Raw genomic sequence first — 144179 nt, 5'->3', positions numbered from 1 at the left:
GATCACCAGGAGTGTGTAATGAATAAATCTACTTGGGGGTGTGTAGAAATCACAGACAGGCTGTTAGATGCCACAGGCAGTCCCTCCATGTTGGAATCACCCCTCTCTCTCCTTAGGGCCTCATGCATAAGCCAGATGCCCTATTACTCACAGCCCAACAAGCTGTCAGTGTCTGAACCAGCCAATACTAGCAAGGTTTCAAGTAGAAATGAAACAACGTCAAGCATTCTCCATTTTGTTCTTGCTTGGGCCATGATAGCATGAACTGTTATGACCATTAGCCTAGCCCCTCCCACAGACTGCCCATCACTGTCCAACCACACAACCAACAGCCAGTCAGAGGAGGCCTGTGGATGACCGTCCAGCCCCTGCCCCAGAGCTGCATTAGCTAGACCCTCCTCTCTCTCTCTCTCTCTCTCTCTCTCTCTCTCTCTCTCTCTCTCTCTCTCTCTCTCTCCACCCACCCCATCTTTTGCCCTTCTGCCCTCACACTGTATTGTGTTCTTAACCCAGCACTTCTCTAACACATTAGGTGTTATGCTAATGAGCATGGCCTTCCGCCTGGCCTGCGGTGGCAGAAGCTCATTTGAAAACTGCAGCACACTGTCATTTGAACAATGCTTTCCTCAGTCCCCACCAGAGCTGGTACATCTAACGTCTCTGAGTGTGGCCTAGAAGTCTGCACTTGTATACAGCTTTCGACTCGTTACCAGTGGTGCGTTCAAATCAGAACTTCAGGATTACATAGCGTATTTCTGACTAACTCATATTTTAGGAAATTTCTAATAACAATTCATGATGTCATGGTTTGTTAGAATGGACCTAGAACCATATCACGGGACTAGCACTTGCTGAATGAATAGTTCCTCTGGACTTCCGGGAAGTAAATGACTTTTCGTGCTAGTTGCTTAGGAAGAAATCTACTTGGAATCACACTGAAAGGCAGAAGTAGAGTCATGACCAAGTGTCATCACTGGAAGGAGGAGGAGCAAACGATGCAACACTAGGAAGGTTTGTTATTTCGTTCTTACAAAGACCTGGACAAATTCTGTTTTTAAAGCCACAGGTATAAAGAAACCCTCCAAACTATGGATTGACGGCCTTTGTCACTGGCTTTGAATGTTGCCTTGGGTGACTATGCTTTGATTAAGTAAAGGTTGCCACCACTGTGTGGGGTGCACACTTTGAACCCTAGCATTTCAGAGACAGAAGCAAGCAGATCTCTGTGAGTTCAAGACCAGCCTGATCTACATAGTGAGTTCCAGCCTGGCTGGGGCAACACAGGGAAACTGTTTCCCTAGAAAAACAAAACGCAGCAGGGATGACTGCATTATATGGACTCACAGGAGTCCGCAGAGAAGTCCTTGTGCAGTTGTATGTTGCCTTCGGAAATGGTGCTCAGCGAGTTCATCATGTAGGCTCCGAATCAGAGGAAGGATGAAGGTTCTAAGGCAAGCGTGGGACCCAAGTGGAGTGAGCCCCGCATCATGGTGAAGAGGTGGGTGTGTGGATTGTCACAGGGCTGGGCCTGGACTTCTGCTTTCTTCTGTAGCAGACAAAGCAGAAACAGCGTAGCAATAACCAACAACCAGAGCAAAGCCCTGGGCAGGAAGAGAAGCAGAAAGCAAAATCACGGCCATCCTGCAGAGTTGACTCTGCAGCAAAGGCCGGTGGGCTGGGATTCCTCCAGGAGCCTGGCTTGTTGGGCTATCCTGGGCTTCCATGAGCTGGGCTAAGGGTTGTAAGAGGTTAGCGGCGGACAGAGAGAGCCCTTCGTGATTCAGAACCCTCCCGTTTTTGCATTGTGAATCAAGTGTATGACAATAAATCCAGAAAGGGACAGATTTGTGCACACTGTGAATTTCCTCCTCTGAGTAAAAGTGAAATGGGACCAGGCATGCCCTTACCTTAAGGTTAGAGTAATCCACAGAGGTAGACATGTGGGAGGGGCTAACATTCATTCCTCAGGACTAACGTAACAAAAGACCTCCAACTGGTGGCTTAAAATGATATTCAGAGTTGAGAGCTAGAAGTGTGAGAATGAGCTTCAACAGGGCTACGCACCCTGAAAGCTTCAAGCAGTATCCTGCTTCTCCTAGCTTCCCATCTTCACAGACAATCCTTTTGTCCCTTGGTCACAGGTGCATCACACCGCCCTCTGCTCCCCTCCCTCTCTATGTCTCTTTCCTTTTCTAATAAGGATACTTTCCGAATCGGCCATGCCCAATTCCAGTATGACATCATCCTACTTAACTACATAAGTGATTACACTACTTTTAATAAAGTTACATTCCAACCAAGAGTTAGGGCTTCAATACAGTTTTGGGGGACATCATTTGTGCTAACTAGGTGGTTGCTGTTGTTGTTAGCTTGACACTGTCTAGGGTCACCTGCTAAGAGGAAAGAAGCCTTAGAGAGGGGCTGCGTCTGTCATATTGCCTGTAGGCAAGTGTGTGGAGCTTTTTATTGACTGATGTGGAGGGCCCAGCCTGCTGTGGGCAGTGCCATCCCTGGGCAGGGAAGCCTGAGTATATAAAAAATCAGGCTGAGGAAGCCATGAGGCACGCCAGTAAGCAGCTGTCCAGTGTGATCCCTGCCTCTGCTCCTGCTTGAGCTCCTGTTCTGACTTCCCTCAGTATTGACTGTGATCAAGACAAAAGACAGAAGTGGTGGTTTGATGGGAATGACCCTCACAGGATCATGTATCTGAATGTTTGGTTCCTAGTTGGAAGACTGATTAGGGGAGATGTGTGTCACTGAGGGGGTGTGAGCTTTGAGGTTTCAAAACCCTACACCAGGCTCAGTCTCTCTCTGTTTTTCTGCCCGCCTACAACTTGTCTGTCAGAGGTGACCTCTCAGGTACCACTCCAGCACCATGCCTGCTTGCCTGCCGTCTTGTTCACCACCCTGATGGGCATGGGTTAACCCTCTGAAACTGTAAACAAACCCCTAATTAAATGCTTCATTTTATAGTTTGCCTTGATCATGGTGTCTTTGTCACAGCAATAGAACAGTAACTAAGACACCGAATAAGCCCTTTCCTTACAAGTTGCTTGGGTATAGTCTTTGTCAGAGCAATAGAAAGCGAACTAGGACACAGTTCAGCCCCACACAAGACCTGTTGGAGAAGTAACTGAGGCTCCTTCAGAACTTATCTATGTATCTCCAAGACAATGAATGTCAAGTCCTATAGAACCAATACAGTACAGATGTAAAGGGGCGTGGCTACTTCACATGACTGTCAGTGGGGCCAAGGCTGACTGAAGATAGCATTCTGACATCTTGCTCTGCCATTGGATTCTGCTTCATGCATGTCTGGACATGCTGGTTCTAGCCTGTATTAGGTGAGACTCCCCTTAGGGTAAGGGGGCTGGCCCTTTGTAACATCAGATCAGTCAGTCCTTAGATGTGGCTGTGGGGTGGGAGACATGAAGGCAAATGTACCTGAGCAAGGACGCTACACAGGAGAGGTCTGCGGTGGATTGGTTGTTAAAGCCAGTGCCCACATCAGTTGAGCAATGTTTGCACTGACTGATAAATTAGGTCCTTATGAGGACCATTTAAACAAAACTTCTCTCAGTTGCCTTTCAAGTGGAGCACTGACAGCACCCCCTGCAGCTGGTAACAAGTGTGTGGAAGAGATGGATTTGTGTCAGGTTATAATGATCCATGCCAACCAGTTGTCCGAAAGTTAAGATGAACCACAAGGTGGTTCAGTGGGTTGAAACATTTCCCACCAAACCTGAAGACCTCTGTACAGTTCCTAAGATACACATGGCAAAAGGAGAGAACTGACTCCTACAAGCTGTCCTTGTACTACACACACAAACACACACATACACACATATGCACACACAAACACACATATACAGACATATACATACACACACATACACACATATACATAGACACACATACACAGACACACATACACACATATACATATACACACATATACACACATATACACATACTCACACACAAACACACACACTTATACACATATACATATACACACATATACACACATATACACATATGCACACACAAACACACACACATATACACACATACAAACACACAGATTTACACATACACACATACACACACATGCACACACAAACACACACACTTACACATAGACACATATACACACATACACATAGACACACAAACACACGCACTTACACACACACATATACACACACACACACCCATATGCATGCCCATACAAACAGACATACACAAATTAGACTAATGTAACTTTTTAAATTAAAATGCTTTGCGGTCTGGGAGTCTTTTTGTAATCTTGCTAGGGAACTCTGCCCACTGTGCATTATTCCCAGTGCCCAGAGGCTTTCAGTGCTATTGCCTGGATGCACTTTGTTTGCTAGAATCGCTGCTAACACTCAGTGAGACATCTCATTAGTGTATTTCCCACACCCAAGAAGCAGCCTTTATTTTGCTATGAGTTATACATTTGAGAGCCCCCTCATTAAGGGTGATTTAAATAACAGTGGGAGAGAAAACTATTAAACTAGGCTTGCTTGCTGTCTTCTGTTTCTAGAACACGTTCACTCTAATGGTGTTGGGAGATGTGAGAGCATCTTGCTGGACAACTGCTTCAGAATAGCAGTTTTCCCTGAAACTGGTTGATGGCCGGAGTATGGCGGGGACTCCGCACATCACTACTGATTTCTGCTGTATTGTGTAGGGAAAAGATGGATTGCTTTGATTTTGTCAGTTTTATAGTTGGCAATGACTTGCTTTTTGCTAAAGAAGTGTGAGCGGGTACTAATGGGACAGTTAGATGGCCTGTTGCTGTGTGAGTACTTGTGGGACCATTATATGGAGAATGAGGCAATGCTGTGGTTAACTAGGATGAGCCTGAGCTAAAAATAATTCCCTGCGTTGTGTGACAAGGATCAAGATCACCCCAGGGAAGCAGGGTGGGGAAGGCCGGACTTAAGGGGCACATTGCACCTTCTCAGAGGGATAGAGGATCAGGCAGGGGCCGAACCTTCAGGCCTACTGACCCAGTACTGATGCCTTGGACCACCACTGCAGCTGAAGTGAGGAGCATTGGTGTGCATCATGGAGCCACTGAGCCTCTTGTGAGGTGGACAAAAAGCCAGCAGGGAGAGGGAGGAGCTTTGCTTCAGGTCCTTTGGATCAGAAGAAAGACCTCATTGATTTTCTTGATCTATCTCTCTAGTCATAAAGGACGTCGTTGGTGGGACACGGTGATGCATACCCTCATTCTAGCATTTGGTAATGAGGTCAAGGAGGATTGTGTGTGTTCAAAACTGCCCTGGGAATGGATAGCTGATTCTAGATAGCCTTTGAGACCTTGTCTCTAAACAAAACATAGCAAAAAACCATCATGACTGAAGTAAATCGTGTGACCGCACAAATAGCATCTCCCCCAAACCCCACATCATCCCAACCATATTATGAATATAGTCATGTCTACTCTCCCATAGGTATACATTATGTGATTTTTATATCAATTACATATATGTGTAATATGGGCATATGTTTGAAAGCTACCTATTATTGCATTTATGATTTGCATCTGTCTGTATAATTTATCGGCAGGCTGTATGCGTAGGTCAGTGACTGAACACTCATTCAGCAGGTGCGAGGCTCTGGGTTCCTTCTTCAGCGACCCCTCGACAAAGAGATGGGACAGCCAACATTCTGCTTGACAGTTTCTTGTTTAAATGAGAATGGCCCTGCCTTAGTTACTGTTCCATTGCTGTGAAGAGACACCATGGCCAAGCCAACTTAGAGAAGGAAACGTTTAACTAAGGACTGGCTTGCAGCTTCAGGGGCTTAGTCCACTATCATCATTGTGGTAAAAGTGTTGACAAGCATGCACAGCAGTAAAGTAGCTGAGACCTTCACCCTGACCTGAAGGCAGCAGGCAGAGAGAGGGAGATGGGATTGGTGCATACTTGAAACCTCAAACCCTGTCCTAGTGACACACCTCCTCCAACAAGACCACCGCTCCTAATTGACCCAAACATTTCTACTTCCTGGTGATTAACCATTTAAATATATGAGCCTATGAGGCTCTTTCTCATTCAAACTACCACAGGCCCCCATAAGTCCATGTAGGGGCCAGCGGAAGAAAGCTTTAAACTTACTGTGAACTATGGATAGGACAGAGTGCAGAATTTCTTCTCATAAGGTGGCCTTCTAGAAAGAATCGTGTAGACTATGATAAATGGATGAACTTGAAAACAAGGGCATGAAGGGGATGCCCTGGCGTCTGCTTCATATCTGTGGGAAAGGCAAGCAAGGCCAGGAAAAGAATATTCTTGGCTCTTTTTCACACAACTGAAAATAATAAGATACAATACCAGGTGTATTCCCTCACTGCACTTGTATTGGCTTACGCTAACTGTAAACATCCTCACGTTTCACTTACTTTGATAAGAAAAATGAGAAGTGCTTATTTGCACTACTCTTGAGCTCAAACATTCGGAGTCCCCTGGTTATCTCATATAGATCTTTGGCATATCCATCGATCCATGGAGACTTAGCTCACTGGTTCAGACAGGTTAACAGTATCATGTTTGAATGCCTGGTTCCCAGTGATTGGAACTGTTTGGGAAGGAGTGGGAGGTGTGGCATATGTTCACTGAAGGAGGTTTATCACCGGGGCTAGGTTTTTAGGATTTAAAAGCCCACACCAGACCCAAATCTCATTCTCTCTACCTACTGCCTATAGATCACCATAGCACTTTTAGCTACTGTTCCAAACCTATGTCTTCCTGCCTGCTGCCTCTGAAATTGTAAGCAAGCCCCCAACTAAATGCCTTCCTTTATAAGTTGCCTTGGCCATGGTGTTTCTTCATAGCAATAGTAACAGTAAGTAAGAGAACAATATTCTATGGAATATGATGGTAAAGGCTCCTATGTCATTCCTTGACTCTATTTCTGTATCCCGGGGGTAGGCTTTTAAGTGACTAGAGTCCAGTCAGTTGAGTTTGTTTTGCCTCAGACTACTGAGGTAATGAGATGAGAACTGGTGTCCTCGACTACTTTCTGTTGCTGTGATAATAAACACATTAACTAAAGCAATGCGGGGAGGAGAGGGTATATTTGCCCTTCTCTTCTACCTCACAGTCCATCACTGAGGGAAGTCAAGACAAAAACTCAAGGCAGGAGCCCTGAGGCAGGGAACCCAGAGGCAGGACCTGAGGCAGGGAGGAGCTCTGTTGACTAGTTTCCTTCTATGGCTTGTTCAGTTTGAATTTATAAACAACCCTGGCCCACATGCACCAGGGTGGCACTGTCTGAAGTGGGCGTGATCCTCTCACATCAATCACCAATTAAGAATATATCCCATAGACTTGCCTACAGGCATCAATCTGATGATGGAGGCAACTGCTTGACTGATTTTCCTCCTTCTAGATGACTCTAGCTTGTATCAAGTTGACAAAAAACAAAATCACTCTCACAACTGAGGAGAGAGGCAAGCCTGTCTAATTTGTGCTCAGCTCCACACAGGGGCTAACAGTCCCTGATTAATTAGAGACGCTCGGTACAGTGAGAGGGGAGTACATTACCACCCTCCAGGCTCCAAAGAACATGACGCTTCATGGGACTGCAGAACGCACATGCGTTTGCAAACTCAACTAGCCCCCGGCAGGCAATTCAACATTTGCAGACAATAAACACTGCTTGCCTAGTCAAGGACATAGAAGCTCTCACTATTGTATGCAGAAGAGTCAAGAAAATTTATAAGTTCAGTGTATACCTGAGTTGGTTGGCAACTTGAAGCTATATGTTATTTTTTTAAAAATAAAATCATATCAAATACCTTCTTTTACATGTTTACCATTACGTTTATTTATTTGGTGTGTGTTCACCTGGGCATATTCACAGCATAATGCATGTGTGGAGGTCAGGCATAAGTTCTCTCCCGCCGTTGAACTCAGACCACCAGGCTTGAGTAATCTCACTAGCCCAGTTTGCCAGTTTTCAGAATAGACTCCAACGTCCTTATATTACCTTTAAGAAGTGCCCAAGAAGAAAGGCTATTAAGGAATATCACTTTCTTGTATGATTTGCCTGTACCTCTGCCAGATCATCAATTCACGTGGCAACAGAGTGTGCTGACCCTGGGTGAAGAGCCAGTGATGGATCCTGTGCCCATGGAGTGCGCCATGACGAGGAAAATATGTTTTGTTTATCTGCTTGCAGTCTGAGAAACATTCACACTCCTGTAAGAAATGCACAGATGATATCTACTATCTTATTTTGCGCATTAAATGTCTTAACAAGAGACAGGAGAAGGTGACACTCCCCATGGGAATAGCTTGGGGACGGAGGTGATGATCTAGAACAATTAAACAGTTCTGCATGATAGTTTTGGTCCAGGATAGAGAAGTGAGAGAAAGGGGTCCCAGCAATGGGATGAAAGAAAGCATCTATAAATGGACATGCCTAGCAGAAGACGGGAGAATGGGGCTATGATGTCCTCTGACTACATCAGCCATTTATATCTTCAGAACACCTGTGACTATCCTATTCAATACTCCAGATAAGCCTCTTGATATTTCTTCCCAGGAGGAAGGGATAAGAGGAGCCATTAAATCCTCACTAAGGTTTCAAGTACTCCCTCCTGTGCCTTCCTGTCAGTTGAATATAACTCTGCTGTGTGATCTTGACAGAATACATATAGTATTAGCCCTGGTAGATTAGCCAAGGAAATAGGGTTTCATTTATGCAGCTATGGGGAAGTCATCATCCAAGCTGGTGTGAGACTTTTCAGCAATGTGACTACTCAAGGCTCACCCATACTCTTTTAAGTAACCCCTCACCCCAAATCCTGCTCACCAAGCTAGATTTGGGTGAAGTTATTTGGTTACCACCAGTACTTTCTCTGGGATAGAAGAAAAGTGTCCATTTCTCCCCAGGAAAAGTTGCATTGTAATCTATCCCAGACACACATGACTCCAGCCAGAAAATTCATGAGGAACTTAGTGGGTTACTGTTTAGGAGAAGGCAGAGGGCTGAAGATTAACCTGAAATGGGGATTTGCATATAAACAAACTATTAGGGAAATGATCTCAGGAAGTTACCAAGGAGGACAGGAAGCATGACACCACACAGGGCAATTGGGCGCATCTTGCTGGAAAACTCTGGGAGATAGTATATGTTGAAGTTTGAATGTAAAATGTTCTGTATAAGCTCATGTGTTTGAACTTTTGGTCCCAGCCTGTGGTGTTGTTAGAAAGGCTGTGGAATAGAACCTTTTGGAGCTGAAGCCTTGCTGCAGGAAGTATGTCATTGGGGATGGACCTTGATATTCAAAACCCAGCCCCATTTTCTCTTCTCTATGTTTAACTGCCAATTCAATGTGAACAGCCAGCCTCATGCTCCTACTGCCTTCCCCCTAAACCTGCACGATGGCCTGTATCCCCAGAACTGTGAGTGAAGTAAGCTTATTTCCCCTTTGGTTGCTTTGATTGGGTATTTTGTCACAGCAATGTGTAAAGTAACTAAGACAATATAGAACACACAGGAAGGCAGACCACTGTGAGGCAAAGAATCTGAGGTCTTTATCTACCAACTTTTTCAACATGTAGGACAATGATGTTTTTTTTAAATCAGTACACAATGTTTTATTGTGGTATTTTTATACATAACTATTTTGGTTTTATTTACCTCATTCTCCCACTGCCCTTCCCTGTATTTACCAAGTTAATATATCAATGGCTGAAAGCCAGTCCCCGCACACTCACTACAACATCCAGTCTATCCATCACTGGTTAAAATACAACCTTAGTTTTAGGGAGCTCCCTGGGGTCCAGGTTAGCGGAGACCGCTGGTCTTCCTATGGGGTCGCCCTCCCCTTCAGCTTCTTCAATCCTTCCCCTAATTCAACCATAGGGATCCCTGACTTCAAGAACTTGCACCTAATCCTCCAGAGACTTGAGGCCCCAGGGAAGGGGAAGACCTGTTGTGGGAGGGGGAGCATCTTCTAGGAGGCAACGGGGAAGAGGAGTGGGATGAGGGCCTGTGAGAGGGAGGATGGGGAGGGGGGCACAACAGCTAGAATTTAAGTAAATAAAATAATTTTTTAAAAAGAACAACCTTAAGGGAGAAAAATGCAGACACTATAGGATGTAAATGCCACATCCCGGAACCCTGAGTTAGAATTAAGGGGCTGGTCACTGATGGAGACTAGTCTAAGCAGCTGAAACTGGGATTCCTCAGGAGGCAGCACTGGCCTGGCTGGGTAAACATTTTGGGAAGAAAGAGAGAGAGAGAGAGAGAGAGAGAGAGAGAGAGGGGTGGGAGGGAGGGAGGGAGAAAGGAAGGAAGGAAAGAAGGAAGGAAGGAAGGAAGGAAGGAAGGAAGGAAGGAAGGAAATATTTAGAGAATTTAGAATGTAGAAAACTTGAGTCATTTGGTTCAAATACATTATTTTATTGGAAACTTTGGACCAGAATGTTTGAAGGAGTCTGTGTGCACACAAAAGACAGAAAAGGGAGGCCAAGATGCAAACCAGAGCAGCTCAGCCTCCATATACCAGGATATCTATGAAGGAGGTAATCACCGTGGCCTGGTGGCCTGGTTGCTGACCAAGTCATAAAGAAGTACTTCTAGGTCCCCACTCATCACAGGTACCCCCTAGCACATTTACATGATACATACTTGGCCCAACCACCTAGAAAACAGATTTTCCTTCTTAACCTCTAGAGATGCAGACAACAAACCAAAAGGGAAGTCAAATATGTGGTGTATGAGGAAAAATGCTAAGGAAAAAATCTGGGAAGAAAAAAGGGGCTGCAGTGCAGACAGCGCTAAATGGGCAGCCTGCTGAGAAGAGCAGGACTCAATGGAGAAGAGGCAGCCAGGTAGACACATGCTAAAGGCACACATGCAAGAGAACAGAGCATGCAAGGGAACAGAGCATGCAAGGGAACAGAGCATGCAAGAGAACTGAGCATGCAAGGGAACAGAGCATGCAAGGGAACACAGCATGCAAGGGAACATGCAAGCATGCAAGGGAACAGCATGCAAGAGAACAGGACATGCAAGGGAACAGAGCATGCAAGAGAACTGAGCATGCAAGGGAACAGAGCATGCAAGAGAACAGAACATGCAAGGGAACAGAGCATGCAAGAGAACTGAGCATGCAAGGGGACAGAGCATGCAAGGGCACACAGCATGCAAGGGAACACAACATGCAAGGGAACACAGCATACAAGGGAACACAGCATGCAAGGGAACACAGCATGCAAGGGAACACAGCATGCAAGGGAACACAGCATGCAAGGGAACAGAGCATGCAAGAGAACTGAGCATGCAAGGGAACAGAGCATGCAAGAGAACTGAGCATGCAAGGGAACAGAGCATGCAAGAGAACTGAGCATGCAAGGGGACAGAGCATGCAAGAGAACACAGCATGCAAGTGAACAGGACATGTGTGCAAGAGAACAGAGAGTGCAAGTGAACAGAGAGTGCAAGTGAACAGAGCATGCAAGTGATCAGAGTGTGCAGGTGAACAGCTTGTACAAGTGAACAACACATGAAGGAGGGCTCCTCTGAGCAAGAAGGGAACAGGGGGAGTGAAATCAGACCTTATAAGTGGAGTGAGGATTCCAGTTTTGGTGGGAGGGTTCAAACAGGAATGTTATCAGTTTGGGAGTTTAGGCTGGGAATTTGGAGGCTTCTGGCTTTGTATTTAAAACACCGAAATAAGTGCACATAGATTTACAGTAGAGTAAGGAAACTATTTGTAACCAAGTGACAGCACATAACAGGATAAAACATGCTGCTGAGAGCAGGGGACCATATGAGTGAGGGCACGATAAAGGCTGTCATTTGGGGCTTCCTTTCAAGGGGTTCGAGAGAAGGAAAAAATCTTGTTGTTAAATGGTGTAGAACCTGTGGCTCTTTTACTAATTTTTAAGGATTTTACTATTTTTTTTTTTTTGCATATGAGTGTTGTACCAGCATGCTACGTGCGAGGCCGGAAGAGGGCCTGGAGTTGGAGTCACAAGGTAGCTCTGAGCTGCCACGTGGGTGCTGGGAACTCCAGTCCTACAGAAGAGCAGCAAGTGCTTTTAGCCATTGAGCTATCTGTCCAGTGTTGGAAGATGGTCTTGTGTACTGTATGTTCAGACACTGATCTCTATGCCCTGAGGATGGCATGGTCAATCAACTCTGGCCTCAGTGTTATGTAAAAACTTTTATATCATCTCTGACTGGTTAATAAAGAGCTAATCTGCCAATTGGCTGGGAAGAAGAGAATAAGGTAGGACTTCTGATTCCAGTCATGGGGTCCCAGAAGGAGAGGGAAAGGGAGGAGAGGAGAGGTGAAGAGACCGTGTGGAGGGCACAGGAGGCCATGATGTCACAATGAGAGAGCACCCACAAGGACACAGGAGCCAGAGCAAGCCAGGGCAAGACCAGGTGGCAGGTAACAAGGTATATTGTTAAGTAATAACAGCCCAGCCAGGTTAAAATAGCTCAGAAACTGCCCGCCTTGGTGCCAACAGCTTGTTAATAAAAATACCAGCTCTCTGTATTTATTCAGGAGCTGAAGGGCACCAGAGGAGCTGCAGAAATGCCCTGTCATTATTTGGCAGCCAAAGGGATGTAAGAGCTTCCCCTCCCCCCAATTACTTTTACACTCCAGCCCTGCATGTGCAGATCTTTATTTTAAATGACAGGTTAAATTATACAATCTTTATTCTACTGTGTATGTTCCTTCCCATAATGCACAGTATTTTAACCGTATGCTTGCCCAGTTATGCATAGGCATAAAAGTAAATAGGGGAGTATCTCTAAAAGTTCACTTAGAGGACAGTTCAGTTTATTGTGCATTAACCCAAAGCCAGTCTAGCATCGTGGGTCCGATTTCCCTTATACTCAGAAATACCAGAAATCTTTCAATAGAAAATGTTCAATTAAAAAAGTAGATTTGGCCAGGTAGTGGTGGTACACACCTTTAATCCCAGTGCTCAGAAGGCCTACAGAGTAAGTCCCAGAGTATCCAGGGCTACAGGGAAAAAGCCTGTCTCAAAAAACAACGACAAAAGAAATAGATTTATTTATTATTTTACATCTCTGTGTGTTGTGCCTGCATGTATGTATATGCACTACATGTGGGCCTAGTGCCCTCAGAGGTCAGAAGAGGATAGCTGATCCTCTGAGGCTTGAGTTACGGACGGTGGTAAACCTCCACATAGATGCTGGCAATCAAACCTATGTCTTCTGCAAGAGCAACAAGTTCTCTTAACCACTAAGTCAACTCCCCAGCTTAAAGATGTCCAACTTTCATTAAGGGAGAAGAAACTTAGTTCGTCATTCAGAGTGGGGAGTACCTAGTATTGTAGGTCTCTAACAAGGTGCTAAATTTACTGTTCAAAGAGGGATGTGTGGACATAGTACATTCAAGTAAGGCTCTCAGGCAGCCAAGTGTATTATTCAAAGAGGGATGTGCACATAGCCCAAACCAAGTAGAGTCCCAGCTTACTAAACCATTCCCCATACTAGTCTGCCCTAGAGGCAGGACAGAGTTTGAGTGACTGCTTTACTCTGGCAGATGAAGACAAGGTTAGAAGAGGTGAGCTAGCTAGGCTGGTACTTGATCCAGGGATGTGACAAAAGGGGTACATAAGATGGCAAGAGACGGGACGAGAAGAGATCAGATGAGAAGTTGATACTATAAAGTAGAAGTGAAGTGTGTGTGTGTGTGTGTGTGTGTGTGTGTGTGTGTGTGTGCGCGCGCGCGCACGCGCGCGCGCGTGTGCATGCCACAAACAACTTTGTTGGTTTTAAAGACAGAATCTCATTATATAGCTTTGACTGCCCTGCAACTCACTTTGCAGACCAAGCTGGCCTTAAACTCAGAGATTCACCTGCCTCTGCCTCCTGAGTACTGGGACTAAAGATGTGCACCTCCATGCCTAGCATATATAAAATGTTATTTTATACATTCATACCACAACATGAATGGTAAGAGAAGAGCCTGGCACCAGTACAGCCTAGGAGAGTGTGAGCTGACATGGGGGAGGCGGGGGGAATGGTGTCCAATCATCCAAACATTTTCTCGTGGTTCCATTTCTCGAGCATGACAAAGACCTGCACTGACCATTGTCAGTATTGTCACCTGTAACCAATCATCCCAGTACAGTGCCCAAGGCTAGAATTCAGTTGGCAACTTTCCTGTCAGACCATCTGAAGATGACTAACTCAGACTGCGATGGTTGGCCATTGAGTCACGAGGGCTCCGAAGTCATTGGTTGCTTCTCCTCATCCTCAGAAGCTGATTAATAGTGCAGTTCCCTAAGGGCCAACTGCTCTGCTTCTTGGTGCCCTTCTGCCATTTTTGTGGCATAGAAGTGATGCTTTCTAGCACTACTGTAAATTTGTTTAAGCAAAAAATAACCACTGTGGTTTCTTCATAGCCGTTTTTGGGGGTCAATAGTTCAATGTCCTCCAAAAGGCCAATGTGTATCTAGGAAGCTATGTAGTTGCTTCTAAAAACTAATTGTGACTCCAAACACTATGCAGTGCCTTTAATATGCCCAACAGTTGCCCTAATGACCTATTGTGGTTATAAATTATTCTTTTCTAAATCCAGCATGTCCATTTAACACATGGCAACTTGCGTGAGTCCATCGGCACACTCTTCAGACGTGGCTTCCTGTAGGAAGAAAGGCTTAGAAAATGAATGGTTTCAATTCCCACCCCCATGTCACCAGCCCCAAGCACCTGGTGTAACACAAGAGCTGCACCACAGTACACCAGTCTGCATCCACACGAGCCAGGGACCCTTCTGTGAAAGCCAGTCAATTATCCAGATATTTTCTGCATGCATTCCTACAACAGCCCTGCCGGTCCTTGTCAGTAACAGAAATCCTTCTACTGTTTATAAGTTATGAGGATCTCAAGCCATGAAAATGCCATCGGCAACAGCACCATCCATTGTGCCCAGTCTTATACTACAGTCTTCATGCTCTGATGGCATTGCACCCAGCTAGTCTGGAACTTGCAATATGGACCAGGCTGATCTCAGGTTCGAGGTAGTCCTCCTGCCTCTGCCTTGTGCATGCTAGAATCAGAGGCATGCACCATCACAGCCCACTAACATCGTTCTTGATTCCTTTTCACTATCCTCATCCCATTTCTTGACAAGTTCCAAGGCCTTACATCTACATCCCCAGAGATTCTTTGCCTCTATGCAGCTGGACCAGCTTGCTCCAAGTCACCATTGCACTCACTCTAGAGGGCTACAATGTCTCCTACCTGGCCATGGCTGCTTCCACCCTTCTCTCCACAAGGAATTAAGACTGCTTTTCCTAGACTATGCTGCAGGGGACCTTGGTTCATGATAAATCCTACTTCTGAGACATCTGTTTCTACTGGTCAACACACCGATGGGAAGATTTGGTTTTCTGCATCAGTCACATCCCTGTGCTGAGCTCTAAACTGGTTTAGATTAAGGTGCAGGACTAGCCCTCCAGGTGGCTTACACCATTGCAGCAAAGACCTCATCTCAGCAAGCATATTTGTCCCACAGCTAGATATTTAGATCAAAAGGAAAAAGAAAAAACCCTGCTTAAGGGAGACACAGAAGCTCTCCCAGACACAGAAGATGGTCATTTTGCAGTGTCTCTGAAAAGTGAACAGAGACCTCAGCTGACATGCTGTCCCTATGGTTTGTGTGTTGGTTTTGTAAGCACTTGGTTTTCTATAAAATTTCCTTTCTGTTTGCTCCAGACATGCGAGTTTATTCTTAAAGCTGACTTCTGGGGCTGGAGAGATGGCTCAGTGGTTAAGAGCACCGACTGCTCTTCCAGGGGTCCTGAGTTCAAATCCCAGCAACCACATGGTGGCTCACAACCATCTGTAAAGAGATCCGATGCCCTCTTCTGGTGGATCTAAAGACAGCGACAGTGTACTTATATATAATAAATGAATAAATAAATCTTTAAAAAAAAAAAAAAGCTGACTTCTGTTACCAGTGGAATATCTAAGAATGGACTTACAAAGGCTATGGGTACACTTTAGAACAGCGGTTCTCAACCTTCCCAATGCTGCAACCCTTCAATATAGTTAGTTCCTCATGTTGTGATGACTCTGAACCATTAAATCATTTTCATTGCTACTTCATAACTATAAATTTGATTCTGTTATGAATTGTAATGTAAATATTTTCCAATGTTCTTAGGTGACCCCTGTGAAAGTGCTGTTTGACCCACACGAAGGGTCGAGACCCACAGGTTGAGAACCAGTGCTCTATTGAGCTCAGCTTGAGGCCAGCCTACTAATCCTTACAAGACACAGAGATGAGAGAAGGGGATGTGTGCTCTTTTTCCACAGTCATTGAAGAGCATACCCAAGAATGTAAGGGCTTCCCAGAGGGTCTTCTCACATGGCCCTGATTCCCAAACGCTTTCTGAACTGAGTGAGAGCATCACATCTGCCTCCCAATCCCTGCTAGTGAACTTCCATAACCTTGCCCAGAAGTTACATAATCTCTTCCTCAGGACTGTGCTTAGAGCTACTATCTGAGCTTGGCCAAACAGTAGGGTGAGGGAGCTCACACAGAGCCTTCCAAGGTGGGTATTGTCAAGTTCTTCCCAATGTTGCCTCACCACGCAGAGCTGTAGAGATCTATCTCATGTTTTAGTTTTCTAGGGATCACATGAATCTGCAAAAAGCTTTGGATAGTGCATACACCTGAACCGGATTGTCTTCTAATCCATGAACATAGAATGTCTTTTTATGGGGTTGGGGATTTAGCTCAGTGGTAGAGCACTTGCCTAGCAAGCGCAAGGCCCTGGGTTTGGTCCCCAGCTCTGAAAAAAGAATGTCTTTTTATGTGTCTCTCACCTTGAATACGTTTATTCCTAAATATTTTTATGCTGTGGCAAATAGAACTCTTTTCTTAATTCTTTTTTGACAGCTCACTTCTGGTACATAAAAATACAACTGGGTCCAGAACAGCCAAGGCAAAACAGAGAAACCCTGTCTAGAAAAAACATGCAATGGATTTTGCTGTTGTTTTGGGCCCTGAAGCTTGAATATGCTTACAACTTTTATACATTGATATAAAACCCTAATATATTGCAGAACTTGCCATCATAGTTTGTGAGAACATGCTGCAATGTTCACACAACAAGAAAATAATCTAAGCAGCCCCACCGTTAAGCAATGCATGGCTGTACAGCCTTTTTGTGTGCTACTCAATGTAGGTTGCTAGTACTTTGTATCTATTTTCATAAGCGATATTTACCTATAGTTTTCTTTTCTCATACTATATTTTTCTGGTTTTAGCACAATAACGGGCTCACAAAATGAGTTGAGAAATGTTGTCTTCTATTTTGTGAAAAACCAGGGAATTAATTTAGGGCTTTTCCAGGATGGCAGGAAGGATTACTACTTAAATATCTTTATTTGTTACAAGTCTATTCCCATTTTCTACTTCCTCTGGGGTAAGTTCTACTGCTGTATCCCTTTGTTATTTAACTTGCTAGCATGCATTGGTCTCTTATAAACCTTTTCTTTTTTCTGTAAAAAATGGTAATGACATCCTCTCATTCCTCACTTCAGCTATTTAAGTAGTTTTAATAGCTAAGCTTGTTGGCTAACTTGACTGAACCTGGCATCAATTAAAACCCAATCTGCAACAAGCTGTGGTGGTGCACACCTTTAACCCCAGCACTTGAGAGGCAGAGGCAGAGAGGCAGAGGCAGAGAGGCAGAGGCAGAGGCAGAGGCAGAGGCAGAGGCAGAGGCAGAGGCAGAGGCAGGAGGCAGAGGCAGAGGCAGGCAGAGGCAGAGGCAGAGGCAGAGGCAGAGGCAGAGGCAGAGGCAGGAGGCAGAGGCAGAGGCAGAGGCAGAGGCAGAGGCAGAGGCAGGCAGATCTCTGAGTTTGAGGCCAGTCTGGTCTACCAAGTGACTTGTAGGACAGCCAGGACAACACAGAGAAACCCTGTCTCAAAAACAATAACGAAAAGCAAAAACCTGCTCTGTAAAGGAATTTTTTAGTCAGCTTATTAAAGTTGGAACCCACACCCTAAATGCGGGTGGCCCCTTCTGGTGGCAGCCCTAATAAAAGATGTGGAGCACGGACACTTTGCTTTTGTCTGCTTGCCTTCACTCTCACTGGCAAGCTCATCTCTCCTGTTGCCACTGTATCCTTAACCAAAATTAGAACCAATTTAGTCATTCCTAGACTGAGCACCAGCAGTGTTCCAGGAATCCTCCAGGCCTTCAGCACCAGACCGAGGCTGCTGAGACATCCCGCCTCACAAACTGAGACAGCCATTGTTGATCTACACAGACCATGTCTTAGTTAGGGTTTCCACTGCTGTGGAAAAACACAATGAGCAATGCAATTCTTATAAGGACAACATTTAACTGGGGCTGGCTTACAGGTTCAGTGCATTATCATCATGGCAGGAAGCCCAGCAGCGTCCAGGCAGACCTGGTGCTGGAGGACCTGAGAGTTCTACATCTTCATCCAAAGGAAGCCAGGAGCAGACTGTTTCCAGGTAACTGGAAGGAGGGTCCCAAAGCCCACCCCCACAGTGACACCCTTCCTCCAACAAGGCCACACCTACTCCACTAAGGTCACACCTCCCAATAGTGCCACTCCCTGGGCCAAGCATATTCCAACCACCAAAGACCACATCCTGTAACACTTGTAGCAGCTCCCTGTTCCTTTAGAGAACCCTAGCTTTTTTCTTGCTCTGGTCTAGATAAAAGCTTATCAATATAGTTGACCTCTTCAAAGAATGAAACTTAGAGTTTTACCAATTTTTCCAGTGATCTTTTATCCTCTATTCTCCTCTCTATTTGTTTTCTTCTTTCCATTTAATTTGGGTTTTCTTTGCTCCGTGTTCTCACTCCCCTTCATCTCATAGATTTTGTAATTCCCTCCTTTGATTTTTTGTTTTCATTTCACAATCCATGAAGTGGCTGTAGCACAGACAGGTTTCTATCCTGTGCCTCGAGGTGAGCCTACAGAAGACGACAGCCATTGAGTTTGCTCTCTTAGGAGACATCATCCTGACCCCCCCGTTGCAAGGATATGGCATCAAAGGGATGCTACCCTGAGACCCCAGCTATCAACAATCCTCCTTAGTCACATGGCCCTAAAAAAAAAAATCAATCATACTCCAATTCTCAAACAGTCCTCAGTCATATTAATTGTTACAATCTGACAGGATTTTAACCAACCTCGGGCCTCAGACAATTTGAGAAGCAGTGCGATAGTACAATAAGAAGCAATGGTTCCTGGTAGGGGTGACGGCTCATCAGGCAAAGACACTTGCCACCAAACCTGGCAATCTCAGTTCAATCCACGGGAAAAGAAACGAACTTTGCAAGTTGTCTCTGGGAAGGAAAGAATTATAGCTATTGCTTTTGAGTTTCATTTGTTTGTTTTTGTGACAGGGTCACCTTCTGTAACACAGGCTGGCTTCAAATTCATAGGGATCCTTCCTCAGCCCTCGGGCATGAGCCATCAACCCAGCTGACACGTGATGCTCCATCGGAGGGCTGGGCAAGAGAACCGACTGGCTTGGGATCTTGAACGACTGACTCTTCTGACTCTGTCATAATGAAACAGTCACATTTCACTTCCACAGATGCTACAGGGAGTAAACCAAATTGTGCTAATAAAACCCTAGTCACAGAACGTTTCATTGTGGCGAGCTTTCAAAACAGCACTGAAGCTACTAAAAAAACCTTCCCACGCGGTACTGTAATGGATTACGATTAATTTTTTATCAGTACTGGTCCTCGTGTATGCTGGGCAAATACTCTACTACTAAATCTTATCCCAGCCCTATGATGGTGTATTTAAACATCTATCTTTCTGATTAAGGAGAGCCAATTGTCTCTGCTTATTATTTTCATAAGTGAAAGAACAATTCCAGGCCATTGACTCTGAAGACTCCTTTACACCTAGTCCGTAGTATACAGACAGGAAAGGGAGTGTGGGAGATAGGAGCAGAGAAGCCCTCTGTGTTCTCAGAAACCTCTACCCCCCCCATAGGACTTAGCCTCATGAGCATCGCTGACTGAAATTTCTCAACCTCGGTGTGTTGATGACGGAACTCAGCTGCTGACGCATAGGCGAGGCACGCTTCGCCTCCCACCCGGATTCTCATTGCTCAATCACTTCGCTGGCTAGAGTTGCCAACCTGGCAGAACCTAGAATCAGCTGGAAGACAGCCTCCGAACAGGTCTTCCGGGGTTCTCTTGATTGTTTGGACTGGCACAGCTCCTGGATGGAGCCCAGTGTAAGTGGAGGGAGGGATCTGGGCGGAAGGCTGCAGTCATCCCCCTGTGTCTGTCCCACCAACTGTGAATGGAATTGGCCAGCTGCTTCAAGCGCCTACCCCTTTCCCTCCCTACCAGGATGGACTGTGTCCTGTACATTGAGCCAGACTAAGTCCCCTCTCTCTTCGCTTGCTTTCCTCGGGGTATTTGATCACAGGAACTGTGTTACCTGTGTTTGAGCTCAGGTCTTTCCATATTCTTGGTCTCTTACTCAAGGAATTGAAACAAAAGCTCGTGCAGATTTGCAAAAGTATCAAGGGACTTCATTGAAAGCTAGGCAATTGAGAATTAAACTACATGAGTGAAGACACTCAAGGCCCCAGTGACTACTGTTTGGGGTCTCTTTTTCTTATAGGGGTTGAGAGAGAAGAGTTTGTTTACTAAGGAGCACACTGGAGGGGTGGGTCTTGTCCCTTCCCATAAATGATCTAATTTTAGTCATACGCATGCCCAAGTATACATATTCGTTAGATGGTAAACAAGGATTATCCCCAATATTCTCTCTTTTTAATGAATTATTTATATTTTATTTTGTTTTGTTGTTTTGCCTGCATGTATGTCTATGCAAGGGTGTTGGATCCCCTAGAACTGGAATTACAGATAGTTGTGAGCTGTCGTGTGGGTGCTGGAAACTGAGCCCGGGTCCTCTGGAAGAGAAGCCAGTGCTCTTAACCACTCAGCCATCTCTCCAGTGTCACCCCTGCCCCCAAAGTTCTCTTGAGGACATAACTTTGACCATGCATCCAAAACCAGTTCAGGCTGGATCAGCTCCCTCTACCCTATGCCAGGATATATTGAGAATACATTTGAATAGAAACTATCCACATTTGGTGTTCATTGCTGGAACAAGTCCCATTGTTTCTAAAGGAGTGTAAATGTAGCCCAGTTCGGGTGGGGTCCAAGGCGTAGACCCTGTGTGCAGTGTGTGCAGGTAAAGGAGCTAGGGCCCACGTGTAGTATTAGAAGAAAAGATATGTGCACCGAGTTCAAGTAGAGTCCTAGCTTACCATGTCTGCATGCTCAACAGGGAAAGAACAACCATCAAGCCAGCTCTTCAAAGTAGGGTTCCAGCAATGTGAAAAGGAAAAATAACCAGGTCTTCTTATATACTTCAAAGACAAGAAAGAACCAAGTCTCAAGGTGGGGTATGTACGTATGTGGTATGTGCTTACATGTGTGTTTATATATGTGTGGACACTGAGCGGGGGATGGGGAAAAGGTTGATGTAGGCATCTTCCTCTTGCTGAAGCCAGAACCTGGCCAGGCTGTCTGTCTCCCAAGTGCTAAGGTTACCTGCAGGCCACCAAACCCACCTGGCTTTCACATGGATTCTAGGGAGCCACCTTCTGAACAAGGAGATCCAGGTTTTTCTTTTTCTTTTTTTAATTGAAAAAAGTTTTTTTCATTCACACAATAGATTCTGATCAGGCTTTTCTGGTCCCCTAACTCTTCCCACCTCCCCACCCACACAACTCCACCCCCATCTTTTCCCCATCTTTAAAAAACAAACAAGAAATAAAACAAGAAACACACACGCAAAAGAACAAAACAAAACTCCTCAAAATCACATAAATGGAAACCAAGGTAAACAAGCAGAAGATCAGTAAGACAAGAAAAGACCCAAGTACAGCAACGTGAGACCACGCGTCTACAGAAATGCCATCGAAAGAACCAGATCTTAACCATCGTATCCCTCACGGCACCCAACATAACCGATTTTCAATTTATCTAATGTTTCCTTTTATAGACTCCCAACATGTTTAAGAAACCTCTGCATACTTCAAAGCCACAAAGGTAGCATCCTGCGTTTTATTTCGGAAGCTTCGTTGTTGCTTGAGGATGTGGCTCAGTTCGTAGAGTGCTTGCCTAGCATCGCAAATGCCTTATAAGCCTGAAGTGAAGGCAGGAGGATCGGAAGTTCAAGGTCGTCCTTGTCTACAAAGTGAGTTCAAGTCAGCCCGAGCGACATGAGATCCTGCCCCACCCTCAAACCCTTAAGGGAGAAAATACCTACAAGTTTGAAAGTTTTACCTTGGGCCCGTGTTCAGTTAAAAAAAAATATGTCATGCGTGGAGCTCCACCCGCCTGCCTCGTTTCTGTCACCTTAGTCGCGGTTTTAAGGTTACCCTGTAGGTTGTTGATTGGCTCATGTTTACGCAGCAGATGTTTCGAGGCCAGGACATCGCCTGTCAGGAAAGGCTGGGGAGATTCTGCTGCTTCTTTCCCACTCGTTCCCTGAGTCGTTCCAACACTTCTCTTTCAGCAGTCGGCTTGAATTGCTAACGTCTTCCTACATGGATTGAGGGTGAGCTTTATGAGTGCGCATGCTTAAATACGATAGGTACACTTCAAGCCGCCACGTTTATTATCTTTATCCATGTTCAAAATGTCCCACTTTAGAAGCCTCTTCTTATTGCGTCAGAATCGTTTGACTTTTTTTTTTATAGTTTCCTTGCTTGTTTATGACAACACAAAATGGACACATAAAAAGTCTTTGCTCAGACAAAGGTCCCTCGACACAGCGTCCACTATGAAGACTGTGTGTTGCCACTACAGGAGTGCTGCTCGGGGCACCCTGGTCCAGACCGGGGCTCACTCAATGGTCATCTCAATGGTGACAGGAAGGCTAACGTCAGTGTGGGGGTCAAACAACGGCCAAGTTCTCTACATAGACCAAAGGGGCAGAAGGGAATACCCAGCGCTCCGCTGGAGGTGGTGGCTTTGGCTTTTGGGTATTTGAGACACTCTCACTCTGTAGCCCAGGCTAGCCCGGAACTTAGCATCATCCGGCTAGCCTAGCACTCAGTATGCTCCTCCTTTCTCAGTCTCTTAAGCACTATGACTACAGGTAGGAGCCATCACCCACAGCTGGCCAGGTTTATGAAGCCGACTCATAGTTTATGAAAGTGTTTGTTAAAACTTAACTGCGTGCCAGAAGTTAAAAAGGCTCTGTACAAGCAGAAGTGTATTTAATCCTTATACTTGCATGGAGTGGTGCTATGCTCTGTATGTGCTATGTCCCCAATAGGCTTGTATTTTGAGTGCCTTGTCCCCAACTGGTGGCACTATTTAGAAAGGTCAGGTAACTTTTGGGCCATGGTCCTTCCATGCAGGCCATGGGAATGGGCCTTTGAGGGTTATGGCCCATGCTTACTTCTGGTCCTACTCTTTGCCTCCTGTTTTGTCACATCAGAAAGCAAATGGCCACACTGTGGCTGCCATGTCTTCCCCACCAGGGATGGATCCCTTAAAGCTATGAACCCAAGTAACCCTCCCCTTCCTCACACTGCCTTTGTCAGGCATTTGGTCACAGCAACAGATGTAACTAACACAGTTGGGCACCAGAGTGCTCATTATCCAGTAGTTCTCAACCTGTGGGTCACGACCCCCTTGGTTCCTGATACTGATTTTATGATTTATAACACTAGCTAAGTTACAGTTATGAAGTACACAATGGAATACCTTTATGGTTGGGTCACCACAGCAGGAGTGTCTTAGGGTTTTGTTGAGAAGAGACACCATGACCAAGGCAACCCTTATAAAAGCAAACATTTAATTGGAGCTGCCTTACAGTCTCAGAGGTTTAGTTCATAATCATCGTGACAGGAAGCATGGCAGCACACAGGCAGACTTGGTGCTAGAGGACCTGAGAGTTCTACATCTTCAGCAGAAGGCAGCAGAAGACTGTCTTCCACAGGCAGCCAGGGGGAGGCTGTCTTCTGCACTGGGTGTAGCTTGAGCTTATATATGAGAACTCAAAGCCTACCTACACAGTGACACACCTCCTTCAACAAGGCCACACCTCCTTCAACAAGGCCACACCTCCTTCAACAAGGCCACACCTCCTTCAACAAGGCCACACCTCCTTCAACAAGGCCACACCTCCTTCAACAAGGCCACACCTCCTTCAACAAGGCCACACCTCCTTCAACAAGGCCACACCTCCTTCAACAAGGCCACACCTCCTTCAACAAGGCCACACCTCCTTCAACAAGGCCACACCTCCTTCAACAAGGCCACACCTCCTAATGGTGCCATTCTCTTAGCCAAACACAGAAACACACGAATCTATGGGAGCCAAACCTATTCAAACCACCATAATGAGGAACTGTATTACAGGCTCACAGCATAAGGAAGGTTGAGAACCACTGCATTATACCGTAAAGAAAATAACTAATACAGGTGGACACTGCATTACTCATTTTCCAGTAAGGAAATGATAGAACCTGCCCAGTGTCACATAGTCAGTCAGCAGTCCTTCAACTTAAACAGAAAGGACAAGCCATTCCACTTCTCCAGATGTGTTAGATCCGGGAAGGGAGGTCCAGCACTGGCTGGGAATCTGAACAATGCCTTGAAATATTCAGCTGACATCCCAATGTACCTTTAGTTCCAGCTGGCCCTAGGCTGCCTGAGCTAAGTCAGGGTATAGCCTGCCCTCCTCTTTGTCACCACGATGGCATTTTCCTTCTGGGTGCAAACAGCTGCAATGCAGCCCCGATTGCCCCTGAATCCTGATGCCAGTTCTTTGTTTTGCATAGAAAGACGTTCACTTCTCAGACCACACTCTATCATGACAAACAGAAGCTTCTGGCCAGTGACTGTTGGATGCCAGGAACTGGACAAGGGCTTTGCATACTTTCTCAGTTACCTCTACTTCACGCAGAGGGGCTGAGTGAGTGGTTGAGCAGTTTCACCGAGGCAGAAGAAAAGCCAGTGAGTGAGGTTGGGCTGGGATCCTACTCAACTGTGTCCTGAGCTGGAGCGCTTGAGTCTGGCTCCTGGTTCACTACTGCCCTCTGCTGGGCATGTGGCAGCAGTGCCTGACTGCAATGGGTACTGCAGTTCTGATTTGGTTGGCTGGTTTGAAGTTTGTTGTACGTTTTTTGAGATACTTACATCATTTCCCGTTCCCTTTCCTCACTCCAAACCCTCCTGTATACCCCTCTTGCTCTCGTTCAAATGCACCGTCTTTTCTTTTTCATTAATTGTTGTAACACTCATGCATGCATATAGGAACTGAATTTTACTCAAACTGCAGAAGCCAGGGACAGCATTTCCATCAAATGGAAGATGGGGCAGACAGAGGTAGAGGGGAGGCATTTCTCATTCTCCAATCTACTACAGGGGCCCTCAAAATTGCACATATTATAAAAGTATACCTGTGTATAAAAATACACACATTACATGTTATAGGAAATGAGATCTCCTTGGAGATCGAGGACCTGCCAAGCATCCGCAGGCCCTTCTCCTTTACAGATAGTCAGGATTAAAGTCGGCCATTTCTCAGGAATTCTTTTGTGTACTGAGGACTCCATACAAAATAAAACAATTTTTATTGCTGTAAAACACTCATCTGTGTCACTAACCACATACAAAGGTATAACCCTGCCTTCTCATCCCAGCACGTCACTCTGGTTCTCTTTACTTGGCTTTCTGGGTGTCTTATTTGTAGGAATCAGACACCTTTTTTAGGTAAGTCTGCAGATAGACAGACAGATAGGCAGGCAGGCAGATGGATGGTATATGCTAGGTAGGTGGGTACACAGATGGTAGGTAAGGAAGTAGGTACATATGTAGATAAATGATAATTAGGTAAATAGATAGGTAGAACTGTAAATAGATAAATGATAGGTAGGAGGTAGATGATAGATAAGTAGGTAGATAAATAACTGATAGGTAGCTGGGCAGATGATAGATAGATAGATAGATAGATAGATAGATAGATAGATAGGATAGATGACAGACAGTGTGGTGGTCTGAATGAGAATGCCCACCATGGGCTCAGATGTCTGAACACTTGGTCCCCAGTTGATAGGGTTAAGTGTGGCCTTGCTGTGGAGGAAGTCCGTCATTGGGGTGGGCTAAAAGGTTTCAAAGCCATGTGCCATTACCAATCCCCCTCTCTTTTTTGTGCTTATGGGTCATTAGCTTCTGCTCCAGCTACCGTGCCTGCTGCCTCCACTCCGTCCTGGACTCTTTCTTATCCCTCTGACTGCAAGCCTACATGAATTCTTCATCTATAAGTTGCTTTCCTCGTGGTGTCTTATCACAACAGATATAGAAAAGTGACTGATAGATAAATCAGGTTTGCAGGTAGCTAGACAGACACACAGACAGATAGCTTGTGCTGAATAGAGGTGAGCATTTGACAGGTAGCGTCCAGGATTTTGAAACCCATGATGAAGTCTCTCCTTTTGTCACAGTGTGAAAGTTCTGCACCTGTGGGGTGAGTGATTCCTTGACAGCCATTCTCGGTTTTTCTACTTCTACTTGAATAATTAGGAAAGATTTAAAATTTAAACAAAATCCTTAATGTCAACAACATAAAATCACTCCAACCTCAAACCATTGAAATCAGTTGTGAGCAAGCTAATAGATCTTTAAATTTAGAAATAAACACCTTCTGTGGCAGTGTCTAAGTGCTTGATATAGGCCATTTGAAGACACCCTGCCTTAAGCCTAGTAGGACCAATTTGTATAGTTTGTGACTTTAAAGAATCTCTATGATTTAAAAAAGTTTCAGGTCCATTCAAAATTATGAATGAACTAAAGGTGGTCAGAGTGTTAGAAGGGCAGGGAGATGACAACTTTAAAAGACTACACATCCAAATTATCTCTCTAGGAACTGCTGGGCAGGCCTCCGGAAGGAGAATCCCCAAACAAGGCTCTGATGCAGCCCAGTAATGAAGCAGAAAGTCCAAAAGAAACATTTCTACAGGAAAGTGGGTGTTTAAGGTTCCTTGAGTTTTAGAAACAGGGTCGCCCAGGCAGCCACAGACAATCTCAGACCTATGATCCTCTGCTTGCTCCCTCCTTCCCTCCCTCCCTGGTGTCTGGCCTTGATGCTCTTTCAGACATCATCTGCTTTCTTGTGCTTGTGTCAAGAGGGCCCCCTCTCTGTCCTACACCCCCCTCTCTGTCCTATTCCCCCCTCAATCCTATGCCCCCCTCAGTCCTATGCCCCCTCCCTGTCCTGTGCCCCCTCCCTGTCCTATGCCCCCCTCCCTGTCCTATGCCCCCCTCTCTGTCCTATGCCCCCCTCTCTGTCCTGTGCTCCCTCCCTGTCCTATGCCCCCACCCCTGTCCTGCGGTTCTGGTTTCTCTAGTGTCTCCCATCAAAAACCACACACAGCCTAGAATTTAGTATATGTTTATTTGTTTAATAGGAACATTCAGGTATATAAATAAGGTAAATACTTTCCAATATACAATATATCACATTCTTATACTGCGTTGAAAGGAATCTACGAGTGTGGTGAACACCAATCCTAAGTGCAGAGAGAAAGGTTGGACGTGGTGGAAACACTGACTGGTGAAGCCTGGGCTGGAGAGGTGGCTCAACAGAACACACACGCACATGCCTGTCTGGGGAGACCAGAGGACTGCCACATGGATTTCACACAGCCAGGGGCTGAGTGCCACTGCCCAGGTCTGAGGGCAGGAAAGCCACCAGGCGCTGTGCGTTAAGTGAAGTCAGTATTCCCTCCGCACAATGGAAGAGGCTGAGAAACGGCCTGGAGTGTGTGCCCTGTCTGCCACTGCGATCCCTGCTGCTGTTTGGAAAGTGTTTAAACGTCAGCAGAGATTTGGGTTCACAGACTCTAGAAGAGGCCAGTGAGCTCTCCACAACTCCCAGGATGGATAGATTTCCTAAGGTGTTTCTGGTCCCTATGGCTACCGGGAGCACTGAACTGGTCTGAGTCTACCTTGAGTTGTGTGACTCCCAACCCCTTTTACTGCTCTGGGCCCTGTTGCTGTTCCCGTGGCTCTCAGGAGTCCCTGAGCCAGACGAAGAATTGCTGCCTCCAGAGTCTGAGTGGCTCCCTTGTCTCCATTCTTTCCCCTATGTTCAGCCCTAGACACCTCCCATTGCGGCCTGAGACAAACCAAGGAACGAGAAGAAAGCTCATACAGAGGACTCTCATAAACATGTGTGCACATTCAACTCACTGGAAAAACATTCCTACCCTCTTTCTACCTCGGTGTTCCTTTGAGAAAAGCCAGTCGAACCAGCACACAAACCTGGTGGATGAGAAAAGGGTATTCTAGTAAGGAAAGCAGAAAGGGCTGAGGTGATACCTAAAAACAGTGTAACTTAGGGCAGGTGGCTGTGTGGTTAGGCCTTCTCAGACACTAAGGGAACTCGGACATTCGTTCAGGAGCTATGGAGCTGGGCCTGGCCAGAGCCTGGGAGAGCAGCACCCAGGACCTCTATTGGCATCAGACTTTTCCCTCTAGATAAAAGGACTGCCTGTCCATCAGATGGCACGGCAAAGGAGGGATCAGGGCTGGCAAACACAAGTGCAGAAGAACAAGAGGAGCTCCATATCTGAACCCCAGCAACAGGCCTATGGGCCTCACTAACACCCGGGACACTCCACAGCTGGAGCAGAAGTTCCCCCTTACTACTAACAGAGTGTGAAAATCTCCTGGGTCATGTTAGCCAATGCCACTCAATAAAGGTGAAGACCACAGACAGACAGACAGACAGACAGACAGACAGACTCACACTCCCCCCCCCAATTCCCAGTATCTATTCAGAAAACTGAATTAAATATCTCTCCATTCATGATTAACAACCTATGTGTCCCTCTCAATAAATCTCTTCTTGTAGGGGGAAAAAAAACCAATCTATGTGATTTGTTGCTAATCTAGAACAAACACTCACGTCACCTGTCCTCAATGGTCGCCTTTTAAGAAAGAAAACCCAGGTGGTGGTGGCACCTTTAATCCCAGCACCTGGATAGCAGAGGCTGGCAGATCTCTGAGTTTGAGGCCAGCCTGGTATTCAGAGCAAGTTCCAGAACAGCCAGGGCTACACACGAAGAAACCCTGTCTCAAAACAACAACAAACGAAACCAGACAGAGAGGGAAGAGGGGGAGTGGTTACGCTGTCAGAGCTCAGGCAGGGCTCTTAGGCTTCTGGGTGGTACACGAAGCTTCAGGTTTGTTTTCTCTATTCTGCTCTACTCCGAAATCATCCACTTGTGGGGGAACCGAGGGCTCCTGAGACGTACAACAGAAGTAGAGAACTTGGCTGTGGAGAGCAGGGCCCAGAGCAAGGTAAGCTGTGGCTGCCCAGTAGAGGCACCACCAAGTCAGAGCAAACAGCCTTTCTCCTGTGAGCAGTCTCCACCACCGGGAAAAGAACAGGAGCGCCAAACAACCTCACGTCATCCCTCAGTCAGGCTGGCCTCAATGCTATGGGAACACCAAGCTGCTGCCCAGGGCTCTTACCATTGGGCCACTGAAGAGCTTCTCTTGGGGGGACAGGAACACCAAACTAGGTCCAGGCAATGAGAGTGTGGTGGCTGAATCCCCGGCAGCCCATCAGTGTGGGCCGAACTCCTCGCTGAGCTCAGGTTGAAAGAATGAAATGAAAATAACTACCGTTTATTGAGTGCTTACTAGGTGCCAGGCACCTTGCTAAGGGCTTACATGCATTAGCTCATCCGTTCCTCACAGCAGCTGGTCGGAGGTGAGGCTGCCTGCAGCCTGTAACCAGACCAGACAGAGTGCTACCTAAGCCTCAAGTCTGTCATCTTCGCTTTGGTCTCAATGCTAGCACAGAACTTCAGTTTTCCCATCTGTGAGATGGGATAATACCACCTAGGCAGAGCTTCTTCTGGATTGAAGGAGCTCATGCATGCAAACCTCCGGCACTGTGTCTGGCGCATATTAAGCACTGTTTGATTGCAATTATTAATAATGCACTGTTGCTACTTCATCGGCTGATGAGTAAGATACAGAGCCAGGCAGTCACCTGATAAAGGGGGAGTGGGGACAGGGTCTTTAAACAGCCAACGGATCTGAGGATCACTGGCCGGTCATAAAGCTCTGGCTTGCGTGTAGTCTGCCCTTCTAGTCTCAAAATCATCCCTACATCCTAAAGCCCTAACAGGTCAGCATCCAAAGCACACCTAAAGTGCCCCCATCACCAGGGGCTTTTGACCTTTAGAAAAAAAGAGAGAATGTCTTGCCCGGAGAAGCAGCAGCCCAATGCTAATGGCCTCCACCACAGGAGCGCACAGAGCCCAGGTAAGGTCGCTCCATCAACCCAAAGAGAGGGAGGCTAGAGTGGACAGAAAGGTGGACCACATTCTAATGGCTATGTGTGCTCATGAGCATGGGCGAGCCCTGCAAGAATGTGAGGACGACCCAGGACCCACAGATGAGCCCAGCAAAGCCCTTAAATAAGAACTCTCCTTTGCTCCTTGGTCTATACCCCAGCAGGCTCCTGGAAGGTGCCCATTCAACCAGGAACTGAGTCAGGAAGCAGAAGCCAAGTCTTTAAACACAGGATGCTGGGCAGCCATGAGGAAGAGTGGTAAGGGAAAGGGTGCTTCCTTCACCCACGCTGAGTCTGAAGATCTACCCAACAAGTAGCCTCCTCTCTGGCAGCTCCCAGCTCCTTCTGGGACAGAGTGCATGATAGTTGACAATTCCTATTGTACCTGCATCAGTCACCTGTTCATGTTCTCTTAGGCCTTCCTTCTCATCCTGACCTGGAAAGAGCAAGAACCCTGGATGCACATGAAACTGCCCTCCTCCCCAAAAAGCACAGTATGCACATAAGCACAGTATGCACATAAGCACAGTATGCACATAAGCACGGTATGCACATAAGCACAGTATGCACTAAGCACAGTATGCACATAAACACAGTATGCACATAAGCACAGTATGCACATAAGCACAGTATGCACAAAAGCACAGTATGCACATAAGCACAGTATGCACAAAAGCACGTATGCAGGAGTGGTAGGCACAGCCAGGAATTACTCTAAAAGACAAAGACAACATGGCCTTAGATTACTAACACAACAAGGTTTACTTGTGACATCCCACATTGATAGTGAGGAAAAGGCTTCCCTGGAAATCCACCTCAGGCTGACTCCATGAGGAACTCAGTGACTGCACACAGAACTGCAGAACTGTGTGTGACATGCTCTGTCCTGAGTCACTCCTCCTCCCAGCTCCATCAACAGCGAGGACTGACCTCGGCTTGCCACTGATGACCTCGGCTTGCCACTCAGTGAACTGAGGGATCCCTTCAGAGCAGGTCCCAGCCAACCCAGCAATTAGCCCAACAGAAGGTCGCTGTTGATTCTCCTGAAATGCACTGCTCAAGTTCTCTTGTATAACACAGCCCAGGTTACAGGATGAAAGCAGGCAGAGCAAACACCAGAAAAACCTTCACAGTCCACCTATGTAAGATTACATGTTACACTTCTCACCTCTGAAGACTGCTTCACACACACTACAGTAGAGTAAGAATAATTCACTTTATTATTATCATTATTTATAATGTGGTTATAAAGCAGAAACTGAGAATGTGAAATAGGCTGTGTGCATGTGTGCGTGTGCCTGTGTGTGTGTGTGTGTGCATGTGTCTATGCATGTGCATGTGTGCGTGCCTGTGCATATGTGTGTGTGCATGTGTCCATGTGTGTGCACGGGTACACATGGAGCATACGCATGCGCATACTCTCCCAACTTCCTTCACATTCAGAAGACACAAATGTGAACTTTTTGACAGTGAAATGGTTGGGGGTGAGGAACATACACACAAAGGGAAGGCTCAGTTTTCCTGAGAATAGTCATGAGCAGGACTCACCAGGAAGACGCCCTGGCTTGTTCTCATGTCAGCCTGGTTTCTGGGACCCCACTCTTCACCAAATCCTTACTTCACCTGTTATATGCTAACAGCCACCTAAGCACTGCCCAGGACTGGCCTGGGTCAGGGATCCATGGCCTGCAGGAAGGAACACTGCAGTATTTCCTGTGCTGGGGCCTCAGGGACTAGCTAATAACGCTGTCCCAGAGGCACACTTCGAGATGGGGTACTTTCTGGTCCCACCCTGTGGCTCTCACCTGAGATACCTCAGAGGGCTGCTAGGAATGGCTGGCACACAAACTGGAAAACAGTAAAACTGTACAGTGTTTATGCTCACACAAAGTGGGAAACACAGCCATGTGTCAAACTGACAAACACAGAGTTAATGACAAGGAAAGGCACAAACATTTTATTTCTGACAAGACAAAACGAGTGTAAAGCAAGCTATGTGAACCACGGAGATCTGCACGGTGCTGGGAACGCAGTCTCTGGGGCCTGCCTGTTTAATGAGACAAACAACACACTGTACAATCGCATGGTGGCACTGCTCCCCTGGCTACCTGACTGGGAAATGCTCTCACAAGACTGGGGAATCAGGAAAGAAGAAAAACCTGGGGCCGGCAGCTCCAGTGGGCACTGGGCTCAGTGTTTTAGGACACCAGCTTCCTCAAGCCTCAGCTGCTGCCAAGAGTGAGCCCTGGCTGCTGGGGAGTGGTGTGCCCTGCTCTACCTCATTTGGTGATCCAAGGTTATTTTTCAATCAGAAAATTGCAGTTTCTCGATCCCAATCACCATTGAGAATCTTAAGGAACAATTGTAAAACACACCTCAGTGTACTTCCTCTCTTAGGTGCCCATGACATGACTTAATAGCAACAGGAGGCCGCTGGTGACAGAAACTTCTCCACAGAGTTTGAGAATTGGTGAACTTTGAGGGCAAGTCAGAGGAGAACCCTCAGAGCAAAGCTCCCACTCAGGGCTGCCCAGCCAGAACCAAGCTGAAGGCAGCAGTGTTGTGCTCAGTGTGATCCTGGGAGCTGAGAACAAAAAGCCACAAGGTTGACAAGGAAGTCAGGGCTGAGAGACAAGGAGCTGCTCCACCCCTGCTCCCATGGGGCACGGCGGACACTCTGAGGGCTGACTGAGCACTGGACACTGCAGCCTCCTCAGCAGTCGGTACACTGAGGCAGGCTGTGGGTTAACACTCAGGGAACACGTTCCCTCCCTGCCAGCCACTCCTTCCCACGTCAATCTCAACCTGCAATTAGGAAGGGGAAGAATCATCACAGCTTACAAACAACAGCAAAGGTCCCCAGGCTGCATGTGAACTGGTCACACTCCATAAAAAGTGTACACTGAGTTTTGAAAAGGGCGGAGCCTCTTGACAGATTAGGTTGGCCATAGTTCCAAACAGGATGTAGGGGCTCTGAGGACGTCCGGGTATGATTGAAATCATGGAGGAAACAAGGTGACAAACAGACACATGTACGCTCACCTATATACACAACACAGCAGCAACACAAGTGGGCTCCCAGGCAAAGGGAGTGTGAACAAAAGCCCTCTGCTCCCCACCTCAGGGGTCCCCCCAGAAGGACGCAGCAGCAGCAGCAGCAAACCCACAGCACAATCATGAGGGCCTCAACTCTGGAAATGCGGTCTGCAGGACCTCCCTCCATGGCCACAGATGCCTGGGTGGCGCAGAAAGGGCTGTGTCGGTGCGCTCTACTGCACACATCTGGAACATTACAGTAGCGGCTTCTTTTGTTTTGCCAGACGTCATAAATTCCTCATGCTTTCTGAGAAGAGGAAGTCTGAAACCTTCTTTCAGTCTGTACGGTGAAAGCAAACTGTAAGCAAAGCTCACGTGTCCCCCGCAGAATTCTGGCTCGGACAAGATGCTCATCTGATCGGTGAACCTCCCTCCCACAGTTCCACAGAAGGCAGCCCTCCAGTGCTCCCAGACGGAGATGCCTGCAGAAGCCCCAAGGAAAGGGGTCAAAGACAGCAAAAGCATGGCGGCCATGAAGCCCCGCGCAGGTGGGAAAGTCCCTCAACCAGTTAGACCCAGATGAATGAAAGATCTCTCACATACCCAGAAACAACTGGATGGGCGGGGGTCAGACCCACCAAGCAGACACCCTGAGCTGGGCAGCACTGTCCTTCATGCTGCTCAATACCTGTACTTAAGAAACCCAAATGGTTCTTCTCTGTGACTTCTTTGCAACTCAAAGCTACTCACAGCCCACATTATAGACAGTATATACAGATTTAAAAAAAAAAAAAACACAAATTAAAAAGGTAAAAAAAAAAAAAAAAAAAAAAAAAGACGGTGAGTTGAAGCTTCTCATTATCTAAGTCACAGCAGCTGGGCTGGCCTTGGTGACCTGCCCCTCACTCTAGTCCTATTCCGGCTCTCCTGGCCCTGGGTGGACTACTCCTCTTCCAAGGCAGACGTCAGAATCCCCTTGTCAGTCAGGTGAGACTTGAGTGTGTTGAAGATGTGAAGCTGCTGGTCCGGCCGCAACGTCAGAAACTGCTGAATCAGTTTGCTCGGGTTGGGGCCCCTAAAACAGAACATGAAGCACCCTGAGTAGGGGCCAGCTACTGCTCACCCAGGTACCCATGAGACACCCAGCTACTGCTGGCCCAGGTACCCATGAGACACCCAGCTACTGCTGGCCCACGTACCCATGAGACACCCAGCTGCTGCTGGCCCAGGTGCCCATGCGACACCCAGCTACTGCTGGCCCAGGTACCCATAAGACACCCAGCTACTGCTGGCCCAGGTACCCATGAGACACCCAGCTACTGCTGGCCCAGGTACCCATGAGACACCCAGCTACTGCTGGCCCACGTACCCATGAGACACCCAGCTGCTGCTGGCCCAGGTACCCATGAGGCTGATTCCTGAACCCACTCTTAGTGGAGGGAGAGCAACCTCAAAGGGTCCAAACAGCGGAAGAACCACACTCAGGCTTTAAAAGCCCACTCATCTGGTTTGGGTGGAGCAGATCCGCACCTGATAAAGCTGGCGATGTACACGTTGACAAAGGTGGCCATCAGGTACTGGCAGTCAAAGCGATCCATGATGCCTCCATGACCAGGAATGGTGTTGGCAAAATCCTGTGGAGGCAGAGGAAGGAAAGGCGAGACTGTGCTCAGCAACAACCGAATTCCAGACTAATGGATCCACCCGATGACCAAACCCTGCTGGGTCAAGAAGGCGATGGACAGAGGCATGCGGTCAAATGCTCAGGCGATCACAGGGCACAACTAACAAACTAAATTCAGCACGAGGGTCAAGAGGAGCACACATTGAGTGCCAGGGGGCATGACCTGGTATGAGGGGTGAATGTTGATGGAGCGGGGCAGGGAAGAGATGGGCGACCAAAAGGGAGGGGCAGTGGGGAAGTTTCCCTACTTTGATTTTAAAGGCCCGCTTGAATCCACTTGCGAAGAACCCTCCAAATGGGCCAATGAGAGAGGCGAAGGTGGAGAGCGCAATGCTGTGGATCTGGAAAGGGTACATCCTCACGGTTTTCTGAGGAGAGTGAGCGAAACCAAAGTCAACAAGTGTGCACATCTGGCTTCTCAGTTAATTAAGAACTTGATAAAACAAGGTCTCTATTTTTTTTCAGTCAACCAAAAGACTGCAGGGCTGGAAGACGGTCTGCTGGTCAGGAGCACCTGCTGTTCCAGCACAGAACCTGGGTTGTTCTAATGCACATGGTGGCTTTCTACCATCTAGCGCTCTATTTCAAGGAGATGTGATGCCCTCTTCTGGCCTTCACTGGTACTGCAGGCAAACACAAACACGCACCCAAAGCATTCATACATCTAAAGGGAATGAGTCTTTTTTCTTTTTTTTTTTTAAAGATGTATTTACTTATTCTTTAGAAGTACAGTGTAGCTGTCTTAAGACACACCAGAAGAGGGCATCAGATCTCATTACAGATGGTTGTGAGCCACCATGTGGTTGCTGGGATTTGAACTCAGGACCTCTGAAAGAGCAGTCAGTGCTCTTAACTGCTAAGTCATTTCTCCAGCCCAGGAATGAGTCTTTAAAACAAAAGAAAAAAGAAAAAAGAAACAAAAAGAGGGAGACAAACAAAGAAAGAAAGAAAATTGGCCCATGCTTTTAAATCTCTAACGCTTGGCCTAATAGTAGACCATCATGATATTCTGTCTGGAGTGGTGGCATGTGCCTATAATCCCAGCATTTGGAAGGTAGGAGCAGGAGGATCAGAAGTTCAAGGGCACCCCCAGCTACAGGGAGAATGTAAGATCAGCCTAAACTACATAAGAGCCTGTCACAAACAAACAAAGGAGAAACTCTGGAATTAGCTTCTTATGAAGAGAACCCAGCCTTAGCTTCCCAGAGAATGTGACGGCAAAAGGATGAGTGTTTAGCAGTCTTCTCTGAGGATTGTGGGTATTTCACACGAGCCTGACAGGCACAACTCTGTAACAGTGAGGTGTAAGGTGGGAAGGTTCTCATTAGTCCTACAGCAGGACTGGAGTTCAGATCCCCAGAATCCATGTAAATGGCGAATGTGCATGGCAGCCGCCTGTAATTCCAGACCCTGAAGGGGATCCCAGAGCAAGCTGACCAGCAAGATTAGCTCAAGAACCTGCCTCACCAGGATAAGGCAAAAGAGCAACTGAGAAAGATTCCTGCCATCAACCTTGGGCCTCCACACTTATGTAGGTATATATGTAAATATGCACACATTCATTCATACATGCATGCACACACACACACACATACAAACAAGCACACAGACACAGAGACACACATACATACATATATGCACACACACAGACACACACACACACACACACACAAACATGACACAGAGACACACACATGCATACATACATATATGCAGACAGACAGACAGACAGACACACACACACACACACACACACACACACACACACACACACACACACACACACACACACACACATAAAGAGAAAAGAAATAGCTACAAGCCAGGGGGTGTCCCAGCACTCAGGAGGAGGCAGAAAGATTCCAAGTTCATTGTGAGATCCTCACCATCACCGCCCCCCAAAGAAGCAGGTGCAATGTGGAAGCTGAAATCCTCCTAATGGATGCTTTGTGCTTCCTCACACAATCCATTGGTCTACAATGCACTTGGGTCCATCTTTTATCCAGACATGACTGTGGACCATACCCCGGTCATCTAAGAAATACCAGCTCACTGCTGGACACTCGGTTATGTGGTGTCAGAACAGCTTCTAAGTGCCAGAAACCCATCATGCTCGCAATGATAGGTACATGCTTTCAAACTTCTCACTTCACCTGAAATGCAGATTTTTATCACTGGTAACAACTGCTATCAGTCACTTCTGTTTAAGCAATAGACTTACGTCATTCTTAAGAAATCTATGTTACATACCCAAATCTTCAAACAGAAACCCTACCCTGAGAGCTGAGCAGCCAGCTGAGCTCACAACTTAAAACAACAGTACATGCTTTCTCTTTGGGACACTCTGGGCCTCAGTATTTGGCAGAAATACTTTCTGTGCATTTTCCATTTCAGTACAGAGAATATTAAAACGGTGTCAAGGATCAGGAATATGTTAATGAAGTTACTAATTTTAGAGTCCCATCAAGGGCACTCACCAGAGTATAACTAGCTTGTGAGCACCTGCAGAGTGAGCAGCATAAAGCAAGCAATGACCTGTAGTCCAGGGCTGCTGCAGCGCTAACCCTACCCACTGCGCTGCAGCGCTAACCCTGCCCACTGCGCTGCAGCGCTAACCCTGCCCACTGCGCTGCAGCGCTAAGCCCCCTGCCCACTGCGCTGCAGTAACCCTGTTCACTGCTGCAGCCTGCCCATCAGCCTGCTAACCCTGCCCACTGCAGCGGCCAATTCCTGCTACCGCGGGCTGCAGCGCCAACCCTACCCACTGCTAATTCTGCACTGCGCTGCTTAACCCTACCCACTGCCACTAGCTTCACAACCACTAATTCAGTGTCATTAAGAAAATGTCAGTCCAGGGAAAGAGGTGCATACTATTCAGTAAGCAGGATCCTCTAGGAGTCCACACGATAACTGACATGAGGTTAGGGAAAGGTCTCCTCCACCCTTACCCTGGCATAAGGCGCAGAGCCCTAGCGAGGAGCTACTATCTCTGGAGGAAACTCCTCTCTGCTATCACTCGTGTAAAGGGCACGTACCCAGCCAACGAGCGACTGGATCACCCCGGGAATGTTGTACTCCTGCAGGCGGAACAGGTCAGATGGCTCACAGTCCACAGTGAAGCTGTTGGTGTCGTTGTTGTATTCCACAGGACAGACGAAGCATCGGTACCCAGACATCACATAGGAGAGCTACGGACAAAGAGCAGAGGGCAGGCAAGACGTCAGTGGCAGACATTCAGCCTGGCTGGCCAACACCTGACTGACTGGACCACGAGTCTCAGAGTGCCTCCCTCCTTGGTCACTTTAAGCCATGGGCTCAAAGAGCCCGTGTTTCACCACATGTGTAGTTCACCTGAACTGTTAAGCAAGAAGACTACACACGCACTATACATGTGTCCACGTATAAAAACTTGAAAAAGCCCAGGCCAGATCTGAACAAAGAGCTGTAAGGCAGCTCTTCCACCTAGGGACCCTGCCCTACTGTGCTAAGAATCTCTAAACTCAGAGCTACATGGAAGCTATGGTGGAGGGGTGGGCTACAGTGACAGCCAGCCAACACTCGAAAGGGAGGGACTGAGGATTGGCAGCAGGGGGTGGTGTCCTCAAAAAGGCTAGAAGTCTGTACTCCTCCAGGCAAGTCATGTGCAAAAGAAAATCTGAGTTGAAGCAACACATCTCACCTCACGCCCTACTCCAAACTGCTGTTGTCACCCCAATATTGTGACACAATGGGACATGGCATAGGGGGCACATAAGATATACATGGGCCCTACAGAACTGCTTGGAAGCTGGAAGCTGCCATGACAGTTACAGAATGCCTTCTTTTCAGGAAGGGTCAGCATTGGGCAAGAAAGAGTCTCTGGTTTGGGAAGACATATTCTCTGCTCCTGCACAGGCCTTTGACGATGGTGTGAGTCCCTGTCCCCTCCCCATCCAGATGGGAGCTACCACCTACCAGGAGGCCAAACACCACAGTAGCAAAGAAGCCCCCAATGAAGCCTTCCCAGGTCTTCTTTGGAGAGAGCTGCACACAGAAAACAACACTGTCAGCAAAGGATACTTCTGTAGCTCAGGCCTGGTACTCAATTACTTATGAAAAGTATTTTTAGCCAGATATGACAACACACACCATTAATCCCAGCGTGAGGGAGACAGAAGCAGGAGGATCTCTGTTTGAAGCCAGCATGGACTAAAAGAGTGAGTTCTAGGACAACCAGGGCTACACAGTGAGACCCTGTCTCAAAACCATGCAAACAAGAATTTCTAAATAAAAACAATCTTCAATTAATCATGTCACTTTCAATTCTCCCCCAAAATGTTTTTTTCTTGATTCCTATCCTATGTTCTTCAGGTTACTTTTCTTTCTATTCCACTAGTGGTTAACACATTTACTATATTATAAAAATCCACGTTAATAAGAATAGTTAATAAGAATAGGCAAAGCCATTAAAGTATGCCTACATAAAAATATCTTCCTTGATAGATTTTTTTGAAAGTATTTGCCAGGGTCTCTTTGATCCTTTTGTTCTCTAACCCAGCCCCAGAGTAACGTGAAGCCAGGACCACAGTGGATACACAGCAGCCAGTCCTCCTCTCTACCCACTGACACGCCATAGAGAGAGAGGCCCACCCACTAAGGCAACCCACGTCAGGGAGATCCACTTACCTTAATGAGTGGGGTCCGACCAAAGAAAAAGCCAAACATATAGGCCATAATATCATTGCAGATGACGCATGAAATGGGGACAATAAACCTAGGAAAGACCCAAGAGGAATCACTCTACCCAGATGATCTCAAGTCCACCAAAGAGCGCCAGCAGTAATCCGGTGCCAAAGTAACTCGGGGTGTTTATAATGCATTAAGGTTTAAGTTGAGAAGAAAATGAACATGAGAAGAGACAGGGAATCGGGAGGTGGGAAGGAAGGAAGAGAAGGCAATAAGGGGAGAACAAGGAGAAGACCCTGCGCACACGTATGAGAGAGTAACGAAATACATTCCTACTTTAACTGGCGTCTGTAAATAAAAACCTAAAAGAAAGTATGTCAGCTATGACTGCATGAGCCTCTAACGGCAACTGGGAAGGGTAAGGAAGGACTGCTGTCAGTTCAAGACTGGCTTAGGCTGCTCACTGAGACCACACCCAGAAAAGGCAGCTGGGGAAGACACACCAAAATGCCATACCTAGTGCCCGGCACTGGTGTCCACTGACTGACGGACTGACTGACTGACTGACTGACTGACTGACTGAGTCAACACTCCACAAAAGCCACTTGTTCCCTTTTCATTAAAGTACATGAACAATAATAAGCTGTTAGGGTAGGAGAAACACTGCTTATTCCCACTCCTACTACCATTCCCCAAAACAGCCATTTAAAACCATTTTGACTTTTTTGCCTAGCAATTACCTTCGTGGTTTTAAACAGTATACAGCATCAGTGTCACAGTTAACTGCTTACTGTTTACTACTAGCACTAGTATCCCCTATGGTGTTTGAACGAGAACAGTCCCCACAGATCCGTGTATGTATAACTCGGCTCATTAGTCAGTGGAATTATTGGTGAAGGACTAGGTGTGGCCTTGATGGAGGAGGTGTATCACGGGAAACAGGCTTTAAGGTTTCAAAAACCCAAGAGCTGGAACTAAATTTACTTTGCATTATGTCATGGCTATAAGCCTGTAGGGGCCAGGGAACAGAATGTGGTGGAATAAGTATGGCCCCCACAGACTCATGTGTTTGAATGCTTGGCCCATAGGCAGTGGCACTGTTAGGAGGTGTAGCATTATTGGAGGATGTGTGTCACCATGGAGGCAGGCTCTGAAGTCAAGCTACACCTCATGTGGCACACAGTCCCCTTTCGCTATGTGGGGATGAAGATGTCGAACTCGCAGCTCCTTCTCCAGCACCACGGCTGCCTGCACACTGCCATGCTCCACACCATGATGAGGATGGACTAAAACTCTGTAAGTCAGTCCCAATACTGTCCTTCATAAGAGCTGCTGTGGTCATGGTGTCTCTTCACTGCTATGAAACCATAAGACAAGCTCACTGTGTTCACCTCCAAGCCCCACAACACTTCCTTCACCAAGGCGTCCAGTAGTCTCTGCTCTACACAGCTATAATGAAGCCTTCATTAGAAATGTTAGTTTTAGTTACTACTGATCCTAGTGGTATGCTTGACCCAGGGCTCAATTTAGCACTTTTAAATACCTAATAAAGACCAGACAGGGAAAGAGCTAGTTGGTGCCTCCCTGGGCCATTACACTTGTTTTCAATATAATATAAATATAATATAAGGCTAACATTTACATTCTAATTCTGAGATGAAGTTTGTGTGCTTGTCACCCACAACACCCAGAGCCTCTCTCATCACACCAGATGTGTCTTGACCCTCCCACCGAGGACACCTAACTTCTCCAATCAGCCATGATTAACAGGTAAGTTTCCAGATGAAACCACAACTTAAAACTCTCAGAAGCAGCATACTATTCTTCTGACCCACTGCCAAATTCAATTCTCAGGCATTTGATTTATTTTTAATAATAAAGGAAATCTACCTCTCCCTCTATATGATCTTCAGTAGGGTCAGCTAACTATTCGCTCTTGACCCACACGCTCCTGTGTCTTTTGCCAGGTATGGAATTAACAGTTTTCAAAGCCCCTCTACAATCACTGCCCTTCTCACGTGTGCATTCCCATTACTCTCCTTGGTACACGTTGCTAGACACGTAGACTATGTCATCTATGCTGTCAAGCCTGCTGCCTCAGGCCTTCACCTTTGGTCTCTTCTATGTACCTGTGAAGCCAGTCTGACCCATGGCATCTACATCACATGGGAATGGACGAGAAATTCAAATCAGCTGCCACCCCAGACCTACTGACTCACACACTCATTGCAAAGCTGCCCACAGGAACTTCTGACAGGTGGCAAGCCTGAAAACAGAGACCCAGGCCTTGGCCTACCTGAGTGAGAGAGACGACCCCAACACCAAAATTCTTCCCCGTGTCACGACTTACCATATCATTCCTTCAAACAAGTTATGGATAACAAGATGTGACTGCGTTACGACAATAAGCAAGGTCACATGGGTCCAGCCAAACTGCAAGACAAGGAAATGAACTCACCTTTATGACCATAACAGCTTCAAAGAATAAGGAATAAGTGGGAAACTACTGAGAAGCAGGGAGGACGGGCTTTAATAACGCCAGGCCTACTGGCATGACAAGTACAGAACAAACGTCTGGAAGCAATGTGGTCTTTCCCAGCCGCAGTCCTACCAAAAGTATGGCCTGTGCATGGCCGATGCATGCCTGAAATCTCAGCGATCCAGAGGCAGGAGGACTGTAAATGTGAGACCAGGCTCAGCTAAATAGTAATACCCAATCAAACAACAACAGAAACACTACAGTAGTCTGTACCCTACCAGTGAGGGAGTCCTTTTATGCTCTCTCAGGTCTGGGAACATTGTCGCACTTAGAAAGAGGCAAGGAATGACCAGCAGCAGTGAGTAAGATGGAGTCCCTACAACAATGTCTCTGTCCCTGCCTTCAGACGCCCAGAGGGAAGACCCCTCAGGGTGTAAGCTAGGTGAAGGACTGCAGGACTCTTGCTCTCCCTGCTCCAGGCTCTAGATGAACTCAGAACAAACCATGTCAAGTTTTGATTTGTCACATAAAGCATGGAAGCTCTGCTAAGTCTCTGCAGAGCATCTGGCCAACAAGCTCCACGGGTTAATTCCTGCAGATCTTCAAGTAAACCAAGACATCAATCTCAATCTCTCACAGAGCCCCCAGAACATGTATACACTCACCTCCCGCACACACGCGCTCACACACACACACACACACACACACACACTCCCCTTACCATGTAGAACTGCAGCCGATAATGCTTCTTAACCAGACTCAGAACAAACATGCAGAATCCTAGTTGGAGTCAGAAGGAGAGAGAATAAAATCACTCACACTGCATTTCTTTCTCTTTAGCGGGGTTAGGAAGTCCATTGATGAATTCATTTGTAACAATCAAGCACTACATTAACTTCAAAGCCCACAGGAAAAAAGTTTACAGTCAATGTAAGACAGAGCTGTCAGCTCACTTCCTAGCATAGTGAGAGTTAACATCACAAAACTATAACCAACTCATAAATCAGAGGAACTGGATGCCCAGAGAGCTGGAGAAACACGTGATACATACCTGTTAGATACAGGGTAAAGGAGATGAACCGGTGGTATTTACTGAGAATGCGCAAAGGCTCCTCTCTCTGGACCAGAGTGAAGAAGTAGTCTGTCACTGTCTCCCCATAGAAGAAGTAGTTCACACACAGGAGGAAGTACCTGGAAACAACGAGGACACGGTGCAGGGGAGTGCGTGTGGCTCTCCTCCATGACAGCCCGAGAAGAGAGAACAACCTGCCCCACCTTGAGAGCTGACCTAGACGTCTGCGGCACCTTTGGCTCCCTCTCCCTTCCTTACAAACCTGATGTCAGTCTCTCCCCTTTCGTGTTCCACACCTAACCTCAGGTCCCTCCAAGTGTGCATCAGCCCACCTCCCTAGGCTCACTCCTACTACCCCACGGGAACCCTCCACTGCCAGGAGGTTCCCTTTGCGTTGTTACTGTCTCTTCCTTGCATGGAACACCTCCTTCATCTACCAATCAATTCCCTTTGTTGTTTTACCACCATTTTATAAAAATGAAGTTTTAAGAAGCTGTGTGACCTGACACCCTACCTACATCACATTTATTCCTGCACCAAGTAGTAACTGATGACCTCATTAGGCAATCAGCTCCATCTCAGGACGTATCCCCCTTTGGAGGCCTGGCTGGGACCCAGATCCTTCGACCAGCATCAACTGCACATTTGTTTACATCCTCTCTTCAATGGAAGCCTGAGGGAAGCCTCAACCTACACCCTCGTGCACCCTCTACTTTGCTTCTGGGTACTGGGTCACGCTGCATCACCCCAAGCCCTCAACAGGAAGAAACTCAAGAGCCTCTCTTTCCCATCTTTTAATTATTGGGTTCATTTGGTAGGAAAAACATTTCTTTGTAAAGTGACCATCAAGAAAGGCCAGGCCTCCTGGGTACATTATCAAGACTGAAAACACAGCTGCCTACTCACAAAACGGCCACAAAGAGAACAACATCTGAGCCCAGAGGGCGAGTGGGAGCTGACTGAGTGATGGATCCACATGAACGAGTGTGCCCAGACCTGAGTGTGAGTGTGTCAGCTTCCTTGACCATAACCAAGTTGCTTACGCACAAATCATTACTGTCCAGCCCACTTAGTCACAAAGCAATCCTCACCGTCAGTGGGTCTTCCCAGCTCTGCTAGAACAGTACCTGATAAGAGCAGAGCCAACAGCAGAGCTTTGGGTCAAGGAAGGGCTCAGACACCATATTGCTACAGGTCTTCATTTAGCAAGCGCCTTAAAGAAAGTAACCTCAATAATCTGCTGTAGTGATGAGGAGATCAAGTTCCAGACAGCAACTCCGGCCCCAGAACCTGCAGCTCCCGGATGACTCCAGTGACGTGCTGGGCTGGGGCGTACGAATACGCTGAGCTCAGGTGTGGGTGACAGTACCATCCCTGGCTGCAGGAGCCCACTGCAGGAGCAGTCCTACTGCTGAGCTAAACCTTACCACAGACACATCTGTTTATTTTAGGAAGTCTTCAACTACTCAAGACTCCTCGAAGGTACCCATACAATCTAGGCTCAAGGATGCCCTGCAAGTCTGTGGCAATGTCTCCACCACCACTGTAAGTACCTGCGACAAATCACATCACCCAAATCAGGCAAAGTGGCTGCCCCATGGAGCAGAGCTTACCAGCTGAGGGTCCTGAACCAGGGCAAGTCGTAGGAGTGGTATACATTGTAGCCAATAGTGATTATTTCATGGAAACACTTAATCTGAACACACATAACCTGAAAAACACAGAGGAATCAGAAAGCTCTTCTTAGGGCCTTCAGAAAGAGAAACCAACAGGTCACGGCTTCAGAAAAGCTAGGACATTTAAGAAATATGTCAGTCTTGCACTGATTCACTTTCTCTCTCATACCACCCCACTGGGCACTGCAACCCTCTATGTCACAACTTCTCACAATAAAATGCACAGTCCTGGCATCCTGATTAACTTTTTATTCTAGAGCCTTTCAGGTCTCAGCCAATCCTCTTCCCACTCTGGCCTTGAATATAAACATGTGGGGCGCTCCCCTGCTTTCTTCACCTCCAGCTGTCAGCATCTAGACTGTCTGGAAAGGTGGTAAGTGTTGGCTGGGTTCTGAACACTTGACACAAGCTAGCAACATCTGAGTGAGTGAACCTCACTTGAGAAGACGCCTCTACTAGGCTGGCCTGTAGGCGAGCCTGTGGAGCATTCTCTCACTGATGACGGATGTGGAAGTGCCCCCGAGAGCCCTGTCCACCGCAGGTGGTGCCATCACTCAGTAGTCCTGGGATGCAGAAGAAAGCAGACTGAGCAAGCCACGGGGAGCAAGCTAACAAGCAGGGTTCCTCGTGTCCTCTGCTTCAGCTCCTGCCTCCATTTTCCTGCCCTGACTTTCCTCTGTGATGGATGTGGTCAGGACATGGAAACCAAATTAACCCTTTCCTCTCCAAGCTGCTTTTGGTCATGGGGTTTATCACAGTAACAGAAAACCAAACTAAAACAGGCAGGATGACTAAACTCCTGTGGACTGTGACTTCTTAGAATGAAATATTCTAAGTCCACGAGTAAATCCCCAGGAACACAACAAACAAAACTAGAGTCTCATACGAACCAACAGCTGGGTCACCATTGATGCCAGTGACCCTACAGCTGGCATGTGAAAAATGGCAAATTTCAGGTGCTCGAAGACAGAAGGGTCCGAGAAACCTGGGGCTCCATGGAGTCCCAGAAGCAACCCGTCTCAGGTACTGTCAGCAGCGGACTGAAGAAGACAGTCCCCAGGAAAAGCTGAATGCGGCACTAACACGGCTTGTCACAGTACTTACAATCATCATCAAAACCATTGGTCCCAGGTAAATGATAATGAAGAAAAATGCAATCATGGCCATCGTCAGGATGCCTCGCACCCACCAGTTCTTCCATCTAGGCAGAGAGAAAGACCCGTCAGACATGAGCCTAGGGAGGTAAGGGCCCTAAATGTGACCTCTCCAGAGCACCCCTTCACCTCTACGGAGGCACAGCCGGTGAAGGCAGGACCTTGGCACCACTGCCTGCTCACAACCACTCAGCAGGTGCAGAAACCACCAGCACATGCCAAAGCATGGGGGTAGCGTGGGAGAGAAGGCAGTGTCCTTCCCTCCTGTGTCTACATGAGTGGCTTCCGTGGGGAGAGCCAGGGGAGAAGACAGTGTTCTTTGCTTCTGTTTCTACATGAATGGCTTCTGTCACCATTCCTATCTGGAAAGAGGAAGCGATCATTTCCCCTGCAGCTGGCTTCTACACAGCATGTCCCTGAATCACAATGATAATGGCTGTCTTAGACCAAGAGTGCCAACTGCCACAAATACGTACCAGGCTTGTCCATGAGAATGTTATGCGTCAACCCACCCCACCCTCAACACAACAATCTGGATAGGTTTTATTTCAGATGCATTTCTGAATCAGCACATAATATCTGTATATACTGTGCTGAGAAATGGAAGGAGACCCCAGGGCCAGCTAGCATGGCTAAGGATTCATGCTGTCCTAGCCACGGGAGGGGCACAGGGACATTTTCAGAGAAGGCTTTGGAGCAGTCTCCTGATTTGTGCTTCTCGTGCTCATGTTAACACAGCTGATGCTGAGGACTGACCGGTTTTTGGGGGTCAGGAGTCTTACACTTCTTAGTCTTTCCTGGACTGAAGGACATGTTCATAGTGGGTGTATGTGGAGGAGAGAAAACAGCCTTGGCCGGAAACCCTAAAAGCCGCAGCCTTACCCGCAATGGACACCGTGCACCACTAAGCCAGGTTACCTTGAGGACAAGTTGGAAAGGGCCCTGTTAAGGACCTCTGGGGTGTCATCTATGGAGGTTGGTGGGGGAGCTGTTTCTGCTCGACTCTCGCTGTCTGATGCAGTCTCTCCATCTAACTTTGCTTCCGACTCTGATTCCTACAACGCAAAAACAAAGAGCAAAGGTCAAAACTGCTGGGTAATTACCAAGAAGTGAACAGCTGTCGTGGGAGATCCGAGCACCGGGCACAGTGAGGTGGCAGGACAGACGGGCCACAGTAATCCTGACATGAGTAGAGGCAGCTGTGCCATGTACAATCTGTAAACAGCCCCCCACCATGGGCCCTGGAGGAGGAATGAGAAGACAGAAATGGCTTCCAAAGAATGCAAAATGGAGGAGGCTGCAGCTGACTTCTGAGGGCCTGACCCTGAGCCTACCACTGTTTAAGTACCCCAGGCTCATCCCTATGTTGGCCTAAGCACCCAGAAATAGCGTCCATTTCTGAAAACCCTGTCACACCTGCACCTGCACCTAACCAAGGGGGAGAAGCCACAGCCTCTGTCACCACTGACCCAAATGGCTGAATACTTTGATTTTCCATTTTATCAAAGAGGCTCAGTAAGGGTCCCCCTCATCTTTGGGGTTCCTTTCTGTGTGTTGTTTTGTTTTACAATATTGGGGAATTAAGCCTAGGGCCGTGAGCAGGTAAGACCGGAACATTACCTACCACTGATCTATATCTTCCAGTCCAGTGTAGGGATTCCCTGGAGAAATAAGCAAATGCCACCAGAGCTGTGCCCTACTCCACTGTCACAGAGGCTTGAGACACTAACACCTCCATGACTGCTCTCTCAGTTAGAGGAAGTGAAGTCCTGCACCACACCAGTTTTCCATGCTTTAACATTCACACTCACACACCACTGGCAACCAGCCACCTGTAAAGAGACTAGGTAATAATGCTGTGCGGTGGGTATGCAGCTCTGATCCCTAAACCTCGGGGCTTCGAAATGTAAGCACCTGCCCTGCCCGCCCTGAATCCACCCACTCTAGGAGCATCTAGAGCCCCAGGAACTGAGCCAAGCACCAGAGAAGGCCAAGCACAGGGTTATTTTTAACTTATCTATCCCGTTGTCAAGGAAACTCACAGAGACTGCTGGGTTCCTAGGCAGGAAAGGACAAAACAAAGGCTAGTGCTGGCAAAGTTAAGGAGGGGATGCTAAGAATCTCTCTGGCCATATACAGTGCCAAGTATCTACAATCCTGTGACTTCAGCACCCAAGAGGACGAGGCAGGAGACTGAGTTAAGTCTGAGCCCTGCATGGGTCGGCAGTAAATTTTCAAGTCAGTCAAAGGTACACAGTAAAAAAATGTCTAAAAAGTAAAATAAAATAAAAAGCCAGCCAGGCATGGTGGCACACACTCGGGAGGCAGAGGCAGGCGGCGGATCTCTCAGTGAGAGGCCAGCTTGGTCTACAGAGTCTAGGACAGCCGAGGCTAAATAAACTGTGTCTTGGAAAACCAAAAACAAAAGTCTCCAATAAACAAACACAATAGTCTTATAGATCCCAAGCCTGACCTACATCTTCCTAAACCTGATTCTACCTCCTCTTAGAAGAGGAGGAAAGAGGACCCTGAGGCACAAGTCAGGAAAAGGAGACAAAGAACTCTCATGAAGCACCATGGCTGCTGCCACTACCCCAGGATGACTGGGATGACAGACTAAGAAATGGAGTAAATCTGGAAGAAGCAGGCCCGAAGGAAGGGGACTCCCCAGATTTTACTGGCCTCCAATGAGCAACCTCAGGATGTCTCTGAAATAAACACGTTGGAGCCCTTCTTAGGAGTACCACTAGGCAAGAGGCCAACACCATTCATAATACCATGCTCCTACCCAGCAGCTGGGAAAGCTGAGGCTGGCCACCGCTCCAACTACTCACCCTTACCCCCAGGCGTGGGGGTCAGGACCAAACACACCACGGGAACCTACAGCCTCAATCCACAGGCAAAGGAAGAACTTCCACTCAGGAGAGTGGCTGTCAAGGGAAAGCACCCCACAGCAGCTTCCACGCGGGGCAGCAGACAGACCTGGAACCCAGATTCTAAACCAGAATAAAAGCAGCACATTCTGGACAGAAAAATCGGAATGAAGGACTGGAGGGGTTGCTCTGCAGTCAGGAGGGCTTGCTCCCCACCGTCCGGAGGATCTGAGTTCAGTTTACAGTGCTCACATCTTGTCTGTTAATCCAGCTCCAAGAGGTCTGATGCCCTCTTCAGGAACGCCAGGGTCTAACACACATGAGGCACCCACAAACATGTTAAGTGCCTGCTTGCTTGCTTTTAAGTCAGAAGTGGAGCCAGGAAGACGGCTCAGTTGAAAAGGCAGTTGCTGTCAAGTGACCTGAGAACACTCTCTGGGACACACAGAGTAAAAAGAGAGAGCTGACTTCCAAGAAAGTTGTCTTCCACACACATGCTTCCATCCCACAAAATGGAATTAAATATACGTTTTAAAAAAATAAAAGTTCAGGCCCGTTGTGGTGGTGCACACTGGTAGGATTTGCTGAAGAAGGCAGAGGCAGGAGGATCATGAACAAGTTCAGGGCCAGCCTGGGCTACACACTGGGGGCTAGAGAGATGGCTCAGCAGTTAAGAGCACTGGCTGCTCTTCCAGAGGTCCTGAGTTCAATTCCCAGCAACCACATGGTAGCTCACAACCATCTGTAATGGGATCTGGTGCCCTCTTCTGGTGTGTCAAGACAGCTGCAGTGCACTCATACATTAAATAAATAATTCTTTAAAAATATTTCATTAGTACAGGAAAGCCTTCTGCAACAGATGGTAGCTTTGGTCTGGGAAGTGACCTGGCTTGTGTTCACCACACTTAGCATGGGCCTCCTTCTCTGGTTTTCCAGCAGGAAAAAGATTCCCTTATCTCACATGTTGCTGGGGAAACGGGGGAGTGTGTGGTAGCTATCCCATCAGCCTTTCCTGCTCCCATCTCTCAGTAACATACCCAAAGCACAGAACACACAGGTCAGAAGCAAAAGAACTGTAAACAGTCAGCCAATGTCAGCATCATGCTGGAGGGGTGGAGTAGAGGGGAAACAATGGGCTAGGCACTAACAAATTACTTGAGTGCAGCATTTGCACACAGGCAGCCCAATCAAAAATGGAGACCTCTGAACCACGGGTGATGTCTACCACATGCAGGCTACCTGTTAATGCATGTATGTGCTCACTCTCCCCTGGGATGCACACCACACGATCTGCCAGTCTGTGTGCCGGAAGTGAGGGCCTCTTCCCCCTCAGACTTACTTGTTTTTATGTTATGTGTGTGCTTTGACGTCCGTGTATATTGTGTGTATCATATTCACGTTTATGCCCTGGAAGACCAGAAGAGGGTGCTGGATCCCTGTGACATGAAGTTACAGATGAGCCATCGTGTGGGAGCTGGGAACTGAACCCAGGACCTTTTGGAAGCGCAGCAAGTGCTCTTAACCGCTGAGGCATTTTTCCAGTCCTGGGTGTCTGAAGCACTTCTGGGAATGGAGGTGGTTTCACAGCACAAGCTTGCAGCCAGGCTGATTCCCAAGCAGGAGGCAGGGAGGAGATGGGAAGCAGGCCGAGTGGTCACCAATGCTCTCTGATGTGCATTCACTTTCTGCTAAGATCCTGATACCCGGGAGTCAGTGGCGCTGTAGAGTGCCTGTGTGTGTGAAGGCCCACTGAAGGCTGCCCAGTCTCCTTCTCTTCAGGCCCGCCATGCCATGCTCTTCTCTAGTGCTGTGGCCTGAATTCTTCAAATAAAGCTCTTCCCCAGCCATCCACCTCGGTCTCCTCCTTGAACTCACATCCAAGGCCTTACACAGACTCTACTGAACACATAGCCCCAGGCCAACTCCCAGTTCACATGGACAACACATAGGCTACCTCTGTTGCTACTTAGGGTCCTGGAGGCCTCCTCACCTCCCTCCTCCATGGGCGTAGGTCAGTGCACTCAGAATCAGCTACTCCCAGGGCCTCATTTCCTTCCCAGGACCCCCATTTCTCCCTAGAAGCCCCATTTCCTTCCAGGCTCCTCCTCTTTCTCAAGAGTCTGCCTTCCTTTCCAGTCCCGGGTCCCAGAGCACAGGATAAGACCCTCGTCTCCACCCATCCTCCCACAGTTCCTGAGCCAGTCCCAGAGGGGTGGTGATGCTGATGTAAACAGGAAACAGAATCCTCTGCAAGGAAGGGAAACTCGCCCCTGGGGTCACGCAGATCCTTCAGCGAAAGGCAACAGCCCTTAGCGTGAAGCAGAGTTCTAGGAACCAAGAGCCAAGGAAAAGATACAAATGTTTTTAAACTGTTTCTCAAAAAGTGCCCCTAAGCAGCCTTAGGCTCTTCACCCACTCAGCCCAGCACCACGCAAGTCTCAGAACAGCACAGAAGTCTGTCTGCTACCGAAGAAAAAGTGGAAGGAAGCAGAGTGGGTGGCGAGAAAGCCCCCATGTCATGGTCTGGGGAAGGACCTTACTAAGCCTGCAACCCGCGCCTGCCACTCTTTCTGGGGGGAGCTGTTGTTTGACTTGCACCATCTCAGTTAGGATTTCTGTTGCTGCAATGAAAACACCATGACCAAAAGGAAACTTGGGGAGGAAAAGGATTTGTTCAGCTTACACTTCCAGATCATAATCCATCACTGAAGGAAGTCGGGACAGGAACTCAGGCAGGACAGGAACCTGGAGGGAGGAGCTGGTGAAGAAGCCATGGAGGGTGCTGCTTACTGGCTTGCTCATGCCTTGCTTAGCCTGTTTCCTTACAGAACCCAGGACCACAGTGAGGAATGGCGCCTCCCACCATAGGCTGGGCCCTTTCTCATTGATCACTAATTGAGAAAATGCCCTACCTCCGGATCTCCTGGAGGCATTTCCTCAGCTGAGGCTCCTTCCTCGCTGAAGCTCTAGCTTTCGTTAAATTGACTACTTAATCAGCAGTACACACCCTATTTTCTTCCAATTCCCTCTTAATTCTCAGTATTTCATGAAGGGCTGTCTCCAGCTCACCAAAAACAAAACAAAACAACAACAACAAAAACTTTCGAAGCTCCCGTGTGACAGTCTGACCTTGTATTAGAAATGGGGTGGGGCTAGTGCTGGACAGAAGCCCCTGTGGACTGGGGAATCCAGTCCAGGTAGGTGGGACTCAGCCAAGTCTACACCAATTTCTTTACCAGACACTGGTTCTCCTTTGATTCCTGTTAAAACTCTCATATTTTATCCCAGTTTGTCTTAAGAGTTAGAAACGGGGGGCAGGGGGGGCACGAGAAGAACAGAAGCAGCGCCACCCACTAGGCTCTCATTCACTTGTGGCAGCGTTTGGTGCACTGGTCAGTTATGCTTCCCAAGCTCTCCCCTCTCCGGGGACCCAACAGTCTGATCCACAAGTCCCAGTGACTGAAACGACTCCACAACTTACAAACTATTTTTTTGCACTGCTTTATATGCAAATTGCAAGTCTCCTCCTGGAGCAAAGACTTAACCTAAGCTTAACCTTAGTGCTGAATACTAACTCTGTCACCTTAAACAAGCCTTTTGGCCAGCTGCCAGGGTGATCAACGCCTTCCCTCCCCCCCCCCACCCCCCACCCCCCACACACACTTATGGAGACAAGGACCAAAGGGGAAAACTGCTAGACAGAGGGTGCTTAAGAAATGTCAGGGTCCCTGTGTCATTTGTTTGTTCGTTCTTGATGGGAGAGCCCAGTAGGTTTGAACTGAGTTCTTACACCAGACAAAAAGATAAATGCCTGCTGTGTGTGCTGCAAGTGTGTAGGGTGGGGCAGGTCTTGTCAGGAAGAACAAAGAAATACTTCTATCCCTTTTCAATTCTAATCCCATTTGACAAGTTCATATGTCTAAAGAAAAGGTCAAAGATGAGTTTACTGTGAGCTGGGAACTAAAGAGGCAAAGTGAATTTTCACCCAGCCCTACGTAGATTAACAAGAAAGGGGCACATAGATTTTAGCTCCAGAGGGAGGGGCTCTCACAGGTGAGTGAACGTAAAACTCAAACGGAAGCTTATCTACACACTTCATGAACGAGCTGGCAACTTCAAGGGCAAGGAATTGGCCCAGGGAGCTCGTGCTAACCCAAGTGTGTCCTGCATGGAGTCAAGCGCTCCTTCCTGTGATTCCTTAGCTAGCTGCTGAGGAGTCTGAGAGAACAGAGTCACAACAGCAGCTCTGCTGGCGAATACGCCTGGCCGATTTGGAGCATTCACGTCCCTAGGCATCAGGAGAGTTAGGCGGTCAGAGTGGCCATGGAAGGGATGCCGTTTCTGACTTAGTTAAAACATGCTCCACATGCCAAGATGCCACACGTTGGGGTATCATTTCTGAGACCTAAGAGAGCCACCCCACTATAGTGTGCCTTGCCTGCCGAAAGTCTCAAATCAATACTGAGAGCACTCAGCTTTCCAAGATGGAATTCATTACAGGTTCCCTTACCAGTAACAGCACTCAAAGAAAAAACCAGGGTGGGGAGCTGGGGCGTAGATTCAGCTTTTAAGAACCTAATGATGGGCAGGAGAGGTGGCTTAGTGGTTAAGAGCATTGACTGCTCTTCCGGAGGTCCTGAGTTCAATTCCCAGCAACCACATGGTGGTTCACCACTCTTTGTAATGGGATCCAATCTTCTGGTGTACACAGCTACAGTGTACTCATATACATAAAGTAAATAAATCTTTAAAAAAAAACAAAACCAAAAACCCTAATTGGCTATAAACTATCCCCCAAACTATTTGAAAGAGCAAGGGGCATCTGCAAAGGACAGGGCATTGATGCCCTTGTTACCCCAGCCAGGTTCCTGAAAAGCTGCACTGAGAGGTCACCATGTGCCTGCCTGGCCCTTGACTGACTCACCTCTCTGCTTCCCCTCCTTCCTCTTCTCATCACTTCCTCCAGCCATCTAAGCAGGCTCAATAATAAACAACTCCTGAACGTTCATCCAACTCACACAGTTTCTTCCTCACTCCACAGAAAAGAACCCCCCTGGCTGCGCCATTCCTCAAACCACAGCAAGCCAACTTCATCCCAGCCTGGTCCTAAGCAACTCCCTCATCAAAATAACCTCATCGCTACAGCCGACTGAATTAGCTCTCCATCCTCATCTCAGCAATTTCCGATACTATTACTTAAAACAAACAAAACACCAACCCCTCCTTGGCCTGGAAGCAGCACAGCCTGGCCTGCCACCCGCCTCCCCACCAGGCCATCTCAGCCAGCCTTCTCTTTAGCAGCCCCTCTTTCCCTTAATTTGGGGGTTCCTCTGGAGTTCATTCTACCACTTGACTGGCTCTGAGTAATCTCACTTGGTCAAATCAGGCCTCCAACTGCCCTCCTTTTTCTTTTTCTTGGGGGGGGGGGCTTCGGGGAAGGGTGCTGGTGACCAAACCCAGAGTTCTGCACACATTAGGTAAGTTTCTACACTTCGAGCTATATTGCAGTCATAAATTCTCTCTTGATTGCAGACATTTATGTCCAAATAACCTCTCAGAGGTCTCCACAGGCACCCAAAACTGTCCATGTGTCCATAACCAGATCTACCAGTTCCTCTCCAAACCTCTTCCCGTGTAACTTATCTTAGCAGTGGCATCTGTCACCTTGCATTTCCCACTGTGAAATGTGACTCCTTCCTCAATCCTTACAGCCACCATCACGTTTGCAAATGCAACCTCCCACACTGCTTCAAGTCACTCCTCTTCTGACTGCCTCTTACTCCTTAACTCAAGCCCGAGCATCAGCATCCGTCCTGATGACAGCAACAGCACAATCAGCCACCTCCCTCCAGCCTGGGATCCACTCTTCCACTCCCACACCACAGCACGGAGAGGGCACCTGCTCTCAGCTCCTCCTGAGGTGGTCTGAATGTCCCCATGGTCTCGGGCATTTGAATATTCGGAAGGGAAAAGAGCTAATATACTCCTCCATCCTGCAGAGCAGCCCAGTGTCCAAATACTATGTCTAAACCCTTTCAAACTCTGTCAGGATCAGATCTTGGCTAAGCTTGTCTCTTGCAGCCATTCTAAATGAGAGTTCACAAATAACTCTAATGATGCGCCTCAAGGCTTCAGAAAAACAAGAGCTGGATCTTAAGAGATGGCTCTTCCAGAGGACCAGGATTCAGTTCCCAGCAACCATGTCGGGTGGGTCATAACCATCTGCATCTCCAGCTCCTGGAGAGCCTATACCTCTGGCTCCAAGAGCACCTGCATTCACACGTACAATACCTACATAGACACTTAAAAAACCTTTTGTTAAGACACAAGCGTTTAAAATTCTTGTTTTCCACAATTAAATCATTATGTCTCTTTTTTAATGAAGATTTTTATTTTTAAATATGGGTGGACGAAGGAAGGCAATACATACCATGCGAGCGCAGAGGCCATAAGAAGGCCCTGGATCCCCTGGGAGTCGGAATGACTGTGCAGTGAAGACCTATCTAACTGACCTCGGGTCCTCTGCAGTACACCCCTTAACCACTGAGCCATATTTCTATCCCCTAACCATTGTTTCTATAGGAGCATAAAACTACATGTACAAAAGAAAGGACAAACGCCCATCTGTACTACACAACAGTCCAGATCTGAGTTGGAATGTTTCAAGCAGAATGCCACTTACGTTGCCTGATACAACAGTACGCACACTTGTCTTGTGGTCAGAACCAAGGCTACAGTGAAGTCATGCAATGCCAGAAACACCTCAGCTTCATTCTGCATTTTGAAGCAATTTTTGGCCCCGGTATGTTTAGAAACTGTTTTACTGTTGGCAATTTTTGAAAATGTTTCCATTCTTTTACAAGTCTGTTCACTTCTGCACTCTGACTTGGCATTTCCACCACACTCACCTCTGCTCCTCTTCCCCCACCTGTCTCCCTTCCCCACCCACCCATCTCCGTGTCCGCTGTTTACTACTTGTTTTTAAACCTATCAAGGACATCTTGTGCTGCCTCTTGGATACGTAGTCTTCATTGGATGTTGGTCTAGCCACCAGGGGTCACACCTTAAGGAAAACTGATTCTCCCTGTCCCAGGAGCTATCAGCTACTAGTAGCTTCTTAGCTTGGGGTGGAACTTCGGACCGACCTCCCTCTCTAGGTTAAGAATCTGTCTGGCCAGCTTGTGTAGCTTTTATGCATACTCTCTCAACTGCTGCAAATTCACATGTGTAACTGCCCTACTGTGTCCAGAATGTTTCCTTCTAGTCATCCTCCACCTTACAGCTCTTACAGTCTTCCCACCCCCTCTTCTCCCAGGATCCCCAAGCCTGGCTTGAGTGGAGCAGGTGAGATATAAACTATCCTGTTAGGGCTGAGCATTCCCCGTCTCATTCTCCGCACCTTGATCAGCTATCGGTCTCTGTGTTAATAGCATCTATAGCAAAAAGAAAAACAAAAACAAAGAAGGAAAAAAGGAGGAGGAAAAAGCAACCGCAGGTTCTCTGATGAGGACTAACTAATGCATTAATCTATGAGTAGAACAATAAGTCATTAGGAGGTCATTTTACATACTGAGTACAACTAATACTGGGCCGTGAAGAAAACACGCACAGCAGCCATCAGCTGTCAGTAGTGTCTAATATAGGGGTGAAGCTGAGCTTCTCTATCCATGAAATTACTGACTGACTTGATCTTGTACAGGTCTCGTGCAAGTAACCATAGCTATGGTAAATTCATGAGTGCAACAGCAATGTCATCTCCAGAAGAGATCAATTCACAGCGCTCCTCCCCAGCCTCGGGCTCCTCCCCAGCCTCGGGCTCCTCCCCAGCCTCGGGCTCTTAGACTTTCCTCCTCCTCTTCAGCAATGTCCCAATGTTCTGCTTGCGGCTGAGGACTCAGTCCCTGATTCTCAGCGTTCTGACCAGTTATGAGTCTCTGCACCGACTGATGCCTACTGCAAAAGGAACACTTTCTGATGATGCCTGGGAGCAGCACTAATCATGGGCTTGGTGATTTGAATGACAAGTCCCTAATAAGTCTCAGGCACCTAAATCCTTGGTTCCCAACTTATAGAACTCTTTGGGAAGGATTAGGAGGTTAACGTTGTTGGAGAAGGTATGTCACTGGGGGGCAGGTTTCAAAAGACTCACCATTCCCAGTGTATGAACAAACACACACACGCACGCACACTCACACACACACCTCCTACTTTCTGACCAAGACGTGAGCTCTTAACTGTTCCTGCTGACATCTATATTCTGCCACCACTGACTGACTCTAACCCTCTGAAACCAGGAGCCCACATTAAATGCTTTCTTTTACAAATTGCTTGGTCCTGGTACTTCGTCACAGCAAGAGAAAAGTAACTAAGACAACTGATATAAACATGAATGTTAGAAGACCGTTTGACTGCAGAAGTACAGTGCAGAGATGTACTTCCCAACATCAGCTAATGCACTGCCCGGAACAACAAATAAACAGACAAAACCTTTTAGACTCTCAGTGCTTCCACCCGGCACTACAATGGACAGGTCTAGGAACATTTCCACTTGTTTCTCAGACAGGTTCAGAAACATATCTGCATCTCAGCCAAACTAGACTACACACTGGAAGGCCCCTTGAAAAGCTAACACTTGAAAATGCTACCCTCATAGTAAGAAACACCTAGTTAGTCCAGGCATGAGGGCCACAACCCTGTAACTCTCAGCACTAAAGAGGCTGAGGTAGGAAGAGTATGAATGTGAGGCCGGCCTTGACTACACACTGAGACTGTCAAGAATGGAACAGGAAAGGAAGAAAAGACTACACAGGTGGAGGCAGGCCTGGCAGCATGTTATCTGTAGTCCCAGCTACTTGGAAGGAGTCAGATGTGGGAGGATCATGTGAGCTTGGGTTTCCCAATAGAATGGGCAACACAGAGAGGCCCAGCCTAAAAGAACAACCTGCTTTTCCCTGCTTGTCCTTTAACCTCATTAGCTCTGACAGCAAACATTCACCTGTGTACTTCAATGGAAAATGAGCTCTATGTTGGAAGGAACTTGTTTGACTCACTGCTATGTCCCATGTCTGACAACCTTGCCAACCAGGTAATTCTACCATGAGGAAAGAAGCTGAAAATCCGAGGTTCTTGGAACCAAGTCTCAGCTAAGCATCGACAAAGTGAACAAACATGTCCAGCCCAATTGAGTCCCTAGGCGCACACTCAAGCAGGATTTCTACATGCAGACTGTGGGGCATGACCTCAGCAGCTCTCGCTGGACCAACTCAAGAGGTGCTGGTTAGAAGCAGTGGCCTCTCAGTCAGAACACAAGGGCGACAGGAGAGTCACAGTGGCTTCCAGTAGGAAGTCTAAGCCCCTGAGACATAATCTCTCAACAAGCCACACCAGAGAGACAGGGAGGCACTGAGTTTGTCCTGCATGGTGATAGCTCATGCTGTCTATGTCCCTGCAGGTTCTTTCTATCCTGTGACCAGAAGACAAATGCCAATGAAGTTTCCAGGACACCACCAAAGCAACAAGCAGATGTATCTGACTCATGCTCAGGGCCCTAATACCGGCAATTCACTGGAGCTGTCTCTCCATAATGAGCAGCCGTTCCCTGAGCACATGAAGAGGGAAGAACTGAGCATAAAACAAAACAGCTAAACTGACCTTCGAAACAAGACACTCCTCATCTCAGGGAGAAGTCCTGGGGGAGAGAAAAACAGCACAAGCCATGTGATCCTGGGGGAAATCAAGTCATCTTGGACTTCATCTTTTGCATATGCAAGAAAAGAAAATTCCTACTTCAAGAATAGACAAAACGTGGCTGTAGCAAGTTGAGACCCACTGGGTCTTAAAATTAACTTAGTGCATTACAAATAGACACACACACACACACACACACACACACACACACACACACACACACACACTGCCAGAAAGTAGGCTGGTGGCTCCCACGGGAGAGGCCGGTGAACGGAAGACATCACACAGAAGCCTCCCCATGGGAGCATCCCCAGGGACTGGAAATGTTCTGTCTGATGTGAGGCTGCTGAGGGATGTGCTTAATTTATGAAAAGTCACTGGGAAAGTACAGTATGTGCACGTTTCTGTTATAATTCAACAAGAGTTACAGAAAGGGTAGATATGACGACGGTAGCAAAGAGTAGCAAACTTTGACTTGTTCACAGAAAGGGTACAGTTTTGTGAGGCTTTTATTCCCAAGTCACGTGTCTATACAAGCGACATACACAGATCCAAATCCTAGTGATGGGGGCCAACAAGGCTGTGGGGGCAGACAGAAGACATCCTTTTTAAGAAGAAAAGCTTGGGTTTGAGGCTATAGCTCAGGGGAGAGCACTTGGGTAGCACGTGCTGGGCTCTGCCGTGATCTTCAGTACCACCATCCCCTCCGCCATGGCGCAACACAACGCACTCTGAAAGTCTGTACCAGTCAACAGGCGTACTTGGACCAAGTGTCCTTTTAGAAGCCATACCTCCTGCATGATCCTCAGGAGGAAGAAAAACAACCAGTAAGGCAAAGCTTCTGTCTGAAGATTAAGTCTCAATCAAGCTCAAAGACTTTCTAAACAGATGAAACTCAAGCACATCAAGACAAGCAGGAAATCCTGTCTTGGGGGAAAAAAACAAGACTACTAGCGACTAAAGGCTATAGTCAGCCCATGGGCCTCAAGTCTCAAAGTTAGCATGTGTCCTTAGCAATGTCTGACTAAAAGAAGGGCAGCAACTTAGTGGTCCTCACTTCTCCGGCTAGAGCAGCGTGCACAGAGAAAACACCTTGAACAGAAATATCTACGTCACCATCACCACCGACGCAGGTCTTAAAAGGAATTTCATTTTAAAGCTGTTTTGATTTTATTTTTAATAAACTCAGTTAATGTGGGACATCGTGGTAAATTTTCATTGGAAATATTTAAATTTTGTCTACTAACCTACTCAAGAATAATAATTAATGTTCAATTATATTTTTATTAACTTGGGTTTTTAATTACTATTCTGAGGTATATCAAAAAAGTTAAATATTTGAACCACTTGATTGTCTTGAATCCTAAGCATTTTTAAATAAAACACTGGGGCTGGGTTAATGTAGCACTAACAGCTACCTGCCTGGTACTTCAGCACTAAGGAGAACACTGACAGGCCAGTTCTTTGTGTTTCACAACATATGAGTCACTAAGCGTAACAAACTAAATCAGAGGCCTGGTTCGCACTGCCCAAGTAGCTGCTAATCTTCACAGCTGATTTAGTACCAACTCAGCCCCAACCTCCTGACAAGCCACAGGTGCAGGGAACTGGGTCCAGCCATGTGAAAGGAGTTCATGGCCAAGTCTGCAGGACAGCCAAACCTGAGAGTCCAACCCCCCGGAGCAGTTGACGAAATCTAAGTCAAGAACCCAATCCCAGAGACCATGTGCTGAGAAGGCAGCAGAAGATGCCACATAATGGAGTCGTGGACAGTGATTTCCACAGAAGCGAGGGGAAGAAAGGAGGTGTGGGAATGGGCTGGAAGAGTCCAGAGCGTTTCCCAGAAGAAGCTGGGGTTGATCTGGGTCTCAGAAGACTGGGGCTCTGTGACAGTCACTGCACACTGCTCCAGGATGCTCCTGCTTCCGGGATACAAGCCTCAAAGACCCCAGGCCACTGCCATTGCCTCCCCTCTACAAAACAGATGGAGAGAAAGGCAGGAGACACTCGAGCCTTCCTTCTTTGGATGGCTCTATCACCAAACCCAAGGAGAAAACTGACTTAGGGGATGATGTGCTCTGCGAGACCAGAAGGGAGAAAGTTGATCAAGGCCACATGCTCTGCAGACTGTTCCCCATTAATGTTCTCCAGGGACAACATACATAGACAAATACACAAACTTCATGAAGATTTCCTCAACATGGTTTCAGTCAAAGTGTGTGTGCGTGTGTGTGTGTGTGTGTGCGTGTGTGTGTGTGTGTGTGTGTGTGTGTCTGTGTCTGTGTGTCTGTGTGTGTCTTTTAACACAAAACCCAGTCAACATTTTAAGTGAATGCACAGGAAAATCTCGAAACAAATTTTGCATAACAACTAAGAAACCATTCATTCTGCAAACCACATGAAATTTCAAATCTGTAGTCCCCAAAGCTACTGACATTTTGAAGCTTGCATTAGTAGCATGTTCTCTGCAGCAATATGATGGTGAGATACTTTACTTTAAAAAAAAAAAAAAAAAAGGAGGAGGAGGCCTGGGAGAGACGGCTCAATGGTTAGGAACACTTGTTGCTCTTCCAGAGGGCCTGAGTTTTAGTTCCAAGCATCTAATGTAGGTGGCTAACGACTCCATCTCCAAAGGATAACCCATCCTCCTCTGACTTCAGGCACACTCATGTGGCATTCACTTACACACACTTACACACACACACACACACACACACACAAATACACATAAATAAAAATAAGTAAATATTTTTAAAATACAGGTCCAATATTTAATTAAAATATCTCATAACACCTCCAGTTAAGTCTTATAATCACTCTGCCCAGAGCTTGACTGTCCAGAGCCTACAGGACAATTAAAGAGTGACTGGACAGAGGGAAGCCGAGGAAGCTGTAATCATTACGATCCCCCCAAACCTGAACACTGGGGAGCAGCCAGTATGTGTCACTGTGCTCAAGATCTGATGGATCATACACCGTCACTTTTATACCCAACGACAGTGGCAGCTTCAGTCCTCTACTCCATGACAAGTGAGGCACGTGCTTCATTCATTACGGTTGTCCTTAGTTACTAAGGTCGTTATTACTTGTTTATGTATATCCATCAACTTATGTTATAAATTAAAACTCTGTGTGTGTATGTGTGTGTATTCATGTGGTGTGTGTGTATTCATGTGGTGTGTGTGTGTGTGTGTGTGTGTGTGTGTGTGTGTGTAAAGGCCAAAGGTCAACTCAGGAGTCAATTCACTGTGTTTCTGAGACAGGCCCGCCATTAGCCTGGAGCTCACTAAGAAGCCCCAGAGAGTCATGTCTCTGCTACTACACCTACAGAATTACAAGCTGTGCCACCACGTCTAGCTTTTTTGGATAAGTTCTTGGTATCAAACTCAGTTCCTCATGCTCATGTAGCAAGCAATTTGATGGCTATGAAGGATGTCCCCATTCCGAAAACAATATTAAATGTTTGAACATTTTTAGCTACTTTATTTGTCTATATACCCAGAGACAGGTAAAAATTTCTCTGGGGAAACAGGGTAGCCTGCTCTAAAGTATGCTTCATACAGAGAAGGAAAGACAATGCCTCAAAATAATCAACCAGACACCATTCCCACAGGCTGTTCAGGGGGAAATACTAAGGCAAATTAGAACAGTGTGACAGTATAAGGCGGGCAGGCCAAGCCCCAAGTCTGCTCTGCCACTGCCAGGCTACCATATAGTAGCTCTTGAAAAAAAATCAAGAAACACATTGTGGAAGCTACCAATTTCCTGTAGAAGAAAATGCACTCATTGTATCAAAGGCTTAAACAATGGCCAGCAGTTTTCTGGCTCTGCGGTTCTAAACAAAAGAATCTTCCAAGGAGATCACGCATGAATGGCTGAGGTTAGTATTTTCTTGGGTTTTTTTTTTTTTTAAAAAACTAGAGCTATTGTACATAGCTTCTAGTTATAATAGCCAAGTATTTAAAACAATTTTAATTCTTAACAAATATAATGGAGTAAAGCTCAGCACAAAACACAATGGCCTATAGCTTTTAAAATTATGGGGGAGGGTCAGTTAGGAGTACTTGCTGTTCTTGCAGACGTTAGTTTGGTTCCTAGCACCTATATGGCAGCTCATAACCTCCTGTAATTCTAGTTCTAAGGGATCCAACACCTTCTGGCTTCTTCTGGCTCCTGCACATATGTAATGCACACAAACTCATGCAGCCACATACACATAAAAACAGTAACTTTTTTTAAGTTTAAAAAAACCGATGGCTGAGCTAGAGAGATAGCTCAATGATAAGAGCAGCACTGGCTGCTCTTCCAGAGGTCCTGAGTTCAATTCCCAGCAACTACATGGTGGCTCACAACCACCTGTAATGGGATTCGATGCCCTCTTCTGGTGTGTCTGAAGACAGTTACAGTGTACACACACACACAGAGAGAGAGAGAGAGAGAGAGAGAGAGAGAGAGAGAGAGAGAGAGTAAATCCTTTAAAATAAAATGGCACCAGCCACCAAGCCTGGTGGCCCAACTTAGTCTCCATAACCCATAAGGGAAAGGAAAAAACGCATGTCCCACAAGCTGTCCTCTGACTGCTACCTGCACACAAATGAATAAATGCAATAAAAATATTTTTAAAAGATGCAGGGAGCTGAAGAGATGCTCTTCCAGAAGACCCAGGTCCAATTCCCAACATCCACATGGACGCTCACAACCTCCCGGAACTCCAGACCCTGGAAACCTGACGCCCATTCTGGGCTTCTGCAGGTATCAGTCACACCTGTATATACAGACACACTCGAAGACAAAACACTCACATGCAAACAAGATAAAATTAACCAAATCTTTAAAAAAAAAAACACTGAGTTTAGAATCTCAATATTTAAATCACATGTCTAGAAAAATGGGAAGACCACAGGTAATAAAGTAGCTGATGCAGGAATGTTTAAAATGTCTAAAAACCAAACAAGATATATATTAAAATATTAACAGTGGTACTACACAGCAGAATTGAGAGCATTTCTTCCTTTCTCTTTCGGGCTTCGACAGTAAGAATTTTGTCTTTCTCTGTTTCTTCCCAATCGAGTTTGAAACACTGTCTACATTGCTGTTTACATCGGGGCATTGCTTCCATGAGCACAAAGAGGCAAAGTGTGAGATTACTCACAGCTGCCTTTTCAGTCACGCAGCTACCTGTACTGAACCACAGCTGTGTCTCGCATGAGTTCACACGCAGACTTTATTCTCACATGTATACATCCACTGGTTTCTATACCAAAGGCCTGAATCGTTTCCAGTGAGGAGGTGAGATTTCTATAGCTCGAAGTGGAAGAGGATGACAACGAAAGACACTCTAGACGCTGGAACCAAGGACCACGATCAATGGCACAGAGGCATCCAGCAGGAGGTGCCAAGGGAGACAGAAAGGAGTCTAGGACTTTGTTCCATAATTCATAGTGTAGCTTCACAAGTGCTAGAAGACAAAGCACAGATGGACTAGAGCAGCAGGAGCCCATCCTGGAGCTAGAGGAGGCTCAGTGTGAAGAGATCAGAACAGCAAAGGCATCAAGTCCGGGAAATGTGCCAGGCAGCAGATAAAAAAATCCAGCTAATACTTGGCTAGAACCTGAGTCCTGGACTGGGCAGAGGAGCAGAGGAATTACAAGACTGACAGATTTCTTTTTAATAATTTAGATTAATTTTGTGTGTGTGTGTGTGTGTGTGTGTGTGTGTGTGTGTGTGTGTGTGTGGTACATGCAGTAGTTGCTCGTCTTTTTGTAGAGCGCAGGGATCGATCTCAGGTGTCAGACTTGGCAGCAAGCTTAGTCATGGGGGCCCAAGGCTAACAGATTTCAAGCCTGAGTGATTACAGGATCCGTGGTTCTAGCCAAGGAGGAAAAGAAACCGTAGAAACAGGGTCAGCATAGAGAACATGGCAAACTCGGGCATGAGACAGGCCAAGCTTGCGCTATGAAAGGACAGAGGCTTATGTTCAGACGGCTGAACCACAGGACTAGTCAGGAACAGATGGGAGGACACAGCAGTTAAGAGTCAGTACGTGGGGGTGAGGGTGTCTGTGACAGCCATCTCTCAATATCAGAGACTCAAAAACAGAATGGAGTCAGTAAATCCTAGGTTCAAATAGTTGGATAGTCAGTCAGTCAGACGACAGTTTTCGAAGACAGGGTTTCTCTCCATAGCCCTGGCTGTCCCTAGCTCTGTAGACTGGACTCTAAGTCACAGAGATTTACCTGCTTCTGCCTCCCAAGTGCTGTGGTTAAAGGTGTGTGCCGCCAACACCTTTTCAAACTCTCAGCCAAGCCTTCAGGAAGGTCTAAGATGGCTCTATGGGGACCCTACCACAAAGAGGCTGCTGCTACATGCACCACATCAAAGGACATCTGACCTGAGCAAGACAGTGCAAGCCTTTCCAGATACCAGCACCAAGGAGCTCATCAGCTCACCATGGGAGGGGTGTCTGATGGAGATAGGAGGAAGGGGCCTCACGCGGCACACTTTCCCTCAAATCCTGACCCAGCGGGCACTGTCACTTATAATAAATGATAAAAATTTAACTTTTCGAGGTCAGGTAGCCATGTGGGCCCAAAGCCATTCCTACTGTTGGATAAACATGAGGTCAAAGATCAGTGATTGGCACAGGGAAGGTGGCTAATAGGGCGGTGGGGCGAGGTGCCTCCCTACTCCCCCAGTCAAGCAGCTACTGCACAACAGGCCTTGGAAAGCTGAGACCCTGCTTGATGCCAGGAACAAATCAGCATTCATTCAACAAGTCTCTGGCAGACTTAATAGCCAAGAGCCCGGGTCTCTTCCAAACTGGCTGTACTTTTTTAACACCACAGCCTCTTATGCCAGTCAAGGACTAAAAACTGTCACAGCACAAGTGTAAATAAACAAGCTATATAAAGGCATCTGATCAGTCTATACAACCTCAGAAGGACAGACAACTGTGAAAACTAGAAGTATTGGACAGACACTTTCAAACACGCTAAAGGAAGATTATTTGTACTGTGAAATGTATCACAAGATTCACTTTCAATGAGTTTCTCAGCCAGGTTCAGTGGCACATGCCTGTAATCTTAGCACTTAGCAAGCAGAAACAGAATGATCAAGGGTTCAGGGCTAGCTTAAATTATGTGAGAGACCTTGTACCAAATAAACAGGAAGGGCTTGGCCTGAGAGATGGTGACCTGAATTCAAACCCAAGAACACAACCTCCACACACTCACTGCAGCATGTTTACCTACACACACACACACACACACACACACACACACACACACACACACACACACTAATATTTAGGTTTCTGTTTAAGGGTTAAGGGTGTAGAATGCTTGAAGTAGAAACCATTATAGCCTGGGTTTGACCTCCTGCCCCACCAAAATACAAAAATAACTTAATAAAAAAAAAAAGCTCACTGGGAATCAAAATGACATAGAGGCTGGATATAGGTCAGTGGTAGATGACCTGCGGAGCATGGACAAGGCCCTGGGCTCCACCCCCAGCACGTGAGCATGAGCACACAAGCCTGATTAAATTATAGATATGACCCCATACATACTGACATCGGCCTCGACCAGAGAGATGGCTTGGTGGTTAAGCGCACTGACTGCTCTTCCAGAGGTCCTGAGTTCAATGGGTTGGGGATTTGGCTCAGTGGTAGAGCGCTTGCCTAGCAACCGCAAGGCCCTGGGTTCGGTCCCCAGCTCCGAAAAAGAAAAAAAAAAAAAGACATCGGCCTCAACCAGAGACACGGATGTATACTAGAGCCACAGGTAATGCACAGAGCAGACTGAAAGAGAGAATGTTCTGGGAGGTGCCAATCTGATGACGAGGATGCTGCTGGAACAGACAGTTCTGACGCTTAGTCATGCCTGGCCAGCATTTCCCCTAGTAGCCTCACACGCTCACACTGCCGGGAGTGAAGTTCTGTGGTGGCCAAGCCCAAAAAAGGAGATCGATTCTCGGATGGCCCAATGGCTACTCTCAGGGATAGACTTCAAAATATATTAATCAGAGAGCCAATGACTGAGAAATGTCTAATCTAATTTCTCTTTTAAAAAAGAAAAAAAATCTCAGTCTGGAGAGATGACTCAGTGGTTAAGAGCACTGACTGCTCTTCCAGAGGTCCTGAGTTCAAATCCCAGCAACCACATGGTGGCTCACAACCATCTGTAATGGGATCCGATGCCCTCTTCTGGTGTGTCTGAAGACAGCTACAAGTATACTCACATACAAAAACAAATAAATATTAAAAAAAAAAATCTCCCCACACTCACCACACACACTATGAGACCTCACTTGCTTTTTACATTTTACACTAGAGATTTTTTTTTTTGGGAACTTTTTATTTATAATTACATAAGAAAACTGAGCCACAAGTGGTGCCCTTAATCCCAGCCATCAGGAGACAGACGGCCCAGGATCTCTGTGAGTACATGGAGTTCCAGAATAGCCAGGAATATATAGTGAGACTGTCTTTAAAAAATAAATAGATAAATAGCAAGAAATAAGAATAATAGATAAAATTTAGATTTTTTTCTAAACCAAAACTCATCAATATAAGAACTTGTAAGACTTTAAATTAATGCATTAATTCTATATCCTTAAAGGCACCATTACGCAATATGAGAGAAAAAGCTTAAATGACTCACACTACCAAGCCTTCTCCCTAACTCTGTTACCTTAGGCAAGAAACTTAACTTGGCAGATGTGGCACCTCTCACATGAAGCAACAACCTGTAAGACCTCTTGTCCCAGAGTCAAAGACAGCAGGAGCGAGTTAACGTTTTTTTTAAAGGGTATTAAGCCATCGTAAAGAAATATACTAATGCATGCAAATACAAAATATTTTGAATAAAATTAGTTTTGTAGGGGAAGATGGATTTCAAGCAGTCATACATTGGGAAGTAACGGAGCCTTTAAAATAAACTAATATTGTATTTCTAACATACACCAGTAAGACGGCTCGATGAGCAAAGGTGTTTACCATGGAACTGAGTGCAAACTCCAGGGTTCCACAGGCAGAAAAGAACCCGCTCTGCAGGTTACGTTCTGACCTCTGCATGTGCCAATGAACAACTCAGACAACAAATAATAAAAAAATAGATATTTAAAATGTTTTAAGAAACCTAAAATGCTAGGGTATATGACAAACCTACCTTTTCCTGCATTTCATTACAGACTGTCTACAAGGTTGAGGTTTTCTGCTTTTTCAATTCCCAAGTCACTGCTTATGTAAAAACTTTAAAAAGAAGTAACACACAGGGCTGGAGGGATTCTTCAGTAGTTAACAGCACGTGTTGCTCTTGCAAGGGGCCTGGGTTCCATTCCTACCACCCACATGGCTGCTTACGACCATCAATAATCCTAGGTCCAGGGGCTCCAATGCCCTCTTCTGGCTCCATGGGCACCAGGAACACATGTACTACACATACATACATACATACATACATACATACATACATACATACATCCTTTTCTCTCTCTTGACTAGTGTTAGGGAGTTAAACAGGTGGAAAAAAGGGAAAGAAGACCCCCACAAAGTAACAAACACTGGCTATATCAACACATACAAAAAAATTAATTTAAATTCTATCAAAATCTATTTTAACCAACAGTAACAGTGGCTAACAAGTTCTTACAACAGCCATGTTCTGCCTTGGTGCACACCTTCCCCACACACTAATCCGCTCCAATGACCTATGAAGCACATGCAATTCTCCCACTTAGGATTTAGGGTTTGACAACTGATTTACACTAGAGGTAATGTGGAGGGGCCTAGTGAAAGGCTGACCTCACGGACACTCTGATTTATCTGTAATCAAATCGTGAATTCTCCTTTCTAGCCATAATGGCATATACCTTTAATATCAAGCCTGGGAAGACAGAGACAGGAGGATTTCCAATTCAAAACCATCCTGAGCTAAATAGCAAGTCTGAGACCAGTCTAGAGCACTCAACAAGACCCTGAAAATAAACAAACGACTTGCTGCCAGTCTGGACTAACTTCAGCTATCTAGAATAGAAGCCCTTGAAACAACTAACACTATATTTTCAAACTGTGGCAGCATCTAAGTAAAGCAGAAAATCCAGAACCTTCCCTTTAAGTCCGTAACAAAAAGTCTCCTGAAAGGCCAAACCAATTGTTTTTAGTATTTTGGTCCAGGTTTCATCTTTAGCTTCCTAAACTGTGCTGGGAAAACACAGCCAGGCAACAGAGAACTGTCCTAAAGCTTAGCTTCCAAAGGTCTCAGTTTGTCAACTGCTTTGGGACTCTAGCTCCCAGAGAACATTTCCTTTATTAGCAACTAGCTTTGAGAATTCCATTCTAGATGCTAAATATAACAAAATACCTCCTGACCTTTTATAAACACATTCTTCAGATTATTTTGATAGTGGTGATTGTCTATTAACAAGACTGACTTGGGGTTGGGGAGTGCTCAGTGGTAGAGCGCTTGCCTAGCAAACGCAAGGCCCTGGGTTCGGTCCCCAGCTCCGAAAGAAAAAAAAAAAAACCAAGACTGACTCGCGAACACATTTTAGCCATTATTAACCTTTTGAGGAATCTTTCAAAATTGTTCTGTAAAGAACTGCCTTGGAAACTGTTCTTTGGATCCTGGTACTACGAAGTAATAGAGTTCAAATTTCACAATTCATTTCTCTAAAAAGACATCAAGGCTTTGTTTAGATCTAAACCCTTGGATTGTGGTACGACACGAGAGTATTAGCAAAATCAGAAATCATGGCAGTAGATCTTCCTCCAGATTATGAAGAATAAACAAGGATTGGGTGGTGAGACGACTCCACAGTTAAGAGTGCTTGCTGCCCCTGCACATAACCAGAGTTCAGTTCCCAGCATGCAGATCAGGAAGCTCACAAACACCCGAAGAGTAGCTCTGGGGAATCTGATAGCCTCTTCTGGCCTCCATGGGCATGCATACACACATGCACATACACACAGAGGCACACACAAATATAAACAAAAGCAAATCTTTTTCTAAAGAATTAAGGTTTCTAAATTTTTACTACATATATTCATCAAAATAAGGCATTTTTCACTGTTTCCTAAGTGCACTTTTTACTTAATTTTTTTTATTTTTAAAATCACTTTTTAATTTTTTCTTTTATTAAGACGAGGTACCTTATTTTTTATATTCATTTTTATGCCATTAAAAATCCCATGTGGGGGGGCTGGAGAGATGGCTCAGTGGTTAAGAGCACTGACTGCTCTTCCCGAGGTCCTGAGTTCAAATCCCAGCAACCACATGGTGGCTCACAACCATCTGTAATGAAATCTGATACCCTCTTCTGGTGTGTCTGAAAACAGTTATAGTGTACTTATACATAAAAAAATAAATAAATATTTAAGATTCTTTCACTTGATGTCGTGTCTCAGCAATGAGGAAAATAAATCATGTACCAATTAAGCCAACTTGAATTTAAAAAAAAAAAAATCCCATGTGTGACAATTCAGAAATAGTAAGTAATTATTACCCTGCATGGGCTGATTGCCTACAACAATCTTTCCAGCAGAAGGGTAACTGCTATGTTTCAGGGAGCATACACCTAGCGGGCCTCACAACCAACCACAAGTTTCTTTCACTGCACAAGTGGTTTAAATGCACTTGTAATTACTAAGGCTGGACAGCTCCTCGTATCGTCTCTACCTAAAATATGGAAGTGAATGTTAAAGAGTCAGCAGACACTTTACGCTTGGAGAATGGAGCCAAGAGCTGGGTGGGGAAAATGAAAGCTGCCTCACCCCTACCAATATCACAGTTGTTTTGTCTTGTCTACGTATTATAGTTAACTTTTTAAGTAAATAACTGTATGTGTGTGTAGGTGTAGCTGTACGATAGCTATCAAGACTTTGGGTGGTTGGGTTGGTTTGTTTTGTTTTCAAGACAGGGTTTCTCTGTGTAGCCCTGGCTATCCTGGAATTTGCTCTGTAGACCAGGCTGAACTCAGAGAATTCAGGGATCCACCTGCCACTGCCTCTGCTGGGACCACAGGCATGCTCCACTACGCCTAGCTAGGCCTTCTTCCTTCTCCCACTTCTCACACCTTTAAGTCACCCTTAACTATACAGAGTGGCATTCAAACTCACTAAGGGGTATTCAGAACACGGTTTTCTTCAGGGCCAATCCCTGTGCTCAGGGAAGATTAGAGATTTGTAAGTATTTGTCTTTGCAAGGTACGCCTAAATCTAGACCTTAGCCCTAAACTTTCTCCAAAGGAATAGAGTTCTCCTCTGATGACCCACTGTCTACAATAGTAACAAAGTTGTTTAAACCCTTTATCTTTCATCTGAAACATTCTTCCTAGTAAAATTACTGTTGGCATACTGTCCCTAAGGCTTATGCATGTTTCCTTCCTGATGTTCTCTCTAACCAATTTAAACACCGTAAAAAGGTACGAGCTGGCTGACTGGGGGAGGGGTATGCCTTTAACTGTATAGCACAGGGTAGGCAGATATGGATGAGGTACAAGCCAGTTAGCAGGGCTTCATAGAGAGATTCTGTCTAAAACCAAATAAAAGTTCAGACGACAAACGTGGGTGCTTAGGCTTGATGATGTTTCTTTAAACAGCATTTGGGGGAGAAGGGGGTTCCTTAGTCCCAGCACTGACTGATCTCTGGAATGGAGGCCAGCCTGATCTACAGATCAAGTTCCAGGACAGCCAGGGCTACTGAGAGAAGCCCAGTTTCGAACAAGCAAACAAAGATACTAAACTCTGTCAACTATTAATCAGGGGAAACGCAGCATATCCTCCTTTATTGAAAACAGGCTAGAAACAGACCGTCAGCAGAACCCTTATTTCCGTATCAGCTTGTAGGCCTAGGTAAGCTTCTGCAGGTCACAAGCTCGCAATCCCTGAGTTTTAACTCCATCATTCGGGTCCAGGCTGCTTTAGTCGGTTCCACACTTCACTCACTGACCCTGACCACAAATACTGTCATTTAACGTCCACAGTACAACCACCACTCTCCACCTTTCTCAACTTCACACAAACCTCGCACTTTCAACCAAAGGAGCGCCCCCACATTGGCTGTGTCCCTGCCAAAATGGCCTCCTCCTTACCTTCCTCCTTTACCCCATCAATGCCCACACTTGGCGCAGTAAACAAACCCACCATTGGGAGCACACACCTGCTCACTAACCTGCCCGCTCACCGCGTGAATCAAGACGCCTCTCTGATAGAACCAACAAATGTAATGTTTTAATTAAGTTCAAAATAAGGTTTTAATCTCCCAGGGGACAAATGCTATGGCCTGAGTCTCTCCACTCCCCAATTAACAGTAGTATTTGTAAAGCAAGCGGTGAGCCTACATCGCACTCCAAGCAAGGTCTGTGGGGTGTCCAGTCTCCACATCAGGAAGGCCTAGGGAAGGCGAAGACCCTCCAGAGCTCACACGCTACTCCCCATGCCCGCAGGCGGCTGTCCCCAGGAGCAAAGAACGCTCGCCGACCCTCTGCGCATCCCAGGCCTGGTGCCCAGGGCCATGACAAAGGTCAGAGGGCAAGGCTGCCGGCGCGCCCCTCCGTACTCAACGATGCCTCTACCTTGTCCTCCGGAGGTGCGTCCTCGCGGACAGCCCTCTGCCGTAGCTCGGTCATGCTGGGGACCCGGGCGCGACGTCACCCAGAGTGAGCAGCGCGGTGGCTGTGGAGGTCGGCTCAGTGTGCACGGCCTCTCGGCGGGCCCGAGCACCTCGCAGCCCCACCGCGCCTCGCACAACCCCTGCAGCAGCGCCACTAACCCCGAGCCCGGCCCCGCCCAGCACCGCTGCCGCCGCCCTTGCCGGGAGAGCGGAGCCGCTGTTTCTACAGAGGCCGCTCGCTCCTCCTCCCGGGAAGCTGTGAGCCAGCGCGCACGCGCACTGCCACCATCTCCGCCCCGGAGCCCAGACGCCTGGAGGCGGGGCAGCCTGGCGGAGGTAGGGGGAGTGAGCGGAGTTCGAGATATTCATTGGACAAAACTTGGAGGGGGCGGGAGAAAGCAGAATGAACCAATGGGGTCCTTGCATCGTACCGCAAGTGCCCGCGCTCCAGTGCTGGGTCCAGAAGGTAACCTGTTACTGGGGGTATGACAGCGCCTCTCGGAGGCCTAGGCTGGCCAACACTTGCTGCTCTCAGCTTGAGAGCACAAGCGAAGAGACCGGATGGACCTCTGAACATCATAGCAGGAGGTGAAACCTAAGTTTCAACTCACGTTGCCTTGCCAAGCCATGTCGCTAGTAAATTAGTAAGCACTGGTTCTGTCTAGGCACCGAACTCAGAAATAGCCTTGGTTAGTTTGTCTCGTTCAAATTATACACCTTTTTCCTTCACAGCACTCCAGAGACAGGCAAGTGGATGTGATCTATGTAGCCCGTTCTAGTGCTACCCCCCCCCGAGAGAGAGAGAGAGAGATCACTTAGAAATGGATATGATTTCTGCAAGTAACATCATCCAAGGTATTTCTTAAGTTTTTGTCTTGTTTTGTGCTGAAGGTAGAACTCGGGGCCTCATTTTTGTTAACCACAACTTCTGTGAGTAAGCTAACACCCACAACTGACTGTTCGAAAATCTTTGGGCTGAAAAGAATGTTTCCTATACAGCCCTATATTCCTGACACAGCCTAAACAATTAATGGATTTTAAACTTGTAAAGGAAAATTATTTAGCTGGCAGCAACAAGGTAACTAGTAAGAATTAGAACCCAGATGTTCATAACCAAAATCATGCTATAACCAATGTCTGAATTCAGGAACACCGGTGTCGTAGCAGCATTGTTCTCCTGCAAAACAGGGCTCCCAGTCCTTAGCCATATTGTAATCTAACAGAAGTCTTCCACATGGAGGTTCCATTTCTTTTTAGTGATTTTGACCTGAGCTGTGAGTTTTCGGAAAATAGGAAGAGTTCTGAAAAGGACATTAGATAGCACTGGTCTCTGGGTATACTCTTAAATTCTTTTTATGATGCCTCAAAGTAACAGCAAAATATTTAGGCAAACTTCAGAACTCTGAACTTTGAATTTTATTTGCCATTTAACGGCTTTGCACAAATGCTTGAGTGCTCTTGTTCCTCTACTGGTGTTTGCTGGTTTTGCTGGTTTTGGATTTTTGCTTTGTTCTGTAAGAAACAAGTACCACTTGAAGCCAGACTTTGGCTACTTTGTGAGTTCTTTTTTTCTTTTTCTCCACTCCTCTTCTAACACCCTTTAAACACCCTATCACTAGGTAGGAGAGAAGAAAAAAAAAGATAGAGGTGAAAAGGGGTGATAATATCATGAGACTACTTCCTGCTAATTAAGGGCATCAAGTCCTTGGAACAAGTTTGAGACCAAAAAACATGGCTAGAGAAATGGCTCAATGGTTAAGGACATTTATTGCTCTTGCAGTGGATGGAGGTTTGGTTCTCAGCACCCATTAGGGACACACAATTGCCTATAATTCTGATTCCAAGGGATTCAACTCCCCGCTCTGGCCTCTGGCACACATGTACACATAACTCATACAGTCACACACATACAAAAAAATCAAATATTATCTTAAAAAATACAACAGGATTGGAGAGATGACTCAGTGACTAGGAGAGCTGGCTGTTCCTCCAGAGGACCTGAGCTAAATTCTCAGCACCCACATGGCTGCTCAGGTCCTCTGGAAATTCTAAATTCTGACTGTCTGGGACTACAGTCCTAGGGGATTCAATCTTCTTCTCTAGCCTCCGAGGGCACCAGGTGCACACACATTGCACAGATGTACATGGAGGCAAAATACCCATACACATCAAAAATAAACCAAGACCTGGAGCACAATACAAATTACAGTTATAAAATATGTACTCACTGAGAAAATGTCTCAGAATTTGGCCTGAACAAAGTTCTCACTTATCATCAGACTTAATTGAGCTCAAACCAAATGCATTCCTACAATCAGTGTTGTAGGGAGCAGGAATCCATTAATTAGACAATTCTAGAAGTCATGCTAATAGCACTTCAGTTTTAATGCCTCTCTTTCGATTGCAGAAAGAAAAGTAAAAAAATCTTCCTCAGTCATCATTCAAAACATTATCTTGTGCTTCCTCAGTCCCTGGGGGTTTGTTCTGGTTGTTTGGTTGGTTGGTTTGTTTTGTTTTTCTGCTTATTTTTTTTAAAAGGATTTATTTATTTATTATATATAAGTACACTGTAGCTGTCTTCAGACACAGCAGAAGAGGGCATCAGATCTCATTACAGATTGTCATGTAGTTGCTGGGAATTGAACTCAGGACCTCTGGAAGAACAGTCAGTGCTCTTACCTGCTGAGCCATTTCTCCAGCCCTTTTCTGCTCATTATATTTAATCTTTCCTCTGGAATCTTCTCTTCCAGGACTCATTTTTGTAATTTTCTTTCTTGTAAATTTTTCGTTGTTAAATTTCTTCTCAGATTTACTATTATTCCAAATGTATGTGACTGATCCCTGCAGACGTCAGAATCAATAGAGGGTATTAGATTGCCTGGAACTAGAGTTACAGATGGTTGTGAGCCATCATGTGGGTGCTGAGAATCAAGCCTGAGACCTCTGAATCAGCAACAAGTGCTCTTAACAACTGAGCGATCTCTCAAGCCCTCAGGTGTATTTTATTATGTTTTCTCTTCATTACACCTCTTGGTTAATTCCTTTATTTTAAAATACTGTGTTCATTAATAGAACTTGGGGATTCCAGTCTCCTAGAATCCAGGCTGATTACAAACCCAGTCTATGAGGCGGTTACTATTATTGGGTATAATGATGTCACTTCATAGTAAAACACCTCCCGTTTCCTTCCTTCCTTCCTTCCTTCCTTCCTTCTTTCCTTTCCCAACAAGGTCTCTGGACTCTATAGTGGAGGCAAGCCTCAAACTCATAGCAATCTTCCTGCCTCTGCCTCCTAAATGCTGGTATTATAGGAACACATCACCGCACCTCAACCCTGATCTTGTTTTTTTTAAAGCAGACAAACAAAAAATAAATATTAACTTCTTTAAAAAGCCAGGCAGCCAGGCAATGGTGGTGCACACCTTTAATCCCAGCACTTGGGAGGCAGAGGCAGATGGATGGATCTCTGAGTTTGAGGCCAGCTTGGTCTACAGAGTAAGTTCCAGGACAGCCAAGGCTGCAAAGAGAAACCCTGTCTTGGAAAACAAACGAATAGCCAGACATAGTGGCGCGTGTCTTTAATCTCCAGCACTCAGGAGGCAGAGGCAGGCAGATATCTGTGAGTTTGAGGCCAGCCTGGTCTACATAGCAAGTTCCAGGACAGCCAGAGCTACATATTAAGGCCCAGTGTGTATACATACATACATACATGATGCAAGTGGCATTAAAATTGCTGAATTCCCTAAATAGGTATATCGAACTTCTTACAGGAATAATTGTCCTTAACAATAAGTTTATTAAAGAACTGTCCGGGGCTGGAGAAATGGCTCAGCAGTTAAGAGCACTGACTGCTTTCTTCCAGAGGTCCTGAGTTCAATTCCCAGCAACCACATGGTGGCTCACAACCGTCTGTAATGAGATCCGATGCCCTCTTCTGGTATGTCTGAAGACAGTGACAGTGTACTCACATACATAAAATAAATCTTTAAGAAAAAAGAACTGTCAGGAAGGCTAGGTGTGGTCCACAGTAAAGGATTACTAGGTTACTGCCTACCTAATACCCCCTCACAGGCCCAGGCTCGTTGAAGGCCATTGCCCATTGGTTCGTCGTGTTCACCTTCTCCCGCCCCTCTTGCTGCTGTTCAGTGAGCACCTCCAGCCTCATCATCCTAAGTCCTTAGGTTTGTGTCATTGTTGTTGGGTCTTTTTGGTTGTTTGGGGAGAGGGGTCTAGTATTTCCAGACAGAGTTTTTCTGTGTAGCCTTGGCTGTCCTGGTACTCACTTTCACTTTGTAGAACAGGCTGGCCAGGAGCTCAGAGAGATACATTGTCTCTGCCTCCTGGGGGATGGGATTAAAGAAGGTGTGTGCTTAAATCCTAGGTTTATGTGGTGCTAGGGACAGGACCCATGACTTCCCGCATATGTGGAAAGTTTGTGCAACTTGAACCACATCCACAACCCCAAATTCTAAGACTTTTAATATTTATTTCCAATTTCCTACCAGAAAATTACACCAGGCACAGACTACGGGGATAACTTGGTGGTAGACCAGGAGCACGGCCCTGGCTTCCATCCCCAGCCCTGACAAACACCACCTTTTATACTCCCACATGCAATGCTTCATATAGGAGGTTAAAACGTATCTCTATGGAATGTATATTTGTTTGCTAAGGTGCCAAACAATATTTCACACATACACTAACATCAGGCCTTGACTCTGGCAGCCATGCCTTTCTGGATTTTTCGTAAAGCTCCCTTTCTCTTACTGAAGGAAAGTCCAGAACTGCAACCAAGCTTCCTGCAATGGTTTTGAGTGTTAATAACTTAATAACTCTGTTGGTTATTACTATGACCAGGCCAGTCCCCCAGTAATTGAGACAGACTCCTATGGATTTTTAAAATCAGCTTTAGCACATTTACTGGGCAAATCACTCCTAATCTAATTATTTATACCATAGACTTTAAAATTCCAGTTGTGCTCCCCAAGTACTTACTGTGTGAGTCTCCTCGCCTGGGTTATTTCTGTTCTGTCAGTCAGAGGGCATTTCATCTGGCCATGTTCTCCTGGTCCACCACATCTAATGGAAACCCCCTGTTCTCATTCTCCCTTCTTCCTGTTTCCCCCCCACCCCCCGTGGTCCCTGCCTGTGACTGAAACCCCACCTACTCTGTTCTCCCAAGGAATTGGCTGTAGCCTCTTTTATTTAACCATCAGCTTTAAACAGACACAACAAAAGATGGTATATGTTGAGAATCTGCTGTGGGGGGGTGAATCACAACAGATCTTGGGGTTCAGAATTTAGCATTTGTATACACAGCAGCACCAGATCAGTGGCAAAGCTGTGTGAGCTTGCTGGAGATCCTGTGTCCCATTCCAGTACTAAAAAAATAGTCAAAACTTTTTTTTTTTAACACGAATCCTTCAGTAGGATTTTTTTAAGCAAAGAATACAGAATGCCACTCGAGATTCCATCAGCTCCCAGAACCAAGGTTCTGAGATTTGGGGCCAACAATGCAATCAGAGAGCTTTTTCAGAAAACCATACCTGTGAATTCAGAAACAATTTAGGTGGCTACAATTTAGTCAAGCAACTAGCAATTGACTAGTTGAACTAGATAACTGTTCACAGCTTTACCGGTTCATTGGCTATAGGACCATTGATAACCAAGCAAAGCTGCACTGGTTTGGTTTCTTGGACTCAGAACAGATGCCTAACCCAAATCTAAGGCTCCGACAGAACCATCTTAAGCCAGGTTGCTCATGCCTATAATAATCCTGGCACTCAGGAAGCTGAGACAGGGGAATTATTGCATGCCTAAGGCCATTCTGGAATACATAGTGAGTTCCAGGCCAGTCTTGGCTCCATTAAGAACCTGCTTCTAATTAAAAAACAAAACAAAAAGCAAAAAGTTTGAGTTAATGTCAAAAAACCTGGTGTGTTCACCAAGTTTGGTTTTTTTTTTTTTTTTTTTTTTTTTTTTGGTCTGGGGGACCAACCCCAGGGCTTTTCTGTTTTTTGGCACGCGCTCTCCCCCTTTTTTAATTCCCCAACCTGGAGTTTTTTTTTTTTTTTTTTTTTTTTTTTTTTTCGAGCTGGGGACCGAACCCAGGACCTTTAGAAAACCACTGAGCTAAATCCCAACCCCAAGTTTTAAAATATTCATGTCTTATGAAGTGTTTTATGTTAGAAGCCCATGCAACAAGATGTCATAGGATTTACAAAATATTTTCTTACTGAATTTACATTCATTTGAATGTAATTTGACATCCTCAACCACAGCTCACCCCTGCTTCTCAGTTGTTTTAAGAAGGTCTCACATAGCTGCAAACTTGTCTTGTAGCCAGGGACTACCTCATACTCCTCTTCCCTCATCCTCCCTAAAGCCAGAATTGCTGTCAAGGGAATCTCTCAGGAATAAGTACTCCTGCACCAGAAGTGGAACAGAGATATATTCACTGGTCGACCAAAGCCAAGATAGCTCCTGAAAGACTTCAGTCCTGAGCGGCCGTGGGAGTGCACTGTTGGTCCCAGCACTTGGGAGGCAGAGACACATGCATCTTTGAGTTCAAAGCCAGTCTAGTCTACACAGTGAGTTCCAGGACAGGCAGGGCTACGTAGAAAAACCCTGTCTTGAAAACAAAATAAAGGGTTGGAGAGATGGCTCAGAGGTTAAGAGAACTGACTGCTCTTCCAGTGGTCCTGAGTTCAAGTCCCAGCAACCACATGGTGGCTCACAACCATCTATAATCAGATCTAACGCCCTCTTCTGGCCTGCAGGCAGAATAAATAAATATATATAAAAAAATAAATAAAGTGTTAAAATAAATAAATAAATAAAACAAAGACCAAAAATACTTCAGTTCCAAGTCCATTTTGCATTCTCATTTTATATTTTATTTTTTAAAGTTTTGGGTTTTTTTTTTAAAGATTTATTTATTATATATAAGTACACTGTAGCTGCACTGTAGCTGTCTTCAGACACACCAGAAGAGGGCATCAGATCTCATTACAGATGGCTATGAGCCACCATGTGGTTTGTGGGATTTGAACTCAAGTCCTCTGGAACAGTCAGTGCTCTTACCTGCTGAGCCATCTCTCCAGCCCTCATTTTGTATTTTAAAATGAGATGGGGTGAGTAGGCAAGTAAGCAAATGTCTTCCACGAAGCATGCATCACAATTAGCTTTTTGCTTTTCAAGTACATGTGTTACAGTTGGCAAGTGTAAGCTTTTGTGGTCAGATTGCTAGGGACAACAAGCATTTTGGGGCTGAGATTTTTCAATTGCCTTATCCCCTGTCCATGTCATTCTGATTCTGTAGCGAGGTGATGTTATGTTTGGCAACAAGCTGTACAGGCAGTGTTTTCACAAAGTAAATCAATAAACCAGTATGTAATAACCACTCTTTTCCTTTATGTACTTCATTACCAACTTACGTTATCGCACCTAACTTAAACTTGAGCCCTTCATCTGGAGTTTGAAGAATTGTTACTGGGAAGATTCCATTGATGTGTTCTAAAAGTTTCACCAGGCACCAGATAAAATATGCATAATTCATTTATTTCATTCCTAAATGTTAAAGATTCCCTGAAAATGTAAACTGGACCATGCCAGAGACATGTTGTAGAAGGGTCCTAAGTTTGAGGCTACCCTATGCTATGTAACAAGTTCCAGGGCAGCCTGACCTACAGCGAGACCCTGTATTTAAAGTGCAGGGGTCTGTTTTAACATTGCCTTGCACTTACAAAGGACCAGCACAGTCCTGTGTGATCTGTCCCTGCCTGGCTCTGCAACCTCACCTGATCGGTCTCCACCTGTTCATTATGTTTCAGCCGTGTCAACCTTTGGGGTTTACCACATGACACTGAGCGCACCTTTTCTTACCACACTCTTCGGTCTTGTCCTCTCTTTCTCTCGTGCGTTTCTGGGGATGGAACCTGGAGACTTGTGTGTGTATGAGCTACATCCCCAGCCCCAATGGCTACCATTTTAATCATTCTGCTCTCTACTACAGTGCTCTTTCTTCCACTCCCAAACAGCTAGCTTCTCTGGTAAAATGCTACCTCCGTAGACAGGCTTTCTACAGCTAATACATAGCTAGCTGTAAGTACCTGTTTCAGTAAATTCATGGGCACTGCAGGCAGCATGCCCAATGGAGTTCATCTGCCATTTAAAGTGTCTTCAGGAGGCTGGGGGGGGCTCAGAGGCGGGCTTCCGTTTAGCTTTTCTGAAGTCCTGACATCAGTTCCCAGCATTCAAAAAAAAAAGTCTCTAAAATGACTACTTTGTGTCTAGGCATTAAAGAAAATATTATGTAAGCCCCAGCACTGAGACAGAGCAACAGAAGATGTATATTGTTGTTAGGAAAGAACACATTCTATGGTTTGCAAAGGAGACGAGATTTTAAGAAACACAAGAAAATTCTCTCAATTTTTGTAGCTATATTATAGGTTTTTATTTTTGTTTGTGCTGTGGTATTGGGTATCTAACCCAAGGTCCTAACCACACAGTAACACTGAGCTGCAAGCCCAGCCCTATGTCACCTTTGATGTGTGAAGGAATTACTCAGGCTGTCAAGACAGCGTAGTAGGCAAAGGGACTTACCACTAATCTGGGCAACCTGAGTGCTATCCTGCGATCCACAGTGGAAGAACGGAGCTGACTCTTGCATGTTTTCCTCTGACCTCCACACATGTGCTGAAGCACTCATGTACCACATATAAATATTAATAAAGCAATAATCCCAAAAGCTCAGAATACCCAAGATACAGTTCACAGACCATATGAAGCTCAAGAGGAAGGAAGACCAAAGAGTGGATGCGTCAGTCCTTCTTAGAAGGGGGAACAAAAATACGCGCAGGAGGAGATATGGAGACGAAGTTTAGAGCACAGACTGAAGGAAAGGCCATCCAGAGCCTGCCCCACTTGGGGATCCATCCCATATACAGCCACCACACCCAGACAATAATGCTGATGCCAAGAAATGCATGCTTCCAGGAGCCTGATATACCCCTAGCTCCCAGGTTTTTCTTAAAAGATACCCACAAGGGCAATATATGATTAAGGGGTGGGGGTAGAGAGCCTGAAAGTATAATAGTGGGGTTTTCTGGGTTTTTTATTTAAAAAAATTTATTCAATATTTAAAAGATTTATTTATTTTGATTTATATGAGTACACTGCAGCTGTCTTCAGACACACCAGAAGATCCCTTTACAGATGGTTGTGAGCCACCATGTGGTTGCTGGGATTTGAATTCAGGTCCTCTGGAAGAGCAGTTAGTATTCTTAACCGCTGAGCCATCTCTCCAGCCCAATGATTTATTTATGTGTTTATATAGAAACAGGTACTTTTCTGCACCTACATCTGCACACCAGAAGACAGCATCACACAGTTGTGAGCTGCCATGCAAGTACTGGGAATTGAACTCAGGACCTTTGGAAGAGCAGCGAGTGCTCTTAACCACTGAGCCATCTCTCCAGCCCATAACCATTTTTATTCTTAACTATACAATATCAAAATTGCATGTAATAAAGCACTGCATGGCAATTAGAGAGTTTCCCTCTTTTGTGCTGCAGGAAATAATGATGCTTCTTATAAACTGATAAAAAAAAAATGCTGGGCTAGAGAGATGGCTCAGTGGTTAAGAGCACACGAGCTTCTCCTGCAGAGAATCTGGAGCTCAGTTTCCAGCACCTGTGTGGTAACTCACAACCCTATGTAACTCCTCTCCTGGGAGATCCAATGCTGCCTTCTGCCCCTAGGGGCAATAGGCAAGCACATAGTACACAGATATGCATGCAGACAAAACATTCATGCACATAAATTTTAAAAAGTCAAATTTGCCAGCCTGGTCCAAGCAAACTCCAGTACAGCCAGGGAACATAAGAGGCTCTTATCTCAAAACAAACAAACAAACAAACAAACACTGAATATATCTAAAGTCTGATAACACAGATACCCCTAATACCACATGCCAGATGGAGTGAACAGTGTAGGGAAAACTGACATTTGGCATCAGAATGGTCAAGAGTATTCTAGACTTGATAAAATAAATGAGTTAGGCTGGATGCCACAGCCCTAGAATCCCAGCTTCTTCAGAGGCTGTGGCATCAAATTGTGAGTTCAAGGCCAGCATGGATAACAGAGTGAGTTTGAAGCAAGCCTCAAAAAATTAAGGGGACTCCTAACAGGCTTAGGCTATGGCTCAATGATAAGAGTTGTTATACAATGTCCTGCCTAAATCCCCAAGCCAGGAAAAGAAAAACCAAACAAGACAAGCTAAAGAGAAATGCTGTGAATAAGGGAAGAATAAATACACATGATATGTGGTTAATATTTTCATATGTAAACCATTCCTTTTTCCCCCTTTGTGTCAGTCTTGGTAGATAGTCCAAGCTGAGTTTAAATCTAGGCCCTCCCACCTCAGCCTTCCCATGTGCTGGAATTAGCTGTAAAACACTCTTACCAGCTATAACAATTCTTTTAACTTTCTGAAATTTTATATGCCTTATTAGTAAAAAAAAAAAAAAATGCAAATAAATAAAACATCACACACCAAAAGTTGTTGTCTACAGTTAGAAGAGGCATTCCAAATGGAAGCTGGAAGTTTCACACTAAAGTTTTACACTTCCACTATCAAATATATTTTATCTACCACCAAAACCAAGAGAAAAAGCATTAGAAATAGAAATCATTTATATCCTTTTGTAAATGATGCCCATTACCTACATTCAGTTCTTCTCCATCCTCATAATCAATAGGAAAAAGAAGTTTTAGTAGAACAAAATGCTGCAGCCCAGGGGCATATGAAAGACGCTTCACCTGCAACAGCTAATATTTTCAAGATGGGGCTCAGGCTTGGGTTCATCTTGAAACTAAGGGTTCAGCCTAAAACTAAGATGAAAATACTAATATCTACCTTTAGAAATATAAAAGAGAACCAACCATACAGGAAACTAATTACGTGGTACACATGAACTATATATCTTTGCGGAAGCGTTCGCGTTAAGAGGCATTTTTTTTTTTAATCTTTAGGGAGGAAAGTTCAGAGCGAAGCACCCAGATAAGTGTTATGAAATTGGGGGGTGTTCAGATAAGATGGCCTCTTTATTACTCAATATTTTGCAGCATATTTTTTACACAGTAGTAAAAGAAACGCACTCCACAGTGTTTGAAGGAACTACAGTCTCCCTCTTCAAGGCAGGCCGCCGCGCACTGCAAGTGGCTTTCATTTCCGTGGCGCAGAAACTTCCTAAGGAACATGGAAACCACAGCCTAAGCGCCCTCCAACACCGGCGGTGACGACAGCCTACGCGAACCCCGTGATGCCCCTCGCCTCCCACGCTCTTACGGCACAGCTCCGCCTCTGTATACGCGGGGGGGCGGGCCTTGCTCAAACCACGGATACGATTGGTTCTAGAGGAGAGGTGGGTGGGTCAGCGCTGTGACGCCACAACCTCGCGCACTGAAAGAGCGCGCGCCTAGGAAGCCGCGGCATTAGACGGTTGCGGGCGCAGGTGGCTGATTATCGTCCCTCCTGGTCTTCACGCCACTTCTGCATCGTGAGTCGGGGTACCTTGTCAGCAAGACCTCGCTCCCCTTACGGTAGCTCTCATCTAGACGTCGCAACTCCGCCACCATGTTTGAGGCACGCCTGATCCAGGGCTCCATCCTGAAGAAGGTGCTGGAGGCCCTCAAAGACCTCATCAATGAGGCCTGCTGGGACATCAGTTCGGGCGGCGTGAACCTACAGAGCATGGATTCGTCTCACGTCTCCTTAGTGCAGCTTACTTTGCGCTCCGAAGGCTTCGACACATACCGCTGCGATCGCAACCTGGCCATGGGCGTGAACCTCACCAGGTGAGCGGGTGGCGGGAGCTGGGCCCCATCCCTCCCGCTTCGGCTCTTGGCGGGGCTGTGTTCCTGCACTCGCATTGGCTGGCATGGCCGTCCGCGCTTTCTGATTGGCCTGTGGTGCCGGGGACATCACCCACCAAAGCGCGCGGTTCCGAAAAGCCCGCGCTGGCTGTCGCGCCTACTTTTTTTCCGGCGCCAAAGCCACAAAGCGGGAGTCAGCGGGAAAATGCGTGCTTCCGAGCTGTGCTCATTAAGAGCCTGCAGCTTTGTCTGGCCGATTTTAGCGCCTAATAAACGAGTTCTGGTGAAAAGGGACTGTCGGCTTAAGAGTCTTAGAGTGACGATAGGCCTTTTCTTGACTTCTAGAATCTCACTGCGCGTCATGGATTTGCAGGAAAATCTCAGTTTTAGCTTTTAACTTTGCTACGACTACCTGGGTTAGTGCCTCCTGTATACATTTCAAGGACAATATGTGACTTATTTTGCTACAGATATATGGATTAGTGTCACGTGTATACATTTTGAAACATTTATGAAAAGGCCAGACGCGATAGGGCACACTCTCCGGTACGCTGAAAACCAAGGACACCCCACTAAAAAGGATGTGTTCTTGAATGTTGGCTTTTAGTGCATTTTACTAAATCGATTTTTAAGGATCACATACCCGATAATTTGCTTAACCTCTGAGAGGGTTCGGGGTACCCTTATCCTCTCTAACAATTCTCCAATCGTGAATGTGAAATATAAATTTAAAAATGTAAATGTGGAGACATGATGTTGATAAGCCCTGTGTCCTTTTTTTTTTTTTTTTTTCTAGCATGTCCAAAATTCTAAAATGTGCTGGTAATGAAGACATCATTACATTAAGGGCTGAAGATAATGCTGATACCTTAGCACTAGTATTTGAAGCACCAAGTAAGTTACACCCTTAAAACTCAGTTGCTACAGAAATTAAAGTGTGCTGTTTCTGTTTCTCACAATTAAAAACAACAGGGTTGTGGTAAAATTTACAACATAGATATGAACATGTGCTTCAGTAACACTTGGATTTCTTTTGGTAGATCAAGAGAAAGTTTCAGACTATGAGATGAAGTTAATGGACTTAGATGTTGAGCAACTTGGAATCCCAGTGAGTATCTTGTTTCTAATGGTGTGTTTTACCAAGCTGTGATACCAGCCGATGCATGTTCTAAAGTGGAGTTGTGGTGTTTGCCATTTCACTAGACCACAATAGCCTAAACTTGATTGAGTTGTAAAGACATCAGAAGTCTTGTGTTCTGAGTTCTGGTTAAGGTGCTGAAACTTGAGAACATGAAGCTGAGTCTTCCTCTTTTCTAGACTGACCTTTAACCTTGCATTTACAGGAACAGGAGTACAGCTGCGTAGTAAAGATGCCATCTGGTGAATTTGCACGTATATGCCGGGACCTTAGTCATATTGGAGATGCTGTGGTGATCTCCTGTGCAAAGGACGGGGTGAAGTTTTCTGCGAGTGGGGAGCTTGGCAATGGGAACATTAAGTTGTCCCAGACAAGCAATGTTGATAAAGAAGAGGAAGCTGTAAGTAGCAAGAGGTGTCGTCCAGCTGACTGTGTCTGCAGCAGGATTGCCGTCTTAGCTGTTAAGCCTTGGCTTCTGTTTGTTTATTCATTCTTTCATTTTGAGATGGCGTTCTGAGTAGACCAAGCTGGCTTGGAACTCAGATGATGCCAGATAAGCTTTTACAGACAGGATTTGGAAAGCTAAGTGTACAACCTTTTGCTTCCTGGAAATACTCTTGACAAATAAGTGAGGATTAGCAAGTGAACGGAATGGTTGGGGGTGTAAAAGTCTTGGGATCATGTAGCTCCTCTAATAGCTTTTATGTGTTGTAGGTTCAATTACTAGTTCATTTAATAGTGCAAAAGCAGACTGAGCAAAGTTAGGTTGTAATTTAGGCCTAGCTACAGGCAACAGTACTCAATACAATAATAATAATAATATTCACAGTACCAAAGGAAATAAGACTTCATGCAACTCGGAAAGAGTTGCATTGAATACTCTGACATTTTATGTGCCTAGAGGAAGCTGGGCATGGTGGCTCAAACTCATAACTGTGACACTCAAAGCAACAACAGGATGATTCTCAGTTTAAAGTCTACCTTGCAGGAAATGGATCTCAAAAAATGGGGAAGAAATTGGGATGGCAAGGGAAGATGCTTGGCCAGCCCTCCTTCAAGCAGAACACACTAGGTCTCTTAATTCCTAAGTAGCCCTGACTCAAGGCTTTCTCAGGAATCAGATGTATATTTCATGGTTACACTTTTAAGTTTTGCTACTGAGCCTTAGCATCAAAGTCTGAACTAAGTGAGATTTTAGGGTTAATATGGTGAGATTCAGAGTGCTTACCACAAAGTATGTAAGGTAAATAGAAGATGTTACTTTCTTGTCCTCTGCACAAACTTAAAGTAAATGTAAGTACGAGAATTAGAGCATAGATAGATATATACACAACTCAGAGAGCTAGTTCTTAACCTTACTCTGCTGAATTATGTCTACTTCCCTGTGAACTTCAGCTCCTCACTTCTCAAGACATTCAATCTATCAGTATTTGTCTGAAATGCAAGCATTTCCACAACCAAAGAAATAACTTCAGTATCTACATATTCTTTATTTGAGAAGTTTGAAGAATTGGGACTTGAATAAAATTGATACTCATACAATGAAAATTGGTTTACATATCCCTTAGCTTGCATTCAACTGTTGGTTATTTTTGTTTTTAGAAGTGGTTTTTGTGTCGTTTTCCTTCATGCATTCTTTGCAACAGATCAGTGTGTGAAGTCTGACTAGGAACAGCTTTCTCCTTTGTCTTGATTGCTTGGGGTATGGTTCTACAGGATTGATGAGCTAAACATGTTTTTATTTTTCTTTAGGCAAGGTTTTCCTAACAGTTTTGTTTTGTAGTGTATATCATGAACTAGTAGTATGAGTTTTTGATGATGTCTAAAGTGAGCCTGTTTTCCTTTTTAGGTATCCATAGAGATGAATGAGCCAGTTCAGCTAACTTTTGCTCTGAGGTACCTGAACTTTTTCACAAAAGCCACTCCACTGTCTCCTACAGTAACACTCAGTATGTCTGCAGATGTACCCCTTGGTAAGATAACCAACATTGTTTTGAACATTGTTTTGTAGTATGGTATTTATAATACTCGGTACTGAATTTTTCCTGTCTTTCAGTTGTAGAGTATAAAATTGCTGACATGGGACACTTAAAGTATTATTTGGCTCCCAAGATCGAAGATGAAGAAGGATCTTAGGCTTTGCTAGAAATTGAGAAAACTAAACCTTTGAGGATCGCTTCTGAGATGCCAGCGTGTTCTGAGGTCTTTTCTGTCACCAAGTTTGTACCTGAGTATTCTTAAATATTAAAATAAAATGTAGATATCTTCTGTAAATAACCTTTTTTTTCCTCTCCATTCTCCATAATTTGCTTACAGAATAAGCTGCAAAATAAAAACTGGTTTTGTTAACATAAATGTCTCTGCCTTACAAATACTGGTGATTTTCATAAATGGTCTTGACGCTAAATGCAGTTTTAAGAAATATTTTTCAATTTAAATAAAGTTAACTGAATTTGAAAAGTCAAGAGTGGTGCCTTCTTTGTGCCATAGCTGCTGAATAGTTACTCTGTTATATAAATGGGTTTCTGTTTTCCATCATGGAGAGGGCAGTAAAAATGTTTAGCTTTAGTATACTAAAATTAAGTTGTACAAATTTTTTCTGGTAGTCTTATTTGGGATGTAGCTCTTTTAAAATGCAACTTTATTGGCTGTGTGTGTGTGTATGTGTGTCTATATCAATAAATAAAAGGCATAAACTTTGTGGATACTTGATCCAACCGTGAAGGGTTTAAAAAGGCCCTGTGGTTTTGATATGCTACACACTAAAGAATACTTGAATGCTTTGTATTTTCTGTGTATGTGTGAGCCTCATGTGGAGATCAGGACAATTTATAGGAATTGGTATACCCCTACAACATGGCTTCCAGGGATTGAACAGTTCTTCAAGCTTGGTGACAAACACCTTTATGCTGTGAGCATTGCTCGTCCAAATCACCCCTCCTCCCCTTTCAGTTTTTATGTGTGCATGTATTTTGCAGGTGTGGGTGAGCGTGCGTGTATTAAACCTGGCTTGGTGTGGGGAACCATCTTCTGTGTTTTTGCTTTATTCTAGCAGGCTCTCAAACCATGGTTAATATAGTGTCTGAATGCTCTGCTCCCAGAGGCCACACTTGATGGTTTTTAAACACTAAGCTCTCCATAGTCCCCAAATTCATTTTTTCCATTGTGTTTTATGTTTGACAGTATGTAGACTACAGCTTTGACTGTTATAGGAGGTTATTGGTTAGCTACAACTTTCAATTCTTTGAGTCAGTTAAGTATGGAAAGAAGTAGTAGGTAGGCTGCAAATACTCCTTTCATAGACCTCTGGAATGATGGAAATGCTTTATCAAGGCTGGTCACTGTTTCACATGGACGTATGCTAGAACTCAATTGTGCCTAGTAGACAAATAATCAGGTAGGGAAGCAAGGATTTGGGGCTGCAAGAACGCTAATTAGTGAGTGCCAACCAGTGTCAGCATAGGGGTGTCTAGGGCAAGGCAAGATTCCTGGTATGTATTCCTTGCCCACCCCTTTGGATCCCGGGGACTCCGCTGTGCACAGGCTTGGCCATGAGGTCTGGACGAGAACCTGATTTAACAGTTTTGCTGTGGGCTTGATCCCAATGGGTGAGACCCTAAGTACGCGCCCACCCACCCTATGGAGGCAGCAGGTCCGGGTCACCAGAACAAGATAAAAGCGCTACCCCGTTGAGCGTGGTGCCATTCGCCTTTAGTCCCAGGCAGACCTCTTGAGTTCGAGGACAGTCAGCGCTACATAAACCCTTCCAAACATTAAAATGACAGCAATGAAGCTCTCCAGCCATGCGCCCTGGAAGCGGGATTCGATGACATAATTTCCTGGTGACGCCACTTCCGGTGCGCCTCTATCCGTCACACCACTTCCGCCGGGCTGGCCTTCGTACAGTCAGTCGTTGGCTGTTGAGCGAGCCGTGCGAGCCCGCCTAACGGAGAACGGGGCGCGCAGCGCGGGTAGGGGGCGGGAGCGCGCTCCCGGAAGCCAGCGGCGAGACCTGGCCCTGGCACTGAGGCTGCTTCCCAGAGCCAGTTATTTTACGTGGGTCCTGACCGTGGGCGACGAAGGCGGAGGCCGACGGGAGGTTGTCCACAGCGCCACGCGCAGGTGCTTGTGGGGTCGGGAGGGTGGGCAGAGATCGCGGTGGGGCCGATTAAAAAGTGTAGTAGAAACTTGGGCTGATTTTTCTTAAATTGTCATTTACTTTGTGATAACTCCACTTTAGAATCCCTTGCTAAGAAAAACAAATCTTCCCATTTTGTTGTCGTTCAGTAACATTTTTGTTTTGATGCGAATTTATAAGTGGAAAACACAAAACTTTATAATCTGAATTACTAATCCGGCATGGTTTAATGCTTCGAAACTCCCGTTTATTGGTAGCTTGAATTTTCAGGTATGAGGAATTAAACATGAGATGAGATGACAACACCAAAAACCTAGTTAGTACTTAACTTTTAGAAATGTAAATGAATTCCCGTTGCTCCTTTTTAATAATCTTCTGAACTAGGATGTAATTAACAAAAACGCAGAAACATTTGGCACCAGTTTCTGCATGCTAGTTACTTTAGGTCGACTGTGAGAGCAGTGTCTAGCACCTCATCAAGATCGAATAAGTATCACACGCCATTACGGAGATGTGCAAAATACCACACCAGTGAAGGCCAGGCTATTGAAATACTTAGTATTCTTCTAAAAGATGGGTTTTTGCGTTTAGAATTCAATTACCTTTGCAATTAAAATAGTCTGTTCTGTTTACATAGTTTTATGACTTCGTAAAGAATCCACACGTTTCATTTGCGGTAGGGGAGAATGTCTGGGATTACAGTCACCTACTGAAGTACTGAGCTTCAATTTCAAACTTTTAAAATGTTAATGTCATTGCTTTTAAATTTTACCTATTCTCAAATAATGCAGTAGTTGTGGTTGTATTATGGCTGTCGGCTTTGAATAGTTTGAGTAAAACAGACTTTTAAATCCATTTTTTCAGGAGCTACATGATGTGGAATGTAAAATCACTTGTTTCATGCTTGGGATGGGAGCAGAGAGAGGCAGGTGGCTCTGGAATGTCTGGTGTGGTATTGATAGCCAGTAAGTTACCTACATGGATAAGATTTTGTGGCTCGTTTGTACATAGAATGATACCACACCTAGAAGTAGACACAATGCTGATGTGAGTGTCCACCGTTCTCTATCCACCCCCAACCCCCTTCATAACAAACAAATGTTATTTGAATTTATGCTCCTAGGGTTGGGGATTTGGCTCAGTGGTAGAGCACTTGCCTAGCAAGTGCAAGGCCCTGGGTTCGGTCCCCAGCTCCGGGGAAAAAAAAAAAAGAGTTGCTGTGAATTTATGCTCCTGAGGAAAGTTAAGGGGCAGGCAATGCTGTAAGGGAGGGGTTGAAAATGTGAAAGTTGGAATCAAGTCTTCACTCACCTCCATATGACTTTGGGAAATTAGGCAGGAAACATTGGTAGCAAATTAAACAGAGCCTGATTCTTTGCGAAAGGCTTTTGATGTCTTTGTGTGAAGTCAAGCCAGATACATGAAGGAAGCATGCTTAGTGTGTCCAGGAAGTATCAGGTCATGGTAAGAGCGGTGAAGCCTAAGCTGCCTTGTGTGATATATAGCACGGCAGCACAGAATGGCATCGGACATCCTTTCCTGTGTTCTATTACTGCTATGGACAATAAGTCTTTCCCTTTCAGACTAGCTGTGTCACTGTGTTATGATGCCGTCTCGTACCAACCTGGCAACTGGAATCCCCAGTAGTAAAGTGAAATATTCAAGGCTTTCCAGCACAGACGATGGCTACATTGACCTTCAGGTAACATGATCAGTCAATCAATCAATTTTAAAAATTTAGCTTTATTAACTCTTATCTGGACCAGTAAGAAACAAGCTTATCACTAAGATCTTTTGAGCCCCAACTTGGAGAAGGGACCTTGGCAGGGCAGTTTCAAATAGGGACTATCCATTTTTAGTTTCGGTTGAAATGTTAAAGTCATGTAGCTGTAGATTTTATTTAATTCATCCAGAAAATTCTTCCCTGACATTATGAGATGCAGTTACAGATATTCTTTATGGCAAACGGGAATTAAAACAAGTAAGTTTGTGTCCTCTTCTGACCATTTTTAAGTAGGGTAAGCATCTCCTTTTCCCACTGTCCCTGAGGATAACATAGTCTAGGGGACGTCTGAGCCCAGAATGAAGCCACAGGAAGGAGTCCATTCTTTTAAATATAAACAGATCAATAATTCTTTGTGTGTATTTGAAGAGGGGAGAGTAGCTCTGGGAGCTTCTAAACCCTTAATGTCAGATTAAGTAATGAGCTGAACCTTAGAAGGTTTGTCCCTAAGTTCCTAAGTGTTATTAGCCTGTCTTATTTGTACTAATATTGGGGTTCACTGTAACATTTTCATAACATGTCTACACTGTATTTCAGCCTTAATCTCTGAATCTTAACCTTGAGCTGAATTTATTCATAATGCATGCTTGGGAAAGCTGAAATTTAGGTTTTAGTGGTGGCTCAGCAGTTAAGAGCATATATTGTTCTGCTGTCTTTAATATTTGTTTTATTAATTATGTAGCATATAGATATATAGATGTTACATATATAAAATAAATATGAATACTATAATAAAATTAATATCATATTTATGTGTTATGTGTATGAGTGTTTTGCTTTCATGTGTACCATGTATGTACCTGGTGCATGAGGAGGCCCAAAGAGGGCATCCAGTCTCCTGGAACTGGAGATCCAAATGGTTATGAGCACAATGGCTGCTGGGAGCCAAACCTGGGTCTTCTGCAAGAGAAGTTGTTGTTCACCGAGCCATTGCTCCATGTTTCCCACACTCCTTATAATTAAAAAAAAAAAAAAATTCATTGGGTTTTTTTTTTCCAAAAAGATTTATTTATTATGTATATAGCATTCTGCTTGCATGTACACCTATATACCAGAAGAGGGCGCCAGATCTCATTTTAGATGATTATGAGCCACCATGTGGTTGCCAGGAATTGAACTCAGGTCCTCTGGAAGAGCAGTCAGTGCTCTTAACCTCTGAACCATCGCTCCAGCCCCAATTCATTGTTTTAAGTATATGATGTTTTGCCTGCATTTTTGTCTGTGTACTGTGTGCATGCAGTACCCGAAGAAGCTAGAAGAGGGTATCAGATCCTCAGACACTGGAGTTACAGACTGTTGTGAGTCACCATGTTGGTGCTAGGAATTGAACTCAGGTGGTCTGGAAGTCAGGCGCTCTGACCTGGAGCCATCTCTCTGGCTTACAAGTACCATTCTTGCAGAAGACGTCATGTGGTTTACACCGCCTGTAACTCCAGCTCTTGGAGGATCCAGTTCCTCTGGCCTGAACAGGATCTGCCCTCACATATATATTATATATACCCACACATAATTAAAAGTAAAATGAATCTTTAAAAAGGAAGACAGAAAAGAGAGCTAAAATTCTGTTTCTGAACTTTTGACTGACTATAAGCTAAGTCACCTTCAATTCCAGAAGATTTTTCATGTCTGCATAGCATGGTGCTTTTAAATCTCCACAGGTTAGTACAAGCTTCCATGCATATACTCTTAGTAAATACATGTTCAGCAACGAGGTGACAAAGTCATTTTAGAGGGGTTTCCTTGTTTGTGAGGAGGGGTCCGTGGAATAGCAGAAGCCTCACCTGCTCGTGCGCCTGCTCTGTGTCCCAGTGCTGTGCCGTGGACGTACCAGACACTTGCAGCCTCACCTTGGCGTTCACTTACCCTCCCTGCATTAAAGTACTTTAGGCCTGGTCTCTTCTCAGTGTTCATCATTTCTGTTTTTCTCTCTCTTTTCCAGTTTAAAAAAAGCCCTCCTAAGATCCCTTACAAGGCCATAGCCCTCGCCACCGTGCTGTTCTTGATTGGCACCTTTCTCATAATCATAGGCTCTCTCCTGCTGTCGGGCTACATCAGCAAAGGGGTAAGCCAATGGGCGTGTGACAGTATGTCATGGGTCTTTCAGAGGTGAGCCGGAAGGCACAGTGGATTCCACTAGGAGAAAAACAATCATCACAGATAGTTTGTTCTCTGATGAGAAGGCGTGCATGGGTTTTGGTTTTGTTTTTTCCGCCTTTGAGAAATGTTCCTATAATTCTTAGAAGGTGGGTACTTGTAAGTAAGCAGGCAAAATTTCTGAGATCGTTTAGAATAATGCAGCTTTGCCTGGGTTTGGGCTTCCAGACTAGTACATGGCTGTAACTGGAGTAGCATGCCGGGGTTGTAGTGTTACTGAAGTATGCACGTGCTGACCCATGCTTGGGGCGAGGCAGTATGGCTTGTGTAAGTGGGTTCCTCTTTCCATTGGTTTGGTAAGAGTTCTGTTGAGTTTCAGTATTCAAAACCTCAGTGTGCTTGGTAGTGCTTTCCCTTGTGTGATGCTTATATATCCTGTGTCTTAAATTATCCTAAGTAGGCTGGGCATGACGGTACACACCCCTTTAATCCCATCACTCAGAAGGCAGAGGCAAATGGATCTCTGAGTTCCAGGACAGTCAGGGCTACACAAAGAAACCCTGTTTGGGGGTGGGGGGAGTTACCCTAAGCAGTATAGATAGGCCTCATTATAAATGGTTGTGAGCCACCATGTGGGAAATTGAACTCAGGACCTCTGGAAGAGCAGTCAGTGCTCTTATGGAGTTACCCTAAGCAGTATAGATAGGCCTCATTATAAATGGTTGTGAGCCACCATGTGGGAAATTGAACTCAGGACCTCTGGAAGAGCAGTCAGTGCTCTTAACCACTGAGCCACCTCTCCAGCCCTATTTTTGTTTTTTAAGACAGGGTCTCTCTACATAGTCTTGGCTGTCCTTAAATTCACTATATAGACCAGGCTGGCCTTGAATTTAGAGATCCTCCTGTCTCTGCCTACAGAGTGCTGGGACTAGAAGTGTGTGTCACCACACCCAATTGCTGCTTAAGTAATATTATCCAGTCCTTAGAGACAGGACAGAGGATGCTATGTTTACAACTAAGAACTTGAAAAAAGTGATAGGGAGATTGCTCACCAAGAAAGTGCTTAAGGACCTGGATTCTGATTCCCAGCACCCACATACAAAGCTAGATGTGTTGACATGCATCTGTAGCCCGGCAGGGGGGGGAGCAGACAGGCAGATCCCCAGAGCTGGCTGCTGCAGGGGGGAAGCAGACAGGCAGATCCCCAGAGCTGGCTGCTGCAGGGGGGAAGCAGACAGGCAGATCCCCAGAGCTGGCTGCTGCAGGGGGGAAGCAGACAGGCAGATCCCCAGAGCTGGCTGCTGCAGGGGGAAAGCAGACAGGCAGATCCCCAGAGCTGGCTGCTGCAGGGGGAAAGCAGACAAGCAGATCCCCAGAGCTGGCTGGCCAAGCCATTCTGGACAAATTGGTGAGCTCCAGTGAGAGACTCAGCGAGAGATGGGATGAGTAAGAGATAAGACTAAGGAGCTGGAAAGATGGCGTCACTGTTAAGAGCCTGTTCTGTTCTTGCAGAGGATCCAGACCTACTGTAACTTAAGTTGGATGGCTCACCACTGCCTATAACTCCAGTTCCAGGGCAACTTAAAGCCTCTGACCTCTTTTGGAACCTGTGCTTAGGGGCACATACACAACATAATTAAAGTAAATCTTGGGGCTAAAGGGACAGCTCTGTGGTTAAAAACACTGGCTGCTCTTCCAGGGGACTAGGTTCATTTTCAGCACCCACGTGGCTACTCACAACTGTCTGTAAGTCCAATTCCAGGGCATCCACTGCCTCTGTAGGAGTTAGGCACAGTTGTGGTGCATAGACGTAAGTATAGGCAAAACATGTCTTTTCAGTTATTAACTTGGGGCTTACAGTTGTAGGAGGTGGGCAAGTCTTCTGAGACTATCAGTCTCCGAAGAGTCTTTAGACTTGTCAACTGTTGAGACTGAACAAATAGGGACTTTTGAAGTTGAACTAATTCTTTGCATCATGGTACAGCTCTTAGCCTGTAGGAACCAAGGAGTGAAATACGGTTTGTGTGAGAAGAGCCTCCATGGGCTCAAGTATTTGAGTGATTGGCCCACAGTTGGTGTACTGTTTAGGAAGGATTAGAAGGGTTGGCTCTATTTTTCTGTGCCTTATGTTTATGGGTCAGATGTAAGCACGTAGCTACTGTTCCAGTGTCCTGCCATTTTCCCCACCATGATGATCATGAACTCTAACCCTCAGAAACTGTAAGCCAGCCTTCAATAAACTCTTCTATAGGGGTTGGGGATATAGCTCAGTGGTAGAGTGCTTGCCTAGCAAGCGCAAGGCCCTGGGTTCGGTCCCCAGCTCCGGAAAAAAACAAAAACAAAAACAAAAAAAAACTTTTATAAATTGTGTTGGTCATGATTTCTCTTTGCAATAGAAAAGTGACCAAAACATACCCATACATATATATTTAAAATAAGGTGGAGAGCTGTTGAGGAAGTCACTTGAAGTCAACCTTTGGCACACATCTGCATGCACGCTTGTAGACCACAATAGTATGTACTGACCAAAACACGGGTGCATAAGCACACAGCTTGAAAGAGCAGAAGGAAATAAGCCTAATACCTGAATAAAAATAGTTCTTTTTTATAATTTTGGATTTATTGCTTAGTTTTTAATCAGGAAGAAATTGGGAGAGTAGTACTTGCCTAACATGCCCAGCATCTCTGATTTGATCTCTAACATGGAAAGATAAGAAAATAAAGAGGAGGTGACGATTTATGCTGAGAGACGTAAAGGCACGTAAAGGCGTGACTTGGTGGGACTAATGTTTTCCTTCTGCCACCAGGGGGCAGACCGAGCTGTTCCTGTCCTCATCATTGGCATCTTGGTGTTCCTGCCAGGATTTTACCATTTGCGCATCGCCTACTATGCATCCAAAGGCTACCGGGGTTACTCCTATGACGACATCCCAGACTTTGATGACTAGCATTCACCTCAGCCTTGAGAAGAGTCACAGTGCATCCACTTTAAGACATCAAGCAAGAACTATAGCTACGGGCTGAGGAAGTCTACAATGTGCAGAAGTTTAGCAAAACAATGGCCAGATTGTATGAGTTCTTTTCCAAAATGCTCATGCTTTATAATTAGCTAATTAGGACATGGTATGTTTTCATCTCCTGGCAAAGCTTGACAAGTTTTTCCACATGAGTATGCACCATGTCAGAGCTGTGAGGCTAATTGTCTGGGGAGGCAGCCTATCCTATAGTGGAAAGTGTTACTCTCCTTAGAGGTGAACCTTTCTTTTGTCTTCCATTGTCTGCTTGGTTTTGTAGCATATGGAAAATGTATTATGTCTAGTTTCTTATTACTAAGTAATTTATTTTTAAAATTACCTATCTTATCTCTCACTCTCCTCTACCATTACATCCTATAAAATTAAAGTATCTGTCTTATCCCTTATACATTCCTCTACCTTCATACACCAGTAAAACCAAATATCTGTGGGTCCGCCTGTCATAGGCTTTTATTAAATTGACAGCAACCTGGAATATTTAAACCAGGAAGCTGGGTATGGTGGGACACGTCATGATCCCAGCACTTGGGAGGCAGAGCCAGGTGGATCTCTATGAGTTCAAGGCCAACCTGGTCTATAGAGTTTTAGGACAACCAGGGGTACCTGGTGAGATCCTGACTCAAAAAAGAGAAACTTCTTCTGGTTTCTCCATAGCTTGCCCACCACAAAACTCAGGTGATTCTGTCCTTCATAGGTCAAGAGATTGGGTGACTCATACCTTAAGGACTAGACTTTGGCTGTTTCTTCGTAAAACTGTAGATAAGTGTACTTAAAGAGTTTATAACCCTACTGCTGGCACCTGGTACTATGATATCATTCTGCTAAAGATTGCAAGACTTGGCCAAGATCCCTGAAAATGTATTAAGTCAAATCTGGTTTTCAGCTTGTAAAAAGTGACAATTTTTTTCTAACTGTGTGTGTGTTTATTTATTACTAATTTATTTTATTTTATGTGCATTGGTGTTTGCCTACATGTATGCTTGTGTGGGTTTGTCACATCCTGGAGTTACAGACAGTCGAGAGTTGCTGTGTAGGTGCTGGGAATTGAACCCAGGCCCTCTGGAAGAACACACACAGTGCTCTTAACCACTGAGCCATCTGTCTCTTTAGCTCAACATGTTTTTGGTTTTGGTTTTGGTTTTTAATTAAAGTGTCATTAATTCAAATTTCAGATTTAAAACGATTTAACTTTAGGCCTGTTTTTGAAAACCATTCTAATGAGTCCCAGTACATGGGGTCACCTCTGTTTTGGGGTAACTGGCCTTATGAGTCAGACTCTGCATTTGTTTTTTCTCCTCCAAGGTTACAGACTTGGGCAACCAGAGTTCTAGACGTGTCCTCAGCTTGGAAGGCTGTGAAAAGGGAAGTTTTGGGAGAAAGGTAATTTTTTGGATGTGTTGCAACTCGATGTCCACTCAACACCCGAGGAGAGCTGTGGAGAGGAGAGAGGAGGCAGTTGAAGTACTTGCTCTCTGTCTGGAAATTGGATTGGGTCTCATAAAGGTAGACATGCTAGAGTCCATGTTTGGGTAGTAACTTCAGAGCCATAGGGCTGGGCGAGCTCACCTGTGGAGTTGGTAAACACAGAGGGAAGCAGCTTAGAAAGAAGGCAGTGGAGTTGGGGATTTAGCTCAGTGGGAGAGTGCTTGCCTAGCAAGGGCAAGGCCCTGGGTTTGGTCTTCAGCTCCCATGGCTGGGGTTGTGGGGGAGGTGAGACAAAATAACAGAAAGTAAGGCAACAAACCCCAGCAGCTGCCAGGATTGGTTGTATTTAAAAATTGGGGGTGGGGGGAGGGGTGGGGTGGCTGGAGAGATGGCCCAGTGGTTAAGCACACTGCTCTTCCAGAGGTCTGAATTCAATTTCCAGCAATCACATGGTGGCTCACAACCATCTATAATGGAATCTGATGCCCTCTCCTAGTGTGTCTGAAGACAGCTACAGAGTACTCATATAAATAAAAATTAATTTAAAAGGGGGGAAGGGCTGGAGAGATGGCTCAGCGGTTAAGAGCACTGACTGTCCTGAGTTCAATTCCCAGCAACCACATCGTGGCTCATAACCATCTGTAATGAGATCTGGTGCCCTCTTCTAGCCTGTAGGCATACATGCAGACAGAATGGTGTATAAATAATAAACCTTTAAAAAAGATTAGAGGGGAACCCAAAGGGTCTTTGGTGCTGAGCAGCTCTAGAACCTGCTGATGAGGGTTTGCAGTGGCATCGGATACACAGCTTCCTGTCGGGCATTGCTTGCAAAGCTAGAACTAGATTGGTTCAGCCAAAGCAAAGAGCTGGGTGGTATTTATATTCTAGAAGGAGTGCTGCTGCAAAGGAAAGGAAATGCTAATATCACAGAAGGGCACAGGATGCAGGGCAACCTCTGTCCCAGTTCAGGTCATGCCGTTCACGGTTTTACTTTACAGACAGCTGTGGATGTAGAAACACATGCTTTATAAAAAGGAGGTCTAAATCTCCATAGTGATGAACTTTTCTTTCAGATTAAAAAAAAAAGTATGCATAAATGTGAGATGTGGCACATGTGTATGGGAACCAGACTCAAGCGTTCCAAAGAATTGTACATGCTCTTATCCTCAGAGCCATCTCTCCAGCCCCTGCTAGTCATTTCTTTTTCTAAGACCTTGTGTACAATATTCTGATGAATTCTGTATGATTTTAATCTCTGCAAAAGTCCTGTGTTAGGAAAAAAAATTCCCATGCTTAAATTAATGTCTTAGGGGTTGAGCAAGTAAAGAAATGACAGGGATACGTACAGTAGAAGCAGAGACCAAGCCACTATCAAATGAGTATTTGCCTAAAAGCAGCCTGTTCTCTTAAGCTGTTGGCTAAACTAGTTGACACAGTAATTATGACACCTATTACACTTTACAGGAGATCCAAAGCAGAAACAACCACAGTGACTTGTGGTGGCGTTCGTGTGATGAAGAGTCCAGACCCATTCATTGGCATTGTGGTGGAAAGTACCACATGTGGCCAGCATATCACACGAATTGACCACTTCGTTCTTTCGGCAGGTACAAGGAAAGATGGCGTGGTCACCGAGGAGCAGACTAATGGTCACTTGGCTTGCTTAAAAACAAAAAAGAGTTATGTAGTGTTGGTGTTTGATTTTTCTTTAAAAAGAGATTGCCAGACCTCTTGGAGCAGGTTGTAAAGGTAGCTTTAACTGAGCAGAGATTCCCAATTCACTGTAGTCCCCGGCCGACTCACCATTTGATATTTCTTTACTCAGCCTACAAATATCCCTCCAACAACTGTTCATCAAAGGAAGAGTATGACATTTTCCCTTCAGTATGGACAGGTGGGCAGGTCTGCTGAGTTGAGGCTTCCCTGTGTGTCCTTCCACCCATTGCCATGACAGCCAACTACCCTTCCATCCGTTGGTTCTTGAGTCCGGTCTCTGCTGGACCATGTGCTTTATCCCCTGGGTCCACACCTGTGCCTGGCAGCGAACTCACAGGAGCTGCTGCTTGTACTACAAAGGAACCTGGAGCTAGAACACCACAGTGTAGCTTCTGGCCTTTGAAGTGTCACTTGCCAATCATCATTACCCTTTAGCTTTCTGACCTGTCATCTTAATCTTATCCTGAGGCTTCTCGTTCCAAAGGTGTGTGGTTTATGGTTTAATGCACTGGGAGGGAAGGGCAGACTCTTAGTTATAAGGGATTAGACAAATGACCTGAGCTTTGCCTGCTGTAGAAAGTGGGGTAAATTAACTCCTGCATTAGGGGGAAATGGCAGGGTTCATTGGACCAGGTTAGGGGTGGGGTGGCAGGCTATTGCTCATGCCTAGAACCTGCTGCTGGGGGAAGGGAAGGTCAGTCCTTTAAGGGCAGGGCCTGGAGTAAGGCCAAGGATGCTAGAGAGCTCACCTGCCATCCCTGACCTCCTGAGGAACTTGTTCTATGACAAGGCCACCCCAGAGGTAGGGCTTCTTCCTAGATGGAACGGAAGGGTATGAGGTAGTCCTTTTCCTGTATGTGGCTGGGCCAGGCCTTCAACTAAACTAAGGCAGACTTGCAGAGACGACCGTGAAGATGAGGTGTGCCTCAGCAGCGTCTGACCTCTCCTGAAACTCTTCCCTTATGTCTCCACCCCTCTCTCCGCTTTACCCTATCTTGCCCCTTGCTACTTGGAAGCTGTCTTCATTTCTTTTTCTGTGGCTGTAAAGAGACACTGAAACCAAGGCAACTTATAAAAGAGTTTATTGGGGGGTTGGGGCTTGCTTAGTTTCCCAGGATTAGAGTTTATGACCATCATGGCAGCAGGCTGGCATGACAGGGCACTCGAGCAGTAACTGAGAGCTTACGTCTGAGCCACAAGCTCACGGCAGAGAAAAAGAGCTAACTGGGAATGCTGTGACCTAGTGATAGACCTCCTGACCAACTGTAGGCTAGTCTCAAATATATGAGCCTATGGGGGCCATTCTCATTCAACCCACCACCGAAGCTGTGCTCTGGATCAACAGCATGGCAAGCTCCACTCGGGAGCTTGTGAGAAAAGAAGCAATGCCACAGGAGCCTGGGACTTCATTATCCCTAAGCGCTCTGCACCTCCTATTTCATTTCCTCTCCTTGGGGCTAGACCCCCTTCCAGCAATGCTAGTGGTGGGAGAGGAGAATTCAGGAGATGTAGCCCTTGAGAGCTACCATTACTCTAAAACTAATGCTGGGGTGGAGGTGAGGAAATCTCACAGGCAGATCAGGGAAACAATAAAAGAAGACTCTGGGAACGCTTTTGTGAGCCAGGAGAAACCAACAGAGTCTCAGGGTAGGAACAGAGCAGAGTGTGCAATTTCTCATCCAAGAGAGGCAGGAACATGAGCTTGGCAGGAGTTAGTCCTGATTATTGGGGGCTGTGACTATCCTCATCTGACAACCCCGTTCTTCTATCCCTTATGGTAACTTGAGAAAGAGCTGTCCAGAAAATGTTCCAGTCTGAAGTTATCCTTTGAGAAGGTTTTCTTTGGAATTTATAGAACCTGCAGCTTGCTGGAGTCTCTTATAGCTGAAAGTGGGAGCTGCAGAATCCCTAGTAGCCTAGCAGGGTTCATGGCCGGGCTCAGTGGAGGCTGGCACTCCGTACACTAAGCAGGTGTTGGGTGTGGCCACGAGCAGCCAGAGGTCAAGCCGGGCCACCTGCTCTTGTGTCTGTGGCTTTTATTTCTGCAGTGCTGATTGGACCCAGAGTCTCACATCTATTGGACAATCGCTCTACCACGGGTCCTGATCGTGAGTGTTGGTTTTGTATCCTGAAATTTGACTTAGTTGGAGTCTAGTAGTTCGGGGGAGTAGCTTTTATATCACGACATCTGCAAATAGACTGCTTTGGCTCTATTGTGATGGGCACCTCTCTCCATTTCCTTTTCTTGCCTCACTGCTCTAAGACTCAGTACTACGCAGTGTGGAAGTGGGGAAATGGGCAAGCTTGTTCTTAAGCACAGAAGAGAGCCTTCCAACTTTTCCTCATTGAGTGAGCTATTAACCGTTGTGTCATGTGTGAATGAAGGTTCGCAGAAGGAAGCTGACCTTCTGCTGAACCTTCTGCAAGGCTCATTAACTAATTAGAACTTCAGCAATTGTAGACGAGTTTGGAATGCTGCAGGTTCAGAGCCTAATTACAATTTCTCTAAATAAGCATTCCTTGCCCACTTCTGTGTCTGACCTAACATCCTGTGGCTAACAGATAAAACCCTTTGGAACCTATTAACAAACTCTAGTTTCCACTAACCAAAAAAGCTAAGGATGTCATCAGAGAACATCTGAAATCTATTGCAAGACTCCCTGCTTCTCCATACCCCAACTTCCTACTGTTTCCACCAGTGTTTGAATAGTGCCTTGACTGATGACCCTGTTCTGTTGCTATAAAAACTTCCAAGGCAGGTACACGCCTTTAATCCCAGCACTCAGGAGGCAGAGGAGGGTGGATCCCTGTGAGATTGAGGCCAGCCTGGTCTACATAGTCCTGGACAGCCAGAGCTGCATAGAGAAATCCTGTGGCAGACAGGGTAAGGGTAAGAAGATGAAGAGGGAGATAGGCCCTCCTAAAACTGCCTCCACGTTGGAACATGGAATTTGGGATTACTTAAGCCTGTATTCCTGGACCATGGTCACTTATTTTTTGGCTCAAGAATAAATTCTCTTGAGTCTGGAGAGATGGCTCAGCAGTGAAGAGGACTGGCTGCTGCTCATCTAGAAGACCAGGTTTGATAGGTGACTCACCACTGTCTAGTTCCAGTCTCAAGAAGTGTGACACCTTCTAGCCTCTGCGCACCAGATACAGATGCAGTACACAGACATGTGGGCAAAATACCTAGACACATAAAAATAAATAAAAACTTTAGAAAGGAAAAACTATCTCATATACCCTTTAATATAAAAGAATGCTGGGGTTTTAAAATATTTTTTTCTTTTTCAGTTTTTCTTTTTTTTCCTTCTTTTTTTTTTTAATGTGCATTGGTATTTTGCCTACATGTATGTCTGTGTGATGATGTCATATCCCCTGGAACTGGAGTTACGACAATTGTGAGCTGCCATGTGCATGCTGGGAATTGAACCCAGGTCCTCTGTCACTTAACTGCTGGACCATCTCTCCAACCCCTCAAGGATACTGAGTTTTTTGGTTTTGTTGAGTACACTGTTGCTGTCTTTAGGCACTCTAGAAGAGGGCATCAGATCTCATTACAGATCATTGTGAGCCACCTTGTGGTTGCTGGGATTTGAACTCAGGACCTTCTGGAAGAGCAGTCAGTGCTCTTAACCACTGAGCCATCTCTCCAGCCCCTGGGACGCTGGATTTAATTAGCTTTTCTACAATCCTTTAGTGATGTATACTTTTTGTTCTTTATTTTGTTGGTGTGGTGTAGCGTTGATTGTTCTGTGCTGAACTGGGAACATCAGAAAATGGTAAGAACTTTTCCCCCTTTAGCGGGGAATTCACATTCACACAAAGAACCATGGAATGGTGCTGGTCTAAGGCCGGGACTCCTGTTTGGTCTGAACATTGATCCCTGAGCTCTCCCGCTGCACTGTGCTGATGTTTCGCTATTGCTCTTCAGGCAAGGGGCAAGAAAGTCTTCTCTCTCCCACAGTCTTATCAGATTGGCAGTAAAGAAGTTAACCTCGCTCACTGTGCGGAGATTGTGATTTTGCAATCTAGAAAACCAAAGGAGGCAGATACGGAGTCTATAAAGGCATATCAAGTATTGACAGACTGGACCTGCATTTGCCTACCCACCCCCAGATCACAAACCAGGACCCAGAGAATACTTTCAGAGCAAAATATCTCTTTGTTAAAACAATTCGACTTAAATATTAACCAACAAAGCAGAGCAGGAACTTTGAAGTCCACTCTATCATTCAATTCGATTCTTTACATATTTTAACTATAATCGGTCATAGTATTAATCTAACCTTGGCTTTTATCTCCAGACTTTGATTTAAAACTACATATGAATTCACCTTGAATCCTATAACTTTCCAAGAATGAATGTATATTGTTTGTGTGAGTATTATATAAAGTATAAGTAGATATATTTATAATTCGTGTACCTACTATAGACACAGCACTTTAATCGGGCATCAGAAAGAGGTCTCATTTACCCTGGTATCGGTAGTTCACACCTGTCGTCCTGACACTTGGGAGGCTGAGGCAGGAGGACCCGGAGATTAAGGCCAATCACATCTACATAACAATTTCAAGGCCATCCTGGACTACATGAAACCCTGTCTCAAATGACAACAAAAGGAACTGCATTTGAAGACATATTTTAAAAGAATACCCTTGATTCTTGAGCTCCCTATCTCCTGGAATGTGAAAAGCTAGACCTGGCAGTCTCCTGTGAGGATAGAGGATGTGGTTGTCTGTTGTCCAAGAAAGATATAGCTGTGTTATGAAATATCTCTGGATGGCTCTGGTCATCTGGAGTCAACTGACTCTCCTGGTACTTGGTTAATTTTCTAATTTTTTGCATAACTAATTTACATATGAAATTGTATTGGAAAAATACTGAAGGTCTCTTATTATTTCTCTTTTTTTGACAAAAAAATAAAAACTCCTTTCTTTGTGAAATACAACACACAGAGAAAGGTATACAAAATGTCACGTGCAGGTTGGGGATTTAGCTCAGCGGTAGAGCGCTTACCTAACACGCGCAAGGCCCTGGGTTCGGTCCCCAGCTCCGAAAAAAAAAAAAATGTCATGTGCATAGTCTAAACAGTCATCAAGTCTGAAACTCAAGGATATACTGCTCAGATGAAAAGAGCCCTGAGCCCTGAGCACTACCTGTCTTCATGGTGCCTGGGAGGTTCCCACAGGAGAGGCCTAGGTGTTATGGACAAGTCCTAGCTTCTGCCCTGACAGGGAACCACCCCCTCTCCTCTGGTTCACGTCTAAACCTACCACGTAAGACCAGTGACAGCACAGCTTTTCTTCTTAGCGCTGTGAGTTAGGATAGAAGCCCCCATCTCAGCTCTTGACTTTAGGTGAAAGCAGGCTGCTTTGAGAGGGGCACTCAGGAGATCCCAGAGCACAAAAGGAAGTAGAGAATTAGTGGAGAGTTGCCACCCAAAACATTAAGTTCATACAAAGAAGATAACATTTGTGGGAGATTAGGGAGGGCATCGGCAGGGGCAATCTGGAATTCAGGAATACTGCTGTCAGATAAAAACCCAAAGATTCAGGGAGAGACATTTCAAAAACAACACATTAAAGTTTAGACATTGAAATGAATTTGTTTGGCAATGCTAGAGGTTAAACCCAGGGCTTTATAAAATAGTATAAAATATTAAAATTGACTGAAGGAACTGGAGAGTTGGCTCAGTATTTAAGAACACTTGCTCTGGCAGAGGACCCAGGCTCTGTTGCCAGCACCCACATGTTAGCTCACAACAATCCTTTACCCCGGTTGCAAGGGATCAGATGTCCTTTCCTGACCAATGTGGGCACCAGGCACACACATGGTGCACAAACACGCATCCAAGCACAGCACTCACGAGCATTTAAAAGCTGACTCAGGAAGAAATGGAAGTCTGAAAAGATCCACTATTGAGGAAAATAGATTCTAGTGGACTGAAAAAGGTGATAAAATTTTTTTTTCCCAAGGATCCAGAGAAATGCCTCATCACTTAAGACCACTACTTGCTTTTCCAGAGGACCGAGGTTCAATTCCCAGCAAGCACATGGAGGAGGCTCCACAACCATCTGAAAATTCCAGTGTCAGGAAACCCAATGTCTTTTCTGACGTTCATGAGCTCTGCTTACATGTAGTATACAAGCATGCAACCCAGCAAAGCGGCCATGAACATAAAAATAGTGAAATCTCCACAAAAAATATCCAGGGCTGGAGAGGTGGCTCAGCGGTTAAGAGCACTGACTGCTCTTCCAGAGGTCCTGAGTTCAATTCCCAGCAACCACATGGTGGCTCACAACCGTCTGTAATGGGGTCTGATGCCCTCTTCTGATGTGTTGACAGCTACAGTGTACTCATATAAATAAAATAACTCTTTTAAAAGAATGTTACGGGGTTGGGGATTTAGCTCAGTGGAAGAGCGCTTGCCTAGCGAGCGCAAGGCCCTGGGTTCGGTCCCCAGCTCCGAAAAAAAGAAAAGAGAAAAAAGAAAAAAAAAAGAATGTTACATAGTGGTGCATACCTTTAATTCTAGCACTCAGGAGGCAGTTCAATCAATCTCTAAATTCAAAGCCAGCTTTGTCTACCTATTGAGTTTCAGGATGGACAACCAAGACTACACAGAGAAACCCTGTCTCTGAAAAAAAGTCTTACTTCAGGGCTGAGGCGATGGCTCAGTAGGTAACATGTTGTTTAAGCATGCGGGCCTGAGTCTGAATTACCCAGAATCCAAGTAAAGCCAGGCTAAGTAGCCCACATCTCAAACAAGGCAGAGGGCAAGAGCTAATACTGAGGTTCTCTGACCTCCACATCTGATCTTTCACACACACACCCCAACACACACAGTTTTAAAGTCTTCCCTAAATTTTCAGACCTAGACCAAGTTGCTAATATCATACAAAATGTCTAGTAAACCTTGAGAGTGTGATTAGTTTGAGAGTCTAGACCATGAGGAATGTCTCGATATATTACTGTTTACTTTACAAACCTAGTATCACCCTCAAATAAAATCTTGCCCAAATCAATTTCCAAATGTTGATTTTAAGATTGTAAATAAATTGTGAAAGGATAACGCCTAGCTTCTCAGTAAAGCGAGTAGGCAAAGTCAAGGGTATTGTGTTATGTTTCCCTGCCTTGATAAGTTAAGGAGAAGAATCACACAGCCATTTTGACAGATACCAAAAACTGCAGCAGACAAAACAGAATACCCATCTTGACTTAGTATTTACAAAATAAACTCCAACCAACTTCAAACACATGGTGGTGCCTAACCTCCTAAAATATGAATAACAACAGACATCACAACTAAGAAAATATCAGATGCATTGCCACTAAGAAACAAGGTGGGCGTGCCTACCGATGCCTGTCATCCTGGCCAAAAGGCCAAAGTGGGCGTGAATCTCAGACAGCAGACAACTTCTAAAGAAATAAGGCTCCCCACCCCCTTTCATTTATTTAAAAAATTCCACTGGATTTGACTTTCCATCATGAGTCACCATTTTTCCATGTTATGGAAACTTACTCTCAGTCATTATGAGAGAGGTCCTCTTCTTGGTAGCTTTGACATCTCATTGGGAGCAAGGACGTCACACAGCGTCAAGAGCCCCGGGGAAGAGAAACCTCAGACCCATGAGTGCCCACACTAGTATTTGGTTTGTTTGCCATGGGTTATGTTTTTAAAGATATTTTATTATGTATTTGTTTTATGTAAGTACATTGTCACTCTCTTCAAACACAACAGAAGGGGGCATCGGATCCCATTACAGATGGTTGTGAGCCACCATGTGGTTGCTGGGAATTGAACTCAGGACCCCTGGAAGAGCAGTCAGTGCTCTTAACTGCTGAGCCATCTCTCCAGGCCCCTGCTCTGCTGGTTTTAACCTTTTAAAATTTACTCATTTGTGTGTGTGTGTGTGTGTGTGTGTGTGTGTGTGTGTGTGTGTGTGTGTGTGTGTGCTGGCGTGTGTGTCTACCTCTGTGTGGATACCTGTATGGATACCATACTGATGTGCATACTGTGTGTGTGTGTGTGTGTGTGTGTGTGTGTGTGTGTGTGTGTGTGTGTGTGTGTGTGTGTGTGTGCCTGTGTACCTGTATGGATACACAGATACCATACTGTGTGTGTGTGGACTCAGAGACAGAGTTGGTCCTGGAACCTTGTTGAGTTTTTGGGAGTTGGTCCTGGGTGGTTTATCTGTTTCTGTCCTTCCCCCTTGGACTGGTGAAGTGTCCTGTCTCCCATTTGTTTTTAACTATCTCCTTGTGGTTTTTGTTTAATTGTTTGACCAGGCTCTATAGCCCAGGCTAGCCTTCCCAGTGCTGGGACCCACCTGGACATGCAGGAACATTTGGGCCTTAACTTGGGGGCTCCCTGTCTCTCAGATGTTTCAATTGGACATGCAGGAACATTTGGGCCTACTTGGTGGGAGTGTTTCCCAGCTCCTGGTGTCCTTCTAGACCTGTGTCAAATCACTCTGTTGCCCCTAGCACTGTGCTCTTAGGGCTGCCCAAGTGCACCCACGGTTTTTAATTTCTTGATGAAACAATACATTTGCTGCCCCTTGGACACGACTAAAGGCTCTGCATCTCTCCAGGTCCCAGTTGCTTGTTCTGTCTGGGGTCTCTTGCTGTCCTCCTGTCAGCTGTATCAACCTATCCCTCACTGTCTATTTATGTCAGTGCCTGGGCTTCCGAAGCATGAGGACAGGGTGCAGAGACATTTTCCAGTGTTGGACATTTGCTTCTAACTCATTTGCTCTGAACTTAGAGGCATTTCATTCGACTTAAGAGGCACTGCTCGGGCCACCTGTGCTGGAAAGCCATTCTGGTTTACTCCTATTGGTCCAGATGGCAGTGATGTCAATTTGTCAGTCTAGAAATTGTACCCTTTGATTAGTCGTGACACCTCCGAATGCTCATAAGGGCTTCTTCTCCAGATCTATGACAACCCAGCCCAGGGACTTTGGTCAGAATCGAGGAACCTGTCATGTGGTCACTGCTTCGTGTGCTCTTCCAAATCTGATAGACTTGGCAACTTGACTTCCTTTTCCTACATTCTGCTGTCTCACCCCATTCCTAAGCCTGCAGGCAGAGAAAAGCCTCAGCACTACCACTAGAAAGAATGGGTCACAAGGTCCCAGAAAATTGTGGAAATGAAAATTGTATCATCTAACTTGGCAAGTTTCATTCTTGCTCCAGAAATGAGAAGTACCTAGGAAAGAAAATGTGAAAACCCAATCACAATTTGTAAATAAGTCCATTACGACCCTCAAAAGACAAGAGACGGTTTTAAAACCAGAGCCAAACATAGTAGTCCAACACCTTTAATCCCAGCACTTGGGAGGCAGAGGCAGGCGGATCTCTGTGAGTTTGAGACCAGCCTGGTTTAACGAGTGAGTTCCAGTATGGCCAGGGCTACACAGTGAGATCTCATCTTGAAGGAGGAGGAGGAAGAGGAGGAAGAGGGAAGGGAGAAAGAGACAGAGAAAGAATAACACTAATAAAGAGAATTTAGTAAAACAGATTCTCACTGAGAATATCAAAATTGAGGACATTTCTACTACCTTATAGGTACATGTAGCTAATACTTATCTTACTCATTTCTGAGCAGTACAACAAAGTCTCATTCACAAAAGGCTGAAACAGGGCTGGAGAGATGGCTCAGTGGTTAAGAGCACTGCCTGCTCTTCCCTGAGTTGGGGTTGGGGATTTAGCTCAGTGGTAGAGTGCTTGCCTAGCAAGCACAAGGCCCTGGGTTCAGTCCCCAGCTCCGAAAAAACAAAACAAAACAAAACAAAACCAGAGGTCCTGAGTTCAAATCCCAGCAACCACATGGTGGCTCACAACCATCTGTAATGGGATCTGATGCCCTCTTCTGGTGTATCTGAAGACAACTACTACAGTGTACTCATATATAATAAATGAATAAATCTTTAAAAAAAGACTGATCTAAAGATCAGAGCTATGGCATAAACCAGAAAGAGTCTCAGAGGGTCTTGAAGAAATCCTGCCCTCTGACATTAAACAGCATTCTAAAATGGCCATTTATACAGAAGTTATGTATAAGAAGAAGCCCAGGGCTGAGGTGGTGTCTGTCAGTTCAGTATGTACTAAGCAAGTGTAAAAAGTTCTTATCCGGGGTTGGGGATTTAGCTCAGTGGTAGAGTGCTTGCCTAGCAAGCACAAGGCCCTGGGTTCGGTCCCTAGCTCTGAAAAAAAGAAAAAAGGAAAACAAACAAACAAACAAACAAAACAACAAAAACAACAAGTAAGGAAAACCAGTTTTACTAGGGCACAATTGACATAAAATATACTCGATCCTAACTTCATAGCTGGAGGAACTCAGATATATGTACATACCAGCATTCTACGGAATTTTAAAATTATGCTTAAGAACCGTAGTGTTGCACTTCCTAAATCAATCACATTTATTTGTGCATTTATGCATTTCCTCTTTATTTACGCACGTGCATGTGTGAGTGCAGCTGTACACTGTGGCAAAGACAGCTCTGGGGAGTCTGTTCGTCGCCTTCCACGTGGGATGAGGGGCCTAGCACAGACTGTCAAGTCTGAGCCATCACGCTGGTCCAACATTAGCATTTCAAGTCGCAGATCTGTCGTGTTAACATGCACACTGCTGTGCACTCTGCCTCTAGAACCCTTTCATCTTGCAAAACAAGCTCTCCCCTCAGTCAACACCAGTTCCCTTTCCCCCTCCCCAGGGAAAAGATTCCTTTTGAGTCACCCTTGTAAGTGGAGCATTCAGGATATTTAAAGAACTCCTGAAAACGATCCCAAAATACAGCTGCTTCCAAAAGGAGCCCGTGATTCATCCGGGGCTCGTGAGAGTGCAAAATTTAAAAACGCCACTTAATTTGACTAAAATTTAGAAGGGATTTGGGAACTGCTGTTCTGAATACTCCTCTGACCAGGGTTGAATGACATGGCCAGCCCTTCCTGTGTCAGCATAGTCTCCAGTTTTCTCTCCCTCCTCGGCAGCCTGCAAGCACCAGTGATTATGCACTGGGTCGTTCTTTCTTTCACATTCTTCTTCCTGGCCTCCCCAAACTGGCTGACCTGTTTCTTCCTAGAAACCCAAGAGAGGGCTCTCAGGTCTCTAGTGGGTCTGTTTGAGTCTGCTGGCCACAATGACCAGAGGGACGAGCCTGTTTCTTGGGAGTGAACTTCAGTTTTAAGGTTACTTGACCTCTTTCTTGATCATCAAACAGCCCAGGGAGGTTGGAGTCAAATTCTCAAGATGCTTCAAGCTCACGTCCATGACCAGTTCTTCTCTAAGAGCCCCAAATAGAGACATCCCAGGATCTGTCCTGCCTTCCCACCATGGGTCATGTGTGTGGGCTTCCTTGGGCCATCGCCATGGGCAGAGAAACCTGCTCAAAAACTACACAATTACAAAGTGGAAGTTGGTTAGTTTTACTCAATGCCAGCCTAAGACAAGAGACTTGACAATTTAACAGGCCCTCCTGAAAGGCTTTTGATCAGGGATATGAGGTAGCTTAAATTTTTAGAAAGATCTTTACATGGTAGGATAAGGAGCCCATGGCTAAGCAGATACTTATGCCTGCCACGTAACAACTGAGTTTGATCCCTGGGACACACAGGTAGAAGGACAGAACTGACCTCCCACAATTTCTCTTCATTACCTCCGTGTTTATGCTGTAACACACACAGACATTAGACACCGTCAAACATCTACTGATACTAAATCAAACATTTATCTTTAAACATTTGTGATGCACATATAATCTTACCATTTATTAAACACAAAAGCAAAATTGCATATTAATGACACTGATGCTATTCTGTCTGTGTAAGGAAGTGTTGGCTGAATGTTCAACACTGCAGATGGAGAGGGGGCTCCAGGGTGTTTCAGAGGTGACTGACATTTCACTTTTACAGTGCTGAGATGCCATTTGTGTAACTTAGTAACATAAAATGACCAAAGCATGTCGAGGGCCATTTCAGAAACTGTTGGTGATCCTCTCTGAATCACAGATCAAATTAATTTAATATTTTTACTTTCTTTCTTTCTTTTTTTTTTTTTTTTTTCGAGCTGGGGACCAACTCAGGGCATATTTTTACTTTCTTTATAAAGACTTATCATCTTAATCATGTATATGTGCTTGCATCTGTGTGAGGGTATTAGAAATAAGTTTGAGGTCACAAAAGAAAGGGCCCACCATCCCAGCTGAAGTGTCTGGACAGATGAACCTTGCTCTCGATCAAGAGAGCATGCTCAGAAGAGCAAATACACGTAGATAGGAATTGCATCTGGTTTTATTCTAATTCAGGTGGTGGATGTGATTACTCATTGGCCGGGGTCTGACCTCACAATCTTATTCAATTGACTGGCTGGTCAGTAACGAATTGGCACACAGGGATGTGGACAAAAGGGAAAGGAGGCTCTGCTCTAAGACGGGGGTCACTGCTCCAAGAAGGGGGTCATTGCTCCAGGACATCAAATCCTAGAAAAGAACAAATGTTTTACTGAATCAGAGGAAGCAAAACACTTGCGTGAACATCTTGCGTGAGGGAGATAAAATATTTTTATTCCTTGTCCTTGTTGTATAGGATTTAATAGAAAAGACTCATAGATGATATTTCTTACAGATGTATGTGCTGGTGCCCGTGGAGGTGAGAGTCATCAGATTCCCCTGGAACCTGGGTCCCAAGTGATTGTGTGAGTGCCCAGTATGAGTGCTGGGAACCCCAAATAAAGTCCTCTGTGAGAGCGGTTCATGCTCTTAGTCACAGAGCCATCTCTCTAGTCCTTTGTATAACAATTTAAAAATAACAATAAGGCTTAATACAGCAACTCAAGCAAAGGTTTTAAAGTCTTTGATTATCGTGTTTTTCTAGGAGCAGAAGACTGTGTATGCTCTGGGGCTGGAGAGATGGCTCAGTGGTTAAGAGCAGTGACTGCTCTTCCAAAGGTGGTGAGTTCAATTCCCAGCAACCACATGGTGGCTCACAGCCATCTGTAATGGGATCTGATGCCCTCTTCTGGTGTGTCTGAAGACAGCTATCGTGTACTCATATGCATAAAATAAATAAATCTTTAAAAAAAAAAAAAAAAGGACTCTGTATGCTCATTTAGAACTCTGCAGTGCAGAGCATACAGCGCTCGGAATCTATGTCCTGGTGTTTCAGAGCACTGCCGCTGTGTGTTCAGAACCAAGGCTAGGTGACGTTGCAAGTGCAGCACGGGTGAGCACTGTCAGCAATGGCTCCATGCATCAGGTCTTTTATTTTGAACTATTCTTTGGCCATTGTGCATTCAGAAACCTTTTACAGTTGCTGAATTTCTAGTGAACCTCACAGTCAGGATCCATGTAGAAGATCCTAACACAGACAGTAGAGGGCCTAGGCCTGTTGCTTTCTGAAGGCCCAAACAGGAGGCTGTCTGGCCTCCAGAGAGGAAATGGATACAAATGAATCAGCATGTTCTCATCTTGCTTTCTGACACAATTAGTCATCACTTTTCATTTCTGACCTATTAGTGATTTCTTGTTTTAGTTTCTGGCCTGATTTCTTGTAGAAGACTCAGAACGCACTGTATCAGTGCTTGCCTATCATACTGCTGGGAACTTAGAGGCAAGCCCTTCCTCCCTCCTTCCTCTCTCCCTCTCTACAAGAGTTTTGGGTTTTTTTTTTTGTTTTTTTTTTTTTTTTTTTTTTTTTTTTTTTTTTTTTTCCGGAGTTGGGGACCGAACCCAGTGCCTTGTGCTTCCTAGGCAAGCGCTCTACCACTGAGCTAAATCCCCAACCCCAGTTTTGGGGTTTTTTATTGTTTATTTTGGTTAATATTGTTCTAGCTGGCTCTGGCCTCCTGGGCTGAAGTGCCCTTCCTGCTTAGGGACCCCTCCCCACCCCCACCCCAGTAGCTGAGACTACAGGCTTTTACATTACCCCCAGCTATTCAACCTTTACTTTTTAATAGTGTTTATAGATAAATACCATAAAACAGTTTTCAATGCTAAATAAAAGTGAACATGTACTCCACTCTCCTAACCATGTTTGTGTATCACACTCCAAGTTTTGTCAGGGAGACATTTTTAAAGTGTATGAATGTTTTGCCTACATATAGACAGACAGACAGACAGATGTAGATATAAATATAGATGTGGCATGGTTATGGCTGGTGCCCTCAGATGTCAGAAGGAGACATTGGATTCCCTAGAACTGGAGTTAAGGGTGTTTGTGAGCTACCGTGTGGGTGCTGGGAATTGAACCCAGGTCCTTTGCTTGAGTAACATGTGCTCATAACTGTGGAGTGCCAATGGCTTATATTCTTGAACATTTTTATTATCACACTTGTAGTGTACATGCTGTTCTTCATGCCAACTTTATAAAAGTATTTCCATGAAAAATTTAAAAACTATTTCTAAGCTGGGCAGTAGTAGCCCATGCCTTTAGTCCCCACACTCGGGAGGCAGAGGCAAGAAGCAAATCTCTGAGTGCAAGGCCAGCCTGGTCTACAGAGTTAGTTCCAGGATGGCCAGGGCTACGCAAAGAAGCCCTGTCTCAAAACAAACAAACAACAAATAAACAACAAATAAACAAAAACAAAAAACAAACAAAAGAAACAAGGAAGGAAGGGAGAGAGAGAGAGAGAAAGTAGATATTTCTAGGCTTGTTTGGAAGTTTCCATAGTCATAAATAATTTAGAAAGAACAGCAACAATAAACTTTTAAAATATTTTCAAATTATCAGCCCTCTCTTTTCTCTCCCTATCAGAATATTTGTATTTATCTCACATAGAGACATGACCTGTAGTACGTGCATATGCCTCAGATATCTATCTTTCCATATATTTCTTTCTCTACATGCAGATATTGATATCTACGTGCGTTCTGTTGTGATGTCTCTTTCCCTGTACTTATAACCCATACTCAAACCCCACCTGCCTCCAGCTCCGTAGAACCACGCCCACTGCTCCATCTGTTCTGCGTGTTTTGTGGTAGACATGTACAGGTCAGTGGTGCACACTTCCTGAACTGAGACAGTCACTCATGACAAATGACTGACTCCCACCGTCACATTTCACCATCATTTCTGCGGCGTCTAGGACATGGCCATCTGTGTTTTAGTGCCTCCTGACAACCACCCCATTGCTTTCCACCTAGAAATGGGGCCTCCACAGCTTCTGGAATAACAACAGATAGGAACGCCCAGGCATCTTCCGAAAAGGCTCTGTTCTTCTGCCACATTTGCTCCAAAGCAACGGCACAAACAGAAACAAAACACAGCACTGAGGGACCAGGCAGGAGTGAGGTGGGAGTGGAACTTGTCAGGTTATTCACAGGGAAGGAACAAAAATCTTTTTATGCAAATACCCATTGTCTTCACCCACTCCGTAATTAAACCCTGCCTTCTGCTTGCATCTGCGTGAGTGGAACCACCAGCTGCCGTCTGCCAGCCGTTAGCGCACCTGGAGCAGGAGGTGGACAGACTGGGGGAGCTGGCATTCCTAGGTAATTAAGACAGATTTCAGTTCCTGGCTCAGTGGCTCTTCTGATTGTCTGTTTCTGTATTGCCATAACAGCTGAACCCTGGGGGTCGTGTATTATTACATTTGGTGGAGACGATGGGGCTCAGTTCAGCTCTCTCAGATTGCTACAGGGTTGGTTTGGGTGTTGGTTAGGGTAGCAGTTATCTGAAGACTGGCTCAAAAATGCAGGATGGCTCATTACATGGCTGGTGGTTAATGCTAAATGCTAAGCCCTCAGTTGGAGCAATCGGAAAGACCCATGATAGCCTCTCAAGGTGACTTGAGAATCCTAGGAAAAAGTGGTTGGAGACTGAGGAGGAGTATCTCAAAAGCAAATCTGTGGAGATGGTCAGATGAGAGAGAGCTACATGCATCTTAGGACTGAGCTCCCCTAATAGCCTCACCACTCTCAAAGGTCATCCACAATCCGAAGAGAGAACTAGACCTCTTTAAGGAAGTTACTGGACCAGTGGCCCTCTTCAGGGGTAACTTATTCTTGTCATTCAGTGAATGACAGTTCAGAAATGAGCAATGGACAAGTAGGTCTCAAATCCCTGACTCATGCATACCCCTGGGAGGTAATGTCTAAGGCAAAGCTTCCCTACAGCTAGGATTACTTGTAGATTTCAGAGATTAGTGACGTAGGGAAACCTTCACGATGGGAATCTTGAGACTGAGACAGGGTGTCTCTCAGGGTGTCAAGGTCACATCTCAGGAGGACTGCAGAGCAGCGCAGTGGCCACACTGCATACAGGAAGCAAAGGAAGAAGTCCCAGAAAATGACTCAGCTCAAGGCTTGTTAGAAGGAAGGGCTGATAGGGTGTCTTCAATTGGGGATGAGTGTTAAAAGGATACATATGCTCGTGTCCTGGGCATGAGTATTTGAATACAAAGCAAGTGGTTATAAGGTGTAGTATAGAACCTGGGCAGTGGTGGTACACACCTTTGATCCCAGCGCTTGAGAAGCAGAGCTCTGTGAGTCTGTGAGTTCGAGGTCAGCCTGATCTACAGAGTGAGTACCAGGACAGTCAGGGCTACACAGTGAAACTGTCTCAGAAAAAAATATATATAGCAGAGGCTTCCTGAGCAGTACCTTTTGACTGAATGCCATGGTCACCCAGGAAACAGTCAACAAGGGTTCCTACTGTTCTCCACCCCTCCCCCGAAGCTTCTCCTCTGAGAGTGACAGGAATATCCCCAGGGATCCTGGCCCCACTCTAGATGGCACCTCCTCCTCTAGCTATCTTTGGTATTGAGAGCAATGTTTTAGAAGATGGGATGTTCGTGTTCTTCCCAAAGGACTGCCCTGTGGTATGCATGGCAGGAGGCAGAGCCCTCCCTCCATCCTGCCCTGTGGCCCAGATGACTGGAGGCTGCAGCCCTTATGCTCATTTCCCCTCTATTTTGTAGCAATAGAATGATACAATCTTGTCTGAGTAAATAACTTAAGCACTAGATGGCCTGACCTGGCCACCAACATAAAAATGTTTCCTGGTATCCTTGGTGGATAGAATATGGTCATGTAACTACATCTGGCCAGTAGAATGTAGGCGGAAGTCACTGGTGGGAAAAACTGCATAAAAAGAAAGTGTTAGGGGCTACAGAGATGGATCCGTGAGTAAAGCACTTGCTGCTTAAGACCCACGTAAAGTCAGGCAATGTGTGTGTGAGCCTCTAACTGCAGTGCTGAGGGAGGCAGAGATAAGAGGACTGTTGGCTTGCTGGCTACCAGCCAGCTCAGTGAGAGACCCTGCCTCAGAGGAATAATAAGGCAGTCTCTTAGCTAGCTCCAGCTGTCAATTTGACACAGTGCAGACTTATCTGAGGATCTCTCTCTCTCTCTCTCTCTCTCTCTCTCTCTCTCATTAGATTTATTCATTTGCATGTATGCTGTGCATCATGTGCACGGTTGGTGTCCAAGGAGGTAAAAAAAAAAAATCAGATACCTTAGAACTGGAATTAAGAATTCTTGTGAAACACCACGTGGGTGCTGGGAATCCAACCCAGGTCCTCTTCGAGAACAGCAAGTGTTCTTTTTTTTTTTTTTTTTTTTTTATTTATTTATTTATTTTTTTATTATTATTAACTTGAGTATTTCTTATATACATTTCGAGTGTTATTCCCTTTCCCGGTTTCCGGGCAAACATCCCCCCCCCCCCCCCCCCTCCTTATGGGTGTTCCCCTCCCCCCCCTCCCCCCCCTGCTCCCCCCCCCCCCCCCCCCAGTTCCCTGGGGGTTCCGTCTTAGCAGGACCCAGGGCTTCCCCTTCCCCCCGTGCCCCTACTAGGATATTCATTGCAACCCACGAGGTCAGAGTCCAGGGTCAGTCCATGTATAGTCTTTGGGTAGTGGCTTAGTCCCTGGAAGCTCTGGTTGGTTGGCATTTGCTGTACATATGGGGTCTCGAGCTCCTTCAAGCTCTTCCTTGAGTCTGGCGCCTTAGACCACTCGGCCATCCTGACACCCAACAGCAAGTGTTCTTAACCACCAAGCCATCTCTCCGGCCCCTCTGAGGGAATCCTAACTGAAGGATTGCCTTGATCAGATTGGACTGCGGGCATGTCCATGGGGCGTTTTCTCGACTGCTAATTGATGTGGACAGCAGGCACGCTGTGGGCATGTATCAGCTGTAGGCAGTGGGTACTGGACTGAGTAAGAAAGCTCGAAGGGTTGAAACAAGGGATCGAGGCAGTAAGCAGAGTTCTTCCTCCATGGTTTTTGGTGAGGGTGTCTATCTCAGCAACGAAACAAGGAAACTAGAATAGGCAGAGAGTGCTAGGTCAGGCCTCTGTACGTATGCACGTACACACACACACACACACACACACACACACTCACACACACATACACACACACACACACACATACACACACACACACACACACACAGCTACATCTACACACAGGGGGGAAAAGAGAGACACAAGAGGGGAGAAGGGAGAGGGGGAGAGAGGGACAGATGTTACTGTTATATTTATTTTTGCCTTCCTACCTGTCTGGGATACAGATGCTTGGCTTTATAACCATGAAGAAATCTTGATGTTGGATGTGGAACAGGAAACGCACTGGCCTGACACTACTGACACACCTGACATGTGCCCACTTCAAAAGCCTCTGAATGTCCTCCCACACATGAACACTCCAGCCTGGTTACAGTGGCAGTCTGGACATACTGGTGGTTTGGGAACCTAAGGACACCTCTCAACCAAGTGCCGGTCATCCGTTTCCTTTCATCAGGTCGCTCTGAATAACCGTCAGCAGCACTACTTAGAGAGAGCCAGGACCCAGCCTGGGTCCTGCGGTGGTAATCTATATCCAACAGGCCGTTCTTCCGTCTCACTGCCCCACTTCTCGGAACTTCCAAACAACTGAACACAAAATTCAGAGATGGGTGCAGTGTCTGTGTCACTTAGAACTGGAGAGCTCTTAGATGATTAAACGGGGCCTCATATGGGTGTAGGTTGGCAGTAGGGGACCGTAGAGGTGGAGGCACGGGACTGGAAACAAAGAAGTTTCAGGGAGATGGACATACTTTTGTCTACAAGGGGTAAGGACGGCTGACCCACATGAGTGGCATTCAAGGCATGGACCTCTTCAACTATGCACCAGGACAATACATTCCCCTGGGTGTGCTTCAGTCTTGACACTTTCTGTTTGTTTGTTTTGGCTTTTCATTTTGATTTTTAATTTTTTGTTTTGATTTTTTGTTTTTGATTTTTTTTAAGACAGCCTAGGTTGACCTTGAACTAGCTATATAGTCTAGGCTATCCTCAAACTTGTAACTCACCACTATACCTAGCAACACTTCTATTTTTTTTTTTTTTCGGAGCTGGGGACCGAACCCAGGGCCTTGCGCTTGCTAGACAAGCGCTCTACCACTGAGCTAAATCCCCAACCCCCAACACTTCTATTTTTAATAAAACACTCTTTGCTCCTCCACATTGCCTTCTCCAGAATGCTCAAGAACTCTAGGAGGAGAAAGAAGCGTTTCACCTCCATCAGAAGAAGACAGTGTCTTCTAAAGAATGACTCACCCTTCTTGGCTAGCTGAGTGGCCTGAGGTCAGAGCCTGGGACTTGGTTGGCCAATCCCAGCTGTGTCCAGGAAGCAAGACAGTGTGGCAATGATGTGTCACCTACTTGGTTTACTGGACTTGGCTGGCCTGACCATGACTGAGCGAGACTGTGAGGTTTCCCCAGTGCGTGCCAGTGTGGACGTGGGGACCATATAATGGTGCTGCTTAAGCCGATCTCCAGAGCTCAGACCTTTGGGGCGACTCCCCTCACGTGGCAGCTTCTGATCCAGCCTTGGGTGTATCTGCTCCTGCTTCTCTGATCTCCTCAGCCTCCACTCCATTATGGTGTTGATCATCCCCAGAGAAGCCCTGGTCTCACCCACACTATGGTCTCTAGCATGGCAAGGGTGTGGTCAGTACCCCATATAGCCAGTGAGTCAGAGTCTGTCTGTGGAGTGGTCACTTCCTGTCCTTTGTGTGCCCCAGGGCTAGAGCTTGCCCTGGGGCCCTCATTTTACTTTTTAATATTATTAAATATTCTTTGAGATGTTCATACAATATATTTTGATAATACTCACCCCCCCACACCTCTCCTAACTCTGCAAAGATCCACCCTACCTCCTTACACCCCTCCAAATTCATGTCCTTTTGAAAACAAAATTTAATGTAATCCATTGAGTTCAGTTTGAGCTGCCTAGACACCCCTGAGCGTGGGAACATCCTGTAGAGTGTGGTTGACCTACTAAGGTCCACACCCACAAAGAATACTGACTCCCTCCCCTAGAACCCATCAGCTCTCCATAGTTCCTTATTTGGGAGTGTGGTTTGAGAAGCCCTTCATCTCCATGTTAGAATATTGATTGCCCTGCTTGATCCTGTGCTGTAAGAACGGCTGCTCTGGACTTTGGAGTGCAGCAACTCAGTCACGTTCCAGAAGACCCTGCTCTAGTCCTCTCTGACTGTCTCTCACAGTCTTTCTGGCCCTTCTTCCAGGATGGTTTCTGAGCCTTTGGGAAGGAGGTAATACAGATGTATCATTGTGTCTGAACACTCCACTGACAATCTTTGCACTTGACCGGTTGTGAATTTCTGTGTTAACAATAGTCCATTGCACAAACAAACTTCTTTAGTAAGGTCTGAGACGCTCTGTTTGTTTGTTTGTTTGTTTTAAGATTTATTTATTTATTTATTATATGTAAGTACACTGTAGCTGTCTTCAGACACACCAGAAGAGGGCATCAGATCCCATTACAGATGGTTGTGAGCCACCATGTGGTTGCTGGGATTTGAACTCAGGACCTTTGGAAGAGCAGTCAGTGCTCTTAACCACTGAGCCATCTCTTCAGCCCTCTTTCTTATTTCTGATCTGTGTTTATTTTGTTCTTTACAGATTTTTCTTATCTTTATACAAATCATTATTAAAGTATGATTTACTTTGCCTTTAAAATAATATTTTTGGGGTTGGGGATTTAGCTCAGTGGTAGAGCGCTTGCCTAGCAAGCGCAAGGCCCTGGGCTCGGTCCCCAGCTCCGAAAAAACAAATAATACTTTTATTTATTCTTTGAAAGTTGCATGGAGTTATATACAATATTTTGATCATATCCATCCATCACTACCTTCCTCATAATCCCCTTGGTTTCCCTTCCATGTCTCCCTCCCAGCTCCATGTTGTTGTTGTTGTTGTTAATAATCCCCTGAGTACAGCTAGCACTGCTCATAACTGCAAAAGTGTAGGGTCAGCCACTGGGGAACAGGCAACCTACTAGTGGCCACATCTACAAAGGAGAGTGACTTGAACTCATTAGTGATCAACTGCCAATAGCTCATACACCAATAGTGAAGCCCTGGAGCCCCTCCTCTGTCCATGCTGGGATTTTGCCTGGCTTGATCTTGTGCAGGTCATGTGTCGGTAACCACAGCTGCTGTGAGTTAATATGTACAATAGCCAAGCCATGTTTAGAAGTCAGCATTCACAGCACTCCTCCCCATCCTCCAGCGCTCCTCCCCAACTCACAGTGTTCTTCCCCATCCTCCAGCATTCCTCCCCATCTCACAGCACTCCTCCTTATCTCACAGCACTCCTCCCCATCCTCCAGCACTCCTCATCATCTCACAGTGCTCCTCCTTATCTCACAGCACTCCTCCCCATCTCACAGCACTCCTCCTTATCTCACAGCACTCCTCCCCATCCTCCAGCACTCCTCATCATCTCACAGTGCTCCTCCCCATCTCACAGCACTCCTCCTCATCTCACAGCACTCCTCCCCATCTCACAGCACTCCTCCCCATCTCACAGCACTCCTCCCCATCTCACAGCACTCCTCCCCATCCTCCAGCACTCCTCATCATCTCACCCCCTGCTCCTCCCCATCTCACAGTGCTCCTCCTCATCTCACAATGCTCCTCCCCATCTCACAGCGCTCCTCCCCATCTCACAGCGCTCCTCCCCATCTCACAGTGCTCCTCCCCATCTCACAATGCTCCTCCCCATCTCACAGTGCTCCTCCCCATCTCACAGTGCTCCTCCCCATCTCACAGCGCTCCTCCCCATCTCACAGCACTCCTCCCCATCTCATAGCACTCCTCCTTATCTCACAGCACTCCTCCTTATCTCACAGCACTCCTCCCCATCCTCTAGCACTCCTCCCCATCTCACAATGCTCCTCCCCATCCCACAGCACTCCTCCCATCTCACAGCACTCCCCATCCTCCAGCACTCATCATCTCACAGCCTCCTCCCATCTCACAGCACTCCTCCCCATCTCACAGCACTCCTCCTTATCTCACAGCACTCCTCCCCATCTCCCAGCACTCCTCACCATCTCACAGCGCTCCTCACCATCTCACAGCGCTCCTCCCCATCCCACAGCGCTCCTCCCCATCTCACAGCACTCCCCCCATCTCATAGCACCCTCCTTATCTCACAGCACTCCTCCTTATCTCACAGCACTCCTCCCCATCCTCCAGCACTCCTCCCCATCTCACAGTGCTCCTCCCCATCTTCCAGCTCTTACATCCTTTCTGGATCCCTATTCCATGAGGTTTGCCAAGCTTTAGATGTGGGGATGTTAATACAGATAATTCTGCTACAACTGAACATTCACAACCAACTCTTTGGCAAATTATGTCTCTGCATTATCCACTAGCCACTGAAAAAAAAGGTTTTCTTACTAAAGTTGAGGTCAATCTATGGATGTTTAGAGAGCAGTTTAACCGCTTGTCTCCTCAGCATAGCAACGATATGTATCCCTCACCCACCCACCCACTCCTCAGTCATGGACATTTGGCCACATTTAAAGTCCATGCATGAAATCCTTCCAATGGAGGAAGCCTCTTATCCAATGAGAAAACACTTGACTACCCCATAACTGTAATGCCACTATTGCATGTGTAGGCACATCTAGCCAGACACATTGGTATTGTAGTGTGCAGGGACAAGTGTTGATTGAGACCACTGTGTCTTTCCTCCCCCAGGCACCATGCACAGTGCCTGCTGGCACAGTGTAAGCTAGTCAGCAGGGAGGGAGTGTCCTGGGCAGTTGAGGTTGAATTTGCTGTGTCATCCAAGGTAGCTTTCTTTTGTTTTCTCAAGGTGGGGGGAGGGAGAGGGAGAGAGAGAGAATCTCATATATCTCCAGGCTGACCTCAAATTCACTATGTAACTAAGGATGACCTTGAACATCTGATCTTTTCTTGTGCAGCCTTTAAGTGCTGGCATTGCAGGTATGTGTCACAGTAGCCAGCTTTATGAAGAGCTGGAAATTGAACCCAGGGCATTGTGCAGTGCTGGGTGGGCACTGCTCAGCCCAAGCTACACTTCTAATCCCTGCTCACGCTTTTCACAAATATTTATTTTGTATTTCTGTCAGTGGATTAGTATTTGGTTTGATTTGTTTTATTGACTTTTTGCTTTATTTTTAGTGGCTTCTGGTTGTACTTTTTTGGGGTTGTTTTCTTGTTATTCGCTTCCTAGTTTCAGGGACTGAGCCCTGGACTCACGAAAGGGCCACAGTGCTCAGTGCCCCCGTGGGTGTGAGCCACTTTGAGCACATGGCCCGGGTGTCTGACACAAAGCTCTCCAGTTACGCTTATTCCAGAACAGTTCATTCTTTCTGCAGTTTCTCTGCAAAGCTGAGAAGGAGCCTCAGTCTCCTCTGGGGGAGTCCCTTGTTGTTTATCCTGTACCACGCTGTCAGCCCTGAAATCATATAAACAGGAGCATCACTTAAGAAGCTCAGTTGGTTGTATTTATATATTTATGCACATACATGTAACGATAATAGTGAAAGAAAAAGAGGCCATGAATTTGGGAAAGAGGGGGGAGATATATGGGAGACATTGGAGGGAGGAAAGGGAGGGGAAATGTAATTATATTTTAATTTTTAAAAATTGCCCCAAAATGCTAAACCTCTAAATGTACTGAATTGGACATTTTACTGGTATAATATAGCTATATATTTAAGTGACAATAATAATAAAATTATGTCTTTTCATATTTAACTTTTCTCAGAAAGTATACTTTACATATGAGTCCATTCCTAAAATATTATTATATCTGCTTTTAGATTAGCAAATACTTGGATTCATAATGGTGACATAGTGTATTTATATTTTTTCTCATCCAGTTTATTTTTGTTTGTTTGTTTGTTTGTTTTGCAACTTGTTTTGTTTTATTTTTTGAGACATGGTTTCACTGTGTAGCCCTGGCTGGCCTTGAACTCACAGAGACCCACCTGCTTCTGTCTCCTGAGTGCTGGGATTACAAGTGTGTGCTACCACCACCAGGCAAGAAACTAGTCTCTTTAGTGAATACTTAGGAAACTATAGTTTCTTGTGTGTAAACTCGGTTACTAAGCAGAGAAAAAGCACGGAGTGTTTCTCAAACACATCTGGAATAGAATCTTGTAGAACAAACACTAGTACATGTTCCAGAACAGACCCTATGCTGCCCAGGACACTATTTGCGAAAGGGTTTTTGTTTTGCTTTGTTTTGTTTTCTGTCTCAATCAAACGTCATTCCCCTCAGTTGTTAGCCTCTCTCATCTGACCCTCTTAGGGTGTTCGCTCCTGATTCTACAACGCTGGATGTCTAGAGCGCCTCTGACATTGATTTTGTCTGCAAATCAAAGCAGCCGTGTCCTCGTGTTATGCACAGATAATTGCTTGTCCTAAACCTCTGAATAGGGAAGGCATACATTTCATCTCCCAGAATGACTTAGGTAGGGGCTGCCTAAACAGCACTTCTTGTACTCTCTCGCAGAGATGAGTCATCTGCAAGCATGGCATTGCTGGTATACATGTCATTAGAGCAGTTTAGGGCGGGGCCCGGGCAGTTTAGGGTGGGGCCCGAGCACTTGCACCACTCACAGGCTCCCTGGATGCTGATACTGTGCACCTTGGAACTTCCCAGATAGCGAGGGACAAGCCTACTGTGTTGATATGGAATCAGCCTGCCTCTTCACGGTGGGAAGGAACGCCATGATTAATTAGTGCAGCCAATGACGAGAAAAATGTTGAGCTGTGAGTAGCTGCTGTCTCTATATTTACCCTCGTGGTGCCTCTCTTTAAAAATGACATATTCCACAGAGGATTTTTTAAAAGTTGGTTATTCATAGCATAAAATGTTATGCAGCCATGGAATTAATGTTCTTTGTTACGGCGAGAATCTGAAATGTCATTCCTTAGACTCATGTTGTGAATGTTTGTTCCCTGTCTGGTGGAACTGTGGAATGTGAGAAAACATGTAACCCTTAGGAGGAAGGACCTAACTGGCAGGTAGGGTACAGGGGATGGGCACCTCGATATTTACCCTTGCTCTCTGCTCTCTTCTTTCTGGTCCACGGCGATGGACACTCCTACCATAGACCTGAACTCTGCCTGCCTTCTCTACTTGTGGAAGTGAGAGTGTAGTTAAACCACCAAACCAGACTACTCCATGGGTTGGAGGGAAAGTTTACTGGGGGTAACAACCTGCTGTGCTGATTCTGAGAACGGAGGACATCGGCTTGGTGGGAAAGCAAACAGATGTTACACGGTAGTCAGCAGGGGCAAGGGGGTGTCCTTGAGCTGATCCAGGCTGCTTGGGCTAATCTGGAACTAGATGCCCTTTCATGAAGTAGTTGGTCATTGGGGCAAATAAGGTAAGCAGTAGTTTTCCTGGTAAGCAGCAAAGCAAACCAAAACAAACACCTTACAAGATTCTTGAGGAATGCTGAGTTTATGCTTCTGTTTACCTGATAATAATTCTTCTGTTTGCTTGGTCAGATTATTTTTGTCCTAGTGGCTTACTTCTAGCAGCTTAGACTCACCGTCTACATGTTCCGCAGTCTCCCTAATTAGGGCCACAAGCTGGGGAATCCAATTAAAACATGAATTTGTAAGGGACGTTTCCATTTCAAAGCATAATATTGTGCCCTGGCCCCCAAAGGGTTACGGCCATCTCTTAATACATATGTGTTTAATCAGATTTAAACTTTTCTAAAGTGTTTAACCAGTCCTGACATTATTCAGAAGTCAGCTGAGGAATAATGAGATGGTTCAGTAGGTAAAAGATGTTCTACCAGCCTGATGACTTGAGTTTAATCCCAGGGACACACATGGTAGAAGGACAGAATAAACACTCACAAATTGTCATCTGACCTATACACAGACGCCATGACACACACACACACACACACACACACACACACACACACATATACATACTGTGGCACACATGAACCCAACCTCCACTGCATGCATGCATGCATATTAAAAAGTCTAAGGGCTGGGGATTTAGCTCAGTGGTAGAGCGCTTACCTAGGAAGCATAAGGCCCTGTTCGGTCCCCAGCTCAAAAAAAAAAAAAAAAAAAAAAAAAAGTCTAAAGTTCGGGGTTGGAGCGATGGTTCAGTGGTTAAGAGCACTAGCTGCTCTTCCAAAGGACCTGGGTTCAATTCCCAGCAACCACATGGCAGCTCACAATCTTTTGTTCCAAGGGATCCAATATCCTTACACAGACAAACATGCAGGCAGAACACCAATATACAGGAAATAAAAAGAAACCAATCATTAAACAAAAAAGTCTAAAGTTCAAAGTTTCCTTTGAGACTCAAAAGCAAAAAACAAGTAAACAAAAATACCAAAACCAACCAAACAAAGAAACAAAATGTCCGTTGAGCTTCTGTAAATTCACAAAGAAAATTATATAGTTCCTATATTCAATAGTAGAGAATGAGCATCCCAGTTCCAAACCAGGAGCTGGAGAATCATGAGGGACTGGACCAAAGCAAGAGCAAAGCCTGGCAGAGCATTAAACCCTAGAGAGCCACATTTGGCAACCGACTGGTGGCGGAGCAATGTGTGCCACCAGGCTTAGCAACCCCACCCCTCCACATCCTCTCCAACATGAGCTGTCCTTGGTTTTGTTATCTTGGCCATTATGACTGGGGTAATACGAAATCTCAAAGTAAAATTGTTGGGGTTTTGGTTTCTGTTTTGAGACAAGATCCCTCTATGTAGTCCTGACTATCTTAGAACTCACTATGTAGACCAGGCTAGCCTGAAACTCATGGCGATCTGCCAGCTTTTGCCTCCTCAGTGCTAAGACGAAAGGTGTGTGCCACCATGCCAGGCTTCAAAGCAGTTTTAATTTGCCTATCTCTGATGTTCTCAGCCTGTCCTTAAAAGTCTCGCTGAGTTTTTCATAGTCTTTTATTTCTGTAATTCCTTAAAACCAACGGAAGGGGTAAGCACCAAGTTTTGCTGATAACTCAAGTACTAGCTGGGCCTCCTTGAACTACAACCAGAGAGGCTCTGAGGGATACATTTGAACCCAGGGAAATACTTCCAATACGTCCCTTCCCACCAACATGCCCTGGAGACTATTTTAAAGGAATGTCTTCTAGGTGAGTGTTTCGTTTTACACACCCTGAGGTGTGGTCTTGTTGTCAAAACCATTCTCTACTGTCCCAGGGCAAAGTTCACAGCTTTTTAGCAGCACTAATCTCTTTAACACTGCAGCAGCTGCATCCGCACTGGTTTGTCTCTCCTTTAAACTCGCCTCTTATGGCCAAACTGCACATTTTTCAAATCTTTTTGTTCCACTTTTGGCTCCAAATTCTCCCTGTAATTCTGGCTACAACCAGCCAGCAAAAACCATTCCACAGTCTGAATGCTATGCTGCCTTGAAATTACTCTGCCAAAGTAATTAATGAAGCCTCATTTCAAAATGTTCAGAGACAGATTATTTCCCAGAATATAATACCAGTGGTCTCTAGTTGAAGTCCCAAGAGTCTTTCCTCCCTATCTGAAACTTTATGACCTGATCTCTCGTCTATGTTTTATTGTCATTATTCTATGTGTGTGCCTGATGGTGCTACAGAGCACATGGTGTGGGACCCAGAGGACAGCTTGACAGAGCCGGTTCTCTCCAGCTACCTCTCTGTCGGGTCTGAGGAGTAAACCTGGGCCTGTTGGCTTGCATCATGGCTAGTGCCTTAATCCGCCAAACCTCTCTGGCCCAAAGCTTTTAATTTTTTTTTTTTTTTTTTGCTTTTCTTGAAAATATATTTATTTTTAATTTTTGTGTATGTTTATCTGCCTCCATGAGTTTATGTGGACCACATGCATGTAAGTGCCCATGGAAACCAGAAGAGGGTGTTGTATTCCTTAGAACTAGAGTTATAAGCAATTGTGAACCACCCAGTATGAGTGCTAAAAACTGAAACCAGGTCCTTTGAAGAAACTCCTCTTAAAGCTGATCCATCTCTCTGGCCCGTCAATTCTTTGTTTTATATGATATGATGTGCTCTACTATAATTTTATTAGAGAGTATGTGTTTGTATGTGCACATGCACACCTCATAGCACATATGTGAAGGTCAAAGAACAAGTTTTGGGAGTCAGTTGTTGTCCACATTTCTACTGATGTTCTGAATCTTTAAACTCCCACCGAGTTGCCCATTCACGTGTAGCTACAGCATTCTGGGGCATTTCTTGCCCACATCTGCAAACTCTTTCACATTCCTCCTGAAAAACATCGAAAGGGCTTAAAAGGCACCTAGCCAGACTTTCTCACAGCAACAGCCCACTCTTATGCCAGTTTTCTATAGCAGTTAATTTGCATCCCTTTCATCAAAATACCGGAGAGAAACAACCTGGGGTGGGGTTGGGGGGGGCAAGTGCTAGGGAGCTGAGCCAGGAGGATTTTGAGTTAGAGGCCAGTTCAGTCTACATAGCAAGATCTGGCTGACCCAGTACAGATCAAACATACGATAGAGAGGTCAGTCTCAAAGTATATCAAGGCAAGATGGGAATGTCTGAGGATGAAGGTCAGTGTGTGTTTAGAACATGAAAAGGCCTGGGTCCAACCTCCATCATTAACATATCAAAGTGGACCTGGTCACCTAGTTCTCCCAGCATTCCTCAGTCCCAGCATCCCTGTCACATGGTAGGGCTGGCATACCCTGCCATCTACCCCTAAACTCTTCAGCCCAGGCATTGGGCTACCCATCCCCCAAAGGCTCTTCCCTATATAACTCAGGCATTTTGGTTACCCACCCCTTTTATACCTTTGCCCTCTTGGCTGCTACACCTGGTTCCCCTCTCTCCCCTCTCTTTTCCCTTCTACTCTCCCCACGTGGCCCAGCTCAATCTGCTCATGTCCAGCTTGGACTTTCCCAGACATCTCTGCCTCTGACTATGCTCTCCCTTTTATCCACAATGAATTTTCTCCTCCACTACACCTGGAAGCAGTCGTATCTTATTTATTTAACTGAGAAGGGACTTCTAGTGCCTGTCTCTCCTCTTCATTTCCTTTTCCAATTCCTGAAGATCATCTTGCCCATCTTGTTCTGCCTTGGAGTTCTGAAGGAAATGACAGAATGTGTCATTAGCAGCACAAAAGAGAAATCAAGACTAAGAGGGGGTAAGGACAACAACGGAGCCACACAGGAAGTAGAGCTTGGGGACTTGAGTTGGAAGGAGGCTTTTTTTGAGATGTGAGAGAGGGGGATTGCTCTTGGGATATCAGCTGAGGAGGAGGGGCAGCGGGTGCTTTCTCGGCCTCTCTGAGCTCTCAGGCTTTCAGTTCAGCATCTGGCTCCTTAGTCTTCATGGGTAAAATCGAACGATTGAGATTTCGTTAAAAGGCAACAGTGAAATAATTCACTCAGTGGATCTGAGTATAAGCTGTTGGGAGCAGAGGAAGTCCTGGGTGCATTGTGTTGCTGACATGAACACAACTGTGTCAGGAACCTCATGTCCCAGGTCCATGGGAATGGCAAAGCCTTCTTCTGGTCTATGTGACGTTAACTGCTGGTCCATGTGGATGTTAACTGTGTGTGTAGAAAATGGACCTCAGCTTCTTCCTCCCAGATGTTTACAGCTTAAGAAGGCTCCCTACAGTCTTCCTACTGAGAGTAGCTAACCCACGTCCTTCTACTAAACATAATAGCTGTTCCGTTTTCAGGTTGCATAGTAAAAGGCACCCTCCATCAGATCAAGTACAGTTCTCTCAACCCCAGCTCTTCCCTATACATGTGCTTCTCCTTCATTCCTAAGTCACTCCAGCCAGGGTTCCAGGTCCAAGCACCGGACATGACAGTAAGCCATTCCATGTTTGATTGGATTTATTCCATCCCATAAATCCCTAAAACATGGTGAGATAACCTAATATATTAATTCTTCCTCCAAGCTTTGAGTCTTTTATAATTTGATAAATATTATTTTTATTCCTTCATTCCAAATTACTGATAAATATATTAAATAATACAGAAGTAAGGGCAGGCTTTTAAAGAGCACTTTTAAAGAGTCTGTAAGCTAGACTTGGTAGTGTATGCCTGTGATCCCAACTGAGACAAGAGGATTATTATGAGTTCAAGGCTAGACTGAACTACAAAGCAATTACAGGACAGCAGTATGATCCTGTCTCAAAAGAACAAACATAATTAATAAGGGCACACTAGCAACACACACACACACTATATTAATTATGTGTATGAACATGTCTCAAAGTCAGACATATTTATTATTGTACAAGGATGTTGGGATTTGGCACGGAAGCAGGAGATATTGTGTAAGGCCTTTAGTCTAGGAATGCATTGAATTGTTTTGGGTAGACTATTTTATTTTATGTTTTTGTATTGCTGGAGATTGGATTCAGAGCACTATGTATACTAGACAAGAAGTGCTCTACCATTGAATTATTCTCAAAACCATGTGAAATGATTTTGAATGAGTTACGTTATTGATTAAGCCACATCGCTGCTGCTGCTGCTGAATCCAAACTTTCTTCTTCTTTTGGGTATCAATTAATAATTTCCAAAATTTAAGGTTTTAAAGGAAATTTCTCAAAGGCATCATTGAGCAGATGCGCATAATACTAACACTGGAGATGCTGGGACAGGAGTTTGAGGAATGGTGAAACCCTGGTTCAAAAAAAAGGGGAACATGCACAAACATACACATGCATACATACACATACATACACACACATGCATACAGACAGCATACAAACACACATACATATATACATAGCACACAAATACATGTACATACACAGACACACACACACACACACACACACACACACACACACACAGAGTATAAGATCTCCTAATCTGTATTATTTTAGGTTAAGCCATTTACTATATTAGAATAGTTCTCTCTCTCTCTCTCTCTCTCTCTCTCTCTCTAAGTTTATAGAAACAGGAGTCTTTCTATATTATCAAAGCTCCTAAATTCTAAATTCAAACAATCCTTTGCCTCAAACTCTTGTAAATGTTATGTTTGGAGGCATGCACCCCCATGCCTGGCTCCTTTTGTCTCCTTCATGATGTAGTTATATAGAAAGCTAGATGTTATATACAAGTACACACCTGTTGTCCCAGCTACTTAGAGGCAGAGACAAAGAGGATTGCTAGGAGATCAAGACCACCTTGGGAAGCATAGGGAATCTCAATAAATAAATTAATGAAAGACAGACAGACAGACAGACAGACAGACAGACAAGACAGATAGATTAAGCTAGGAAAGAAAAAGCAGGGGTGGCCCATTGTGGCCCTGTTGTGGTATTCACAGCCTGTGTAGCCAGCCTGTGTTTGAAGCAAGGCTGCTCTGTGTGATCTGTGATGAATAGCAATGCTTTATCTTCCGAAGACAGGTCATAAAGACATCTAGCTCCTCTCTGACTCTCTTGAAGTCCCCACTCTAGACAAAGCCAGCTTCTATGCTATGTGCCACTCAAGCAGTCTCTGAAGATCAGAAGCCCAGATAGGGAGGAACCAACCTGATAGTTATGGGGTGAAGCCTTGGTGCAACCTTTAGAAAGCTAGATAACTGGAACCCTGGGTGACATCTAACGATGACATCAAACAAACCCTGACTCATAAACTTTCATAGCCCAGGATGCCAAGCACGAGAGATGATAAGTATTTATGATCATTCGAAGCAACTTATTACATGACAAGAGCGGCTAACACATAAGTCCTTGAGCCCGTGGCATTAGTCAGCATGGTGAAAAGCAAAGCTTTGATAAGGTTTATTGAAGTAGATGAAAAGGTAGGTTGGAACAAGCCTTGCTCAGATGCACGTAAAAGAAATGTTCTCAACACTTTGTCTGGCCAAGAGACTCTCCCTAAACCGTGTGAAATCTGAGTGCTTTACCTCATGAAGGAGATTGGGTTCTTTTTGTATCTAAGCACACTTAGTTCAGTCCATCAGATTATTAGTGAGAACTATAGTATATCAGACCCATGTGGAGCTGTGAGGGTTAAGTGAGGACACACTTGCTTTCCCTTTAATGGCCCACGCTTTAGCAAAGAAGGCAGCTTATACACAACAAAGAACAGGGCAATAAAGCAGGTACACTTGCTGTGTGGTGACAGCTGTAGGATTGAGAAGGCAGATGACAAGAATAGAATGAACGCACACACGGGGATTCGGGGACATAGATTTTCCAATGGAGTGGAAATGCAGGTAATAAAAAGGCATTCACGGGGTTGGGGATTTAGCCAATGGTAGAGCGCAGGTAAGACCCTGGGTCGGTCCCCAGCTCCGAAAAAAAAAAAAAAAAAAAAAAAAAAAAAAAGAAGAAAAAGGCATTCACTCTACACAGCAAGGATAAAGCAGTGCTGGGTCTAATCAGGGTGGAGCCTGGGAACGTGGGGTGAGCCATGCTGGGCAGGCCTTGGGAGGCCATGTTTAGGCATTGGACTGTCTGCTGTGGTCTGGATGGCAAAGTGATGGAGGGTGGTCCTGAGAGCGGGATGGGTAAGTATGATGGCTTGGATATGTGTCCACTGGCTTACACGCTGGCAGCTCTGTCCATGGGACAGCAACACTGGAAGATGGCAGAACCGCTGAGAGGTGAAGCCCAAAGGACCCTGACAACAAAAGAGGTGGGGCCTGCTGGAAGATAGTCAGATCATAGGAGCACTGCCTTCAGAAGGGGTCAGTGCCCACCTTCTGGGACCAAGATTGATCAGCTTTCGTGACTTGTTATAAAAAAGAGGAAGCATTAAGCTGGGCACATGTATAAGTAATCTCAGCCCTTGAGAGAGGAGGCAGAAGGATCAGAAGGACAAGGCCAGTCTCCTACATAGTGAGTTTGAGGCCAGACTGTGTCTCAAAAAACAGTACCAACAACAAAAACAACAACAAAAAAACACACGCACGCACACACACACACACACCCTGAGCCCACACTGATGGTGATGGCAGGGACCAATCTTGAACGTCTAGCCTTCAGAATTGGAAGCTCAGTAAGACTCTTTTCTTTAAAAAGTACCAAACTGTCTTAGTTTTCTTTCTGGTGCCCTGATTAAATACCCTGACAAAGAACCTAAGAAAGGATGGTTCATAGCTCAAGAATACAGACCATCAGCACCGGGGATCAACAACAGCAGGAGCTCGAGGCACACCCAGTCGAGAAGCAGACTGATTAATGCTGATGTTTGGCTCCCTCTTTCCTTTTTATTTAGTCTAGGATCCGAGCCCATGGAATGGTCTCATCCATATTTACGACGTGTCTTCCCTCCTCAATTAACTTAATCTACACTCCTCATCAGCATCCTCAAGGACTTGTCTTCTAGATGATTCTAAACCAATGGTTCTCAGCCTGTGAACCATGACTCCTCTGGGGTCGAACAACCCTTTCACTGGGGTCACACAAGACCATCCTGCATTTCAGATATTTACGTTATGATTCATAATATTACATAGCAAAATTACAGTTACGAAGTAGCAATGCAAATAATTTTATGATGGGAGGGTCACCACAGCACAAAGAACCGTATTAAAGGGTGGCAGCATTAGGAAGGTTGAAAGTCACTCTTCTAGGTCCTGTCAGGTTGACAGTCAGTATTAACCACCACATACGTCTTTTGTTAGAGAAACAGAAAATAGACTAACACAGTAAATGTTTTAAGCCAGAACAAAATATACGCTCGATAGCATTACAAAAAGGAACTCTTGAGAAACTGAGGCAAAGAAAGAGTTCTGGGATGAACTTTGCCTAGGAGAAAGTTGCTGATGCCCTGAGACCCTGGTTGCAGGAACAGATAGGAAGGAACAGGTTCAAGGATCGTTTCAAAGACAGAGAGTAATATGCACTGCCTTGGTAAACTGCCATGCGCCATTTGAGTGTACTGAAAGGGTTACTCTGGACGCAAGGTTGTGCCATGTCTCATTCCAGACCCAAGCAAGTTTGTCTCAAAGAGTGCCCCACGGTCTTTCAGCTGCAGGTAGGATGACCTTGCCAATTGTGACAAAGGGAGAAAAACAGCAAGACAGTCTAAGAGTAAAAACATCATGTCCTTGAGAATAGCCAGAAAGCAAACCATTTCCAACAGATATTACTACTGTTTACCCTGTGATCTGAAAGTGTCTGCTGTGTGAATGGGAATCGCAGCCCGGGAGAAAAAGTTTGCTAGGGAGCTGCGCTGACTTGGGTCAATCTTCCCACTAGGTGTTTACTAGATGTTGTGAGCAATCAATTTGATGATGTCGTCTCTATCTCTTGCTATTTATTCTTTTACTTGTAAGCCTCAGCTAAGAGGATACAAGTCTTCTGAGACAAGGTTCTACCAGGACTCTCTTGATCAGGAACTCTAGCTGATGGCCTAAATAGGACTTCCCCGGGTTACTTCTGCTGGATGTTTGAGCTCCAATTTGGTGATGTTTAGCAACTTATCCATCTACCTACCATCTATAACTTGCTACTTATTCTTTTACTTTGGCTTGATATATGCATAATAAACAGACTCGTTCAAAACTAAAACGTATGGCTACCATAGCCATTCTCCGCAGCATACAGAACATAAGAGAAAAAAATATGATCATAGTGAAACTTTACATTTCCATCTCTAGATCCTAGGGTTTAAAGTAGAATAATCTCATTCATAATAGCTCCCAGAAAAGTACTAAGAATAATCCTAACCAAAAAAGAGACCTCTCTGATGGCTGTTCTTGGTTGTTAACCCAACTATATCTGGAATGAACTACAATCCAGAAATGGAGGGCACCCCTGGGAGAGATTTTCTGCTTGGTATGAAGTGGGTGAATCCCACTTCCAATACAGATCTTGGAGGTCGGACAACACACCTTTGATCCAGATCTTTAGGCAGGGAGACACATGTCTTTGATCTGTTCTGGATCTTGAGGTGGGAAGGCATGCCTTTAATCTGGGCCACATCTGTTGCAGGAAGTATGTATAGGGACACAGAGGAAGGAAGCACTTGGTCTTTGCCTGCTGGCCCTCACCTTGCTACCCCATCCTTTTCTTCATTGGCATTGGAGCCTACATCTTCAGGATGCCAGCATATGTAGAAGACTGAGACACCCAGATGACACAGCCAACCTTGTGGGACGGAGCAACTACTAGATTCTTGGACTTCTGCTCACAGATAGCCACTGTTGTATTAGCTGGACTGCAGTCTGTAAGTCAGTAAATTAAATTAGATCTGTGAAATATGACATTGGAATTTTGATGGTTGTTTCATTAAATCTGTAGATTAATTTTGAATATACACACATACACAGACAGACAGACAGACACACACACACACACACACACACACACACACACACACACACACACTGAGAGAGACAGAGAGACGACCATAAGTCTGTCATTAGATAAGTTCTGTGACTTTGGGGAACCCTGACTAACACAAGCTCTAATGCAAGTGAAAACTTGAAAACCCTGAAAAGGAAGTCATAAAGACATTAGATGATAGAAAAACCTTCCTTGTTTCTGGATTTGCAGAATTAACATTTAGAAATGGCCATATTACAAAAATTAATGGCTGTATTATCAAAATTTCAATATCATATTCCACAGAAAAAAAAACAATACAGTAATTCACATGGATCCCACATGAATAGCCAAGACCCATGAGTAGCTAAAACAATCTTAAAGAGTAGGAACATAGGTGAAAGCTGGACCGTTCAGTAAGGCTTTCAGGTTAGATCCAGCTCTAACAATCAGTCTTGTGCCCTAAGTCTCCAGGGTATCCACAATAGGGGCTGACTTTCAACCTTGAAGAGGTAACCAAGGGCAACAGCTATGGTGTATATATATGTGTGTGTGTGTGTGTGTGTGTGTGTGTGTGTGTGTGTGTATAAATATACATATATATATACATACATATATATACAGAGAGAGAGAGAGAGAGAGAGAGAGAGAGAGAGAGAGAGAGAGAGAGAGAGTGTATTGGGAGTTACTTGGACTTCCCTGACCAGTGACTCAAAACGAGGTTGCTTGTGCCTGGCACTAAGATTTTTGTTAGTTTGTGGTTCTTGAATTGTCAGCCCAAGTGGCATAACTTCTGTGCTGTTTGGAATGAGCATAGGCACCATAGGCTCAAATATTTGAATGCCTAGGCATCAGGGAGTGAAGTATTATCCCTTTTGCACAGGATTTCCTTGGCTATCTGGGGGTTTTCAGATACCATATGAATTTAAGGATGCCTTTTTGTCTATTTCTGTGAGAAATACTGTGACTATTTTGACTGGGATTGCACTGAATATGTACATTGCTTTTGGTATGATGAACATTCTTGCAACATTAATTCTACTGATCCAAGGTTGTGGGATGACTTCCCATTTCATAATGTCTATCTCCATTTCTTCCTTCAGATATTGAATTGTCCATTGTAGGTGTCTTTTGCCTTCTCACATAGATGTTATCTCAAGTTGTCTCATTTTCTTGGGTGCTATTATAAATGGGAGTGTGGCCATCATCCCTTTCTCAATGTTTGTTGTTCGTCTACAGAAAGGCTTTGATTTGAACTTTGGTTTTCTGCCACTTTGCTGAAATTGCTGGTTGTTTCTGGAAGTTTTCTGGTGGAGCTTTTGGCATCTCCGATGTGTACATCATGTCATCTGCAAAGACTTCTCCCTGCCGACCTTTACTTGCCCTCTCTTGCCCTATTGCTCTAGCTAGTGCTTCCTGCCTACACTAAAAGGACTGGGATGGTGGGCAGTCTTGCCTCATTCCTGGTTTCAGAGGTCGCTTCAAGTCTTCCTCCACTGAGGATGACATTGACTGGCTCGGTCACATAGAACCTCTGCCAGGCCTCAGTGTGTTCCCTCCAGTCCGACCGTCTCCAGGACTTTATCATGAAAGCATGCTGGATTTTCTCAGAGGCTTTGTCTAAATCTATTGAGATGGTCATGTGAATTTGTCTTTAGGTCCATTAATATGATTTATTATCTTTATTGACTTACATATGTTGAATGAACCCTGCATTTCCCAGAGAAAGTCAATTTTTACAATGGTAAACAATCATCTTGTAATGTGTTTGTATTTAGTATGCTAGTACAGTACTAAGGATGTTTGCACCATCAGGGATGTGGTCTAGAGTTTAGGTTTTTTGTCATGCATTTGGTTTCAGTGTTTGCAAGCTGCCAAGACGTGGGATCAATTAATAATCCTACCCAGCTACAACATCTATAAACTACAACAAGGACCAATAGGGCAAGATATTAGTAAGGGGGCAGCAAGTGACTCTCACATGTTGGTGGTAATAAAAATCCAATTAGACTTAAGTCCAGTCAACAGGAGGAAGTCATGAAACCTAGTACTAGAAACCTAGCCACTTCCTGGAGCTCGAGATGCCATAAATATCAGAAGATAACCTGCTACTGCCACTTTGACACACCAGGTAATGCCTTGCCACATTCAAAATCTCATCCCAATACCACAGATAAACAGCTACCACCCCTTGTCTCAAAGACAAAAAGAAACATAAAATAAAAAGAAATTTGACAAATATTGGAGTGGATACAGGGGAAAAGGAACTCTTATTAGCTGCTGGATGGTGTGCAGCAACTAGTATCCATACATTATTCATAAATACTCATATATTAAATGGATATTTAATATCCATTACAGAGATCTATTTAGAGAATCCTCAAAAATTAAAACTATAACTACCATATGATCCAGCTATACTAATCTTGGACCCGTACCCAAAGAACTCCATATTCTACCACAAAAATATATGTACAAGCGTGTTTATTGCTGTTCTATTTACAATAGCAAGGATCTTGAACTAAGTAAAAGACAAGCCGATGGGAACTTCAGATTATCTGAAGCACTGAGACTCAGTGCAAACGTGGGAAGCTCCTGGTGGCAGCCCAGATAAAACAAGGTGGAAGGAGGAAGCTTTGCTCTTTGCTGGCTTGCCTTCACTTTGGTTGGCAAGGTCATCTATCCTGTTGCTGCACTGCTAGTTCACTGCTATTAGGACTAGTTTCTTTGGACTCCCAGCACACACTGAAGACAAGTAGCTCTCCCAGAAAGCCCTGTGCCTTCAGCACCAGATTGGGGCAGCTGAGACATCCAGCCTTGTGGACTGAGCAACTCCTGGATCTCAGGCTCTCCTACTGGATCTGGGCATTGTTGGACTGCTCCAACAGTATCCCCTTTTACTATCTATTCATCCTAGCAGTTCTGTTCCTCTAGAGAACCGTGACTAATAAAGCCAGTGTCATTTAGAAAGGAGACCAAGAGAGACTCTGGTTGAGAGACAAGGAGGGACAGAGGGCAGGCAAAGGAACATAGGAGACATAGAAGAGGTCTTGTGATGGCTAATCTGCACTGTCACCCTGATGTACCTGGGAAGAGAGAGCTCCGTTGAGAAATTGCCTCCATTAGATTGACCTGTGGAATGCTGTGGGGCATTTTCTTAACTGCTGATTGACATGGGAGAGCCCGGTTCAGTGTGGGCAGTGCCATCCCTAAGCAGTGGGTCTGGGCTATATAAGGAAGTTAGGTAAACATGAACCTGGGAGGAAGCCAGTAGACGTCTTATCTGTGCTTCAGCTCCTGCCTCCAGGGTCCTGACTTGAGCCTCTGACTTGTTTCTCTTGAAGATGGACTGTAATCTGTAAGAAAAAGAAACCCTGGACTGGAGAGATGGCTCAGCAGTTAAGAGCACTGACCGCTCTTCCAGAGGTCCTGAGTTCAATTCCCAGCACCCACATGGTGGCTCACAGCCATCTATAGTGGAGATCCGCTGCCCTCTTCTGGTGTATCTGAAGACAGCAACAGTGTACTCACATACATGAAATAAATGAATAAAATAAAATAAAAAATAAATTAATTAAAAAAATAAGTCATTAAAAAAAAAAAGAAAAGAAAAAGAAACCCTTCCCTCCCGAGTTGCTTCTGGTCCATGTTGTATCACAGTAACGGAGGGCAAACTAGAAGAGGTCACAGAGCAACTGTGTCATAGCTTTTCCTTGTTTTTAAATGGATAAGTGAATTCCACCTTCTGAGTATTGAAGTAGCAATAAGTAAATTAGTATTACGATAAATAGCAATTAAAATAATTCTGTTATTAAAATAAACACAAATTTCATCCAATTGCTGAACTTGATGAGTGAATGAAAGCCATCATTGATAATAAAAGTACGAAACCCTAAGCAGTGCTCCATGGCTTCAGAATGGCCATTCAGACTGCATAGGTGTTCACCAGACCCATAGAACTCAGGCCGGGCAAATGTCTGAATGGCTGCCTTAAACCAGTTGTGTAATGTGTAATGTTTTATCTGTGAACTAATTACAATAAAGTGATTTTGGATAATCTTAAAGGTTGGGTGTGTGTGTGGTGTATGTATATGTGTGTTTGTATGTCTGTGTATGTGTGTTTTGCTGAGGAATTAAATCTTGGTTAAATTAGACAAGTGCTTCCTTGATGGGCTATATCCCCAGCCTTTCATTTTGTTTCATTCTTGGTGCTGGAGAGATGGTTTTGTGATAAAGAGTCCTTATTGCAGCTGAGCATGGTTAATCCCAGTGCTTGGGGGCAGAGGCAGGCAGATGAGAGCCCAGGTTTGGTTCCCAGTATCCACATCTTTTTCCAGAGCACCTGCCTCTGCCATCCACAGGCACCTACTAGCACATATATACTCATAGCTAAAGATAAATAACATATTTTGTACTTTTTAAAGGGAGCTGGAGAGAAGGCTAAGTAAGCTGTTATGAATACTTGTTCTTGCTTGCCGAAGCTCCAGGTTTGATTCCCAGCCCTGGCTTTGTGGTGCACAACTGTCCACAACTCCAATTCCAGAGGATCCAACACCTCCAAGGGCACCAGGCACACACTTGATACACAGATGTTCATGCAAGAAAAACACTTATTTTTCCCCTCCCCCAACCCTGCCCCAAGAAAAGCACTTATACACATAGAATAAATAAGCTAACCAAAACAACAACAAAAAAATCTTTAAATGATGTTTTCATTCTAAGTAAGTTGTCCAGTCTGAATATGAAATCTCTTTGTAGTCCAGGCAGGCCTTGAACTCGTGATCCTAATGTCTTAGCTTTCCAAGTGCTGAGATTACAGGCCTATAACACCAGGCCTGACAAAGACAAGTAGGCTGAGATAGGATGTAGGTGTGCACAATTTTATTTATTGAGCTAGTACCTCACTAAAGGAGAGGAGAAGTGAGGTCAGGAGTCATCCTCTGCGGTCCTCCAGACACCCCTCCCTGTTCTAGTGCTTCGCGGGGGAGGGGGGCTTCAGACTGCTGTACTGGAAGGCTTGTTGTCGAGCAGCGGGCATACGAGATCCTCTTGGGAAGGGTTCCAGAGTGGGTCCCACCAATCGGGGCAACCTTTGCTGAGCCTGACCTGTGTGGATCTGTCGTGGAGGCTTAAGCAACCTGCTCTTTGATGTTCGCTAGAGAACCACGTGCCCAGTGTGGTCGGGGAGCCCCACGAGGTGCTGCTAAGACTCTATGGGGCCATCCTGCAGAGTGTAGACTCCTTGGTATTAGTAAGTGTGATGTTTGCCATACTTGCAGAGAGGTCTCTAGGGCCCCAACTTTATAGAGTGTTTCCAGAGGGGCGCTTGGAACAGTACCTTCCAGTTACTGGGTACAGAGCCGGCCATTGAAAACTCAAGAGCTCCAGGACCCAGTGTTGTCAGGAGCAACAAAGATGGCCCGTTTCCATAGTATGGAGATGCCCTTCACCAAGGAGCCCCGCTGGTTGTCTGGGACCATGGACCCTACCTAAAGCAGATCCAGGACCTGCCTTCCACTGGCCTCCCCCAGACGAACCTGGTGGAGATGTACAACCTCAAGGATGAGATGAACAACCTCAGGAAGTTACTAGACGCTACACCGTCACCAGTGGTCTTCTACCACAATGACATACAGGAAGGAAACATCTTATTGCTCTCAGAGCCAGACAGTGATGACAACCTCATGTTGGTTGATTTTGAGTACAGTAGTTACAAATGGCTTTGACACTGGGAATCATTTCTGTGAGTGGGTTTATGATTATACTTACGAGGATTGGCCTTTCTACAAAGCAAGACCCACAGACTACCTCACTAGAGAACAGCAACTCCATTTCATCTGTCATTATCTAGCGGAGGTTCAGAAAGGTGAGGACCTCTCCAAAGAGGAGCAGAAGAAACAGGAAGACTTGCTGATAGAGATCAGCCGGTATGCCCTGGTGTCTCATTTCTTCTGGGGCCTGTGGTCCACCCCCGAGGCTTCCATGTCCACCATAGAGTTTGGCTGCATGGAGTACACCCAATCCTGGTTCCAGCTCTCCTTCCAGCAGAAGGGGCAGCTGACCAGTTTCCCATCACCGTGAGGATCCAACCCCACCTCATATTTCTCCTGGAGCCTCTGGGGCAGGACCTCGGAGGTAGGGGCAAAGAGCAGAAGACCCCAGAGCCTGGGATGTGCCTCTAAGTGAGACTGTTGTTGAAATAGCTGACCACTGTACCCCTTTTTTAGTACTTGCCCAAGGTGGGTATCTGAGAATCCCTGGGGCTGTGTACCTAAATAAATGAACTTTACAAATACAGAGAGAGAGAGAGGGAGAGAGAGAGGGGGGGGATGGGAAGGGAGGGGAGGGGAGGGGAGCCAAAAGTGGCAGAGGAAGAAGCTGAACAAAGATGTGCCTTTCAACTAGAAGCTGTTCTTAGTCAAATCCCACAGTCCCACAGTGGGCTCAGGAGCATAGCGAACATCCGTGTGTCTGACTCATCTGGAGACAGAACACTGTACCAGGCAGCATTGTTTGAGAGCTACCAGAAGGAAGATAACCTCCCAAGCAAGACAGCCCTGGCTGGCCCTGGCTGAATAGCAGAGTCACCAACAGTCATCCTTCCATCAGCTGAGGGAGCAATGTACTAGGGAGCCCAATGGATTGAGTTCTTATCCCTCGAAAATTCCCTGGGAGCCCTAACCAAACCCAATATTACTGTATTGGGACTTTAAGGAAAGAGCATTAAAATGAGTTTCTTAAGATGCCTCCTTACAGCAGTCTGACTGGAGTTCTTATACAAAAAGGGTATTCAGAACGTAGAGAGACATCACAGATTCGGGCACACAGAGACATCAAGAATGCAGGCACACAGAGAAAGACCATGTGAGGACATAGCAAGAGGATGGCCAGGGGTTGGCGATTTAGCTCAGTGGTAGAGCGCTTGCCTAGCAAGCGCAAGGCCCTGGGTTTGGTCCTCAGCTCTGGAAAAAAAAAAAAAAAGGATGGCCATCTACAAACTGAAGAGAGAGAGCCACCTCACAAAACACCAATCCTGCTGACTCTGAAACCTTCGGAGGAAGTTCCATATGCTGAGGAGAGCTCATTAATGTTCATGAAGCCATGTGGTCAGTGGCATCAGTACGGTAGGCACGGTGAACAGAGCAGGTCCTATAAATGTCCCTTCATCACGATGGAGCCTCCTCACCAAACCCTTTTCTTTTTCACCTCTGCACCTTCAGCCTAGCTCATTTAACTCTGCCATTCTCTCTTTGCTGCCAACTCTAGGAACTAGCTAATTTTCTTGACGGAACACCAGCTGCCTTCCACGGATAGAAGCCAACTGGCTTTCCCAACTTCTCTCCACAGCTTTGACATCTTGATGGAAACAGTGCAATAGCTTAGAGATTTATAATCCTTTAGCAATAAACAGCAGGTAATTGCATGCGTTGCTATAGTTCAGCCCTTAGCCTTAGCATCTATATCCAGGTTTAATGACCTGGGTGATTTGTGCAGTCTTGCCCAAGTCTATAAAGAGCTTAAGAATTGTTTCCGTGAGAGGCAGGTCAGTCGGGAAGACAAGGAGGCAGAAGGGACTAGACTTTCTGAGATGAGATTTTTAACTTACGTGACCATCAATCATTGAGGTTAATATTTATTGATGGCCAATTTTCATTCCAATGCTAGACTTATCTTGAAGCAATAACTCCGTCAATCCAGCTTCCATGTCGAAATGGGAATTCTGTAACCTTCCAATTTACTGCAACAATGAATAACCTAGCAGTGGACACCAAGTCTGTTAAATCTGCTGTTCAGAGATTTGTAGTTTAGTAATGAAATGCGGCTTGTTTTCTGAATCAGAATGAGTGCGCTGGTTTTTTAGAGCTGCCATTACAAGCACATAGAGTGTCTAAAACAGCAGCAACTTATTCCCCCACTCTGCTGGGGGCCAATGAGTCTGAGCCCAAGGGAACCACAAGGCTCATTTCTCCCAAGGCTGCTCTCTTTAGCACATAGATGACTGCTCTCTCTCTCTCTCTCTCTCTCTCTCTCTCTCTCTCTCTCTCTCTCTCTCTCTGAATGTGTGTGTGCGTACATGTCTTCATTCCATTTCCACTGTATGTAACTCATCAAATGTCCTCGTGGACTCAAATGGCCCAGCAATCTCATTGTATTTATTAGGCTCCTTTCTTCCCAGTTGCCTCTTTGCAGTCCTTGCCTCCAAGTACAGTCCCTTTTTAAGATACTAGGAATTAGAACTTCTCAAGACAAAAGAATAGACTTGAATCCATTTTAGAGAGCGACACTTAGAAGTTTGCTTTGGACGCAGCAACAAGAAGATCAGAGGTCAAAGTATAGAGAGCAGAAGTGCACAGGTGTGCCAGGGCCTTTCGCTTGCTGACATTTTTTTTATAGTGTTATTGGGGATCGCATTAAACAGGGTGTTGTGCTCTCATGTGTAGCCAAGGATGGATCTGCCCTGGGAGAGAGAAGCTGCTGCCTTTGAGTGATTTTTGAGAAGCACCCCTTCATCTAGGTGCCATCCCTACTTTGTAAAGTCTTTCTCTTTCCTTCCCTTTATTTGAAAGGTGGGTGCAAAGGCTAGAACTAGTGATGCTCTATTCTGAAAGAGAGAAAAGACAAAGGGAATTGGAACTTTAAAATACCTTCACGGGGGCTGGAGAGATGGCTCAGTGGTTAAGAGCACTGACTGCTCTTCCAGATGGTCCTGAGTTCAATTCCCAGCAACCACATGGTGGCTCACAACCATCTGTAATGAGATCTGATGCCCTCTTCTGGTGTGTCTGAAGACAGCTACAGTGTACTTATATATAATAAATAAATAAATCTTTTAAAAAAAGGTTTATAAAAAATAAATAAATAAATAAATAAATAAATAAATAAATAAATAAATACCTTCACGGCAGGTGCCTGTCCTTTAAATGAATTTGAATCCTTACAAGGGCAGCCCTTGTTGAATATGGTTTTGCCCTCCAGATACCCTGGCTTTTGTCCCAGTGAAACACAGGATGTTCTTCAGTGATGCTGGTCTCTTTAACAACTGCAGCCCTGTTCTCAGTAGAAAATTCTCTTGTCCTGATATTTCTTCCTCTGCC

General features: G+C 45.4%; 3 protein-coding genes and 1 pseudogene across 7 annotated transcripts; 3 read left to right on the top strand and 1 right to left on the bottom strand.

Annotated features, from left to right (window-relative positions):
- Window positions 1–32332: 32332 nt before the first annotated feature.
- Window positions 32333–72589, bottom strand: Cds2 (CDP-diacylglycerol synthase 2). The gene is made up of 13 exons (XM_032904266.1): window positions 72298–72589; window positions 47084–47220; window positions 46116–46212; window positions 44949–45046; window positions 43315–43454; window positions 42985–43043; window positions 42135–42217; window positions 39785–39872; window positions 39074–39142; window positions 38155–38307; window positions 35368–35487; window positions 34966–35069; window positions 32333–34510 (listed from the first exon to the last, which is right to left on the bottom strand). The coding sequence occupies exons 1-13, from the start codon at window positions 72349–72351 to the stop codon at window positions 34378–34380; spliced, it is 1335 nt and encodes a 444-aa protein (XP_032760157.1). The 5' UTR covers window positions 72352–72589; the 3' UTR covers window positions 32333–34377.
- An 11212-nt stretch (window positions 72590–83801) lies between these two features.
- Pcna (proliferating cell nuclear antigen) lies at window positions 83802–87815 on the top strand. Its single transcript, XM_032904265.1, has 6 exons — window positions 83802–84194; window positions 85009–85106; window positions 85253–85320; window positions 85556–85750; window positions 87200–87323; window positions 87407–87815. Exons 1-6 carry the CDS (start codon window positions 83974–83976, stop codon window positions 87484–87486), a joined length of 786 nt encoding a protein of 261 aa, XP_032760156.1. The 5' UTR covers window positions 83802–83973; the 3' UTR covers window positions 87487–87815.
- Window positions 87816–89233: 1418 nt separating this feature from the next.
- Window positions 89234–138507, top strand: Tmem230 (transmembrane protein 230). 5 transcript variants are annotated; one of them, XM_032904264.1, is made up of 6 exons: window positions 89234–89472; window positions 90353–90453; window positions 91072–91190; window positions 93211–93333; window positions 97703–97780; window positions 138392–138507. In XM_032904264.1, the coding sequence occupies exons 3-6, from the start codon at window positions 91092–91094 to the stop codon at window positions 138410–138412; spliced, it is 321 nt and encodes a 106-aa protein (XP_032760155.1). In that variant the 5' UTR covers window positions 89234–89472; window positions 90353–90453; window positions 91072–91091; the 3' UTR covers window positions 138413–138507. The 5 variants fall into 5 exon arrangements, with proteins under 5 accessions (XP_032760155.1, XP_032760150.1, XP_032760153.1 ...); XM_032904259.1 differs by lacking the exon at window positions 138392–138507 and having other exon boundaries at window positions 97703–98181; XM_032904262.1 differs by lacking the exons at window positions 97703–97780; window positions 138392–138507 and adding an exon at window positions 96173–97311.
- A 1694-nt stretch (window positions 138508–140201) lies between these two features.
- Window positions 140202–141165, top strand: LOC116901007 (annotated as a pseudogene).
- The last annotated feature ends 3014 nt before the right edge of the window (window positions 141166–144179 follow it).

The sequence above is a fragment of the Rattus rattus genome, chromosome 5, assembly GCF_011064425.1.
Source record: "Rattus rattus isolate New Zealand chromosome 5, Rrattus_CSIRO_v1, whole genome shotgun sequence".
Lineage (NCBI taxonomy): Eukaryota > Metazoa > Chordata > Mammalia > Rodentia > Muridae > Rattus > Rattus rattus.
Note: the sequence above shows the minus strand (reverse complement) of the source record. Positions and strands in the feature narration are given on the sequence as shown.

What these genes read in the sequence shown, in the direction of transcription:
- Cds2 (XM_032904266.1), bottom strand. Translation starts at nt 72,351, where the DNA reads ATGACCGAGCTACGGCAGAGGGCTGTCCGCGAGGACGCACCTCCGGAG. An exon ending in CAATGGTTTTGATGATGATT is followed by an intron (nt 45,047 to 46,115) that starts GTAAGTACTGTG and finishes TGTGTTTTTCAG; the next exon opens with GTTATGTGTGTTCAGATTAA. An exon ending in AGCGGGCCTTTAAAATCAAA is followed by an intron (nt 35,070 to 35,367) that starts GTAGGGAAACTT and finishes CTGCCTCCACAG; the next exon opens with GATTTTGCCAACACCATTCC.
- Tmem230 (XM_032904261.1), top strand. Translation starts at nt 91,092, where the DNA reads ATGATGCCGTCTCGTACCAACCTGGCAACTGGAATCCCCAGTAGTAAA. An exon ending in ATGGCTACATTGACCTTCAG is followed by an intron (nt 91,191 to 93,210) that starts GTAACATGATCA and finishes TCTCTTTTCCAG; the next exon opens with TTTAAAAAAAGCCCTCCTAA. An exon ending in CGGGCTACATCAGCAAAGGG is followed by an intron (nt 93,334 to 97,702) that starts GTAAGCCAATGG and finishes TTCTCCTCCAAG; the next exon opens with GTTACAGACTTGGGCAACCA.
- Pcna (XM_032904265.1), top strand. Translation starts at nt 83,974, where the DNA reads ATGTTTGAGGCACGCCTGATCCAGGGCTCCATCCTGAAGAAGGTGCTG. An exon ending in TTGATAAAGAAGAGGAAGCT is followed by an intron (nt 85,751 to 87,199) that starts GTAAGTAGCAAG and finishes TTTCCTTTTTAG; the next exon opens with GTATCCATAGAGATGAATGA. An exon ending in GTCTGCAGATGTACCCCTTG is followed by an intron (nt 87,324 to 87,406) that starts GTAAGATAACCA and finishes CCTGTCTTTCAG; the next exon opens with TTGTAGAGTATAAAATTGCT.